General features: G+C 45.0%; 1 protein-coding gene and 2 pseudogenes across 1 annotated transcript; all 3 read right to left on the bottom strand.

Moving 5' to 3' along the window:
- Nucleotides 1–18,523: 18,523 nt before the first annotated feature.
- On the bottom strand, nucleotides 18,524–18,642 carry LOC142132698 (5S ribosomal RNA; annotated as a pseudogene).
- Nucleotides 18,643–20,294: 1,652 nt separating this feature from the next.
- On the bottom strand, nucleotides 20,295–20,413 carry LOC142132847 (5S ribosomal RNA; annotated as a pseudogene).
- Nucleotides 20,414–23,171: 2,758 nt separating this feature from the next.
- Nucleotides 23,172–78,186, bottom strand: LOC142103502 (sphingomyelin phosphodiesterase 5-like). Its single transcript, XM_075187540.1, has 8 exons — nucleotides 78,111–78,186; nucleotides 74,106–74,988; nucleotides 62,248–62,323; nucleotides 60,946–61,086; nucleotides 46,391–46,480; nucleotides 30,014–30,077; nucleotides 29,785–29,929; nucleotides 23,172–23,462 (listed from the first exon to the last, which is right to left on the bottom strand). Exons 2-8 carry the CDS (start codon nucleotides 74,955–74,957, stop codon nucleotides 23,358–23,360), a joined length of 1,473 nt encoding a protein of 490 aa, XP_075043641.1. The 5' UTR covers nucleotides 74,958–74,988; nucleotides 78,111–78,186; the 3' UTR covers nucleotides 23,172–23,357.
- Nucleotides 78,187–136,533: the final 58,347 nt, after the last annotated feature.

Raw genomic sequence — 136,533 nt, 5'->3', positions numbered from 1 at the left:
TCCTTAACCCTAACCTTAATATATCTTAACCCTAACCTAAACCCTAACCCAAATGATAACCTTTAACCCCTAACCTTAACCCCTAACCCCTAACCCTAATAACCCTAACCCTAACCCCAACCCCAACCTTAACCCCTAACCCTAATAACCCTAACCCTAACCTTAATAACCCTAACCCCAACCCCCTAACCCTAACCCCTTAACCCTAACCCCCTAACCCTAACCCCTTAACCCTAACCCCCTAACCCTAACCCCAACCCTAACCCCTAACCCTAACCCTAATAACCTTAACCCTAACCTTAACCCTAATAACCCTAACCCCTAACCCCAACCCTAACCCCCTAACCCTAATCCCCTAACCCTAACCCCCTAACCCTAACCCCCTAACCCTAACCCCCTAACCCCTAAACCCCTAACTCTAACCCCTAACCCTAACCCTTAACCCTAACCCTAACCTTAACCCTAACCCTAACCCTAATAACCTTAACCCTAATGCTAATAACCCTAACCCTAACCCTAATAACCCTAACCCCCTAACCCAAACCCTAACCCTAACCCTAAATCCTAAACCCTAACCTTAACTTTAACCCCTAACCCCCTAACCCAAACCCTAACCCCTAACCTTAACCCTAACCTAAACCCAAACCTTAACCCTAACCCCTAACCCTAAACCCTAACCCTAAACCCTAACCCTAACCCTAACCTTAACCCTAACCCCTAACCCTAACCCCCTAACCCTAACCCCCTAACCCTAACCCCTAACCCTAAACCTTAACCCTAACCCTAAACTCTAACCTTAACCCTAACCCCTAACCCTACCCTAACCCTAATAACCCTAACCTTAACCTTAACCCCTAACCCTAACCCTAAACCCTAACCCCTACCCTAACCCAAACCCTAACCCTAATATGACCCTAACACTGACCCTAACCCAAACCCTAACCCCAACCCCTAACCTTAACCCTAACCCCTAACCCTAACCCTTAACCCCTAACCTTAACCCTAACCCTAACATGTCCGGAGGCGCTCACCCTGACGCTAACCCTAACCCTAATATCCCTAACCCCCCTAACCCTAACCTTAACCCCCCTAACCCTAACCCCTAACCTTAACCCTAACCTTAAACCCTAACCTTAACCCTAACCCCAACCCCTAACCCAAACCCTAACCCCCTAACCCTAACCCCTAACCTTAACCCCTAACCCACTAACCCTAACCCCAACCCACTAACCCTAACCCACTAACCCTAACCCACTAACCCCTAACCTTAACCCCTAACTCTAACCCTAACACACTAACCCTAACCCCCTAACCCAAACCCTAACCCTACCCCTAAACCTAACCCCTAACCCTAAACCCCTAACCCTAACACCAACCCTAACTCTGACCCTAACCCTAATATGACCCTAACCCTAACCCTGACCTTAACCCTAATATGACCCTAACCTTAACCCTAACCCCTAACACCCTAACCCCCCTAACCCAAACCCTAAACCCTAACCCTAATATGTCCCCAACCCCAAATCCAACCCTAACCCCCTAACCTTAACCCCAACCCCTAACCCTAAGCCTAAAACCCTAACCTTAACCCTAACAATAACCTTAACCCCTAACCCTAACCCCTAACCCTAATCCCTAACCCTAACCTCTAACCTTAACCCTACCCCCTATTCTTAACCTAACCCCTACCTTTAACCTAAACCTTAACCCTAACAATAACCCTAACCCCTAACCCCAACCCAAACCCTAACCCTTAACCCCAACCCTAAACCCAACCTAAACCCTAACCTTAACCCTAACCCTACCCTTAAACACTAACCCTCACCCCTAACCCTGACCCTAACCCAACCCTAACGCTACCCCTAACCCTACCCCTAACCCCAACCCTAACCCCAACCCTAACCCCAACCCCCTAACCCCCTAACCCCTTAACCCTAACTCCCTAACCTTAACCCTAACCCTTAACCTTAACCCTAACCTCTAACCTTAACCCTAACCCTTAACCTTAACCCCAACCCTAAACCCTAACCCTAACGCTAACCTTAACCCTAACCCATAACCCCAACCCTAACCACCCTAACCTTAACCCTAACCCCAACCCAAACCCCAACCCAAACCCTACCCCTACCCCTAACCTTAACCCTAAACACTAACCTTAACCTTAACCCTTAACCCCTAACCCTAACCTTAACCCTAACCCTAATATGACCCTAACCTTAACCCTAACCCAACCCTAACCTTAACCCTAACCTTAACCCTACCCCTAACCCCAACCCTAACCCCCTAACCCCAACCCATAACCCCATCCCCTAACCCATAACCCTAACCCCCCTAACCCTAACCCCCCTAACCCTAACCACCCTAACCCCTAACCCTAACCCCTAACCTTAACCCTAACCCTTAACCCAAACCCTAACCCGTCCCTAACCCTAACTCTACCCTTAACCCCTAACCCTACCCCTACCTAACCCTAACCCAACCCCTAACCCACTAACCCTAACCCTAACCCTAACCAACTAACCCTAAACCCTAACCCTAATATCCCTAACCCTAATATCCTTAACCCTATCCCTAACCCTACCCCTAACCCTAAACCCCTAACCCCAACCCAAACCCTAACTTTAACTTTAACCCCTAACCTTAATATGTCCCTAACCCTCACCCTCACCCTCACCCCTAAACCTTAACCCTAATCTCTAATACCTAACCCTAATAACCCTAACCTTAATAACCTTAACCCTAACCTAACCCTAACCCTAATCCTAATATGTCCGGACCCTAACCCTAATTCGGGTCCCTAACCCTAACCCCTAACCCAAACCCTAACCCTAACCCAACCTTAACCCTACATTAACCCTAACCTTAAGCCAACCCCTACCCCTAACCCAAACCCTAAATCCTAACCTTAACCCTAACCCAACCCCTACCCCTAACCCAACCCTAACCCTTAACCTTAACCCTAACCTAACCCTAATATGTCCCTAACCCTAACCCTAATATCCCTAACCCTAACCCTAATATCCTTAACCCTAACCCCTAACCCTACCCCTAACCCTTAACCCCAACCTAAACCCTAACCCAAACCCTAACTCTAACCCTAACATGTCCTTAACCCTAAACCCTCACCCCTAAACCTTAACCCTAATCTCTAATCCCTAACCCTAATAACCCTAACCTTAATAACCTTAACCCTAACCTAACCCTAACCCTAATATGTCCGGACCCTAACCCTAATTCGGGTCCCTACCCCTAACCCCTAACCCTAACCCAACCTTAACCCTACATTAACCCTAACCTTAAGCCAACCCCTACCCCTAACCCAAACCCTAAATCCTAACCCTAACCTTAACCCAACCCCTACCCCTAACCCAACCCTAACCCTAACCCTTAACCTTAACCCTAACCCAACCCTAATATGTCCCTAACCCTAACCCCTAATATCCCTAACCCTAATATCCTTAACCCTATCCCTAACCCTAATATCCTTAACCCTAACCCCTAACCCTACCCCTAACCCCAACCTAAACCCTAACCCAAACCCTAACTCTAACCCTAACATGTCCTTAACCCTAAACCCTAACCCTCACCCCTAAACCCTAACACTAATCCCTAACCCTAATAACCTTAACCCTAATAACCCTAACCCTAACCTAACCCTAACCCTAATATGTCCGGACCCTAACCCTAATTCGGGTCCCTAACCTTAACCCCTAACCCTAACCCCTAACCCAAACCCTAACCCTAACCTAACCCTACCCTAACTTTAGCCTAACCCCTACCCTTAACCCTAACCTAAACCCTAAATTCTAACCCTAACCCCCTAACCCTAACCCCTAACCCTAACCCACTAACCCTAAACCCTAACCCACTAACCCTAACCCCAACCCACTAACCCTAACCCACTAACCCTAACCCCTAAACCCACTAACCCTAACCCCAACCCACTAACCCTAACCCCTAACTCTAACCCTAACACCCTAACCCTAACCCCCTAACCCTTAACCCTAACCTAAACCCTAACCCTACCCCTAAACCTAACCCTAAACCCCTAACCCTAACCCTGACCCTAATATGACCCTAACCCTGACCTTAACCCTAATATGACCTTAACCCTAACCCCCTAACCCCTACCCCTAACCCCTAACCCATAACCCTAACCCCCCTAACCCAAATATGTCCCTAACCCTAACCCTTAACCCCTAACCCTACCCCTAACCCCTACCCCTAACCCAACCCCTAACCCTAAGCCAACCCTAACCCCTAACCCCCTAACCCTAATATGTCCTTAACCCTAACCCCTAACCCTACCCTTAACCCTAATATCCCTAACCCTAACCTTATCCCTAACCCTAATATCCCTAACCCTACCCCCTAACCCTTAACCCTACCCTAACCCAAACCCTAACCCTACCCCTAAACCCTAACCCTACCCCTAACCCTAACCCCAATATGTCCTAACCCCTAACCCTAATATGTCCTAACCCTAACCTCTAATATGTCCTAACCATAACCCCTATATGTCCTAACCCTAAACACATAGTATTCCACAGTTGCCCCAGAAACACATAGTATGCCACAGTTGCCCCAGAAACACATAGTATGCCACAGTTGCCCTAGAAACACATAGTATGCCACAGTTGCCCCAGAAACACATAGTATGCCACAGTTGCCCCAGGAACACATAGTATGCCACAGTTGCCCCAGGAACACATAGTATGCCACAGTTGTCCCAGGAACACAAAGTATGCCACAGTTGCCCCAGGAACACATAGTATGCCACAGTTGCCCCAGAAACACATAGTATGCCAGTTGCCCACAGAAACACATAGTATGCCAAAGTTGCCCCCGAAACACATAGTATGCCACAGTTGCCCCCAGAAACACATAGTATGCCACAGTTGCCTCCAGAAACCCATAGTATGCCACAGTTGCCCCCAATACATTTTATGCCACAGTAATGTCCCCAATATCTTTTATGCCACAGTAATGCCCCCAATGACTCTTATGGCCTCAGAATTGCATAAAAAAAAATTAATTTACCATTAATTTCCAGCCCTTGAATCTCACTTAAATATTAATATATATATTAAAAACCTATTATTCCACCCAAGACAAAATCTGTATGTACATGTAAAATGAGCCACATTTATGTTATATTTAGTTATCAATGCATCTTGCAGCAAATGACCCATACTAGTCTGTACATTGATAAATAGTAAAGTGTAATAAACTGGGTATTACCTTGTAACAAGAGAATGACCTCCCTATGTGTGCAGGAACAGTTCCAGGGGTTCCCTCCCAGTCTCAGGGTCTCGTTCAGTGGTTCCAGCAGCTGCAATCTAAGACCACTAATACCAAACCCTAATATGTCCCAAACCCTAATATGTCCTTAACCCTAACCCTAACCAAAAACCCCTAACCTCAACCCTTAACCCCTAACCCCCTAACCCTACCCCTAACACCTAACCCCTACCCCTAACCCCAGCCCTAACCCCAACCCCTAAACCCTACCCTAAACTCTAAACCCTAACTCAACCCTAACCCTAATATCCCTAACCCCTACCCTAACCCCCTAACCCTAACCCCATCCCTAACCCCTACCCCCCCTAACCCTAACCCCCCTAACATCCCTAACCCCAACATCCTTAACCCAAACCCTAATATCCCTAACCCTAATACCCCTAACCCTAATAAGTCCCTAACCCTAATACCCTAACCCTTAACCCAAACCCTAATATGTCTTCTAATATCCCTAACCCTACCCCAACCCAAACCCTAAACCTAATATGTCCGGGTCACCCTAACCCCTATAACCCTAACCTAAACCCTAACCCCCTAACCCTAACCCCAACTCTAAACCCTAACCCACTAAACCTAACCCTAACCCCTAACCCTAACCACCCTAACCCTAACCCAAACCCTAACCTTAACCCTAACCCCTATCCTTAACCCAACCCCTACCCCTAACCCAAACCCTAATAACCCTAACCCTAACCCCAAACCCTAACCCAAACCCTAACCCCTAACCCCAACCTAAACCCTAACCTTAACCCTACCCTTAAACACTAACCCTAACCCCTAACCCTGACCCTAACCCCTAACCCAACCCTAACCCTACCCCTAACCCTACCCCTAACCTTAACCCTAACCCCCTAACCCTAACCCCCTAACCTTAACCCTAACCCTAATCCTAAACCCTAACCTTAACCCCTAACCCTAACCTTAACCCTAACCCCTAACCTTAACCCCAACCCTAACCCTAACCCCTAACGCTAACCTTAACCCTAACCCTAACCCATAACCCCTAACCCCAACCCTAACCACCCTAACCTTAACCCTAACCCCAACCCTAACCCCTAACCCCAACCCAAACCCTAACCCTACCCCTAACCCTACCCCTAACCCTAACCTTAAACATTAACCTTAACCCCTAACCCCTAACCTTAACCCTGACCCTAACCTTAACCCTAACCCTAATATGACCCTAACCCTAACCCAACCCTAACCTTAACCCTACCCCTAACCCCAACCCTAACCCCTAACCCCTAACCCTAACCCCCCTAACCCTAACCCCCCTAACCCTAACCACCCTGACGCCTAACCCTAACCCCTAACCTTAACCCTAACCCTAATATGTCCTTAACCCTAACCCTACCCCTAACTCTACCCCTAACCCAACCCCTACCCCAACCCTAACCCCTAACCCACTAACCCTAACCCCCTAACCCTAACCTTAACCAACTAACCCTAAACCCTAATATGCCCTAACCCTAACCCTACCCCTAACCTTAACCCCTAACCCTAACCCTAATATCCCTAACCCTAATATCCTTAACCCTAAACCTCTAACCCCAACCCAAACCCTAACCTTAACCCCAAACCCTAACCCTAACCCTAACCCTAATATGTCCCTAACCCTAACCCCTAACCCTCACCCTCACCCCTAAACCCTAATCTCTAATCCCTAACCCTAATAACCTTAACCCTAATAACCCTAACCTAACCTTAACCCTAACCCTAATATGTCCGGACCCTAACCCTAACCCTAATTCGGGTCCCTAACCCAACCCTAACCCTACACTAACCCTAACCTTAACCCAACCCCTACCCCTAACCCAAACCCTAAATCCTAACCCTAACCTTAACCCTAACCCAACCCCAACCCCTAACCCAACCCTAACCCAACCCTAACCCCTAACCTTAACCCAACCCTAACCCTAACCCAACCCTAACCCCTAACCCTAATATGTCCCTAACCCTAACCCCACCCCTAATATCCCTAACCCTAATATCCTTAACCCTATCCCTAACCCTAATATCCCTAACCCTAACCCTACCCCTAACCCTTAACCCCAACCTAAACCCTAACCCCTAACCCTAACCCTAACCCTCACCCCTAAACCCTAACATTAATCCCTAATCCCTAATAACCCTAACCCCAACCCTAATATGTCCGGACCCTAACCCTAACTCTGGTCCCTAACCCTAACCCAACCCTAACCCTACCCTAACCCTAACTTTAACTTAACCCCTACCCCTAACCTAAACCCTAAATTCTAACCCTAACCCTAACCTCTAACCCTAACCCCTAACCCACTAACCCTAAACCCTAACCCTAACCCCTAACCCACTAACCCTAACCCCAACCCACTAACCCTAACCCACTAACCCTAACCCTAACCCACTAACCCCTAACTCTAACCCTAACACCCTAACCCTAACCCCTAACCCAAACCCTACCCCTAAACCTAACCCCTAACCCTAACCCCAACCCTAATATGACCCTAACCCTGACCTTAACCCTAATATGACCCTAACCCTAACCCCTACCCCTAACCCATAACCCTAACCCAAACCCTAACCCAAACCCTAACATGTCCCTAACCCTAACCCTTAACCCCTAACCCTACCCCTAACCCTACCCCTAACCCAACCCTAACCCCCTAACCCTAATATGTCCTTAACCCTAACCCCTAACCCTACCCCTAACATCCCTAACCCTAATATCCCTAACCCTAACCCTACCTCCTAACCCTTAACCCTAACCCAAACCCTAAACCCTAACCCAAACCCTAATATGTCCCTAACCCTAACCCAACCCCTAACCCAACCCTAACCCCTAACGCTAACCCCTAACCCACTAACCCTAACCCTAATATATCCCTAACCCTAACCCTACCCCTAACCCCAATATCCGTAACCCTATCCCTAACCCTAATATCCCTAACCCTAACCCCTACCCCCTAACCCCTAACCCTAACCCCAACCCCTAACCCTTAACCCTACCCTAACCCAAACCCTACCCCTAAACCCTAACCCTACCCCTAAACCCTACCCCAAACCCCTAACCCCTAACCCTACCCCTAACCCCAAACCCTAACCCCTAACCCCAATATGTCCTAACCCTAACCCCTAACCCTAATATGTCCTAACCCTAACCTCTAATATGTCCTAACCCTAACCCCTATATGTCCTAACCCTAAACACATAGTATTCCACAGTTGCCCCAGAAACACATAGTATGCCACAGTTGCCCCAGAAACACATAGTATGCCACAGTTGCCCTAGAAACACATAGTATGCCACAGTTGCCCTAGAAACACATAGTATGCCACAGTTGCCCCAGAAACACATAGTATGCCACAGTTGCCCCAGGAACACATAGTATGCCACAGTTGCCCCAGGAACACATAGTATGCCACAGTTGTCCCAGGAACACAAAGTATGCCACAGTTGCCCCAGGAACACATAGTATGCCACAGTTGCCCCAGAAACACATAGTATGCCAGTTGCCCACAGAAACACATAGTATGCCACAGTTGCCCCCCGAAACACATAGTATGCCACAGTTGCCTCCAGAAACCCATAGTATGCCACAGTTGCCCCCAATACATTTTATGCCACAGTAATGTCCCCAATATCTTTTATGCCACAGTAATGCCCCCAATGACTCTTATGGCCTCAGAATTGCATAAAAAAAATTAATTTACCATTAATTTCCAGCCCTTGAATCTCACTTAAATATTAATATATATATTAAAAACCTATTATTCCACCCAAGACAAAATCTGTATGTACATGTAAAATGAGCCACATTTATGTTATATTTAGTTATCAATGCATCTTGCAGCAAATGACCCATACTAGTCTGTACATTGATAAATAGTAAAGTGTAATAAACTGGGTATTACCTTGTAACAAGAGAATGACCTCCCTATGTGTGCAGGAACAGTTCCAGGGGTTCCCTCCCAGTCTCAGTGTCTCGTTCAGTGGTTCCAGCAGCTGCATTCTAAGACCACTAATACCAAACCCTAATATGTCCCAAACCCTAACCCTAATATGTCCCTAACCCTAACCCTAAACAAAAACCCCTAACCCCAACCCTTAACCCCCTAACCCTACCCCTAACCCCAACCCCTACCCTAAACTCTAAACCCTAACTCAACCCTAACCCTAATATCCCTAACCCCTACCCTAACCCCCTAACCCTAACCCCATCCCTAACCCCTACCCCCCCTAACCCTAACCCCCCTAACATCCCTAACCCCAACATCCCTAACCCAAACCCTAATATCCCTAACCCTAATAACCCTAACCCTAATAAGTCCCTAACCCTAATACCCTAACCCAAACCCTAATATGTCTTCTAATATCCCTAACTCTACCCCAACCCAAACCCTAAACCTAATATGTCCGGGTCACCCTAACCCCTATTACCCTAACCTAAACCCTAACCCCCTAACCCTAACCTCAACCCCTAACTCCTGACCCTAACCCCAACTCTAAACCCTAACCCACTAAACCTAATCCTAACCCACTAACCCTAACCCCCCTTACCCTAATAACCCTAACCCCTAATATGTCCTAACCCCAATATGTCCTAACCCTAACCCCTAACCCTAATATGTCCTAACCCTAACCTCTAATATGTCCTAACCCTAACCCCTATATGTCCTAACCCTAAACACATAGTATTCCACAGTTGCCCCAGAAACACATAGTATGCCACAGTTGCCCCAGAAACACATAGTATGCCACAGTTGCCCTAGAAACACATAGTATGCCACAGTTGCCCTAGAAACACATAGTATGCCACAGTTGCCCCAGAAACACATAGTATGCCACAGTTGCCCCAGAAACACATAGTATGCCACAGTTGCCCCAGGAACACAAAGTATGCCACAGTTGCCCCAGGAACACAAAGTATGCCACAGTTGCCCCAGAAACACATAGTATGCCAGTTGCCCACAGAAACACATAGTATGCCAAAGTTGCCCCCGAAACACATAGTATGCCACAGTTGCCCCCAGAAACACATAGTATGCCACAGTTGCCTCCAGAAACCCATAGTATGCCACAGTTGCCCCCAATACATTTTATGCCACAGTAATGTCCCCAATATCTTTTATGCCACAGTAATGCCCCCAATGACTCTTATGGCCTCAGAATTGCATAAAAAAAATTAATTTACCATTAATTTCCAGCCCTTGAATCTCACTTAAATATTAATATATATATTAAAAACGTATTATTCCACCCAAGACAAAATCTGTATGTACATGTAAAATGAGCCACATTTATGTTATATTTAGTTATCAATGCATCTTGCAGCAAATGACCCATACTAGTCTGTACATTGATAAATAGTAAAGTGTAATAAACTGGGTATTACCTTGTAACAAGAGAATGACCTCCCTATGTGTGCAGGAACAGTTCCAGGGGTTCCCTCCCAGTCTCAGGGTCTCGTTCAGGGGTTCCAGCAGCTGCGTTGAAGCGAGAAGAGTTTATTAGAAGACAGGTTTAGAGAGGAGATCTTGGGACAGGCCCAGGGAGAAGATCTTGGACAGGTCCAGGGAGGAGATCTTGGGACAGGTCCAGGGAGGAGATCTTGGACAGGTCCAGGGAGAAGATCTTGGACAGGTCTAGAGAGAAGATCTTGGACGGGTCCAGGGAGAAGATCTTAAACAGGTCCAGAGAGAAGATCTTGGGACGGGTCCAGAGAGAAGATCTTGGGACGGGTCCAGAGAGAAGATCTTGGGACGGGTCCAGAGAGAAGATCTTGGAAAGGTCCAGGGAGAAGATCTTGAACAGGTCCAGAGAGAAGATCTTGGGACAGGTCCAGAGAGAAGATCTTGGGACGGGTCCAGAGAGAAGATCTTGGGACGGGTCCAGGGAGGAGATCTTGGGACGGGTCCCGGGAGGAGATCTTGGGACGGGTCCAGAGAGGAGATCTTGGGACGGGTCCAGGGAGGAGATCTTGGGACGGGTCCAGGGAGGAGATCTTGGGACGGGTCCAGGGAGGAGATCTTGGACAGGCCCCGGGAGCTGTCGCTGCCAACTGCGGTAATATCATTCCTGCTAAGATGTAAAGGTTCCAGGCCGGAGAATCCGGATATCTCAGGACGCAGCTGGAGAATCAGGTTACCGGCCATGGGGAGGTTTCTCAGGGATTCAAAGATAAGCATCTCAATGTCTTCGTGTAGTCTGGAGAACACAAGGATATGATTACTACAACTCTGACTCGTATCAACTTCGTCTCCCTGGATGATTTAAAGTCTTGGTTAGGACATTAAGCAGTGACCTGGTGACAGCTGGGGCCGACAACATGCAGAGCGGGGAGCGCACAGGCGGCCGCGTCACGTGTCATCACACACGTGTCCTATCGTGCGGCAGCGTCATCACATCACGTGTCATATTGTACGCCCGCATCACATGTCATACAACTCAGTCCCCCGCCGCTCACACACAGACACTGACATGAGCTCCCCCCGCAGTTACATACACTAGTCTCAGCCCCCGCCACCGCTGCACACACACAGACAGACACTGACATGAGCTCCCGCCCTCCCGCTGCGCAGTTACCTTTAAGCCGCTTCTCTGCTCACGTGGGACGGCGCCTGTCACGTGGTGCGCGTCCCACGTGTTATCGGCGTCTCGTGTGATAGGCCGCTCAGCGGGGGGTGGGGGCGGTCACAGGAGATCCGCGGCCGATGTCTCCGCCCCTGGATGTATCTCTGTAATCTGAGGGAATAACAATAATAAGTGGGAAGGGATGAGGTACAGAAGAGAGAGGGATGAGGTACAGAAGAGAGAGGAAGGGATGAGGTACAGAAGAGAGAGGGAGGGATGAGGTACAGAAGAGAGGGGGATGAGGTACAGAAGAGAGGAAGGGATGAGGTACAGAAGAGAGGGGGATGAGGTACAGAAGAGAGAGGGATGAGGTACAGAAGAGAGAGGAAGGGATGAGGTACAGAAGAGAGGAAGGGATGAGGTACAGAAGAGAGAGGGATGAGGTACAGAAGAGAGAGGGATGAGGTACAGAAGAGAGAGGGATGAGGTACAGAAGAGAGGAAGGGATGAGGTACAGAAGAGAGGGGGATGAGGTACAGAAGAGAGGGGGATGAGGTACAGAAGAGAGAGGGATGAGGTACAGAAGAGAGGAAGGGATGAGGTACAGAAGAGAGGAAGGGATGAGGTACAGAAGAGAGAGGAAGGGATGAGGTACAGAAGAGAGAGGAAGGGATGAGGTACAGAAGAGAGGGGGATGAGGTACAGAAGAGAGGGGAAGGGATGAGGTACAGAAGAGAGAGGAAGGGATGAGGTACAGAAGAGAGAGAGGAAGGGATGAGGTACAGAAGAGAGAGGAAGGGATGAGGTACAGAAGAGAGGGGGATGAGGTACAGAAGAGAGAGGGGGATGAGGTACAGAAGAGAGAGGGATGAGGTACAGAAGAGAGAGGGATGAGGTACAGAAGAGAGAGGAAGGGATGAGGTACAGAAGAGAGAGGAAGGGATGAGGTACAGAAGAGAGAGGAAGGGATGAGGTACAGAAGAGAGAGGAAGGGATGAGGCACAGAAGAGAGGGGGATGAGGTACAGAAGAGAGGAAGGGATGAGGTACAGAAGAGAGGGGGATGAGGTACAGAAGAGAGAGGGATGAGGTACAGAAGAGAGGAAGGGATGAGGTACAGAAGAGAGGGGGATGAGGTACAGAAGAGAGAGGAAGGGATGAGGTACAGAAGAGAGGAAGGGATGAGGTACAGAAGAGAGGAAGGGATGAGGTACAGAAGAGAGGGATGAGGTACAGAAGAGAGAGAGGGATGAGGTACAGAAGAGAGAGAGGGATGAGGTACAGAAGAGAGGAAGGGATGAGGTACAGAAGAGAGGGGGATGAGGTACAGAAGAGAGGAAGGGATGAGGTACAGAAGAGAGGGATGAGGTACAGAAGAGAGAGAGGGATGAGGTACAGAAGAGAGAGAGGGATGAGGTACAGAAGAGAGAGAGGGATGAGGTACAGAAGAGAGGAAGGGATGAGGTACAGAAGAGAGAGGAAGGGATGAGGTACAGAAGAGAGGAAGGGATGAGGTACAGAAGAGAGGAAGGGATGAGGTACAGAAGAGAGGAAGGGATGAGGTACAGAAGAGAGGGGGATGAGGTACAGAAGAGAGAGGAAGGGATGAGGTACAGAAGAGAGAGGAAGGGATGAGGTACAGAAGAGAGAGGGATGAGGTACAGAAGAGAGAGGAAGGGATGAGGTACAGAAGAGAGAGGGATGAGGTACAGAAGAGAGGAAGGGATGAGGTACAGAAGAGAGGAAGGGATGAGGTACAGAAGAGAGGAAGGGATGAGGTACAGAAGAGAGGAAGGGATGAGGTACAGAAGAGAGAGGGATGAGGTACAGAAGAGAGAGAGGGATGAGGTACAGAAGAGAGAGGAAGGGATGAGGTACAGAAGAGAGGAAGGGATGAGGTACACAAGAGAGAGGGATGAGGTACAGAAGAGAGAGAGGGATGAGGTACAGAAGAGAGAGGGATGAGGTACAGAAGAGAGAGAGGGATGAGGTACAGAAGAGAGAGGAAGGGATGAGGTACAGAAGAGAGAGGAAGGGATGAGGTACAGAAGAGAGGGATGAGGTACAGAAGAGAGAGGAAGGGATGAGGTACAGAAGAGAGAGGGATGAGGTACAGAAGAGAGGAAGGGATGAGGTACAGAAGAGAGAGGAAGGGATGAGGTACAGAAGAGAGGAAGGGATGAGGTACACAAGAGAGAGGGATGAGGTACACAAGAGAGAGGGATGAGGTACAGAAGAGAGAGGGATGAGGTACAGAAGAGAGAGAGGGATGAGGTACAGAAGAGAGAGGAAGGGATGAGGTACAGAAGAGAGAGGAAGGGATGAGGTACAGAAGAGAGAGGAAGGGATGAGGTACAGAAGAGAGAGGGATGAGGTACAGAAGAGAGGAAGGGATGAGGTACAGAAGAGAGAGGAAGGGATGAGGTACAGAAGAGAGAGGGATGAGGTACAGAAGAGAGAGGGATGAGGTACAGAAGAGAGAGGGATGAGGTACAGAAGAGAGAGGAAGGGATGAGGTACAGAAGAGAGAGGAAGGGATGAGGTACAGAAGAGAGAGGGATGAGGTACAGAAGAGAGGAAGGGATGAGGTACAGAAGAGAGAGGGATGAGGTACAGAAGAGAGAGGGATGAGGTACAGAAGAGAGGGGGATGAGGTACAGAAGAGAGAGGAAGGGATGAGGTACAGAAGAGAGAGGGATGAGGTACAGAAGAGAGGAAGGGATGAGGTACAGAAGAGAGAGGAAGGGATGAGGTACAGAAGAGAGAGGAAGGGATGAGGTACAGAAGAGAGAGGGATGAGGTACAGAAGAGAGAGGAAGGGATGAGGTACAGAAGAGAGAGGGATGAGGTACAGAAGAGAGAGGAAGGGATGAGGTACAGAAGAGAGAGGAAGGGATGAGGTACAGAAGAGAGAGGGATGAGGTACAGAAGAGAGAGGAAGGGATGAGGTACAGAAGAGAGGAAGGGATGAGGTACAGAAGAGAGGAAGGGATGAGGTACAGAAGAGAGGAAGGGATGAGGTACAGAAGAGAGGGGGATGAGGTACAGAAGAGAGAGGGATGAGGTACAGAAGAGAGAGGAAGGGATGAGGTACAGAAGAGAGAGGGATGAGGTACAGAAGAGAGAGGAAGGGATGAGGTACAGAAGAGAGAGGGATGAGGTACAGAAGAGAGGAAGGGATGAGGTACAGAAGAGAGAGGGATGAGGTACAGAAGAGAGAGGAAGGGATGAGGTACAGAAGAGAGAGGGATGAGGTACAGAAGAGAGAAAGGGATGAGGTACAGAAGAGAGAGGGATGAGGTACAGAAGAGAGGAAGGGATGAGGTACAGAAGAGAGGGGGATGAGGTACAGAAGAGAGAGGGATGAGGTACAGAAGAGAGAGGAAGGGATGAGGTACAGAAGAGAGAGGGATGAGGTACAGAAGAGAGGAAGGGATGAGGTACAGAAGAGAGAGGGATGAGGTACAGAAGAGAGGAAGGGATGAGGTACAGAAGAGAGGAAGGGATGAGGTACAGAAGAGAGGGGGATGAGGTACAGAAGAGAGAGGGATGAGGTACAGAAGAGATATGGGGTGAGGTACAGAAGAGAGGGGGATGAGGTACAGAAGAGAGAGGAAGGGATGAGGTACAGAAGAGAGAGGGATGAGGTACAGAAGAGAGGAAGGGATGAGGTATAGAAGAGAGGGGGATGAGGTACAGAAGAGAGAGGGATGAGGTACAGAAGAGAGAGGGGGATGAGGTACAGAAGAGAGATGGGGTGAGGTACAGAAGAGAGGGGGATGAGGTACAGAAGAGAGGGGGATGAGGTACAGAAGAGAGGGGGATGAGGTACAGAAGAGAGGGGGATGAAGTACAGAAGAGAGAGGGATGAGGTACAGAAGAGAGAGGGATGAGGTACAGAAGAGAGAGGGATGAGGTACAGAAGAGAGGAAGGGATGAGGTACAGAAGAGAGAGGGATGAGGTACAGAAGAGAGGGGGATGAGGTACAGAAGAGAGAGGAAGGGATGAGGTACAGAAGAGAGAGGGATGAGGTACAGAAGAGAGAGGGATGAGGTACAGAAGAGAGAGGGATGAGGTACAGAAGAGAGGAAGGGATGAGGTACAGAAGAGAGAGGGATGAGGTACAGAAGAGAGAGGGGGATGAGGTACAGAAGAGAGAGGGATGAGGTACAGAAGAGAGAGGGATGAGGTACAGAAGAGAGGAAGGGATGAGGTATAGAAGAGAGGGGGATGAGGTACAGAAGAGAGGGGGATGAGGTACAGAAGAGAGAGGGGGATGAGGTACAGAAGAGAGAGGGGGATGAGGTACAGAAGAGAGAGGGATGAGGTACAGAAGAGAGAGGGGGATGAGGTACAGAAGAGAGAGGGATGAGGTACAGAAGAGAGAGGGATGAGGTACAGAAGAGAGGAAGGGATGAGGTATAGAAGAGAGGGGGATGAGGTACAGAAGAGAGAGGGATGAGGTACAGAAGAGAGAGGGGGATGAGGTACAGAAGAGAGAGGGGGATGAGGTACAGAAGAGAGAGGGATGAGGTACAGAAGAGAGAGGGATGAGGTACAGAAGAGAGAGGGGGATGAGGTACAGAAGAGAGGGGGATGAGGTACAGAAGAGAGAGGGATGAGGTACAGAAGAGAGGGGGATGAGGTACAGAAGAGAGAGGAAGGGATGAGGTACAGAAGAGAGGGGGATGAGGTACAGAAGAGAGAGGGATGAGGTACAGAAGAGAGAGGGGGATGAGGTACAGAAGAGAGATGGGGTGAGGTACAGAAGAGAGGGGGATGAGGTACAGAAGAGAGAGGAAGGGATGAGGTACAGAAGAGAGGGATGAGGTACAGAAGAGAGGAAGGGATGAGGTATAGAAGAGAGGGGGATGAGGTACAGAAGAGAGGGGGTTGAGGTACAGAAGAGAGAGGAAGGGATGAGGTACAGAAGAGAGAGGGATGAGGTACAGAAGAGAGAGGGATGAGGTACAGAAGAGAGGAAGGGATGAGGTACAGAAGAGAGAGGGATGAGGTACAGAAGAGAGAGGGGGATGAGGTACAGAAGAGAGAGGGGGATGAGGTACAGAAGAGAGAGGGATGAGGTACAGAAGAGAGGGGGATGAGGTACAGAAGAGAGAGGAAGGGATGAGGTACAGAAGAGAGAGGGATGAAGTACAGAAGAGAGGGATGAGGTACAGAAGAGAGAGGGATGAGGTACAGAAGAGAGAGGGATGAGGTACAGAAGAGAGGAAGGGATGAGGTATAGAAGAGAGGGGGATGAGGTACAGAAGAGAGAGGGATGAGGTACAGAAGAGAGAGGGGGATGAGGTACAGAAGAGAGATGGGGTGAGGTACAGAAGAGAGGGGGATGAGGTACAGAAGAGAGGGGGATGAAGTACAGAAGAGAGAGGGATGAGGTACAGAAGAGAGAGGGATGAGGTACAGAAGAGAGAGGGATGAGGTACAGAAGAGAGAGGGATGAGGTACAGAAGAGAGAGGGGGATGAGGTACAGAAGAGAGAGGGGGATGAGGTACAGAAGAGAGAGGGATGAGGTACAGAAGAGAGGAAGGGATGAGGTATAGAAGAGAGGGGGATGAGGTACAGAAGAGAGAGGGGGATGAGGTACAGAAGAGAGAGGGATGAGGTACAGAAGAGAGAGGGATGAGGTACAGAAGAGAGAGGGATGAGGTACAGAAGAGAGAGGGGGATGAGGTACAGAAGAGAGGGGGATGAGGTACAGAAGAGAGAGGAAGGGATGAGGTACAGAAGAGAGAGGGATGAGGTACAGAAGAGAGGAAGGGATGAGGTATAGAAGAGAGGGGGATGAGGTACAGAAGAGAGAGGGATGAGGTACAGAAGAGAGAGGGGGATGAGGTACAGAAGAGAGATGGGGTGAGGTACAGAAGAGAGGGGGATGAGGTACAGAAGAGAGAGGGATGAGGTACAGAAGAGAGGGGGATGAGGTACAGAAGAGAGAGGAAGGGATGAGGTACAGAAGAGAGGGGGATGAGGTACAGAAGAGGGGGATGAGGTACAGAAGAGAGGGGGATGAGGTACAGAAGAGAGGGGGATGAGGTACAGAAGAGAGAGGAAGGGATGAGGTACAGAAGAGAGAGGGATGAGGTACAGAAGATAGAGGGATGAGGTACAGAAGAGAGGAAGGGATGAGGTACAGAAGAGAGGGGGATGAGGTACAGAAGAGAGAGGGATGAGGTACAGAAGAGAGGAAGGGATGAGGTATAGAAGAGAGGGGGATGAGGTACAGAAGAGAGAGGGATGAGGTACAGAAGAGAGAGAGGGATGAGGTACAGAAGAGAGAGGGATTTGGTACAGAAGAGAGGAAGGGATGAGGTACAGAAGAGAGGGGGATGAGGTACAGAAGAGAGAGGGATGAGGTACAGAAGAGAGGGAGGGGGGAGGGAATTCCCCAATAAGTACATTATCCTGAGGAGACCTGAGCTACACATCACATACACTGTACAGTATACACATAAACTAACAGACATTAAAACATTTTGGAGAAGAATTCAGGGAACGGTCACATTCAAGTACTAACCAGGCACAACCGTACATGGCTTCCAAAGTCAGACTTGTTCGGGGTGGTGGGGCTCAAGGTATTGGTTTAATACTGAACTACATCTCTTATACATGTCACCACCAGTATTGTAAGAATCATGAACAAGAGATAACAGCCTGCAGCACCTGGTATTAGAAGGTGGTCTCCCATCCAAGTACTAACCAGGCCTGACCCTGCTTGACTTCCAAGATCAGACGAGATTGGGTTTCTTCAGGGTGGTGTGGCTGTAGGTATTAACTTTATACTGACCTACATCTCTAACCCTCACCCTAACCCGAACTCTAACCCTGGGTCAACCCATCACAACATCATAGGGGCTAAATCCAGGAGAGGAAGAGTGGGTTATGGGATCCCACAGCTGTATCCAGCAATGCTTGGGGAATATTGAAGGCTCTATGCAAACTAAAGCCAATAACAGTCTTGTGAAAATAAAGCAGCAGAATTCACCTAGACAGATATTATGTAGAATAAGTACTTGCTGGAAATAGGACAGATACAACTGTGCACTGATTATGTAGATTAAAATAACCGACACTAGATGGTGATGTTGTAGCGTATAAGAATATAGCAGGTGTTATTACAGATTGTGAGAGATTTTTGCAAGTTAACTGCAAAGTATACACACTGTAGAGTACTTGAGTGTCCACTAGGTGTCAGCGTTACACAACGCAAGACTATGGCTGAGCTTCAAAGTTAGTGACACTATTTAACTTGTGTCCCTTATCCTCACTTTCAGAGCGATTATTTAATTCCAGGACAGTATGAGGGCCTAAATGTTGGGGGCCAGACCATCTCATAAAAAATAAATGTTATGTACATTTTCGTCGTGCAAAATAAGCTTAACGGTTGCAATGGATTAAAGACACATATATGTGAAACTCATCCAGCACTTATCATAACGGTTATGCACACTGTTTAACGCCAAATTCCTCCAGCACAGTGTAAGGCTACACACACACTGGAGCGTTTTTGTCTAATAATTGGCAAATCATCCGACATACGTCCATTCGGTTGGAAGTCAGGTTACTGTGTATGGTGACACGATGGTCGAAAGACGTTCCAAAGGGTCAATTGTCGGCTCATTTGGTTGCTCGTACTGTTTAATATTTTACGACCAATCCACCTAACGATCATGTAGTGTTTATAAATTTCCAAACGATCGACAACCAAGTGCTGATAGTTCCTCGATCTGCGACTCCTTTGGGGGCGTGTGTATGTTCATTTCTGATGCCTGTACCAGTCCCACGTGGTGCATTGTCCTCACGTCACTCATTTTGTAATTAGGTGTGTATTGCTTATGTCTGCCTCCATAATTACAGCTATGTGTCCCTTTATTGTACGCTCAATACACATAAATAAAAGGTTAAATATGTGTTATATTTTTCTGCCTGCATAATTAAATACATTTTTCCCAACCCTAATCCCCCTAATATGTCCACAATTCTGACCCAGCTGGGATTTGAACCCTATACCACTTGCATGGTAACACATTGGTTTACTGTGTGTGCTATAGCCAAACTCATGGTGGTGCGCCTCTACCAAACGCCTACATGTACTTTCAGTGGAGCAGTGTTGGTCCTATCTCTATACATGTGGCCGCTCCACTTCCTGTTTAAACCCTCCCCTTCCTGATTAAGACCCTCCTCTTCCTGGTTAAGCTCCTCCCCTGACATAGACTTATACATATATAAAAAAAATCTTACAAGCCCTAACCCCCTATTCCCAGGTAGTCTTCCATTCAAGTACTAACCAGGTACAACCGTACATGGCTTCCAAAGTCAGACTTGTTCGGGGTGGTGGGGCTCAAGGTATTGGTTTAATACTGAACTACATCTCTTATACATGTCATCACCAGTATTGTAGGAATCATGAACAAGAGATAAAAGCCTGCAGCACCTGGTATTAGAAGGTGGTCTCCCATCCAAGTACTAATCAGGCCTGTCCCTGCTTGACTTCCAAGATCAGATGAGATTGGGCTTCTTCAGGGTAGTGTGGCTGTAGGTATTAACTTTATACTGACCTACATCTCTAACCCTCACCCTAACCCGAACTCTAACCCTGGGTCAACCCATCACAACATCATAGGGGCTAAATCCAGGAGAGGAAGAGTGGGTTATGGGATCCCACAGCTGTATCCGGTAATGCTTGGGGAATATTGAAGGCTCTATGCAAACTAAAGCCAATAACAGTCTTGTGAAAATAAAGCAGCAGAATTCAACTAGACAGATATTATGTAGAATAAGTACTTGCTGGAAATAGGACAGATACAACTGTGCACTGATTATGTAGATTAAAATAACCGACACTAGATGGTGATGTTGTAGCGTATAAGAATATAGCAGGTGTTATTACAGATTGTGAGAGATTTTTGCAAGTTAACTGCAAAGTATACACACTGTAGAGTATTTGAGTGTCCACTAGGTGTCAGCGTTACACAACGCAAGACTATGGCTGAGCTTCAAAGTTAGTGACTCGTCTTACCTCTTATCGCCCACTGGGTGGCAGTGCTGTCCTGATTACTGCAAGATTGTCGCAAAAGAGTTCCAGCTAAAGGTAAATGTCTGCTTATACAATGTATTTGAATGGATTTCCTTAATGCAACAGAGTCTTTTATCTCCAATTGATTTCCCCTATTTAACTTGTGTCCCTTATCCTCACTTTCAGAGCGATTATTTAATTCCAGGACAGTATGAGGGCCTAAATGTTGGGGGCCAGACCATCTCATAAAAAATAAATGTTATGTACATTTTCGTCGTGCAAAATAAGCTTAACGGTTGCAATGGATTAAAGACACATATATGCGAAACTCATCAAGCACTTATCATAACGGTTATGCACACTGTTTAACGCCAAATTCCTCCAGCACAGTGTAAGGCTACACACACACTGGAGCGTTTTTGTCCAATAATTGGCAAATCATCCGACATACGTCCATTCGGTTGGAAGTCAGGTTACTGTGTATAGTGACACGATGGTCGAAAGACGTTCCAAAGGGTCAATTGTCGGCTCATTTGGTTGCTCGTACTGTTTAATATTTTACGACCAATCCACCTAACGATCATGTAGTGTTTATAAATTTCCAAACGATCGACAACCAAGTGCTGATAGTTCCTCGATCTGCGACTCCTTTGGGGGCGTGTGTATGTTCATTTCTGATGCCTGTACCAGTCCCACGTGGTGCATTGTCCTCACGTCACTCATTTTGTAATTAGGTGTGTATTGCTTATGTCTGCCTCCATAATTACAGCTATGTGTCCCTTTATTGTACGCTCAATACACATAAATAAAAGGTTAAATATGTGTTATATTTTTCTGCCTGCATAATTAAATACATTTTTCCCAACCCTAATCCCCCTAATATGTCCACAATTCTGACCCAGCTGGGATTTGAACCCTATACCACTTGCATGGTAACACATTGGTTTACTGTGTGTGCTATAGCCAAACTCATGGTGGTGCGCCTCTACCAAACGCCTACATGTACTTTCAGTGGAGCAGTGTTGGTCCTATCTCTATACATGTGGCCGCTCCACTTCCTGTTTAAACCCTCCCCTTCCTGATTAAGACCCTCCTCTTCCTGGTTAAGCTCCTCCCCTGACATAGACTTATACATATATAAAAAAAATCTTACAAGCCCTAACCCCCTATTCCCAGGTGGTCTTCCATTCAAGTACTAACCAGGCACAACCGTACATGGCTTCCAAAGCCAGACTTGTTCGGGGTGGTGGGGCTCAAGGTATTGGTTTAATACTGAACTACATCTCTTATACATGTCACCACCAGTATTGTAGGAATCATGAACAAGAGATAAAAGCCTGCAGCACCTGGTATTAGAAGGTGGTCTCCAATCCAAGTACTAACCAGGCCTGACCCTGCTTGACATCCAAGATCAGACGAGATTGGTCTTCTTCAGGGTGGTGTGGCTGTAGATATTAACTTTATACTGACCTACATCTCTAACCCTAACACCCTAACCCCACCCCTACCCCTAACCATAATAACCCTAACCCAGCCCTAACCCTAACCTTAACCCCCTAACCTTAACCCCAACCCCCCTAACCTTAACCCTAACTCCAACCCCTTAACCCCAACCCCTAACCCCAACCCCTAACCCTAATATGTCCAGCTATAAAACCCTAACCCCCTAACCCCAACCCCTAACCCAAAACCCCTAACCCAAAACCCCTACCCTTAACCCCAACCACTACCCCTAACCTCTACCCCTAACATTAACATGTACTAATCCTAACCCTAATATGTCCTAACCCAAACCCACTAACCCTAACCCTAACCCAGCCCTAACCCTAACCCCTAACCCCCCCCCTAATACCAATACCCTAACCCTAATAACCCTAATACCCTAACCCTAATAACCCTAATACCCTAACCCTAATAACCCTAATACCCTAACCCTAATAACCCTAATACCCTAACCCTAATAACCCTAATACCCTAACCCTAAACCCCTACTCTAATATCCCTAACCCTAACCCCAACCGCCCTAACCCCAACCGCCCTAACCCCAATAACCCTAACATGTCCGGGTCACCCTAACCCCAATAACCCTAAACCCAACCCCAAGTTAAATAAATTACATATGCATGATATATTTCATAATTAGGGTCCATATTATTTAGATCTAGACATACTATAGGAAAAGGTTCCAAGTCAGACAAAGAGACTCAATTACTAGAAGAGTTTTAGTACTAATGTGTTTATACTTCAAATAGATAGATTCTAGATCAGACATCTAAACACCAGTTAAGTGCAACACATTTGTTTATTTTTCTTTCAGGTCACATAAGTTGGCAACATAATTAATGAGCCATATAGGACTTCATAAAACAATGTTTACCAAGTTTGTTATTGCAAATACATTAAGTATAAAGAACATTAATGTCTCAAGTCTCAATGAGGTATACATGTGTCAATATTCCATTTAGACAGTCACAGAGAAGCAGTTACAGGTATCGAGGTGGAGAGGTGCAGAGATACAGGAATATGATCAGACAGTCCTGCCAGTTGTGTGATAAACTGGAACTTATCTACAGCCTTGAAATATAAAAGAAAAAAAAAATAATCAGAAAAAAAAAAAACAACAAATGTATTCTGAACTACTAAAACCAGTATAAATGTAATGTTACTCAGCAATATTTGTTTGTTTGATGGATCTATGTCTTGGGTCCTGGTAATACATGTATGTAATTGTGAGGAGAAGCTGTAAGGATGTTCTGAAAGCAAATAAATGTACTCAAACAAACTACAATAAGTGCTGGCTTCATATGACCCATGAAGAAAAATACGAAGGAAGGTGCAATTGAGTTAATTTAGTTATCTATAAGCAAGGTGCAACATGGTGCAAGATGTGCTATCAAACAGAGCACAGAACTTGAGCGTTGTTCCAACTGTATTCAAATCCAAGCACGTCTCTAGATAGGAATGTGGGTGTAAGTGTGCTCTGTCCATGGCCGGATTAAGGGGGAGGCCCAGGGGGCACATGCCCCGGGCCCCCCTCTCTCTGAGGGCCCCCCCGCCGCCTGCATAACCCCCTCTGCTGACAGCAGCCGCGGTGCTGCTGTCAGACTGGTCGCATGTGTCAGTGGAGACCCCGCCGACCGCCGCATCTGACAGCTGAAGTTGCAGTCAGACAGTTGTGACAGTTGCTGTCTGACAGCTGTCAGATGCGGCGGCCGGCGGGGTCTCCACTGACACATGCGACCACTCTGTCTGCAGCACCGCGGCTGCTGTACAATCCAAAATTACCGAAATGGAGCTGCTGCGCATGTGCAGCCACAGCAGCTCCTCCTCAGCATGAAGAAAGTAGGTGAGTCGCCTACACTCCATATAACTAAATATATCTAGAAGACCCTTCATTATGAAGGGTCCTCTTAAATATATATATATATATATATATATATATATATATATATATATATATATATATATATATATATATATATAATTATTCATCTTATGTATATACATATTTAAGAAGACCCTTCATAGCATGATTGTCACTTGACTGCTTGATGCGAGTATATATATATATATATATATATATAGTGGATGCAGAGGGGCACAGAGTGAGTTAGCTGTAAATTATTCTTTTACAGAAATATAATAGAAAAAAAAATATATAAATATTATTTTTCAATAGATTTATGTGTATTATTTTTGCAAAAAACTTACTAAGTATTTCCGTCCTGACCTAAATACTTATTATGTTATTTGGACCCAACTACTTATAAAACGGGACTGGTCGGTAATTATTTTGGAGGGGTGCCTTGAATAAATTATGGAGACTCTAAGGGTGCCGCGAACTGCAAAAGTTTGGGAACCACTGCCTTAATTTTATATCTTAAGACAGGGGGGGCCCTAAGTGCCCCGGGCCCCCCAAAGCCTTAATCCAGCTCTGGCTCTGCCTATACAGTAATTGCTGTATGTGGACAGACAACAGGATGCAGTATATGCATAAGCATGTGTACAATAAAAGGTCACATTAGAATGCATTAAAAAAATTATATAAAATAAAAAGTACAACTTTTAACAGTATAATCATTTATAATTAAGTGTATTTTTTACATTTAATACATAAAAATTCTTTCCATGTATACTGCACATACGATGCATTTATAGTCTATATTACTTGCACACATATTCTGTTCTAGCTAGTGGCACACATACTATTTAAAACAAAGGCTATGCCATGTCAGTTATCACTATGAGTCGACACATCTGCCCTGTAGTAGGTGCAAACGTACTTACGTGAAACTTAGTACTTGAAGCTGCCGCATCTGCATTGAAATACCCCCACCGTACATGGCCTATGCTACTCTGGCACTTTCTCTCCCCCGTTCCACCTCAAAAAGTCATAGACAGGGGGCGTGGCTTGGACACACCCCCTGCCTATGTTCGCATCGACATAAAGCTCCATGAGAGTGCAGGCTTACAAGAGTTTTTATAGGGGTTTCCCCTGCCCTAAACCACACCTAAACCCTAACACCTCATACCCTGGGACTGGTTCAACGCTGACCAGCCTGTGAACCCGAAAACATCACTCGACCCTCCGGATTGGGCCTACTTGCCATGGCCACAGCAGACTTCAAAGAACCGGTAACTGTCGGCACCGAGCCAAAGACGACCTGACCAGGAACGGATGCCAATATCTGCAGGTGGATCTCGCCTTGTGAAGATTTCCACCCGTTGCCTACCCTCCAGAAGCGGGATCCGCCATCTTGGCCTTGTTGAGGCACGGTCAGTCACAGGCTACAGGTGAACTCTCATCCAGAGTGGGCTGGGTCCTGAAATGTCCTTTGGAAGGACATTTCAGTAGACCTAGCCTCCTCACCAACATAGCACACTATAGCAAGCACATCTGGTCTTTCTAATTGGTACCTGCTGCTGCAGCCCCTCTTTTGAGTGGGCACAGCTTTGGAGAGCATACCATCACTGAGGGGTAAACAGTTTCTACCCGCCATCACTTGGTACTCGCTCACTACTCCAGTTGGTTGCCTTGAGTTAACTGCCTAGTCTGCCTCAACCACAGTAGAGACTGACCTACACTGCAAAGGAGCACTGGCTGCCCAAGGTGAGAGGCTAAACCCCCCTCAGGAACACTCATGCAGTGGAGTAGTCAAACTTGGTGTCCCCTGGTCGTGATGAATAGATACACAACACCCTAGGACCATTGTAGTTCCATTGCTGCCCCGTCTTGCTCCCCAGCAACTTCAGACACGCTCTGCATTAAGATGCACTGCTTCTGACCACAAAATGAGACTCCCACCCATGCTGTCATGACCTTCCTCTAACTGTATCCTAGACAACCTCCGCTGTCTTAGTCAAACGTGTCCCTGGCTCCGTCTTCTAGAGTCCCTGGACTCGATCTGTATTGGACGTGAAGCTATTGCCTTCATGGGGTCCAAAAAAACAAGGCCCCCAAACTACCTCTGTGGTCCAGTTTTTCAAGCCACAATCCAATTCTTCTACAAGGGGCCGATACTGGAGCGTTTGTGACTCCCCCACTACATCTTCTCTCTCGGACTTACTCTTGCAAGAAAACCCGGACGGCCCACTCACTATCAAAACGATGCAATCAATGTTGGCTTCATTTAAAGCAGATTTAGTGGCTGAAATGCACTATTCTATACGTGAAATTAATTTGCAAGTGACTGAATTGGGATGGAGGACCTCACATTTTGTAGCCAAGATGGAGGAGCTTGTGGTGTCCCATAATGATCTCATCTCTCCACACGAGAGGCTGGAGACCCAGGTCCTCGCTATGTCTGATAAATTGCCAGACTGTTACAGACAGAACAACCTTAAAATTCAGGGCATTCCATAGTCGGTCTCAACTCGAGTTATCTGACTTTGTTAAAGATTTGTTTCAAAAGCTGCTGCTGATGTCTCGGATCACGACCTCCTTCTGGACCACATTCACAGACTCCTCAAGCCGAGCTCTGGACTGGAGAGGACTCCCCGAGACACGCTTATGTGTGTTCACTTCTTCCATATCATGGAGAAGATCCTACTTACCTGGGGAAGTGATGGCACCAGGACACATTATGGGAAGGTGGTGTCCAAAATGTCCAAAAAATATATGCACTAAGTATCTGCATTTTAGTGTTTTCCAGACTGCAAGTAAATTAGTTGTAAAAAAAAAAACCAATTTTAATTAGCACATCAAGTAGAGAGGCCCCATTTAAGACCATGTGATATTTTTACAAAGCCCATGTAGAATCTGGTAGTTGCAGCAAATCAGTTCTAAGGGGAGCTGGGTTCACTAGGAACCACCTTATTAACTACCTGGTCTTTATAGTGATTAAAGATGCGGTCACTCTGTTCTGTCAGTATATTTAGTCCTGATTCTGGTTTCACATACTGCTTTGGACCCAGACTACTGCTTGAATTCTGCCAGGCATGACTTTTGTTTGGATCCAGATATGCTGCCAGCTCAGAACTCTGAGTGGACTTTAACGATTCCTTAGAAGATACCTGACTTCCGCACAGACACAGCCCTTGGCCTGTGCGAATACCTACATTAATTGCTTATAGCACAGTATCATGTGACCGTTGTCTCTTAGATAACTAGCGCTAGAGTTGAATAAGCCCCTACTACTACTGCGTGCCTAAAACCTGGCGAACACACCAGTGAAGGGGGAAGAAGTGTGAGAAGGACTGTGGCATGGTATTCACAGTTGATCTGCTTCAGAGCTCCTGCAGTGAGCCAAGTCCTGTCACTGAAGTAACATGACACCTAACAAGACATCGGGGTTCCAGATCGAATGGGGGCCTGCAGTTAATCCACAAATCCTCTGAGTACATATGAATGTTTCCTATATATATTCCTTATACATAAATATTCTAATTCCTCCTAAATATACTTCCTATGAATAATATTAGCAGTGACAAAACACATATTCCTAAATATGAAGATGAACAGAAACCCGTACATCGAATAAATCTGTCCGTCACACATGGAAAGGGAGGAAATGAGCATTGGCTCAACTGAGCAATGTTACACAGTCTGTTTGGTATCTATACGTTAGTAAATTTATACAGGGTTGATAATGATAAAATGTGTTTTGTAAGACACGGACCAGAAAAAAAATCTGCTACTTATAAGCATCGCATTGGTATGACCTCCCACGCTCCATCCATTTGTCCCCTAACCTGTGCTCCTTCAAACGGGCACTCAAAACCCATCTCTTCCTTAAACCCTACCAGCCTTCCACCTAACCCTCTCTCTATGCTCGATCTCATCTCCTGGCTCCTTCTCTGTAGATTTGAGCGCTTGCTCCCCTCCTCTGACTCCCTTTGTGCCGGCTGTCTGTTTCCCCTTCCTTTAGGATGTAAGCTCTTATAAGCAGGACCCTTCTCCCTCCTGTCTCTCTACCTTCTCTTCTGCTCCAACTCCATTATATTTGCTTTGCCTGGAGTCTCTGAAGTCTTGGTATTACTCGTTTATTGTTCTGTACTGTTATTCCCTGTACGGTCCATTGTTTGTATTGTGTTCGGCGCTGCGGAAACCTTGTGGAGCCTTATAAATAAATAATAATCGCAGATTAAAAGGCGGGTTATAAAGGTGAGGTTGTAAAATTCTGTCGCCAGTCTAGCTGACCAATCAGAGACCAGGGGAGGGGGGAGGGGCGAGAAGCAGTCTTTAAATGAACACCTAATAAATATTGACAGTCTTTGGGGAAACAATCAAATTGTAAGCTGTCCATCTTTCCTGCTAGTCCCAGGTGCTGCTAATATAACTTTTGTGTAAGTTAATATTCTGAATTTTCTCCTTTTATTTTATAATTGTTTTGCTGTATGTTATATGTTCTCTTTAGTAATTTTTGTGTATATTAAATATCAATTTAATAAGTTCATGTCCTTAGTGCTCTAAGCAAATCCATAGACTGTTCAGAACAGATAGATTGCTTGGCTGTGTTGACCATACAAATTGAAGTGTGGAAGTGACGGTTCTTTTAGCTATCAGACCGCAGAGTGCGCAATTGAGTAATTAATGCTTTTATTGGCCGTATAGGGTAGATGGTGGCAGCTGTAGGCGCGCATGGAAGGGAGCGCCTGTATTGGGGAGGGATCTGCTTAGTTCTGTATGGGATAGGCACATTAAATTGAGTGCTGGCACACAATCGGCGACAACATTAAAACCACCCAATATTGTGTAGAGCATCACACTGCCTCCGCTGGCTGCCTTCTTCCCATAGTGCATTCTGTTGCCATCTCTTCCACAGGTAAATGACGCACATGCACCCGGCCATCCACATGATGTAAAAGATGAAGAGATTCATCAGATCAGGCCACCTTCTTGCACTGCTCCATTGGTGCTCATGTGCCCATTTGTAGGCACTTTAAGTGGTGGACAGGCGTCAGCATCGGCACTCTAACCAGTCTTCGACTACGCAGTGAGCTGCGATGCTCTGTATGTTCCGACACCTTTCTATCATAGCGAGCATTAACTTTTCAGCAATTTGTTTTACAGCAGCTCTTCTGCTAGACTGGACCAGATGGGCTAGGTTTCGCTCCCCATGTGCATAAATGAGTCTTGGACGCCCATGACCCTGTCGCCAGTTCACAATGCGGTCTGTACCAACCACTGCATACTGGGAACCTCCCACAAGACCGGCCGTTTTGGAGATGCTCTGACCCAGTCATCTAGCCATCACAATTTGGCCCTTGTCAAAGTCAATCAGATCCTCACGCTTGCCCATTTTTCCTGCTTCTAAGACATCAACTTCAAGAACTGACTGTTCACTTGCTGCCTAATATATCCCACATCTTGTAATAATTGCTGTAAGCCAGTTAGTCCATCATACTCCATATTCTGACTGTGCATTAAACAATGAGCCATGTACTACAATCTCACCACTGGATGTACAGTCTCCATTTGCCTGTAAAGTATATAATCTATTCGTCGTCCAGTCCAGCGTGTGCCATCTCCATCACCATCTCCATCTTGAGGAATAGGTGGAGCCACATAAAGTTTACGCTCAGTGTCTGACTGCAGTGTACTGCAAAGCAAGAGAAAACTCACATAGTAAGGTGCAAACTTCTGAAGAAATAGGACACATTTTAGTCTTATTACAGTCTTTCACCTTTTGAGATTGGCCGGAGTGTTGACCGCGTCATGATACAATAAGTCCTGTCTGAGCAGAGTGCCTGAAAAAAAACAGAACAATAGTTAAGTATCAAGTTTCAGAGGGATAAGAACTGCACTTAAAAAGGTCAGTACGAAAAATACAAAATTAGAAGGAAATAGCAGGTGAGAACTGGTTGCCGACAAAACTTTTTGTCCTCAAGGAGTCAACAGCAAATACTGGTAGCGCAAAGCCTTGGAAAAAGTGCTTCCTGCAGGAAGCAGTAACCAAGAACGTCACTATGTCTATTTGATCTTCACTTCAGATGATTTACCTAATTATTAGGTTATTATTAGTCACCAAAACTAGTGATAGCACATTGACATAAATGATTAGACAAAACTGAAGTAGTATCTCACTCTATTGAAAGATACTGCCAGGTACTGGGTAAATTAGTGCACCCACAGGAATGGGGAGACTCAATACCCGGAGCCCCAACAAGCAAGTGAAGAGTTGGACGGGAACAGCAAGATACCAGGACTCCCTGAACCTCCTGTTGACAGACTCTTGTCTTTGGAACTGTTGCCTAACTAAGGTGGGTGGGGAGCTTTGCTGGGACTTCTATGGACACTGGTGATCAGCTGACCTATTTTTAAAGTGTGCAGACTTATGCTCTGTTGTGTTACTGTAGAAAAAGTAAAGATACATTGTATCCGTCGTTCTCCTCCTTTCTTGGGTGATTCCTGAACCTGAGAGCGCAGGGTAAGCTAGTCAACCCGGTATCCTCCCAGCACAATGACCCCAACTCACACACCGGGCGAGCTGAAAAAATAGCTGGTAAAAAACACCCACTTACAGGTAACACAGTAACACAGTGGAGATCGACAGATTTCAAATTCTCAAAATGTTCTCTATAGTAAGAGCCTGGAGCACTAAATGAATCAATTGAAGATACGAGGTCTCTACATGATGTACAAAGGGGCTGAGCCTGCAGAACCTCTTGTAGGAATGTCTGCTCATCCTTCATTAACGCCAACTTACACTGAAAGAAAACAGAGAACACGAAACCAGCGGCTTCAAAGAAAAGATGTGGAGACCCCTCTCATAACCCTCCTGTAGGAAGGATAACAACCGGAAAACCACTGTGTGTCCGTTCTCTCTCAAACCAAGAAGAGCCTCATGCGAGAATCTCTCTGCTAGACTGGTACCAGGACGTGCTCTCCCTGACGTTGGCTGCTCTCTCCCCGACGTTGGCTGCTCTCTCCCCGACGTTGGCTGCTCTCTCCCTTGTGCCACAAGCGCTGAAACTGTTATCTGCTACATGGAGATCTGTTTTGGCATTTGTCTTTTCCCCCTCCAAGACTGATGCTTCTCAGCTGACATGCCTAATTGTAGCCACCAAAGCAGTTCTCTCATTGAGGAGATCTGTTTCGGTGGTTGTTCCTGGTGAGAGACGCTGCTTGTTTCTAGGGGATGACACGGACAGTTGCCAGAGTTCTGTGTGAGTAGTACGGCGGCTATCTCAAGAACACACACACTGCTAATAGAGACTGTGAGGAGCAAGGAAACTGCTGGGGAGAGGAAAGCCTGATGACTACTCTCAGACAGGCACTTCACTTCCTGGGAGGTGTCCTGATCAGCTTGAGTACATAAAAACTATTAAAAATAATTAAACACAATTAAAAAGCACAGGGCAAGAACCCTAAGAAAAAACCCATACCCAAAAGGGCACGTAACTAAAACGGAGGATGGTTGCAGAAAAACAGATTAAAAAAATAAAAAAAGACTAGATGCAAAACGGTCTCTTAAAATAAAAACGGAAGTAAAAACTGAGAAATGGGAGCACTACACTCATGTACTCTCATAATTTGCAGCCTGTGGGGGAAGGCTATAATGTGGACAATTTCTCCGTAGGAAACCGGAAAATTTCCAACGTCCTTAACCCTTTTACTGCTTTTCTTCTTGTCCCACACCCTTACCCCACTCCTCTGTTTTAAAATTCATTTACTGCCCTCTTGCCCACTAAACAGGGTTCAGCACATACATATGAAAAAATATAAATCTAATTATTGACACATGTTTAGTTGCTTTCAGAGGTTATGAATGTATACATGTATTATGTTAAGTATTTCTTTGATCCGTTACATATATTTTTTTTATAAGGAATAAATTACTGAACTAGGCTTCCACCAATATGGTTCTTTCTGGCAAAAGGAATTTAACCAATATTTTAGGGTTCTTTCTTTAATCTGTGATAACAGAGCATCACTGAGTAAATCATCAAGTTACAGTGACAGTCAGAAGGGCTCTGAAGTAAAATCTAGTATGCGTAAACACAGCGAGCTGAACAAACCGGGGTATGATACATTTACCCCCTAGTATGCGTAAACACAGCGAGCTGAACAAACCGGAGTATGATACATTTACCCCCTAGTATGCGTAAACACAGCGAGCTGAACAAACCGGAGTATGATACATTTACCCCCTAGTATGCGTAAACACAGCGAGCTGAACAAACCGGAGTATGATACATTTACCCCCTAGTATGCGTAAACACAGCGAGCTGAACAAACCGGGGTATGATACATTTACCCCCTAGTATGCGTAAACACAGCGAGCTGAACAAACCGGGGTATGATACATTTACCCCCTAGTATGCGTAAACACAGCGAGCTGAACAAACCGGGGTATGATACATTTACCCCCTAGTATGCGTAAACACAGCGAGCTGAACAAACCGGGGTATGATACATTTACCCCCTAGTATGCGTAAACACAGCGAGCTGAACAAACCGGGGTATGATACATTTACCCCCTAGTATGCGTAAACACAGCGAGCTGAACAAACCTGGGTATGATACATTTACCCCCTAGTATGCGTAAACACAGCGAGCTGAACAAACCGGAGTATGATACATTTACCCCCTAGTATGCGTAAACACAGCGAGCTGAACAAACCGGGGTATGATACATTTACCCCCTAGTATGCGTAAACACAGCGAGCTGAACAAACCGGGGTATGATACATTTACCCCCTAGTATGCGTAAACACAGCGAGCTGAACAAACCGGGGTACGATACATTTACCCCCTAGTATGCGTAAACACAGCGAGCTGAACAAACCGGAGTACGATACATTTACCCCCTAGTATGCGTAAACACAGCGAGCTGAACAAACCGGGGTACGATACATTTACCCCCTAGTATGCGTAAACACAGCGAGCTGAACAAACCGGGGTACGATACATTTACCCCCTAGTATGCGTAAACACAGCGAGCTGAACAAACCGGGGTACGATACATTTACCCCCTAGTATGCGTAAACACAGCGAGCTGAACAAACCTGGGTACGATACATTTACCCCCTAGTATGCGTAAACACAGCGAGCTGAACAAACCGGGGTATGATACATTTACCCCCTAGTATGCGTAAACACAGCGAGCTGAACAAACCGGGGTATGATACATTTACCCCCTAGTATGCGTAAACACAGCGAGCTGAACAAACCGGGGTATGATACATTTACCCCCTAGTATGCGTAAACACAGCGAGCTGAACAAACCGGGGTATGATACATTTACCCCCTAGTATGCGTAAACACAGCGAGCTGAACAAACCGGGGTATGATACATTTACCCCCTAGTATGCGTAAACACAGCGAGCTGAACAAACCGGGGTATGATACATTTACCCCCTAGTATGCGTAAACACAGCGAGCTGAACAAACCGGGGTATGATACATTTACCCCCTAGTATGCGTAAACACAGCGAGCTGAACAAACCGGGGTATGATACATTTACCCCCTAGTATGCGTAAACACAGCGAGCTGAACAAACCTGGGTATGATACATTTACCCCCTAGTATGCGTAAACACAGCGAGCTGAACAAACCGGGGTATGATACATTTACCCCCTAGTATGCGTAAACACAGCGAGCTGAACAAATCGGAGTATGATACATTTACCCCCTAGTATGCGTAAACACAGCGAGCTGAACAAACCGGGGTATGATACATTTACCCCCTAGTATGCGTAAACACAGCGAGCTGAACAAACCGGAGTATGATACATTTACCCCCTAGTATGCGTAAACACAGCGAGCTGAACAAACCGGAGTATGATACATTTACCCCCTAGTATGCGTAAACACAGCGAGCTGAACAAACCGGAGTACGATACATTTACCCCTAGTATGCGTAAACACAGCGAGCTGAACAAACCGGGGTACGATACATTTACCCCCTAGTATGCGTAAACACAGCGAGCTGAACAAACCGGGGTATGATACATTTACCCCCTAGTATGCGTAAACACAGCAAGCTGAACAAACAGGGGTATGATACATTTACCCCCTAGTATGCGTAAACACAGCGAGCTGAACAAACCGGGGTATGATACATTTACCCCCTAGTATGCGTAAACACAGCGAGCTGAACAAACCAGGGTATGATACATTTACCCCCTAGTATGCGTAAACACAGCGAGCTGAACAAACCGGGGTATGATACATTTACCCCCTAGTATGCGTAAACACAGCGAGCTGAACAAACCGGGGTATGATACATTTACCCCCTAGTATGCGTAAACACAGCGAGCTGAACAAACCAGGGTATGATACATTTACCCCCTAGTATGCGTAAACACAGCGAGCTGAACAAACCGGGGTATGATACATTTACCCCCTAGTATGCGTAAACACAGCGAGCTGAACAAACCGGGGTATGATACATTTACCCCCTAGTATGCGTAAACACAGCAAGCTGAACAAACCAGGGTATGATACATTTACCCCCTAGTATGCGTAAACACAGCGAGCTGAACAAACCAGGGTATGATACATTTACCCCCTAGTATGCGTAAACACAGCGAGCTGAACAAACCGGGGTATGATACATTTACCCCCTAGTATGCGTAAACACAGCGAGCTGAACAAACCAGGGTATGATACATTTACCCCCTAGTATGCGTAAACACAGTGAGTTGCTGAAAACCCATAATTTATGAGTTTAAGATATAGCATGACAACATTACTATATTATTTTTCTATTTAACTTGGATAGGCTATAATCATGACAGTGGTTCCTGCCAGCTTAACCTTTCCTAAAGGTGCCTGGTGCCCCTTTCCCATCACAAAGAATTTCAGAGGAAAATAAAATGACACACAGGTCCCACAAACAATAAAGGGGTAGAATGGAGTGATATCTTACTAGACGCAGATTACAGTCAACACCACCACCACCGAGGGAAAACTGACTTAGGCCTTCTAAGATGGCACATGTACTTTGACAGACTATACCCTGGGTCACTCAAAGATGATAAAAATAAGATTTTATACTTCCGTTAAATCCCTTTCCTTTAATCCATTGGGGGACCCCGTAACATTGGGGTACTGAGTGCAGCCAGGAACAACTTCATTTTAAATCTTTGGCATTTAAGCCATAGTTCCTCCCCTTCCCCTCCATACGCCACAGCTGCCGAAGCACAACTCAGTCACTTTATAACAATGCCCCACAGGACAGAGTAGGAGAAACACAATAAAAAGGAAAGGAGAACAAAAGCATATAAGAGTGGGTGTCCGGTGTCCCCCAATATATTAAGAGAAAAGGATATAACTTCCAATTGGGTTACCCTAAACATTGGACACATCCACCAGATACCCTTTCCAAAACTGCCTTAAATGCAAACACATGAAATCTATAGAATTTTGTACATGTGTGAACTGAGCACCAGGTGGCAGCCAGAACCAGTTGCTCAGACAAGGCCCAATGCCACACAAGAGCCCACCACCAAACTTGGAGTTAGCCAGTTATATAACGAGGCTTTTGTTCTTTCCAAGCTCATCAATTGCCTGTCTCTCAGATTTTGCAATATTACAGGTCGTAGGTAGATTTGTTATTGGGATTTCTTTCAAATTCTTCTCAACCAAATTTTGGAATGTGCTAATAAACAGACCTTTAACGTAGCTAGGGTAAAACGTGGATCTGTGTGTTTAGATTTAGTTAGTTCGTCCTCATTTGTTATGGTCCTCGATGGGAGGAAAAGCAAAGAACTCTTTAAGAGTAATTTTTCTTACAAACTTATGTACATCAATGAATGTTTCAAAGAATGTGTAGAGATTCCATTTATCACTAGATATAATAAGGATAGAAGCTGGCTCAGTGGATAGCACTTCTGCCTCACAGCGCTGGGGTCAGGAGTTCAATTCCTGACCATGGCCTTATCTGTGTGGAGTTTGTATGTTCTCCCCGTATTTGCGTGGGTTTTCTCTGGGTGCTCCGGTTTCCTCCCACACTCCAAAATCATACTGGTAGGTTAATTGGCTGCTATCAAAATTGACCCTAGTCTGTCTGTCTGTGTATGTTAAAGAATTTAGACTGTAAGCTCCAATGGGGCAGGGACTGATGTGAATGAGTTCTCTGTACAGCGCTGCAGAATCAGTGGCGCTATATAAATAAATGGTGATGAGGAGGATGATAAGAATACACTGGAATATTATTTTAGGAAACGAAAAACTAAGGGAGATCCTGCCCCGTAGACCAAAGTTCATCTACAAAGGGGCAGATAACTTCAAAGGAAACCTAGTAAAAAGTACGATTGCCCCGCAAAGACTAACAACAAGAAAGAGCTCAAGACTTAATGAAAACGATAAAGGCTTCTATCATTGTAATAGATGCACTGCATGTACTTCGAGTAGATGTAGAGATACAAAACCAACCAAAACCTTCAGATCCAACACTACTGGAGTCACATACACCAAAGAAAAACTTACTTGTGACACCACAGGGGTTATCTACTTATTAAAATGCCCCTGTGGAAATCAGTGTGTTGTAGGACAATTAGGAAACTCAGTGTTAGAATCCTAGATCATCAGAGGAACATCACAGAGAAAGCAGAAGATCACAGTGTTCCCGCACATTTCCTCCAATATCACAATAACGATCCCTCTAGACTTGAGTTTATGGCCATCTGCAAGGTTGAGAAGTCATGGCGAGGAGGGGATTATATTAATAAAATTTCCTGAGAGGAAGCGAAATGGATCTTTAATCTACAGACCCTCTCGCCCCATGGCCTGAATGTAGATTTCGATCTTAACATTTTCCTAGGATACTGATTCACCACATTTTGATGTGCAGAAGGGAAGATTACACACTCAGGGTTTATATTCATTATCTCAAAGGAAGTGAAAAAGGTTTATGTTCCTATCTTCTATGTACTATATTCTTGAATGTATGTCTGTATTTGGAAATATGTTAAGCATTGCGGACATACATCGTTTTGTTTCCCTTAAGAGGACTGAACTTGAAGAGTCTGTTTGACAATGTGACTACCATATTATGGTTGTTAGAGACAACCCATTTTAATTTTAAACTCCTCCTGTCTCAAAGGCTGCCCATGATCAGGCTTCCCACAGAACAGAGTTTCCTTTCTTTCTCCATTTTATTCTGCAATTCACTGCTGGGACAGTTCAACCTATTTGGATTCTCAGTTACAGCTCAAGTACTCATTCAATATTTTGACTCTTTGTATTCATATTTAAACCATTCTGTCCCACAACCTACCATCCACTTCTATATGAGGATACTTTGGAATTCTTGAACTTCATACACAGTTGTTCATTGGTTTACTGCTTGAACTTTTTTTGTGATACATACATACATACATGCAGCTTTTGGAATATTATACCAAGCAGGACTATGTGACAAATTTGACAGACTATAGTCTGTTTACTGGCACAGTATTTACACTCAAGATATTATGCTGTCTTTTGTTACATCATTGCTTTACCTGGCTTTAGTTTCCAGTTTCATCTTATATGTTCAGCTGGTTTGATACTTATGGTCCGGACCTGTTTTTAAGGTTGTCAAACATCTTGCAATTACTGCTGCAACCCCTACATCATCTGCACCAGGGAGAATACTTTTATGGCATCTACTAAGACTGCCTTTGGGTTTCTTGCCCTTGAACAAAACAGATCGACTTTGTGGTTGAACAGACACACAATCCTATCGACGTCCTCCCACCTGTTCACAATCTGGTGAAAGACCTCTGGGTGAAGAGAACATTCCCATGGGTGAATAGTCTTCCTGCTCAGAAAAGCTGCCTCCCAATTGTCTACCCCTGGGATGAAGACTGCCATAATGGCTGAACATTCAGTTCCACCCAACCCAAAATCTTGCTGGTCTCTTGCATGGCGGGATGACTTCTGTCCCTCCTTAGTGGTTGAGGTATGCCAAAGTCATGGCATTGTCCGACTGTGCAGGGAGTAACAGTTAGACGGATGCTCCCGATACAAATGTTCTGTGCCGACTACAGTGCAGAACACTGATAATAATTCTAATACGTTTATTGGGAGTTTTGACTCCTCCGGAGACCAAAGAACCTGAAAGTGGGCTTGAAGAATGACAGCACGCCAACCCTGAAGGCTGGTCTTTGTAGTTATCAGAGTCCACTCCCAAATGGAGAACAGGAGACCTTTGCTAAGATTCTCTCTTCTCAGCCACCAAAGGAGTGAGTGATGCACCATTTGGGAAAGGCATATTACCTGGCAGGATAGACAAAGGTGGGACTCATTCAATTTGGAGAGGAGATATAATTGTAATTCTATTGCTTGAAAGTGAAAAAACGAGACCGCCTCAAAAGTCGAAACTATCTTGCCCAGTACTCTCATGCAGAAGTGTACAGATGTCTGTAAGCTGAGACAGAGACTTTACTATACTCTGCAAGGACAGAATTTTGTCACCGGGTAAAAAACACCTTCTGCTGCGACAGTGTCAATTTGAAGTTTTTGAGATTAAGAATCCACCAGTGGAATTCTAAAGTCTGAGCAATATTTTTGCACATGGACCTTTAGTACAGCTGGCTACTCTGCTTTTATGAACATATCATCCAGTGACTACACCGCGGTTGGAACCATAGTTCTCTAGATACCCGACCCTCTAGGCTCACCGTCACACAGGTAAGGAGGCAGGAAGGAGATAATAACCCCTTTCATTAAACAAAGTGCACACACTAAGTAAAATACAACAGTGCTCACCAAGGAGAAATGTGTTCCGCCACCAAATATAACAAGTGTCAGAATATCACCAGTTAAAGTAAAACATCCCAACAAAAGTCCCCAGCAGGTTACCTGACAGCACAGAGCCCTAGCAGGCACAAAGTCCCAGCAATAGAGTCCACAGATGGCAATCCAAGTAGGTCAGGGGTTCTGGTCTGTAAGGCGGATCTGTGCATCTTGAAGATTCCGGCTACTCAGCCAACTCTCCACCAGCTTGGTGAGACTCTGGGTATTAGTCTCCTTACCTATGTAGGCTGACCAATTCCACAGAATCTATGATGTCTCCTGAAGGAATAGTGACAGACTCAGTCCTTGAGGTACACTGCCCACTCTGAAGAAGCTCCTGCTTCAGCAATCCTTTCTGGCCCTGAAACAATACAGCTACTCTCAATCAGGCCTGGTCCTTGCTCTTCCAAGATTCCCCAACAACAAGCCCCCTCCCCTCTGAGAGTCCCTTTTTGTCTCTTCCCCCAATGTCACCCAATCCTTGCCCCCTCCTTGGGTCAACCCCCCTGGCCATGCTCCATTTTTACTGGTGGTGTTTAGGTGGCAACAGGGGTGGAAGTAGAACATGATATCAATTGTCTACCACATGCTGTGAACATGCCATCTAGTCTGGGTTGGAGAGGTGTTGAAACAGTGGTCAGTAAACAGGCAGAGTCCACCTCCCGATAGTAGATCGAATCCTGACCCTCCTGTTTTGAAATGCTGCTACTCTTTTTTGATGTCACAGGATCCACAGCTGTTTCACACTTCCTGTGAGCTGCCTCCCCCCTTCCTCTCTGGACACCACTACAATACTGGATCTGGTCTCCAGGTGGCATTTAATAACAGATTGGGCTGCCCTTGTTCAGTTGGCCCACTGATTGACAGACCTCGTTGCCACGATATTCTCAATGTAAGGCCCGGTCTTGACACACATCCAAATAGGGGATGATTTTTTATTACGCTTGGAGCGCAGCAGAGATGCCATGACTGTAATGATTTTGGTGAAAACTCTCGGGGCTGTGGCCAGACCAAAAGAAAGAGTCCAAATTGGTAGTGATGAGACTGAACAGCAAATATGAGAAGACAATGATGTCTTTCCCAGGTAGGAACATATTATTACGTGTCCTTGATATCCAAGCACACATATACTCATCCTTTTCCATGCCATTCCCTTCAAATTTCCATCTTGAATCTGTCTACCAAACGCTGGATGTGTAGGGTTTTCAGATTCAAAATGGGAAAGAACGAACAGTCTATTTTTGAACCAGATATAGTTTGAGTAGAATCCAAAACTTTTTTTTTGATCCAGAATGGTAACAACCACTCCTGAAGAAAGCAGAGCTTGAATGACCTCTCACATAGCAAGACATTTTGTCGTGATTGCAGAAAGACCGGTGGTGAAGAATCTACTGGGTGGGGATCTGAGGGGGTATATAATGTATCCACCAGCCACAATTCCTCTCACCAATGCATCTGTAGTGAATTTTAACCAGTGGTTCCCCTGAAGAGGAGTAAACAAGCTCTCACCACAGAGGATTCTAAGTGGACAGAATACCCATCATGCTGATGGCTTGTCGGATGACCTGGTAGCTGGGCGTCTAGCCACCCAAGCCAGTCTTCCTCTCTGCAAACTTCCCCTAGGGGCAAAGGCATGTCCCTCTGGTGCATTGACTCCTAGTTTTCCTTGCAGAAACCTCCCCTGAAAACCGAAAGAAGCGAAACCTGGAAGCTCACACTCTTGGATCATTAAAAGGAAGAAAAGCACTCCATCTCCCTAAAAACGGGATGATAATGTTACCTAGCTCAGGCCCAAATAATAGACACCCAGAGAATGAAAAGGACTCTAGAATATGTTTAGACTCCATAAAAGCTTCCCAGGATTTAAGCCAGAGAGTGTGATGAGCAGAGATTCTGAAACGGATATCCTAGCTTCAATCAATCCATCATCTAGAACTGCATCCCCAAATACTTTGTAGCTCCTTGAACCTGCTCCACCAAAAGCAGCAATTCAGACCTGTGTCTATCAACTATCAAGCCTTCTGAAAGCTGTCCCAACCACCTCTCCACAGCCTTCTTAAGTCACACAGAGTCAAACACTGGGTCGCAAAGAGGCCTCTGCAGCCACAAAAATGGACTTAATGCTCTTAACCTTATGGTCAGCACCATTGTTAAAGTTTGCTGCATTGGGAATGGGAATTGTGGTTGTCTTGGGACAACCTCCCTAGAGAGGCATCCACCTTAGGAGGCACTTTCAAATTAACCATCTTCCACAAGAAGAGGATAACAATTTTGCAGCATACGATACACTTGGAACTTACGGTGGATCACGCTTCACCCAGCAAATCATCTAGAAGGGAAGAGAAAGGGTTAAAAAAAAGAGAAAAGTTTTCTTTGCCATCCTTTTAAATAGGGATGTTTCAGAAATATCCGGAACTTCTGAGTCTTGTATGTCTAATATCTGATTCACAGCCTGGAGCAGATCAACCACCTCTTTTCAGCTAAAAGGATCTTCTTCAAAGTATAAAGTATCCTCTAGATTTGAACCTCCAACTACTTCACCCATGTCTTGGGAGAGCTTCTCAGAACCTAACTCACTATGGAGAACCATACCTCTACGTTTGCGAGAGGCAGGAGGAGTTGCAGAATCCAATATTCTTTCCAGGGTGAAGTAAACTTTAATCCTTGCACAGAAGTTGCAAGACTTCTTGCTCATACAGACTCCTCCTGGGATGCCTAAATGAAACCCATAGGCCGCTGGCTAGGCATGACGAAAGGGAACAGACGTCCACAAGAATCTCCCCCTGAACCTGAGGGAATCTGGGAAGGTCTCCTCTCAGAACAATGGGCCAGCTGAGCAATCTGAGGACTTAGCCCAGGCTAGTTCGGCCACATCGCCGTACAGGACACATTATCCTCAGACTTGCATAGTACATCCATGCCTGACTGTCCCAGAAGCAATTTAACATGGCATTTACAACATATAAAAATCTTTACAGAAACCACATTCACATCTTTAGCTCTGGAAGAACTCCCCTTATCAAACATAGCAGAAAGAGAATATAGAATACAATAAACATAACACAATCAAACAAAAGAAAGTGAACCTGTTAACAGACCCAAGCCTGGTAAACAGAGTTAAAATTCACTCATAAAACACCCCCAAACTATAACTGAGAGCACCAGTGGTACAGAAAGGGAGACCTGGACTTTGAGAGGGCTGATACTTCTAGAGTACTTTAATCGCAGCAAAAGAACATGCCAAGAACTAAGTATCCACCTTATAAGGGAATAAAACCTCAACCCTGTCAGGATGAGAGCATAAATCTGATATGCTGAAATAGAATATTGGATGTCAGGACCCAAAATAAATCTTTGCATGAATACCTAAATTAACCTGATCGTCAATTCAGATAAAGGTGTGACCAAATGAGCCCAGGAGGAGGTAATTGAGTTAGGCAAACCCTGTGTGAAGAGTCCAGCTTTAGATATGCAGATCACATACATCCATTGTATTTGATCATGTATTTCCCTAGCTAATTGACTTCCTTTCAATAGGGTTAATAAACACAAACTAACCCCTAGGTGTAAATTGGAGAGCCAGACGCCTAGGTGAGAATCTTGGAGACTCTTGTATAAAACCTCTATGGTCTTTATGCCCATGCCCAGCACCAATATAGCTAACGTCTTGAAAGATGGCCTAACCCTTCAGAACAAACCAGTGCCTAGCAGGGACATTACTGAGATAGTAATTCTACCTGACCTGGCCCCATGATAAATAATGACTGGTTTCTCTATACAAACAAAAACAAACAGTCCCAAGCCCTGGAGCCTCACTGAAACTTTAATTAAAATCTCCCTCTCAGCACTATGCTGAGAGAGAGTTTACCTACCTTAGGGTGACTGCCTCCCTGCAGTCACTGTACAGGACCCCAGTCCCTACCTGCAATAGCAGTCACCAGCTCCCAATGTTGAATTGGCTCCGGGAGAACTGGAGACGGCTTCAGGGGCATGAGACTGCACTCCTGCTCCCCGCTCCAGCATCGCACAACTGGCCGGCTCAATCCATAAACATCTACATGGCCAAAAATATTAATAAACCCAAGAAAAAGCTACTAGAGCAGATCCTAACATTGCCCCTTCTGTAGGGCACTAAAAAAAAAAACTGAGCTGTTCTTTGGCAGGCATGGGGTATGAAGGGGGAGGAGGGAGGACCTATGCTTTAAATGCTAAAAATTTTAAGTACCCTCGGCTCCTGGGGTCATCCAATCGGATGCCAAAGAATCAAAGGCACCAAAATGGTCAGGGAAATGCCTCCTGATGGATGATACCACAACCAAGTCTCTGCAAGTCTTACAGAGTCTGTGCCAAGGATAGGAATCTGTGAATATTTATTGAAATGGGCACAAAAACACAGGGAGGACAATTATCTAAAGCAGATAAGTATTTAATGGAGTGAACTGAAGACGAAGAATATTGATCCAGAAGGAACAATCTCAAAATTATAGGTCTTCCCAAGTCAGTGACAGCAAACAAACATTCTAAAATATATCTGTCCCATAGATTGTAAGCTTGCGAGCAGCCTTCTCAACTCTTTGTCTGTTTTACCCAGTTTGTTTATTAGTTTACTGTGTTTGTCCCCAATTGTAAAGCGCTACGGAATATGTTGGTGCTATATAAAATGATGATGATGGATGATGGATGATTGATGATCCCATGACATTCCTTACTCGGGAGTGTTAGTAAAGAAAACATAAACGACATGATGAAACTGGGTCATTCTCTGGTAGATGACTGACAGACGTAATACTTAGAAGCCAGGAAGTAGCTTTTCCCAAACCATTGGATAACCTTATGAAAGAATGGTGGGGTGAAGATAAATGCCATTCTGGGAAACCACCAAATTGGTAATGAGAGGTCACTTAACACCAACCACACACAGAAAACACATGAAGAATACATGAAAGCTAATTAAAATCTGGCACACACAAGTGTATACTGGCATAGAAAATAGACTTAAGGGAGACAGGACATATAGCTCCATTTTGTTGAAGTCGAGTATAGTAAATATGGGAAAGAAAAAAGGAAGACATCTAGCAAATATAACAAAGTGGAAAATGAACCAATGCAAACTCCTAAGATTAGAGATAATAATGGAGCTTTATACTTTACTCTTCCCCTTACTACATATGATGCGGAAGCACCAACATGAGCAGGAGAGGAGACTGAAGCAGGGACACAGTGGAGATCGACCAGGGAAGGATTTTAACCAATTTAAATGCCTGAATTTGAGCCATGTTATGAGAGTCCAACCTACATTATTTACAGACCACCACAATTATTGTACTCCATTTCTTTCCCCATTTTTTCCCATATATTTCCACGGACACCAAGCAACATAATTGGACTTTATCCCACAATTAATACGGTCACGAAACGAGTTTGATAACACCTTAACCATCCTGGTCCTCATTTCTCACAAAACGTGCAGTATAACATGTACTTTTTATAACCCTGTTTATGTTCCCACGCTCACCATAGTACAACTGTAGTGTCGAATAACATGTGGATAAGTGAACATTGTAGCCATGTCTATACAGAAGACTTTAATTCCATGTTACCCATTGAAAAAGTGTTTGTTGTTATTGCAGTGAAGCTGTTATTCATTATTCTAAAAGTGAAGTGGGTTATGGGTAAGGATCAGGTGGGCTCCAGTTCTAGGATACAGACGAGAGGGCTGTAGCTAAATTCATTCTCCCCCTCCTTTCTCTACAGGAAGTCCTGAATAGCTGAAAGATAGGTCTGGTTCAAAAAGCTTGTAAGGGGTTCATTTCTGGAGGTGGGGGAAGGCCAATTAGTATCCATTGTCTTCCACAGGACTAGCTCAGACAGTTTGTCAGGGACACAGCAAGGGAGCCACTGTGGAAGGACAGCTCATGTCCACTCCCACTCAAACCACCTGGTCCAGCACACATAAATGTTTAAGGAGGAGAGACCCAGGGGTTTGCCCAGGGAGGGCAAAACACTGTAAATTTAACCCTAACCCAAAGGTCTTGGATTCTGCAAGTCAGGACAGCCAGGTGACTAACACCTTAAGCTAGTGGGGTAAGGGACCGATAATGTGGTAATCTTGCCTGGCATTTATTTACTGTTTGTATATAATAGTCTAGTGATTGTTTTTATTACAATAAATGTATTATTGTGTTTTCTAACTGCATTTTCCTGAGTGTGTATGTGAACCCTAGAAGGTCCTGGGTAGGCTTCCCTGGCATAGTAAGGCACCCCTGGGTGGCCAGCCAACGTGAAGAGGGTAGAATTGGGCCCAAATAACACGGTATCCTCACAAATACACAGTGACCATATACACTCAGGAACATCATCAGCATTATGTCAATATTGGGAATATCAATTAACTGTACAAACTTCTGAAGTTAGGGTTAGTATTTATAATAATAGAATTTATAATTGTACAACCTGATTTGCAATATTACTATATATTCTTATTATATATAAATGTTTTATTGAGGAATTGCTGATAAAATACTGTGAAAAAGCTAGGAACTATATCTTGTGCAAATATCTGTTTTAAGAAAGTAGATCCGCGTTGACGATTCACCACTGCTCATGTGACCTCAATGATGACGTCATTTTGTAAACACACCCACCAATGTAAAAGCTTTTAAATTAGCCTATAGTCCATTCATGGGTCTCTCAGTCTGCCAGGATCATGAAGGGACAGGTAGTATGTGAACTACTGTGATATACCTTTTGTAACTCTGTAACTTAACATCTAAAATGAAGTAAATCTTTTTTTATTGCAAAATCTACACTTGAATGTAAATTTATTCTGAAAATGACTTCAACAAAAAACTTTCATTGACACACACCAAGGATAGATCATTACAGCATTGGCACAATCATACCAGGCACACTTATCTTGTAATGTACATAAAAACAATAGTCATATCATTGGTAACATAGCTACAGAAGAGCGAGCCAGTGAAAATGCCCATCTGTGTGAGCGAGCAAAAAGGCATCAGATAAAACGAGAGCACAATCTCTGGAGAGAAAGTGCACAAGAGATAGAGCAAGCAAGCGACAGAAAGCGTCATGGCGTGTGAGCGCGCTGGAGAGATGGAAAGAGAAAGCAGGCATGAGTGAAAGACTAAGAAAGCACTCACGGGAGAGAAAGATCATGAGAGGGAGACAAAGCACTTTCTGTGTGTAATTATTTATGGTCTGTGGAGCAGATTGATGAGAAAGATCATCATGAGAGAAACATCTAATAGAATTAATTCACCCTACAATATGTACATACTATATTTACAGTCCGGTTCAGAGATCTTTACTCACCGACTGCTCCTGGTCGGTCTCTTCCAGCGCAGTCTCTGCAGGGATCCTTATAGACAGTGAATAACTTGTGCTTTTGTTCTAAGCAATCATCTGAAAGAAAAGAAAAAAAAAAATACAGCTCACAATACAAATATAAATCAATATTCTACTTTAATCAATTTACATCAATCCCCAGTATAACTTTCACTCTCAATTCCCTACTACACACAGTGTCGGACTGGGGCATGAAGGGCCCACCGGGGGATGTCATGGTAGGGGCCCACCAGAGGGGGTGTGGCCAGCCACCTGTATGTATGGCTTGAGGGGGCAAGGTCAGCCCATCGAGGACATAGCTAGTGCCATATTGTAGCATATAAGAATGCAGTGTATACAAATTACCCAAACACTAGTATTTGGTAAGTTAACAAAACAAATATGTGAACAGAGGGCTGGAGCACAACTTCTAAGATAGTGGTCAGATTAAACCCCCTTCCAAAGAAATCTCTAGATATAATTATTTCTCCACTTATTAAAATACCAGCTTAAAACTGGTATTATGAGAGCAGTGTTATTAAGTGGTGAACATATAATGAAACGAATAAATTTAGATATACTTTTTTTTACAGAGACTTTAACTAGTGGTTAATGTGGTTAGCATAGGGGAGTAATGTAAAGAAAGCGCACTGTAGTAATTAATTCATATTATCCCTGCTTATGTATGCCAATTGTTATTTACATTCCAGTTCATTCATTACTTTTCTTTTAAAAATGTGATCATGATTATTTATCATTTTTTCTGTTAACATTCTATAACATATAAACAGTTTTCCATTGCTGGTAGAGAATCCGTTAAAACTGGAAAGTGCCTAGTTCTCCCTGGGTTATCTATGGAATCTCTACATGTATGGCCACAATTAGGAAACACACCAGAGGAGAGGGATCTTATCTCAGTTTGTGAGAAAGGGATATGGAAAATAAGATTTACAACAAATGAACAGAAAGAAAAAAAAATAAGCAGTAAAGTCTTGTAATAATAATAAACATGATAAACAAGTATAATATCTATAATTCTACAGGAATCCATACATTTAAATTTAATTAATTTCTGTTTCTATATGGTGTTTTCTTTTACTCTCAAAAAGTGCCACATATGACTTTGTGTATTGAATAGATAAAATGTACTGTGGTTAAATACAGTAATCATTCAGCATACATAAGGGAGGACAAGACTTAAGAAAATGAGAGAAGTTTAACACTCTGACTTGCAGGAGAGCTAAATCTATCACAAGCTCTGTACCTTCCACACAGATTATATAGTTCTTCTCATCGTCACCTGCTGTCATCAAGCCATAAATGTACTCAGTCTGCGGGATGCCTAGGGAGAATGGCCGGCTGGATGAAAAACAGACGATCCGAACGGGGTTACGTCTTGTCATTTCATAGCTCTCCTATGCGTTCCACTGTGGAACGCACTGTGTTGCCTGATAAGGATGCCTGTTAGGGTCAAATTAGATCACTACTGTGTACCTGTTTCAATGCAATTGGCCGGGAATAGTAGCAGTTTGGCTCGCTGTCAGGATAATAGAGGAACAGAAAGTCCTCAAACAAGTCAGAGCCCATTACACATGTCCTCCGTAACGATTGAATTCTGACCCCGCCCCCTAGCAAAAGGGGGCGGGGCCATTGAACAGTGGGGTCTACCGGTGATTTTCCCGGGACCCCGCTGGACCAGTCCGACGCTGATTACACACACTGACCTACAAGTAAGTTTCGGGATTGTGAGAGGGCGACCAAAGCTCCCAGAGGAAACCTCTACATCGTGATGATAACGCACATCGTGTCCTGCGCAGGATGAAACTTATGACACCAGCGCTGTCAGGCTGCAAATCCCTGGGCCCCTAACATAACCAATTTTACGGTCAGGGTGGTAAGGACAGCAGTTTATTAATGACGCCTGTCACAAATCCACGCGACCCTGTCTCTGTTTAGACATAAAACGTCTGTCTACTCCCTGAGGTCAACTCGCCCACAACAAACTCTTATTTTCCTCCCAAGCACTAATTAATCAGTAAAGAAATTAAACTAATTACACCTATGTGGTGCATCTGTGTGTCCATGTTCTGTATGAAAGCACGAGTGGGAATGTAACCCTGTCTGCTGATAGAGAGGGCACTCACCATTCTGATATATTCTCTTCATATCAGTCCAATATCTTACATATTAGGTTGATGTTTCGGTTCAGTACTAGAACATTTTTCCAAGACAACTTGCGTGGAACAATAAGACAACAAACGTCACATACTCAGTGACCACTTTATTTGATACACCTTTCTAGTACTGTGTGGCCCCCAGAAGAGCCTGAATTATTCATGGCCTAGATACATACAGGTCCATGTTCTCATCACACAGTTGCTGCAGATTTGTCGGCTACACATTTACGCTAAGAACCTCCAGTTCCTAAAGCTTCTCTACTGGATTGAGATCTGGTGACTGTTGAGGCCATTGGAGTATACGGATCTCATTGTCATGTTCACATATCAGCTTGAGATGATGTGCGCTTTGTGACATGACGCGATACCTTGCTGGAAGTAGCTATTACAAGATGGGTAGACTGTGGCCATAAAGGGATGCACATGGTCAGCAACAATACTCAGGTAAGCTTTGTTTAAATTCCACAGCTTAAGTGGTATTAAGGTGCCTAATGTGTGCCAAGAAATCCTTTCCCACACCATTACACCGCCAGCAGCAGCTTGTACCGCTAAGACAAGACAAGGATGAATCAATGGATTTATGCTGTTTCTAACCCTACAATCTGCATGTCTCAGCAGAGAAACAGATTATACTCACCAATAACTCCTGTTCCTCAAGACTCCATGGCAGTCATAACTATGGATAGATTCCTTTATCAGTTTAGGTAGACATAGGATTGAAAACAAAAGCACAGCACACACCTCAGATGTTATATAAGGTAACTTCTCTTCTTCCCCTATGACTCAGTGACTTCACAAGCTGTCTTCTGAAAAAATATAAACAGCATTACAAGCGTGGGTAGGAAACGGAGGTGCCATGGAGTCTTTTGAGGCAAATAAATTATTAGTAACCATAATCCACACTTTTCCTCTTCAATCCTCAATGGCAGAAATAATGGGATGTACCAAAATAATACCGTATGGAAGGACACACTACAAACACAAAACCAGCCATATCTGTTGCAGATTAAAAATGTATTTCATAGCTGAACTGAGAACACGTCTCCCTGAGAATTTGAGGCGGAGAAGATATCCAGACGATAACAAGTGTTAAGTGAGAACAGACAACTATCCAGCCTGAGCATTGCTTGCCGAAGAGGCTACCACTGCTTGTGCTGAGTGCCAGGATCTCCTGCAACTTACAACCATTACTCTTGTAGGTTTATGTGGCCGGAGGAGCATCAAATGGGTTAAACTTCAGCACTAAAGGATTAAAGATGCATTAAAGGGTATATTTATTAAACAAATGTAAATATTTAATGTATGGGTGCTGTGGTGCTGGTTAATAACAGGCCCACAGCACCAGAAAGGGCCAAGTCCCTGCGCTGGGAGTATAAATGTATTTATTTTTATATTCATATATGGACTTCTAATGCAATAGCCTGCGTGTGAAGGAAATGTGGTGTTTTCTTTGCAACTGTCTGAAGAAAGGATCCCATGATAATCTCATGTTAATTAGACCGTTTGATGTGTGAGTGTCCAACACATCCTTTACCCTAAAGGCACAGAATGGTTTAATTAGACTTGCTGTTAGGTTTTCTTCGTCTCTAAAACAGGATGCAGGAAATCACAGGAAGCTTTAGGAACTGATCACTTATAAATAACTTATGGTATAAATTTATTTAAAGGAAATAGCGCAGGGCGCTTATTTATATAGTTGCAAATGTACTTATTTTTGATATTGTGTGTATTGTGGTAAAATAAATATCTTTATTTCTGAGACCAGGGGAGGAAATTAGTTTTTTGTTTTAACTTTGCTAGAGGAAATGCATTATTTCTGAGGTATATACCTCATGCAATAAGCCTTTGTTGAGGAAGGCTTTTATGTACTTGGGAGTAGGGAAATGACTTGTTTGGGGTTTTGTGACTTTTCTTTGGAAATGTGTATTCTGCAGCTGTCTGAAGAAAGGACCCATGTTAATCAGACCTTTTGATGTGTGAGGGGCCGGCACCTGAAGGCACAGGGAGGTTTAATTAGACATGCTGTTAGATTTCCTGTATCTAAAACAAGATGCAGCAAATTTACACAAGTGTAAATATTGTTAGCTTTGCATTGCATGTAAATCCACGTTTGGGTAAACATATTGTATCCTGATTCTAAGAATAGCACAGACCTCAGGGGGCTAGCTTACCCGGTGAGGCTGTGTCCAACACTGTATAAAAAGCATTGTTTTGTATTGAAAATTGTTCTCGTTTCATCTGACCTGCTCACTGGTACCTTCAACCAGGGTGAGCAAATCACTTGCTTCAAAGACCTGCTTGGAAACTTGATTAGACCCAACATTAATCCATTCCAGGCTGTTCTGAGATTTGGACCGAACTTTCTGGTACCACCGCTCTGCCGGCCACCCAGCAGCTCTGGCCAGTGTGATAGGCCAGCGGGGATCAATCCACAACAACCCTGATCCATATAAAGAGGTCAGAGGTACCAGACCAGGTACACCAGTAACAGGGTACACTAGCAGCGTCCGTTACTTAAATCCGGTACTGAATGCAGGTAAGCAGTCCAGTGGTGGCAGCATTTCTAAGTCCTTCCTACTGAGGTTAGAGGGCGTGTTTAGGATAACGAAAGGGAACAGTGGCAAAGTCCAGTCGGTTCCCAGCGACAACAGACAAGGTTGCATAGGAGGTCCATCCTGTCACAAAATTGTGTTAGATGCAAGATTAGATTACATCCTGAGATCTGATGGAATATTTTAGACGTGTTGGAGCCAGCTGGGATCAGGGGGCTGGATTACCCCCTGCTAAAGTGTGCCAGAATGTGTATAACAATGGCTCTGTGTGACCATGTAATGTATTAGTATCATACCATCTGTACTTATGGAGAGATTGTTAGTACCACAGATTGGGGTGTAACTGTCCTTATTATGAGCTAATAAACCATCACTGCTTCAAGAACCTGCTTTGATGACTACTTCCCTGCTGTAATTCCTGTGACCTGCAGATTAGACCCAAATCTAATCCGTTGACCGGCTGTTCTGAGGTTTGGACCCAGCATTCCAGTAGCAATGCTTTGCCCGCTACCTGCAGCTCTGGCCAGGGGAAACCATTCAGAGCAACTCTGATCTGAAGGCAAGAGGCCAGGTATACCAGCCCATGTGTACCAGTAAGCGGGTACCCTAGCAGCGAGAGTTACCCAGAAGCAGTTCTAGGTGCTGGTGTAAGAGCCTAGTGGTGGCATCATTCTCCTTCTGCATTTAGAGGGGCACAATTTGGAATAAAGAAAGGGGACAAAGTAAGGCCAGCCGGTCCCCAGCAACAACAGACAGGTATAGGTGGTCCATCCTGTCACAGCTTGTAATTGTCCAACGTAATTGCTACCAAATCACCTTCAGTGTCATCCATCTGAATTAAACTTCTTGCAGTGGCTCAAATGGGTCAGACATCAGAGTGTTCAGAACTAAAATGAAGGTGCCATGGAGCCAAAAAGGATCTAATGAAAGGACAAATGCTCTTTCCTACTTGGAAGAAATGAGGCTAACCTTGTATCCAAGAGCACACTTAAAGCAGACACCTGTACCTTGAGTGTAGCTGAAGCTGCAACTATCCTGGAGGAAGTCAAGGATCTGTGGAATGGTTGCTCCTAATGGATTACATTTAGAGACACTCCATGTGATATATTTTTTCCAAATCCTGAAATGGATATCTAAACAATTATTCTTTCTTGTCTGTAGCAGTGTGTTGTTTACTTGTTGTGAAACTCCTTTTACTTCAGCAGCTTCAGCCGAATCTCCATGCCATTTGCACTGAATTTGAATGAGAGCTGTGTCTTGCTTCAGTAGATCTGACCAAAGAAGTAGAGACCAAGGCTGTTCTTCGAACATTTGCCAGGCTACCGGAAGCCACAGACCGCAAGGCTAAAATGGAAGAAACGCTATAATTTCTGCAAAATTTAGCATTTTTCAAATTACATCGACTGATGTAATTTGCAAATACTTTCTGTTTACCTGTTACATGCAACGCTAAGAGTGACTTCAGGTTTCTCGCTGCAAAATGGTATGATCTTTGCTACTTAGACCAAACTCCTTTTTGATTTATGAAGACCACTATTGTTTTGTTGTCTAAGATTATTCTGAAGCACTTTTTTTTTAGATGAAGATGTAAGTTCTGAATTGCTTTCCACACTGCTCTCATTTCCAAACATTAAAGTGAAGACTTTTCTTGTTTTGTGACCATGTGCCTTGCACCACTTGTCCTTAAAGGTGGGCTCCTCAGCCTGTTATAGTGGCACCTGTTGTATCATCCATTCTGTCTCAAACAAGCAACACTACTTTTGACCTTAACTTTGGGCTTCGCCACCTCCAGAGAAAGTTCTTGGTAGCTTCTGACAAGCTGACAGCATGATCCAGAGAAGTCTGTCAGTGATCCCACTTTCTTAGACGTTCCCAATGAAGATCACACATGAAGAATAATAATAATATTAATATTTACCATACTCCATAGTGCTCATCTTGCCTCAGGACAAACCCTACAGTGGGAGCTGCCTTGTAACTTGACAATGCGTTCTGACCTCCCACTACAAGATTGTTTTCCAGATAAGGCGCATAGTTTGACTCCTTGCTTCCTCAATTCGGCCTTCAGAGCGACTAGCACCTTGGTATATTTCTTGGAGATGTTGCCAAACCGAGGCAGGTAAACGGAAAGGGTTAGCCCAGAACCCAGAAAATGAACAATTTCCTGTCATTAAATACAACAGAGACATGAAAATAGGTATCCCAAAGGCCTGTTTAATTGAGAAAATCCCCTAGGTGGTGACCAGGGGTATAGAATTCACATTCAAGTTCAAGATTAAGGAAGAGTCTGGAATAGAAGCCTTTACCTTCTTGACCTTGACTTTCTTGTCCTGCCACCATTCCCTTTCTTTATCCCAAATTGTGCACTCGAACAGCAGTAAGAAAGGCTAAAACTGCTGCCACCACTGAACTCCTTAGCGGCAGAACCGCGTTCCTTCTGGATGACTGTTGTTGCTAGAGTACCCCCTTGCTGGTACATTTGGGCTGATACCCCTGACCTCTTGCTTTCAGATCAGGGTTGCTCTGGATGGTACCCCTGGTCTATCACAGTGGCCAGAGCTACAGGTAGCGGGCAAAACGTTGGTACTGGAATGCTGGATCCCAACCTCAGAGCAGCCGGAGCACGGATTAGATTTGGGTCTAATCTACAGGTCACAGAAATTTCAGCAGGGAAGAAGTTGTCTAGCAGAATCTTTAAGCAAATAATATTTATTAGCTCAAGTGTCCTAATAAGGACAGTTACAGACACTAATTGATGGCACTAGAGACATCCAGAAAGGTACAGATGGCGTTAGACTGACACATGCTCCAACAGCTCACTTTTTATACACATTCTGACTAGGGGTGTGCACCGGGCACTTTTAGTGTTTTGGGTTCTGATTTGTTTTGCCAAAACACCTGACAAAAGGTTATGGTTCTGATTTAGGGTTCCGATTTATTTTTAAAAAAGCATAAAAAGGGTTAAAATCAAGTTTTTTGTTTATTTTTCACTCCTACGCTATTATTAACCTCAATAACAATCATTTCCACTAATTTCCAGTCTATTCGGAACACCTCACAATATTGATTTTAGGTACAATATTTTATTTTTTTGGTACAGCAGCAACAGTGAACGTAGTTTGGAATTGCAGTACCTATTTTTGGGTACAGCAGCAACAGTGAATGTAGTTTAATATCTGATACGCATCTATGTGGACTGCGTAGTGGAGTGGCCCCGGTACCCAATTTGGTACCGGGGCCACAATATATCACCCTCAACTGGTCTGAATTCCACTGCACATATGGCTGCTCCTACATCCTCTGCAGCATATAGAGGGTGTAGTTCGAGCGCGTCACTACCTCTTGTTTTTGACGACCATGGTACAGAGCATTCATCATTGAGATCCCATCAAGTATGTCAAAGACAGACAGCGTCGAAGTGTTATTTGTTGACTTTGTGAACAAAAAAAAAACTGTCCCTGTTGCAAATCTTCGTGCAATGAAGATTGACTTTTTCATTTAAAGGCTCAAGCTTTCAAGTGTAGTGTTTATAACATCATTACACCAACAGGTAAAAATCCTTTTAATTGGGATAATGGAGCCACAAAGGAAATTGCACATATGTAATGCCCGCACAATGTTACTGGTGTTGTCTGACACCACAAATCCCCAGGAGAGTCTAAGTGGGTTAAGCCACTGAGAGATTATTTCCCTCAGTTTCTGGACTGATGCACCACTGGACTCAGCAAGGACAGAGCACTTGACTGATGCACCACTGGACTCAGCAGGACAGAGCACTGGCAAAAGCACCACTGGACTCAGCAGGAGTCACAGCACAGCACAGCACAGCACGAGAAATAGCAGGACACAAGACCACCTAACACACCCTCCCTCTTCCCTGATCAATGCCCGAGTGAAGATGGCGGCGGCAAGCGGGGAATTTAAAGGTTCCTAGTATCGCGAGATCCGACAGCGGGATTATGACTCAGAGCCTCGTTTTAAGTTTCGGAATCGGCGGGAATACCCGGACAGTGCTCGGATCTGACTCGGATCCGCACTGTTCGGGGGGGGGGGGGGCTCGGATTCCAGGAATCTGAGTCCGCTCATCCTTAATTCTGACACACATGGCAGCAGGGGGTAACGGCGCCCCCGATCCTTCTCAGGCCCCAACGCTTCCGAGTTATTTTTAGTATCAGGGTGCAATATGTTTCCCAAAACCTGCTGTGACTGGATCACTGATAAATAACTTCTGGTATAAATTTATTTAAAGGAAATAGTGCAGGGTGTTTATTTATTGCACATGCACTTATTTTTGATATTGTGTATATTTTAAGCTAGGAAATAGTTATTTCAGAGACCAGGGTAGAAAATTCGTTTTTCCGTTTTAACCTTTCTAAAGGAAATGCCTTATTTCTGATGTATATATCTGATACAATGAGCCTTTGTGGATGGAGGTCTTTTGTGTATTGGGATGTGTTATTGTTAGGGTTTGTAAGGTTGCTAGTGGAAATTTCCAATTACGCATATGTGGAAGGGAGTCTGATAGCAGGAATTGCTAACTAAGTTTTGTGATGAAGTGTCAAATGCCTTCTCTGGCCAAAGGCCCAGCAGGGGGGGTCGTTACTGTGTGGCCTTTTGTCAGAGTGTTCAAATCTTTCTGAACATTGTAAACAGCATGTGATGCAGGACATCACAGCGTTTCTCTAGAATTTCATAGATAATTGTACATATTGTTGGCTTTGCAAAGCATGTAAATCCAACCAGTGTGAGAGCAAATAAACATCACTTGCTTCAAATACCTGCTTGAAATCATCTTCAATATTGCTGTATTCCTGTGACCTGCAGATTAGACCCTAAATCTAATCCGTTCTCTAGCTGTTTCTGGAGGTTGCAGCCAGCTTTTCTGTTACAACTGCTCTACCTGCTAGCCTGTAGCCCTGGGCAGTGTGATAGGACAGGGGGAATCCATCCACAGCATACCTGATCCAAGAGGTCAGAAGTACCAGCCTGGGTACACCAGCAACGAGATACGCTAGCAGCATCAGTTACCCAGAAGAAACCCGGTTATGAATACCGATATAGGAGTCCAGTGGTGGCAGCATTTGCAAGCCTCCTGTAGCTTGATTCACTAAAGGCTTATCACAGGCTCCACAATCCTCATGCCTCCTGCTGTCCATCTTTTGCATAGGCTATATAAGAGTACTGAAGAGACCTGACATTACTTGTAACTTACAATAAAATGCACACATATGCAGCATCCCTAAATTAGGGGTTTACATAGCACAGGTGCCCATTGGTTGTCGTGGGTCAGACTCCAGCTCCATTACATTGCTGGGTCCAAATGACTGGCCCTGGATCCAGATAAAACATTTCACAAAGGAATACCATTCTCAGACTGCCTAAGTCAGTTAAACTCAAAATTGTTACACCAGATCTGCTTCAAGAGGTAGCAGGCTGGGGTTCCTGGGTAGCCAGCCCAGGTTCCTCGGCTTGTAGCATGGTGTACTATAGGGACCCAAGAGAAGGTAAGTCCCTGCACTACACAAAATAAAAAGCCACTACTTAAAAGACATAGGGGAAAAGGACCAGCAACCTTGTTTCCAACCAGGGTGTACTTTTTTAACCTGTGTCTAAGTAAACTGGAAAGGGAATCTACCCAGTTACAGCTGATCTGAAGGATAAAAGAGGAAATCAAGATTCATCAGACCAGCCAATCTTCAACTGTCCAATTTTGGTGAACCGATGCCCACGCTTTCCTGTTCTTAGCTGAAAGGAGTGGTCCGGCGAGGTCTTCTGCTGTTGTAGTCCACCCACTTCAAGGTTCAACATGCTATGTACTCAGAGATACTCTTCTGCATACCACTATTGTAATGCATGGTCATGGTTACTGTCACCTTCCTGTCAGTTTGAAGTCAGTCTGATCTCTCTCATTAACAAGGCATACCTGTAGTTGTTACTCCTGTACATATGTTGGTTTTGTGCCTGTTGTTGTTGTTCCATTAATAAAAGCTACCATTGGTTAAGTTGGATATCTGCCTGGATGGAAGTACTTACCCACGTACAGGGGAACTCGGTAGGCTGTTCAGCCTTGGTAGACACCGTTTCCTCACACAAAGTCACAGTACACAGTAAGGTGTATTATATACAAATAGAATTGTAGCAGAACTGTGAAAATAAAAGCAGACTTGTTGCAGCGCTGAGCTGATAAACATCAAAGGTGGAAATAAATCAATTGTGGCAGACGTACAGTTCTGGATTAGCTGTAATGTGAGCACGTCCAGCCTGTGAGGAGCCCAATAAGGTAAAGCAAGTTGTGATAAGCCGTAGATCCTTCAGACAGCTCTCTCGGTCACTCGTCCCCACAGATCCAGTCTGCACTGTATTCCCACCACCCATCCAGCTGGTAGTGTACTGGGGATAGATGATAGCTGCCTGTATCGCAGATGACCACCTCGGTAACCTCACAATGTTAGCTGGCGCTGCAAGTCCACAGATGTTATTAGCTGAATAAAGTGCAGATGGACAATTGTATGTAATTTCCTGACATGTTTCTTTGCCCTAAAGATCAATTTCTTCCGAGTAGACAATGAGCGTTGTACGATCTGATTCATAATGATGACTGCCCTGCTCGAGATGTTCTTGTATGTTCACCGACATAATTACCAGCAGTGTGTAAACCGTTAAATCACTAACATGAGTTCAATATACAAAACGGTAACAAACAATAATAAATACTTTCATAAATCTTTTTAGCATCGTGTTCGTAAACAATTCCCATTGAATCAACATAGTAACAGATTAAAAAAGGGCTCAATTCTAATACAAGAAATATATAAAAACCAATAATAATAATAATCACTGACAAGGGCACTGAAAATAAGCCAAAAAGCTTTAAATTCAATAAATGTTGTTACCCTAATAGAACCCTCCTATAATCTTAATTTTCTAAATAATGATAATTATTGAAAACATGGAAAATATATATACATAAATATATGTATGTATATAACCTTGACATACATGGGACTTGAAGTATTAGAACTCACAATCTTGTTCATCCCACTCTACTATCTATCAGAGGGGCCCATAGGAAGCTCTGAGGATATATATCCTAGAACACCAAGAAATATCAACCTTGATAACCATTCCAATGAATATAGGGCTGTATCAAATCAATTAAACTTAATCATAATTATTCTATGTGATGGGCTACTGATTCTAAGTAATACCAAGATTTTATATCAAGCTTTTCAATTCTATATTTTCGTTCAATCCACATGGACTTAATGTATTTAGCAGATGTATCCAGTAAGTTCCTGTCTACAAAGCTTCTTGAATCCATCACCTCCACGTAATGTAGGTTTTACAAATTCGATTGCCAGAACTTCGAGGTCATTTGGATTTGAGTCATGTTCTTCAGCAAAGTGTCGTTACACACTGTGAGAGATCGACTTCTGTACTATATTTCACTTATGTTCCAGGAAACAAATCTTAAGGGATCTTATGGTTCTCCCAACATACAGCTTATTGTACTTACATTTCAATACATTTACCACATAATTGGTGTTGCAATTGATGAATCCCCAGATTTTTGATTATCTCTCCTCTTTGCATAAACCGAAGACTCTACAATAGGTTGGTCACCGTCTCTATTGAATCAACCTCTGCGAGAGCTTTCTCTAAAACGACATCAGGATAACCTCTCTTTCTAAAAGTTTGTATCAATTCACTAGCTTGTGTTTGAAAAGAAACTTCATCTGAACAGTTGTGTGTTAATCTTAGTAACTGGCCCTTGCACGGCTGGAGAGTAGTACAATAATGAGGGTCTGCAGGTAACAGTGAAGCATGGTGGAGGTTCCTTGCAAGTCTGGGGCTGCGGTTCAGCAAATGGAGTTGGGGATTTGGTCAGGATTAATGGTGTCCTCAATGCTGAGAAACACCGGCAGGTATTATCCATCATGTGATACCATCAGTGAGACATCCGATTGGCTCCAAATTTATTCTGCAGCAGAAAAAGGACCCCAAACATACAGCCAATGTCATTAAGAACTATTTTCAGCGTAAATGAGAACAAGGAGACCTGGAAGTGATGATATGGTCCCCACAGGGCCCTGATCTCAGCATCATCGAGTCTGTCTGGGATTACATGGAGAGAGAGAAAGCCGACATCCACAGATCTGTGGTTAGTTCATCAAGATGTTTGGATCAACCTCCCTGACCAGTTCCTTCAGAGACTGTGTGCAAGTGTACCTAGGAGAATTGATGCTGTTTTGAAGGGAAAAATACTGATTTGATTTAATTTCTCTTCTGTTCATTCACTTTGCATTTTGTTAATTGATAAAACTTTTTACACTTCTCTTTTTTAAAGCATTCTTACTTTGCAGCATTTTTTCCACACCTGCCTAAACCTTTTGCACAGTACTGTATATCATACACACACATCATCATCATTTATTTATATAGCACCACTGATTCCGCAGCGCTGTACAGAGAACTCATTCACATCAGTCCCTGCCCCATTGGGGCTTACAGTCTAAATTACCTAATATACACACACAGACAATGACACAGAGAGACAGAGAGAGACAGACCAGAGCCAATGTTGATAGCAGCAAATTAACTTACTAGTATGTTTTTGGAGTGTGGGAGGAAACCGGAGCACCCGGAGGAAACCCACGCAAACACGGACGAAACATACAAACTCCACACAGATAAGGCCATGGTCGGGAATTGAACTCATGAGTCCAGTGCTGTAAGGCACAGTGGTTGAAGTGGAAATTTAGAGGTGGTGGAACTATTAATTAGCCGATTGTCTGACTGGCAGAAGACCTGAAATGGGCCTAAATCACTATTCACTCCAGGGCACCCAAGAATCTGGCTCTTACGTGAGCCCAAAGCTTTTGGAAAACTGTCTGAACAACACGAAAATTTACCTTGAAGTTCTAAACACATATGTCAGAAACCTGGGACTTGTACAGTCCTTCAATGATTTTTGTCAGCGTTTCTGTCAATAGATAGATAAATTAAGTAAAGTTTTTCAGAAGGCACGCCAATGTTTAAAGGCTATCCATCCAAATCTTAAAATCCTAAAAAGGGGAACCACCGGTGGGCAGGGCATGGAGTATGGACGAATCCATCGAACATCTAATCCTAATTTCTTGCTATATAAATGCACCTAACGTGCACACACTAGATGTCTATACCTGTTGGTGCTAAAATCAGCACCAGAATCCGGCCTTCACCAGGCAAAGTCTGTATGAGCGTCGGAGATCAGCTGAACCTTCATCCCATCAAGGCAACAAACCACTTCACACTGCAGCTCCTACACAATGGGCACACAGAAAACCCCCCAGAACCGCTGTGAAGACACCGGGTTTATCTGGCCCAATTATACCCAATTTACATTAGGGGCACCCAGGGGTGCCTTACTGTGGTCTGGAGAGATATGGCCAATTTGAAAATCAGCATTAATAAAAACACATATTGTAGGAAAAATGTAATTTCGACCAAATAATCATTAAGAACTCTGCAAAGAAAAAAAAAAAAAAAAAAAAAAATGATATCAACTCCCAGGCTAGCGGGCTTTAGACATTTAAGGGGGTATTCAATTAGGTTTCCGGTCCGCAATAACGCAACGGAACAGGCCGCGAAAGCAATCCACAGTATAGCAATAATGTGGATTTTCCTGCGCACCCTATAGGGTTGTGAAGGAAAATCCACGTTATTGCGGTACCGTATTGCCTTCAATACTGCGCACTTTTACGGAGATGCTAATTGAATATGCCCCTTATTTACCAGTCTAACCCAGAGGACGGAGAGCAGAAAAAGTACCTACCTGAGGAGCAGTTGTCAAAGTTCAAATCCCCACAAAGGACATCAAAGACCACGAGTTCTCCATCTTCCTTATGCTGAGTTTGAAAGTCAGACACCCACTGAAGAAGTAGCGACATCTGGTCACAACGTATGATGGCATCACCTACACAAAGGGTTAGATACACTTATACTATATGATGGCACAACCCAGACAAAATGTCAAATGGTGGAATCACTCCGACACACAGAGATGGAGACATTTAATTACATTGTACGGTGGCATCCCAGAGTCACATCGCAGGATATGGTGGTAACCAGCAGAGACAGAGTCATCAGATTACAGGATGAGAGGGGGAGAAAGGGACAGTTAGAGGTCTGATCGCAACATATGGTGGCCTCTCAGAGACATAAAAATATCTGATCAAATATGTCGCCATCACTTATACATAGAGACGTTACATCATAATGTGTGATGGGATCACTTATACATAGAGACGTTACATCATAATGTGTGATGACATCACTTATACACAGAGACGTTACATCATAATGTGTGATGACATCACTTATACATAGAGACGTTACATCATAATGTGTGATGGGATCGCTTAGACACAGACAGAGAGGGACATCTAATGGTAGGATATGGTGACATCATCCAGACACAGAGAGGGACATCTAATGGTAGGATATGTTGGCATCACTTATACATAGAGACATTACATCATAATGTGTGATGGGATCACTTAGACACAGAGAGGGACATCTAATGGTAGGATATGTCGGCATCACTTATACATAGAGACATTACATCATAATGTGTGATGGGATCACTTAGACACAGAGAGGGACATCTAATGGTAGGATATGTCGGCATCATCCAGACACAGAGATGAGATGTCAGCATTACCAAAATAGTTTCATCATAGTGTAAAGTGCTAATTAGGCTGTGGCATTAAGGGGTAAATGCTGCGATACATCCGATAGGACATCTCTCTTTGTAGGTTTGTAGTCAGAGGGGAGGGGACATTTATAGATAGCCGTCAGTGCTGTGTAATTATGTAGCCCCTTATTAATTAATGATTATGTTCTAATTCCCAGAAATCTTCCCTAACATGTCTAATAATAATAATAATAATAACAATAAACCAGCAAACTATTGCATAACCCCCTCCCCTCAACAAACATTAACATGCCGCAGAGGAGCTCACGTCAGCCACTGGGAAATCTGACAGTCACCAAGTGACACAGGACACCCAAAAAAGAAAAAAAAAAAAAACTCATTCCTGCCCCCTAGAGGCTCAATCCTGACATTACTACTTACACTCAGGAGCATGCAAGTGGGTGCAGTTTATATATCCCACAAGCCTTTGCTTCTGTTCTGTAATTCCAATGAGAACCTGCAATCAAAGAACATGTCAAAAACTGGAAAGTGACATAAAAAGACCCTTCCTGTCGCATGACATAAGACACCTTCATACTGGGCAGCGTATTACCCCCATGGTGTGTTGCATGGCATTTCACCCCATGTGACTGGATCACTTAGAAATAACGAATTGTATAAAAGGTGTGTTATTTAGTGGCGCAGTGCGCCAACGTATATCATTGCAACTGTACCGATTTTCGTATTGGAAATGTATTGGATTTCTGAGACAGGTTGGATGAAATTTGTTTTTTTATAACTTTCCTAAAGGAAGTCCTATTCCAATTAGACCTGTTATCTTGTGAGGAAGCAACACATCCTTTTTAGCCTGAATACACAGCAGGGGGTCGATACCTTTTTATTTTGTCTTAAACAAACTACATGAATAATGCAACCAGTTTAGGAAATCACAGATTGATGTAATTTTTTTTTCAAGTTTAAATTGTGTTAAATCCAAGTTTAGAGAATATATTACATCCGGATGCTAATACATTGAATGTAATACCTTCCATTTTGTGGTGCCAGGTAGGGAAGGGGGCTGGGTTACCCTCTGCCAAGATATCAGAAACACCATATAAGAGCTGTGTTTTGTATATTAACTGTATTATATCATCTTAACTTCTGGAGATCACCAATACCACTAACTAGTGTGTACCTTGAGCAATAAATAGCAATAATTATCACTGCTTGAAGATTCTGCCCGACGCCTATTGCCTGCTGCATTCCATGACCAACAGATAAGAGCTTACACTCTAATCCGTTCCCCAGCTGTCCTGCTTTGCACCCAGCGTCTGTGTCAACGCTCTGCCCGCTACCAGGCAGTCCTGATCCATAGTAAGCATTCAGTAGGTACAAGTCGGCCCACAGCAAAGAGGCGCTGCAGCAGCTATATCAGCTACCTAAAAGTAAGCGTTCTAGGTGCCATGAAGGAATCAAGTGGTGGCAGCGAGATCCTCCTACAGCTAATACACAGTTGGCAAGTGTCTGGTGACAAGGTGACCGGCGGTTATGGATGGTAATAAAGAAACGCAGATAAACTGTGGAAAAAGAACATCCCTTCATCCTTATTACCCCACAGACTGGGTGGAAAAGTCACATCCTACTTACAATATCTCCATATTTACTGTATAATACATTGTACAACACTGATGCACAAACCTCAAATTATTGTCCATCTCAAACGATAGGTAATGATGACATAACCAGTTCCAGCAACATTTTTGGGTATGATAAATTAAATGTAGTTCAAGAAAGGAATGGGCCAAAGAGTAAGAGGCCCAAGCAGTGAGTACACTGCCAGTTAGTATGAAAGGTGGATTATTAGTCTGGCTGGATCCACAAATGTATTTCTGCTATTTAGTGTAAACGCAGTCGGGCGAAGTGTATTTTTTATTTCCACTACAGAGCAGGGAAGGGGCCACAGTTAATTTACAAGTATACTCATAAAAATGAGGTAGATACAACTACATTAACACTACTCTCAAAACAGAAAGTGGATAAATCAATGTGGCCAGGTGGGATACATCCAAGGATACTACATGAGCTTAATGGGGTGCTGGTAACACCATTAACAGAAGTATTCAGTCAGTCACTAGCTACAGGAGTAATTCTAGAGGACTGGAAAAAGAATGAATGTAGTCCCACTGCACAAAAGTGGAAGCAAGAAGAGACAACTACAGACCAGCGAGTCTCACATCAGTAGTAGGAAACTTGATGGAAACTCAAAAGGAAAGAGTTGTAGAATATCTCAAATCCAGTAATGTACAGGATCCCAAACAGCATGGATTTACTGGGGAGGAGATTGTGTCGAAAAAATTCTTATTCACTTTTTTGACTGGTTGATTAAAGTAATAGATCAGGGGGGGTGTAGATGTAGCTTATCTATACTTTAGTAAGGCTTGTGACACGGTCCTACATCGCAGACTGTTAAACTCAAAAGCTTGGGATTGGATTCTAAGATGGTTGAATGGATAAGATCTTGGTTGCAAGACAGAAAACAGAAAGTTTTACTAAAAGGGGTGCATTGGACAGGAGGGAAAGGTTACCAGTGGAACAGCCAAAGGATCCGTACTTGCACCAGTGCTTTTTTTAATATCTTAATTGGCGACATTGCAAATGTTATTGAAGGGAAAGTAGGCCTTTTTGCAAACGACACAAAGATATGCAACAGGGTAGACACACCAGGAGGGGTAAAACAAATTGATTATTTAGGTAGACTAAAGAAATGGTCCAAAGTGTGGAAACTACAGTTTAATGCCATAAAATGCAAAATCATTCACTTGGGTCTCAAAAACCCAAAGGGATCTAGGAGTCACTGTTTCAGGTGATCTAAAGACAGCTAAGCAATGTAACAAAGCAATGAGAAAGGCGAGTCAGATGCTTTTTTGTATAGGGAGAGGAATCAGTTGAAGGAATAATGTCACTGTATATGTCATTGGTACGTCCTCATCTAGAATACCGTGTTCAGTTCTGGAGGCCATATCTCCAGAAGGATATAAATACATTACAGACTGTACAACGGAGGGCAACTAAAATGGTACATGGACACCATCCCGTCTTTATTCCAAACGCTCTTCTTTTAAGCGCTATAGGGAGCGCTGTACTGCCACCACCTAAAACCACTTCCATCTGGGTAACTCTTGCTGCTAGTGTACCCCCCCTTGCTTGTCCCTTGGGTTGGTACCCCTGGCCTCATGCAATATACCAGAGCTGCAGCGTAGCCGGTAGAAGCAGATGCAATTACACAGTCTGGGTCACAGAAAACACATGATTCAGACAGCACGGGTGGTAGAAAGGAAGAGGTCTATACATTCTGGGCAACCAATGAGAGAACGCATAGAAGAAAAATAAACCCCACTTGCGTTGATCGTGCCAATGGATGACACCCGCCACTACTCTTAATAGGACTGAGACTCCACTATTCTCCGAAGTGTTAATTAACTGTTTCTTTCCTGTGGTTTAATGAGGTTCATTCAATAGCAGAACTACAATGGCTGAGTATTGCGATTTCTTCCCCCCTCAACAATACCATCATCCACACCCGGCCAATTAATTCCTCACCCCTATCATCACTAGTCTGTTTTACTAAAGTGTCCGTCATCCTACACACCCGTATTGACCAGACTTACACCCAGCCTACTAACGCCTCACCCCTATCATCACTGGCTTCAAAGAGGAATTTCCGCGCACACTTCAAGAATCCGTCACTAACAGCTAGAGGAAGTTTCCCTGGCCAACTTCCAACTAACCGGATCTCTACACACCTTTAACAGAATCTGTATTAACCTAGGGAAGGAGAAGGATATACAGCATTGTACCAGCACATTTAGAATACGGGAGTCAGAATGAAAACCCTATTCCAGTAAGTCTTGAAATAAATTTATTTCCAGAATGATTCATTAGTGAGCAAAGAAAGCACATGACATTATTATATATAAAGACTGAATTCCAGGCTGCATGATATACCCGACATAACTGGAGTCTAAAAAACGCTCTTTCAACCCTCTGCAGCAGCTTGTCACGTTAGCAGGGAAGGGTTTCTCTAACAAAGTAGACAGTGACTGACTGCCTTCCAAACATTCCTTACACAAATGCACTGTGTAGATGATTGGTTCAAACACAGGATCACAATCAGTGATGTCACAGCAGCTCAAAAGACTGCTATCTTATCTTTTTTTTCAATTTAGGCATCTCAGCTTTTTGATCTGCATCAGATCTCATTAGGACACTGTCCTAGAGATGTGGGAGGGGCTTCAGCTGTGGGTAATGGAAGCAGAAGGTTACATTTTTGTTTTAAAGGGGAATCTCATGGTTAAAAATGGAACATGCACTTTAAAACTTAATTTCAACAATTTCTTCTTCAAACTCGAACTCACAAGCAAATAAATGTATTTCCAATAAAAAGAGCAGTTTACAAATGTTATGTGACCATGACTCTCCTTAAACAGTACAACTGTTTTTACTAGAGATGGGCGGGCTTGGTTCTCAGACAACCGAAACTGCTCGAACTTCCAGAATCCGGGTCCCGAGCTGAGTAGGCTAGGTACTCTCCCGCCTATTCGGATTCCAAAACAAGGCAAAACGTCATCGTGACGTCGTCGGATCTCGAAAATTTTAGACTGAATAAATATCTGCCTCCACAGCGATCCAGCGCCATTTGAGCGAGGGAGAGAGAAGGGTTAGGTCGCAGGAATAGAGTAGGAAGAGAGTAGTAGGAGGCATTTTGCCCAATGTGCACGACAAGAGTTTTCTGGTGTTGAAATTATAATATACCAGCACTATATATTTCTGAATTTGCACTACAAGTGTTTTGGGTCTCATTAAAATGGATTCACAGCAATCCACATATGAGCAGGATCAGCAAGCAGCTGCTGCCACCAGTCCTGATGATAGTCATCTGGTAAAGCCTATGTAAAAGTAGTCTTTTTAAGTCAGGGGGAAAAAAAAAACAAAAAAAAACACACACACAAAAAAAACCTTTTACCATGTTGTAGAGAAAAAGAGCTGCAATCGAGGAAAAGTTAACTGCCAATAAAAAAATAGCCAACATGCCATTCTACACACGCAGTGGCAAAGAAAGAATGAGGCCTTCACCTTTCTCTATTAGTGCGAGATCTAAAAATGTTACCGAGTCTTCTTCTTGTACGGTCACTCGTGACCAAGCAAGACCAAGTAATTCGGAGTCCAAAAGTGGTGCACAAGTACTGTTATGCGTGAAAGCAGAGTTGCAAGAAAACAGTAAGGCATTAGAGGATAATGTATGCTCTGAATCAGAAATGACACCAATCCCTGAGGAGAGTCCATCCACGAGTGGTATGTGTAATCATGGCCATTCTGATAGTGTACCCATAAAAAAGGGCCCTTTCAGCATTTCTGCTGATGTGTGCCTGAACAGCCCAAGTGTAGTCGGTGATACACAAATTAAGGATACCACTTTGGAATTAGAAGAGGATGAGGGGGAGATTTGTGTAGCCGACGAGTGTGCTAATGAGGATGTTGATGGGGATGAGGTTGTTTGTGTAAATCCTACACCATTGGCAGCAGTTCTGGCACATGACAAGAAGCCCATTGTCATGCCGGGGCTTAAGATCAAAAAAGCCACTTCTTATGTGTGGAATTATTTCTACCCAAATCCTGACAACAGTTGTATAGCCATTTGTAGTGTATGTCAAGTCACAGTCAGTCGAGGGAGGGACCTTAACCATCTTGGAACCTCATCCATTTACGCCGTGAGTTCATGGCAAGGTGTTGGGAAAACCTGAAAGTTATGATAAAAAAATAACAACAAGCAGTCCATCATCAGCTAGGACCCTTCTGTCACCTACATCCCGACGGCTGCAATCTACACCCACAACATCGTCCTCATCAATATCCTCAGTAGCGATCGGAGTTAGCCCTGCATCCCACTTGGCAAGGCTCGATGACTCCTGCACTATAATTGATTCCTCTGAAGAATGTTTGAGCGTTAGTCCCACTGTTGCTGCTGCTGTTGGGAATGAATCTTCCTCCCATAAGAAGCTCAAGAAGAAGAGCGCTACTTATTTACAACAATTAACTGTGAAACAATCTTTTGCTAGAGGAAGCAAATATGACAGCAGTCACCCAGTTGCAAAGCGGATCACAGACGCCATGTCTACTATGCTAGCGTTAGATCTGCGTCCAATATCCACTATAAACGCAGCTGGTTTTTCACAGTTAATTGATGTTTTGTGTCCCCGTTACAAAATTCCATTGTGACACCATTTTTCACGAAAAGCTATTCCGCAACTGTACCAAAACTTTCGTAAAAATGTACTAATTGGGCTCAAAAATGCCATTCTACCTACTGTCCACTTAACCACAGATATGTGGACAAGTGGAAGTGGGCAAACCAAAGACTATATGACTGTGACAGCCCACTGGGTTGGTCATTCGCCTTCACCAGCAGGAACAGCAGCAGCATTTACACCACTACGTAACATTTGTCACAGGCAGGCGACTCTTTGTATCACCGGCTTCACTAACAGGCATACAGCTGATAATTTGTTACAAAAACTAAGGGATTTCATGGATACATGGCTTATACTACTTGGACTCTCCCCAGGATATGTCATTTCTGATAACGCCAACAATATTGTGCGAGCATTACAGCTGGGTGAATTCCAGCACATTCCCTGTTTTGCTAACACAATAAACTTGGTGGTGCAGAGCTTCTTGAAAAATAACCGTGAGGTGCAGGAGATGCTTTCGGTGGCCTGTAAAATTTCGGGACATTTCCGGCATTCTGCTACAGCATGTAAGAGATTACAGCAGCTCCAAGAGCAGTTTAACTTGCCCTGCCACCAACTTAAGCAAGAGATGTTAACAAGGTGGAATTCCACCCTGTACATGCTTCATAGAATGGAGGAACAGCACAAAGCCATCCAAGCGTATTGCACAAGCCATGACATTGGGAAAGGAGGGGGGATGTATTTCACACTTGCACAGTGGAGAATCCTTTCTGTGCTGTGCAAGGTGCTGAAACCATTTGAAGTTGTGATGTGTGAAGTGAGTTTAGACTCTGCTAGCTTGAGCCAAGTCATTCCTTTTATTCAACTATTGGAAAAGCAGCTTGACAAATTGAAGGATGAGATGAAAGAAAGCAATTCCGCAAAGTATGTTGGCCTTGTAGATCAAGTACTTAATTCGCTTTGCAATGATCCAAGAGTTATTAAAATCTTGAAGTCGGATCACTACATTTTGGCGACTGTGCTTGATCCTAGGTTTAAGACCTACATTGATTCTTTGATTCAAAATGACAGATCTGAACATTTGCAAGGAGCTATTGGTCAGCAAGTTGTCCGCTGAACTAGGCCTTCAGCTTCTCAGGCAGCTGCTGCTCGGAAAAAATTGCACTTTCCAAAGAGAAGCAGGGAAGACGCAGGGGGCAGACCACAACAGTTTGACATCTGGGTGGGTTTGAAAGATTTTACCAAAAAATGTGTGACCTTGCCCATAACTCCATCCAATCCTACTATTAACATGCAAAGGATGGTGGAGGATTATTTTCAAGAGTTAATTGATATGGAAATGTCAGACAGTCCCTTTCCATACTGGGAGGAAAAACAAGCCATTTAGAAAGCGCTCGTTGACATTTATTAGCTGTAGGATTACCTCACTTATCCAAGAAACAGGTGGTGCGGTTGTAAAAAATGTTTCCTAGATGTGGTAGGAACTGCCGTGTGTTTGAGTCATTGCTCTGTCGCTTACCATCCAGCCAGGTCGCTGCAGTATTTGGCTAAAAGTGTATGAAAAGCATATTGTGACCTGTGAGGTGGTCAAAATTGAATGGAAATGACTGCAAATTAGTGTTAGTGAGGTTAATAATAATGTAGGTACAAAATAATACCTAAATTATGTTAGTTTAGCCCAAAAAAATGGAATGGTTTAAGAAATTGCAAAACAAAACCAAAAGGGCGGTTTTGCCAAAACCAAAACACAAAAGTAATCCAGATCCAAAACCAAAACCAAAACACGGGGGTCAGTGAGCATCTCTAGTTTTTACTAATAGATTGTTAATAAAGTATTTATTCACATCCACAAATAAATCTTTATTTCCTTCATCAAAGGCAATTCTTTCAAAATCAATCTGTGAATGATGTGCTGTGTGCTACTCTCAAAGCTTATAAGCATTAAAATTAAATTGTTCTTCAATCTACCAATTATTTTACTAAAATTACAAGAAAAAAACATGTTACCATTTAGGCAGAAATGACAATTCACAAAATAGTGTCAATTCCACTCACATTTTACTTTCAGATATGGAACTTCCAATTTTGGGCTTTAGGGATTGCTGAAAGTGGTTCAACAAAAACAATTCTTTCAAATATTTGTGGCTGGATCAGATAGAAATAACTTATTAAAGAAATGTATTACTATTAGTGGCACAGTGCACTGCTGAATATCATTGCAAATGTACTGATCTTTGATATTGTGTTTTATGTTTGTATTGGAAATGTAGTAATATGCCATGTTGGAAGAAATTTGTTTTTTGTAACCCTAAAGGAAGTCCCATGCTAATTAGTCCTTTTCATTTGTGAGTGACTAACATAACCTTTAGCATGAATGCACAGGATGGGGTCATTAGACTTTTATCCTGTGTCTTAGAAAGATAGGAAACCTAACAACAAGTAATTTAGGAAATCACAGATTTATGTAAATTTTGTTAAATACGAAATTAGAGAATATTGTACATCCTGATGCTAAATATCTGATGTAATATCTCAGACTTCGTGGTGCCAGCTATAAAGGGGGCTGGGTTACCCCCCTGGAAACATGTGTGTCAGAAATTGTATAAAAAGAGCCCTGTTTGACCATGTTACTTATTATACCATCTGAGATTCTGGAGATCACTAGTCCCACTAACAAGTGCGTAACTGTCCTTATGAGGACTTCTAAGGGCATATTCAATTAGCTTACCCATTCGTGGTAGCGCACTTTTCCATTAAAAGTGTGCAGTATTGACAGTAACACAGTACCACAATAGCACTGATTTTCCTTCACAACCCTATGGGGTGCACAAGAAAATCCACCTTATTGCGGTACTGTGGATATGGCCCGTTTGGCGCGTTACCGTGGACCGGAAACCTAATTGAATACCCTCCCTTGAGTTAATAAATATCACTGCTCCAAGATCCTACTTTAACGTCTACTTAACTGCTGTAACCCTTTGACCTATAGATTAGACCACTTTAAACAGTTATACGGCTGTTCTGAGGTTAGGACCAGCCACCATCCCCTTTCTTTATCCCAATTGCGCCTCTAAGCGCAGTAGTGCTGTGGATGGTTCCTCCCTGGCCTATCACACTGGCCAGAACTGCTGGTAGCGAGCAGAGCAATGATGCTAGAAGCTGGGTTACAACCTCAGAACAGCTGGAGAATGGGTTCAATGTGAGTCTAATCTGCAGGTCACAGGAATTACAGCAGGGAAGTAGTCGCAGGATCCTGACGCAAAATGATGTTTATTAGCTCAAATGTCCTAATAAGGACAGTTACAGCTACTAGTTGAAGATACTAACAACATCCAGAAAGGTACAGATGGAATGGTACATTACATGGTCAAACAGGGGTCTTTTTATACAGTTTTTGATACACATGTGGGCAGGGTTTAGCCCAGCCCCTTCCTAGCTGGCACTGGAACGTCTGATCAGATAACTTAACATCAGGATATAATCTAATCTTGCATCTAACACAATTTAACTTTCACATCAACCTTATTTCCTCAGATTTACGGTCTACATTGTTAGGGTTCCTGTCTCTCTAACAAGACATGCGCACACAGGTAAAGACCCCCTGCCTGGCCTTTAGGCCAAAGCAGGTGTTTGTCACTGCCCATGAAAAGACTTACTTAGCATTTCCTGCTATCAGCAAAAGAGACTTTCTCCACACATTGGGCATTTCCTCTACCAAAATTACAAAACAAAAGCGAATCCCCTCCCCTGGCATAATAAGTTAAAAATCAATGCCTCAGAAATAAATGCATTTCCTATACAAAGTGCCACACTATACAACACCACTGCTTCTGCAACTATATAAATAAATGCCCTGTGCTATTTCCTTTAAATAACTTTATATAGTGAACTATTGTTTTTTCACATTATTATTGGATCATTACAATTGATATATTAGTTTACTTTTGCAGTAGTTAACAATGTAAGTAAACAATTTGTCTTTATAAATATTTGTTTTTCCTGGAAACTACTAGTGAAGTTTGCAAAAAACGGTTAATTTGTCTTAAAAAAATTATTATAAAGTCAAACTCACAAATACTGATAATAACTCCAAATGTAACATTAAATATTACTGTGAATTATTTTACATTAGCATTAAAGATTTGCCTACTAAACACTATATGAAGAATTAGCCTGTGGGTGACTGTCACACGCTGCACCTGAACTGCAAAACATAGATTAGATGCATTGTGTTCAATCTGTCTGTACCCACTTACGTCTCGGTGCTTTTATGTTGCTTATTCACCACATTCATATCTGTGTGAATGCATTGTGTACATACCCACTATGGGTTAACAAGTGCTCTAACCATATCTGTAGTCCTATTTTCTGTAGCTCTCAGTTCAGTGTGATAAAGTGGTGAATGATGTTATCGGATGCTTTTAATAAAACCTTATTTTTAAAACTGTGGCTTATTTCTATATGTGAACTGCAGAACCTTGGAACTGCATTTCAGTTGCAGACACCTAGGGCCTGATTCACTAAGGCACGTATCTGACGATTCTGAGCATATCGTACATAAAATCACCCTGTGCACGTCCAGATCAGGGAGATACGGCCATGTACACACTCAATGTCCGTGCATAAGGGGCCGTAATTCTGCCTACGACTCTGGGGAGTGAACTAGGAGGGGACGGGGCGTGTACGCACTCAATGTCTGTGCGTAAGGGGCCGTACTTCTGCCTACGACTCTGGGGAGTGAACTAGGAGGGGACGGGGCGTGTACGCACTCAATGTCTGTGCGTAAGGGGCCGTACTTCTGCCTACGACTCTGGGGAGTGAACTAGGAGGGACGGGGTGTGTACGCACTCAATGTCTGTGCGTAAGGGGCCGTACTTCTGCCTACAACTCTGGGGAGTGAACTAGGAGGGGATGGGGTGTGTACACACTAAATGTCCGTGCGTAAGGGGCCGTACTTCTGCCTACGACTCTGGGGAGTGAACTAGGAAGGGACGGGGCGTGTTGCCATTTTTCGCTGCACAATAGGGGCGTGCCAAACTCGAGCACACGCAGCCACTGCCATATCAAGCTCTACGGCCGTGAAAGTACCTGGTGTGGGGCTTATTGACACGTTCGCTGTGCCACACCCCTTCCGCACAATCCACTTGCCGAATGTGGTGTATGTATATGTAGGCTGTGTATTACTGAATAATCTGCATGCTCCTCTGCAGCAAGTCCCCATGTCAGGGGGTGACTTTCTAACAAGGCAGACATGGAGTGACTGGCAGCTTAGCAGACTTGCTGAAATACAGCATTGGTGGATTCAGAGGGGAGTGGCCAGTGAGGTCATAGTAACTGAAATGACTGCACATGTCCTAAAGAAGTGGGGGGCTCCCGCTGTTTGTATTGGAGGGGTAATACTTTACTCTTTAGTCAGGTTAGCACAGCACATATGTATTTTGCCTTCACAGTTCATATTCCAAAATTTCACTTTTGGGATTTAGTAGTCCATAAAATATCATGTTAAATTTAGCCATAGACAGTTTTAAAATCAAATTTGTAATATGGACTGTAGTGTCCTTAAGAACTATCTTACAAGGTTTGTGAGTTTGGAGTTATGGTGGCTCCAATACAAAGTGATGGTATTAGAACGTCTTCAACCTCACACCTCTTCTGTGAATTTATCTATCTGACCTTCCACTCAACACTGAACAAAAACATGGGGATTAGTGTCGGAGAGGTTCTAATGTGTGTCTAAGGGTAACTACAGATCTACAAGTCAGGGAACATGTACCCAATATTCATTAATGTAACTACACCAATGATTGCTTGCTACGGGCTACGGGTTATGGGCTACGGGTTATGGGCTACGGGTTATGGGCTACAGGCTACGGGCTACACCACATTCATGCTGTTTGCATCATATTAAAGAAAAATTCCTTTTTGAATCAATAAAGTTTTGTGAATGCTGCGATCAGATGACATGAACACACACCATGTACATATATATACATATCTCACAGTTCCTTACAGGCTAGCACACGTGTGCTGCCATGCTTGTCACTAATTTACCTTTACACAGAGCAGTCCTTTGGCAGCCAGTGCGTCCTCCCCACATGCATTGGGATAATAATAGTACTTGGCATTAACAAAAAGGTGTCGACTGGCCAGAAATAATCCGCTGTTAAAGAACTTGAAGCCACCACTGTGAGGTCCTGTAGGACCAACATCATACAAAATATGGGGAAAGGAAGGAGCAAGGCAGCTGCGCAGTTTACGAGACGCGCGCCCATCAAACACTTCCTGGAGGCATAAAAAGTCAGCATTTTTGGGGAAAACCAGGGAAACCTCAAAAGGAACATCTCCTTCTCCATGTTTAACCATCTCCTCCTTATCGAGTGTCTCCACCATTGGCAGGACATCCTCCGTGCTGCATATCGGCAGCGAGTCCTCACTAGTCTGTACCGACTCTGTGGGAAGACTCAGGATCTTGGAAATGACAGAGGTGCGACATTGCGTGTGGCTCAGGTTACTGAAACGTGCCAAACCATCCGGCAGAAGACAGAGATTGGCACTGATGAAGATGAAGGAGCAGCCATGTGAAAGGGTCTTCTCCGGAAGGTCATGCGTCTGTAAATGGCGCTGATAACAGAATGGGCGGCGACCTCGATGCAGAAGAGACCAAAAGACAAAACCAATGACACCCAAGGGGAGAGAAAGAAGAAAGAGAAGAATAAAGAAGGGAACCCCGAGGACCAGGGAAAGTACCCTCCGGGCTGGACCCCGAGAGCGCTCTACACTGGTCAGGACAACACAGGACAGAAGGCGATCAATGAACCAGTAAGAAGGAAAGAGAAGAACACAGCTCAGGGAGAAGAGAGTATGAAGGAAACGGCAACGGAAGGGCGACTCGGAGAGAAGCATTGATGACACTGAGCTGCTCTCATGGAAAAAACTGAAACATAAAAAAAGAAAAATAAGTTTATATTCATAAAACGAAGCTAATTAGCAATTCACCTAATACTACTGGTAGCTCTTCAGCAATGTTATGGTCAGCAGCACAAGGCAACACCAACAAAATCCACAATGAGTGAACATTTCTATACAGAATCCTATAGACTATGAGCTGCCCCCTCTCACCGCTTTGTCTGTCTGTAAATACTCCAACAGTAAAGCGCTCCAGAGAGTGCTGGCACTTTATAAATAAATGCAAAAACTTTTACTATTTATATAACGCCAACACACTCCAACACATTACCCTTATTATTAACAGAAAAGCAATGCAAAGTATGCTGGCGTTATCTAGATGTTAGTAATTCTACCAGTCACACAAGCTGTGATCGGTATTGGCTGCTGTTTCCTGGACTTTAACTCCAGGAAATCTGAGCACGAAACAACTATATTCACAATCATTCATTCGTGTTACCCGAAATAGTGAGAATAGGAACAGCAGACCCGCTGCCAGTTACACAGCCATCCAGCCCTTTATATTCTCCCTGGAAAAGGGTTGACCATGTTTCTGCACATAGAAAGGAAGAGCTGCATTATAGTATAGCCCCAACACCCCTTTGACAAGTTCATAAAGGTATAGCCCAAGATTGGGGAATCCCATCGCACAAGCAGCCAAAGCCCCAACACATTTCTGCTTGTCAGCAAACTTCTTGCACATGCTCCCTGGCTCTTTAAAAGATACTGCAACCCTTTACAATTAGACCAAAGTAAAATAAGAACAGTGCTCATATATCCTATTAAAATTAAAATGCTTCCAATAATGTCTGTACCTTAGAACTGACTACCCAGCTCCTGGATTCTGCAGTTTGTGTTATACCCCAGTTACAGCCTCAGTGACCAGCATATTATACAGCTCAATGACCAGCATATTATACAGTTCAATGACCAGCATATTATACAGCTCAATGACCAATCATCCATATTACCCAGCTAGCAATAACCAGCATATTATACAGATCAATGACCAATCATCCATATTATCCAGCTAGCAATAACCAGCATATTATACAGCTCAATGACCAGCATATTATACAGTTCAATGACCAGCATATTATACAGCTCAATGACCAATCATCCATATTACCCAGCTAGCAATAACCAGCATATTATACAGATCAATGACCAATCATCCATATTATCCAGCTAGCAATAACCAACATATTATACAGATCAATGACCAGCATATTATACAGTTCAATGACCAGCATATTATACAGCTCAATAATGACCCATCATCCATATTATCCAGCTAGCAATAACCAGCATATTATACAGATCAATGACCAATCATCCATATTATCCAACTAGCAATAACCAGCATATTATACAGCTCAATGACCAGCATATTATACAGATCAATGACCAGCATATTATACAGTTCAATGACCAGCATATTATACAGCTCAATGATGACCCATCATCCATATTATCCAGCTAGCAATAACCAGCATATTATACAGTTCAATAACCAATCATCCATATTACCCAGCTAGCAATAACCAGCATATTACATAGCTCAATGACCTATCATCCATATTATTTCACCTGCAATGACCAGCATTTTATTATTATTATTATCAGTTATTTATATAGCGCCACTAATTCCGCAGCACTGTACAGAGAACTCATTCACATCAGTCCCTGCCCCATTGGGGCTTACAGTCTAAATTCCCTAATATACATACACACACACAGAGACAAAGAGAGAGACTAGGGTCAATTTTGATAGCAGCCAATTAACCTACCAGTATGTTTTTGGAGTGTGGGAGGAAACCGGAGCATCCGGAGGAAACCCACGCAAACACAGGGAGAACATACAAACTCTACAAAGAAAAGGCCATGGTCCAGAATTGAACTCATGACTCATGCTGTGAGGCAGAAGTGCTAACCACTGAGCTGCCCCAAGTATTTTCAGTGTTTCCACCGACAGGTTTTTCCCCTCCCTGTCTTCCCAGGTGAAGACCAGGGAATCTGGAATGTGTTTACTGAGCGACTAATCAGACATAATAGAGTAGTAGCTGGACAAAAAGAGCGTCAGACCCCACTGTACCAAATTGGTATCATTTTTTGAGCATGAATGTGGGACATATTAGGGTTAACCCTAGCCCCATGTGGTCATTAGGCAGCAGTTGTAAACAGTGCTAAACCTTAAAAGTATATATACCTGTATGTAGAAGGGATCTGCAAAGTTTCTACATTAAGAACTAAGCGAACTATGATCCCCATAACAGCCCTTGAAAGTCCCAATATCTCCCATAAGGTCACTGTATACGAGCTTAATTTCCACCACTGGCCGTATTGGTCACATTACACACACACACGATTCATATATATGTAAAAACCTGAACCCAACCTATCCAAATAATGATCCATTAGGATATTTTAAGGAACCGGGAAGATCTGCATCCACTGACACAAAAATGGATCCTGGTAATATACCAAGCTCTGGTCAAGGTACAAACATTAAACTATACAGGTATGCCATGCATCTCTACATACACAGTGCACATGCTACACGTCTCTGTACACACACAACATTACAGATTCACACATACACAGAGCACATGCTACAGGCATTACATGTATCTATCATACACACCAGTGATTTGCCAGTTGCGTGGAATTAAGAAGTAACTGGGTGAATGCAGTTCTAATACTTTGCAATAATATTGAAATATGTTGGAGGTTATTGGCCACACCTGCCAGGGCTGGTCAGACTGGTGGTCAGTGGTCTAACACACACTGCTGGCTGTAGTGTTCACCTAGAGCCTGTTATACTAGGAGATACAATGGTGTATTCTATTATAATAGGAATCTGTTGAGCTCCAAGAGCCGGATGGGAAATAAAACTAGTTGGGTGGAGCAACCAAGGAATAGCTGCTGGGAGAACACTACACTGAGCACATACATAACACATATCAATACTCAGAGACCACATGCTACAGGCATTACATATATCTATACACACATTACACACTGCACATATTACACATGTCTATATACACACACAGCACATATTACATATATCTATACACACACAGCACACTCACTATACAGAGTTATTACCGAAAAGGTTTCCAATCTGTGACTCATAAGTAGGAAGAAAAGTGCTTGTTTGGAAGATCATGTGATGTGAGGGGCGTGACTACAGCAGGTCACGTGACACAAAACTTATCGGGTTTTTTAAAACTTCCAGCAAAGGTGACGTCATGACTGGTGATACATTGTATCACTGCTCAAACTGTCACATACTGAGATCTCTAACACTCTCCTCTCACATCACACTGTCTAATACTGACACCCACTAGTCTGAGATCACTAACACTCTCTCCCCCACATCATAACTGTCTAATACTGACACCCACTAGTCTGAGATCTCTAACACTCTCCTCTCACATCACACTGTCTAATACTAGTCTAAGATCACCACACTCTCTCCTCCACATCACACTGTCTAATACTAGTCTAAGATCACCAACACTCTCTCCTCCACATCACTGTCTAATACTAGTCTAAGATCACCAACACTCTCTCCTCCACATCACTGTCTAATACTAGTCTAAGATCACCAACACTCTCTCCTCTCACATCACACTGTCTAATACTAGTCTAAGATCACCAACACTCTCTCCTCTCACATCACACTGTCTAATACTAGTCTGAGATCACTAACACTCTCTCCTCTCACATCACACTGTCTAATACTGACAATCCACTAGTCTGAGATCACTAACACTCTCTCCTCTCACATCACACTGTCTAATACTAGTCTAAGATCACTAACACTCTCTCCTTTCACATCACACTGTCTAATACTAGTCTAAGATCACCAACACTCTCTCCTCCACATCACACTGTCTAATACTGACATCCACTAGTCTGAGATCACTAACACTCTCCTCTCACATCACACTGTCTAATACAGACACCCACTAGTCTGAGATCACTAACACTCTCTCCTCTCACATCACACTGTCTAATACTAGTCTAAGATCTCCAACACTCTCTCCTCCACATCACACTGTCTAATACTGACATCCACTAGTCTGAGATCACTAACACTCTCTCCCCCACATCACACTGTCTAATACTGACACCCACTAGTCTGAGATCACTAGCACTCTCTCCTCTCACATCACACTGTCTAATACTGACACCCACTAGTCTGAGATCACTAACACTCTCTCCCCAACATCACACTGTCTAATACCGACACCCACTAGTCTGAGATCTCTAACACTCTCTCCCCCCACATCACACTGTCTAATACTGACACCCACTAGTCTAAGATCACTAACACTCTCCTCTCACATCACACTGTCTAATACCGACACCCACTAGTCTGAGATCTGTAACACTCTCTCCCCCCACATCACACTGTCTAATACCGACACCCACTAGTCTGAGATCACTAACACTCTCTCCCCCCACATCACACTGTCTAATACTAGTCTAAGATCACCAACACTCTCTCCTCTCACATCACACTGTCTAATACTAGTCTAAGATCACTAACACTCTCTCCTCTCACATCACACTGTCTAATACAGACAACCACTAGTCTGAGATCACTAACACTCTCTCCCCCACATCACACTGTCTAATACTGACACCCACTAGTCTGAGATCACTAGCACTCTCTTCCTCTCACATCACACTGTCTAATACTGACACCCGCTAGTCTGAGATCACTAACACTCTCTCCCCAACATCACACTGTCTAATACCGACACCCACTAGTCTCAGATCACTAGCACTCTCTCCTCTCACATCACACTGTCTAATACTGACACCCGCTAGTCTGAGATCACTAACACTCTCTCCCCAACATCACACTGTCTAATACCGACACCCACTAGTCTCAGATCACTAGCACTCCTCTCCTCTCACATCACACTGTCTAATACAGACACCCAGTAGTCTGAGATCACTTACACTCTCTCCCCCCACATCACACTGTCTAATACCAAAACCCACTAGTCTGAGATCACTAACACTCTCCCCCACATCACACTGTCTAATACCGACACCCACTAGTCTCAGATCACTAACACTCTCTCCTCTCACATCACACTGTCTAATACCGACACCCCACTAGTCTGAAATCACTAACACTCTCTCCTCTCACATCACACTGTCTAATACCGACACCCACTAGTCTCAGATCACTAACACTCTCTCCTCTCACATCACACTGTCTAATACCGACACCCACTAGTCTGAAATCACTAACACTCTCTCCCCCCACATCACACTGTCTAATACTGACACCCACTAGTCTCAGATCACTAACACTCTCTCCCCCACATCACACTGTCTAATACTGACACCCACTAGTCTGAGATCACTAACACTCTCTCCCCCACATCACACTGTCTAATACCGACACCCAGTAGTCTGAGATCACTAACACTCTCTCCCCCCACATCACACTGTCTAATACCGACACCCACTAGTCTCAGATCACTAACACTCTCTCCCCCCACATCACACTGTCTAATACTGACACCCACTAGTCTAAGATCACTAACACTCTCCTCTCACATCACACTGTCTAATACCGACACCCACTAGTCTGAGATCTGTAACACTCTCTCCCCCCACATCACACTGTCTAATACCGACACCCACTAGTCTGAGATCACTAACACTCTCTCCCCCCACATCACACTGTCTAATACTAGTCTAAGATCACCAACACTCTCTCCTCTCACATCACACTGTCTAATACTAGTCTAAGATCACTAACACTCTCTCCTCTCACATCACACTGTCTAATACAGACAACCACTAGTGTGAGATCACTAACACTCTCTCCCCCACATCACACTGTCTAATACTGACACCCACTAGTCTGAGATCACTAGCACTCTCTCCTCTCACATCACACTGTCTAATACTGACACCCGCTAGTCTGAGATCACTAACACTCTCTCCCCCACATCACACTGTCTAATACTGACACCCACTAGTCTGAGATCACTAGCACTCTCTCCTCTCACATCACACTGTCTAATACTGACACCCGCTAGTCTGAGATCACTAACACTCTCTCCCCAACATCACACTGTCTAATACCGACACCCAGTAGTCTGAGATCACTTACACTCTCTCCCCCCACATCACACTGTCTAATACCAAAACCCACTAGTCTGAGATCACTAACACTCTCTCCCCCACATCACACTGTCTAATACCGACACCCACTAGTCTCAGATCACTAACACTCTCTCCTCTCACATCACACTGTCTAATACCGACACCCACTAGTCTGAAATCACTAACACTCTCTCCTCTCACATCACACTGTCTAATACCGACACCCACTAGTCTCAGATCACTAACACTCTCTCCTCTCACATCACACTGTCTAATACCGACACCCACTAGTCTGAAATCACTAACACTCTCTCCCCCCACATCACACTGTCTAATACTGACACCCACTAGTCTCAGATCACTAACACTCTCTCCCCCACATCACACTGTCTAATACTGACACCCACTAGTCTGAGATCACTAACACTCTCTCCCCCACATCACACTGTCTAATACCGACACCCAGTAGTCTGAGATCACTAACACTCTCTCCCCCCACATAACACTGTCTAATACCGACACCCACTAGTCTCAGATCACTAACACTCTCTCCCCCCACATCATAACTGTCTAATACAGACATCCACTAGTCTCAGATCACTAAAACTCTCTCCCCCACATCACACTGTCTAATACTGACACCCACTAGTCTGAAATCACTAACACTCTCTCCTCTCACATCACACTGTCTAATACCGACACCCACTAGTCTGAAATCACTAACACTCTCTCCCCCCACATCACACTGTCTAATACTGACACCCACTAGTCTCAGATCACTAACACTCTCTCCCCCACATCACACTGTCTAATACCGACACCCAGTAGTCTGAGATCACTAACACTCTCTCCCCCCACATCACACTGTCTAATACAGACACCCACTAGTCTCAGATCACTAAAACTCTCTCCCCCCACATCACACTGTCTAATACCGACACCCACTAGTCTCAGATCACTAACACTCTCTCGTCTCACATCACACTGTCTAATACCGACACCCACTAGTCTGAAATCACTAACACTCTCTCCCCCCACATCACACTGTCTAATACTGACACCCACTAGTCTCAGATTACTAACACTCTCTCCCCCACATCACACTGTCTAATACCGACACCCAGTAGTCTGAGATCACTAACACTCTCTCCCCCCACATCACACTGTCTAATACCGACACCCACTAGTCTCAGATCACTAACACTCTCTCCCCCCACATCATAACTGTCTAATACAGACACCCACTAGTCTGAGATCACTAACACTCTCTCCTCTCACATCACACTGTCTAATACTGACACCCACTAGTCTGAGATCACCAACACTCTCCTCTCACATCACACTGTCTAATACTAACACCCACTAGTCTCAGATCACTAACACTCTCTCCCCCACATCACACTGTCTAATACTGACACCCACTAGTCTGAGATCACCAACACTCTCCTCTCACATCACACTGTCTAATACTAGTCTCAGATCACTAACACTCTCTCCCCCCACATCACACTGTCTAATACCGACACCCACTAGTCTGAGATCACTAACACTCTCTCCCCCCACATCACACTGTCTAATACCGACACCCACTAGTCTCAGATCACTAACACTCTCTCCCCCCACATCACACTGTCTAATACCGACACCCACTAGTCTCAGATCCCTAACACTCTCTCCCCCCACATCACACTGTCTAATACAGACACCCACTAGTGTGAGATCACTAACACTCTCTCCCCCCACATCACACTGTCTAATACTGACACCCACTAGTCTCAGATCCCTATCACTCTCTCCCCCCACATCACACTGTCTAATACTGACACCCACTAGTCTCAGATCACTAAATTTCTCTCCCCCCACATCACACTGTCTAATACAGACACCCACTAGTCTCAGATCACTAACACTCTCTCCCCCCACATCACACTGTCTAATACCGACACCCACTAGTCTGAGATCACTAACACTCTCTCCCCCCACATCACACTGTCTAATACAGACACCCACTAGTGTGAGATCACTAACACTCTCTCCCCCCACATCACACTGTCTAATACCGACACCCACTAGTCTGAGATCACTAACACTCTCTCCCCCCACATCACACTGTCTAATACAGACACCCACTAGTCTCAGATCACTAAAACTTTCTCCCCCCACATCAAACTGTCTCTAAGAAAACTATTGAAACTCTTTCACTCAAACTCCAAAAAGCAATGAAATTACGACGATTAAGGCATAAACCTTAATGGACGTGTTCCTTGAGCAATACAGACATGGTATGCCATCACATCCTGCGGTTAGCTGCAGATTCAGCACTATCATGGAGTGAGATTGCTGTTACTCATGTCGAATCTATATTAGATTGTTCACCTGTAAGTGTCAGATTATCAGTTATGAGCTCATCAGCTGGAGAGAATTAAATACACTGCATGGTTTGAGTGTACAAATAAACCCTGCTTTATAACTTACAAGTCCCTATCTATATAGCAAAAATCACGTACAGAAAACTACGCCCCAAAAGGTTTTAATCACTCATGCTCCCTTCACACAGATGTTAGTATATTCTCTCATTATCCACACTAGAACTCCCCAGGGGGGAAGGGGGGGCTGGCTTATCTCCTGTCTGGTGTCACTCACAGGACTGTGAGTGCTACTTCTAAGGTAGCTAGGAACCGTGTCCGTCCATTATAATGAGGTACTGCGCATGTGCAGCCCCTTCTAACCTTCAGTTCTGTTCCTTTAACTTAATTGGCTGATCGGGCAACACTCCCTATATTAAGCACCTGTGGTCAATACCTCGTTGCCGGATCTTGGAGTCTCATTCCTCATGAGTCTCTGAAGGTGTTCCAGTGCCTGCTCGTGTGTTCAGCTGATGCTGATTCCTGTTTGCCGTTTGTGGTTTCCAGACCACTTCTACTCCTCGTGTTCCTAGTGACTTCAGCAGCTGATTCCTATCCGCTGCCTCCGTGTATCTACAGTTACAGATTACTGCAAACTCTCCTGTGTTTCTTCGTGACTCCAGCAGCTGATTCCTATCCGCTGCCTCCGTATATCTACAGTTACAGATTACTTCAAACTCTCCTGTGTTTCATCGTGACTCCAGCAGCTGATTCCTATCCGCTGCCTCCGTGTGTCTAACAAGCTACAGATCTCTCCAACTCTCCTGTGTTACATCGCTACTGTTCCAGCTGATTCCTGTTAGCTACTTCAGCGTGTTTACAGAGTCCTGCTCGTCTCAGCGCTCCAGTCTGCATTCTACCTGCCGTCAGCTGACCCACTGCCTACTGCTTCTACAGTGTGTCCATTTGTGTCAACTTGCCTGTTAGCATCGAGTCTACGCTCCTCGGCTTCCAGCTCTGCTACATCGCTTCAGCTCTCCCGTGGTCTCCTGCTGTTCAATTCGATATACTACTGCTTCCTGAGTATTTTGTCGTCCTTTCTGGCCTACCTACAGTGCGCTGCACCTACCTGCCGCTTCCATTTTGCAAGGACTTCTCATCTCGTCAGTTCCCTGCCGCTCAGGTATCCCTGCAGCTATCTCTAACAGCCTGCTCATCTGAACCACGGTATGCATACTTCTCATTGACTGTGCTGGTGTATTGCATATCCATCTGGACTGAGTTGTTCTCCTCCGGAGTTTCCATCCTCTGAGACTATTGCTTTTATTGACTGTGTTTCCTTTTGCTGGACTATTCTAGTGACTTTGTTTATCTGTGCAGTGCTGTTCATTCATTATTATTATTGTGTGCAGTTCAACGTGGGATCAAGTTTAGTGTACCCGTGTAGACTGTGCATTGCATTTATCTCCTTGTGTCCTTCCTCACATATATATTCAGTGGTACAACTTGCTATACGCAGACTGCTGACTTCCACCTCCTTATTACTCCTGGACATTCCTTCTCACTATAGCAGTGGTACAACTTGCCATGCGCAGACCATTGACTACCCTCACATGTCCTTGTCCATCCAGACCCTCGTGTTCAGTTACCTATTGTTTACCAGTGCTGCTAGTCATAGACTTTCTGAGCATTCTCTAACCATCTGCTGTTTCCAGTTCCATTATCACCCTGCCACCAGAGTATCATATACCAAATCTACTGCTCTGATAAGACCATCAGCGGGTGATACTGGGTAAAGACTCCTAGTGCCTGTGACAGTAAGATCAGGCCATGACAGACCCAGATTCGGAACCCACAGCTAAAGAGATGCTGCAGCATCTGGTCACTCGTGTGGAACAACAGGATGTTCGTCAACAACTATTACTACAATGTTACCAGACGTTAGTCTCCCAAAGAACGTCTGGGCAGAATATTACAGCTTCTGTTGATGCTCCTGTGCTTTCCTCCGTTTCCCCAGTGCCATCCCAGGTGTCTACGGCTTCCACGCTTCACCTGCCAACTCCGTCAAAGTATGATGGAGATCCCAAAACATGTAGAGGTTTCCTCAACCAATGCTCAGTACATTTTGAGCTCCAACCTCAAAACTTTTCGACTCATCGTTCCAGAGTGGCCTATCTCATCTCATTATTCTCCGGACAAGCTCTCGCATGGGCTTCCCCTGTGTGGGAAAGAAATGATCCGTTGTTACAGGATAGTGCCAAATTTATTTCCATGTTTCGTAATGTATTCGATGAACCAGGTTGTGTTATTTCCGCTGCCTCCAGCATTCTTCGTTTACGACAGGGTTCTCGTACAGTAGGACAGTACGTCATTCAATTTAGGATCTTAGCCTCTGAGCTTCAGTGGAACACTGAAGCGTTAATTGCCGCCTTCTGGCAGGGGCTCTCGGATAAAATTAAAGATGCACTGACTACTCAAGAACTCCCTACGTCTTTAGAAGATTTGATTTCTCTTTGTCATCGTGTGGATCTCAGATTTCGTGAGAGGGACTCTGAGAGAACTACTTCAGCTAAAACATCTCTTCGTTCCACTTCTCAAATTCGTCCTGCTTCACCTCCGGTAATACCGATGGAGATTGGACGTTCCAAACTAACCTCTGCAGAGAGGAATCGAAGAATTAAGAATAGACTTTGTATCTATTGTGCTGATACCACACATATGCTCCAGTCATGCCCCAAAAAATCGGGAAATGCCAGGCCCTAACTAGTTCTGGAGAGGTGAAGTTAGGGTCCCTGGAGTCCTCTCCATCTTCTACGAAATCAAAAGTCTGTGCATTTGACGTTACCATTTCATTTGCTACTAAGTCTTTTGAGTCCCAAGCTCTGATTGATTCAGGAGCTGCGGGAAATTTCATTTCTGAATCCCTTGTAAATCAATGGTCCCTACCAGTAATTACCCTGAAGACTCCTATTACGGTGACTGCTATCGATGGATCACGCATTATCAACGGTCTCATCACCCAAAGTACGTCTTCAGTGACCCTTCAGATTGGTGTTCTACACCGAGAAGAAATTTCGTTTTTAATCCTTCCTGTTACTACAAGTCCGATTGTTTTAGGCCTTCCATGGCTTCAATGTCATTCTCCCCAGATTGACTGGCGCACTCCTCAAGTTACGTCTTGGGGACCTGAATGTCACCAACATTGTCTTTCTCGTGTTGTTCCTCGTAAAATACAGCAAACCTCCATTTCACCTTCCTCACCGGGACTTCCTCCTCAGTATGCTTCATTTGCCGACGTCTTTGATAAAGCTCAGTCTGAACGTCTTCCCCCTCATCGTTCATGGGATTGTCCGATTGACCTGTTACCTGGCAAGACTCCACCTAGGGGTCGTGTGTATCCACTTTCATTACCTGAGACTCAGGCTACTGCTGAATACATCCAAGAGAATCTCCAGCGAGGATTTATTCGACCTTCTACTTCTACCGCTGGAGCTGGGTTCTTCTTCGTGAAGAAGAAAGATGGATCATTACGCCCTTGCATAGATTTTCGTGGACTTAATGCTATCACTATCAAAAATCTGTATCCCATTCCTCTGATTACTGAGTTGTTTGATCGGATCAAGGGAGCCCGGATTTTTACTGAGTTGGATCTTCGTTGTGCCTACAACTTGATTAGAATCAGGTCCGGTGACGAATGGAAAACAGCTTTTAACACCAGAGATGGGCATTATGAATACTTAGTAATGCCCTTCGGGTTATGTAATGCCCCTGCTGTTTTCCAGGGCTTCATTAACGAGATCTTTCGGGACTTGTTATATGTATGTGTCGTAGTATATCTGGACGACATACTCATCTTTTCCCAAGACCTGCCTTCACATCACCAACAAGTGGCCGAAGTTCTTTCCAGACTCCGGAAAAATTCATTATTCTGTAAATTAGAAAAATGTTCATTTGAGTTGCCCCAGATTCCATTTTTGGGTTATATTGTTTCCGGAGTTGGTCTACAAATGGATCCAGAAAAGGTGAATGCTGTGTTACTTTGGCCTCAGCCAACTACTCTTCGTGCCATTCAGCGTTTTTTAGGCTTTGCTAACTACTATAGGCGCTTCATTCAAGACTTCTCTTCAATTGCATCTCCCATTGTGGCTCTAACTCGCAAAGGGGCCAATACTAAGCAATGGTCATCTGAGGCTCTCCAAGCCTTTTAATTTCTTAAAGAGTCCTTCTCCTCTGCTCCCATCCTTCGACAGCCTGATGTGACGCTTCCCTTCTTCCTAGAAGTAGACGCCTCTAATGTTGGTTTAGGAGCCATTCTCTCCCAGAAATCGGAGCAACAAAAATTCCATCCTTGTGCCTTTTACTCTCGGGGTCTTCTGCCTGCGGAGAAGAATTACACCATCGGGGACAAGGAGTTGCTGGCTATTAAAGTAGCATTGGAGGAGTGGAGATATTTGTTAGAGGGAGCTCGTCATCCGGTGACAATTTTTACGGATCATAAAAATTTGTCATACCTACAGTCTGCTCAATGTTTAAATCCTCGTCAGGCAAGATGGTCTCTTTTCTTTTCCCGTTTTGATCTAATCATAACCTTCAAACCAGCTGCAAAGAATAAAAAAGCAGACGCTCTATCTCGAGCCTTTGTGGCGTCCTCAGACGTTGAAGAGATTCCTAACCACTTTATATTAGACCCCAAATGTGTTTCTCTGGCTACTTCTTCCACTAAAGTGCTACCATTTGGGAGGACCCTCGTGCCTCCTGCTCTTAGGGAAAAAATCCTTTTATGGTTTCACTCTTCTCGTTTCTCTGGACACGCTGGTGAACGCAAGACCTTTGAAATCCTCTCTCGAAGTTATTGGTGGCCTTCTATGAGGAGAGATGTCAAAGAGTTTATCGCGGCATGCGATTTATGCTCCCAGTTCAAGACCCCCCGCAGAACTCCAGCGGGGTTGCTTCAGCCACTACCCATTCCATCTAAGCCTTGGACCCATATTAGTATGGACTTTGTTACTGAGCTTCCTCCTAGTAAGAATTGCAACACCATTTGGGTAGTGGTGGATAGATTTTCGAAGATGGCGCATTTCGTTCCCTTGTCTGGTTTACCTTCTTCTTCTACCCTGGCTGAACATTTCATTAGAGAAATTTTCCGTATTCATGGATGTCCGTCCGAGATCGTGTCAGATAGAGGAGTACAATTCGTTTCTTGATTCTGGCGGGCCCTTTGCAAGACCTTGGGCATACGATTAGCACTCTCATCTTCCTACCATCCTCAATCGAACGGACAAACTGAAAGAGTCAACCAAGATCTTGAGACTTTCTTAAGGATGTTCTCGTCAGCCAATCAAGACAACTGGGTAGAATTACTTCCTTGGGCTGAATTCGCTCATAACAACATGTACCATGAGTCATCGTCTAAAACTCCATTCTTTGTGCTTTACGGTCACCATCCGTCTTTCCCGGAATTTCCTGCCCTCCCGCCCACCCAAGTTCCTGCTGTTGAGACTTTGTGTCAAACCTTCAAAAATATTTGGGCTCAGGTAAAAACCTGTTTAAAGAAGACATCTGCCAGATATAAGTCTTTTGCGGACAAAAAGAGACGGGCTATTCCACCATTGAAAGTCGGAGACCAGGTGTGGCTATCTACTAAGAATATTCGTTTGAAGGTTCCATCCATGAAATTTGCTCCCCGTTTTATTGGTCCATATAGGATCATTCAAGTTATAAATCCAGTTTGCTTCAAACTTTTACTTCCCAAGAGTCTTCGTATTTCCAACGCCTTCCATGTTTCCTTGCTCAAACCTCTCATCATCAACCGTTTCTCGGTCCATCCTTCAGCACCTCGGCCACTTCAAGTTCATCAGGAGGAAGACTTTGAGATTACTCAGGTTTTGGATGCTAAAATTTCGCGAGGAGTTCTTCCTTTCCTCGTGCATTGGAAAGGCTTTGGTCCTGAGGAGCGTTCATGGATCAAAGCTGAAGATCTCAACGCTCCAGCCCTCTTGAAAAAGTTCTATACCAAATTTCCGGACAAACCCGGTTCCAGGTGTTCTGTGCCCACCTTTAAAAGGGGGGGTACTGTCACTCACCGGACTGTGAGTGCTACTTCTAAGGTAACTAGGAACCGTGTCCGTCCATTATAATGAGGTACTGCGCATGTGCAGTCCCTTCTAACCTTCAATTCTGTTCCTTTAACTTAATTGGCTGATCGGGCAACACTCCCTATATTAAGCACCTGTGGTCAATACCACGTTGCCTAATCTTGGAGTCTCATTCCTCATGAGTCTCTGAAGGTGTTCCAGTGCCTCCTCGTGTGTTCAGCTGATGCTGATTCCTGTTTGCCGTTTGTGGTTTCCAGACCACTTCTACTCCTCATGTTCCTAGTGACTTCAGCAGCTGATTCCTATCCGCTGCCTCCGTATATCTACAGTTACAGATTACTTCAAACTCTCCTGTGTTTCATCGTGACTCCAGCAGCTGATTCCTATCCGCTGCCTCCGTGTGTCTAACAAGTTACAGATCTCTCCAACTCTCCTGTGTTACATCGCTACTGTTCCAGCTGATTCCTGTTAGCTACTTCAGCGTGTCTACAGAGTCCTGCTCGTCTCAGCGCTCCGGTCTGCATTCTACCTGCCGTCAGCTGACCCACTGCCTACTGCTTCTACAGAGTGTCCATTTGTGTCAACTTGCCTGTTAGCATCGAGTCTACGCTCCTCGGCTTCCAGCTCTGCTACATCGCTTCAGCTCTCCCGTGGTCTCCTGCTGTTCAATTCGATATACTACTGCTTCCTGAGTATTTTGTCGTCCTTGCTGGCCTACCTACAGTGCGCTGCACCTACCTGCCGCTTCCATTCTGCAAGGACTTCTCATCTCGTCAGTTCCCTGCCGCTCAGGTATCCCTGCAGCTATCTCTTACAGCCTGCTCATCTGAACCACGGTATGCATACTTCTCATTGACTGTGCTGGTGTATTGCATATCCATCTGGACTGAGTTGTTCTCCTCCGGAGTTTCCATCCTCTGAGACTATTGCTATTATTGACTGTGTTTCCTTTTGCTGGACTATTCTAGTGACTTTGTTTATCTGTGCAGTGCTGTTCATTCATTATTATTATTGTGTGCAGTTCAACGTGGGATCAAGTTCAGTGTACCCGTGTAGACTCTGCATTGCATTTATCTCCTCGTGTCCTTCCTCACATATATATTCAGTGGTACAACTTGCTAGAGGCAGACCACTGATTCCTGTTTCCCTGTGTCACCAGTTGCATATATCCTCTCACATAAGCAGTGGTACAACTTGCTACACGCAGACCACTGACTTCCCCGTTACCTTCACCTGGATTCCATTCCTTCACTACAGACAGCGGTACAACTTGCCGTGCGCAGACCACTGATTACCCTCACGTGTCCTTGTCCATCCAGATCCTCGTGTTCAGTTACCTATTGTTTACCAGTGCTGCTAGTCATAGACTTTCTGAGCATTCTCTAACCATCTGCTGTTTCCAGTTCCATTATCACCCTGCCACCAGAGTATCATATACCAAATCTACTGCTCTGATAAGACCATCAGCGGGTGATACTGGGTAAAGACTCCTAGTGCCCGTGACATCTGGTATGTCCGAGGTTATAAGCATAGCCTTGCAAATAATGAATTACTCCTACAAAACAGGTGCATCTAATTGTATTTAAGCTATAACAGAACAAAATGGCTATAAGGCAACAAGATGGCGTCAGCTTAGCAAAATCACATTTCTCATTTCCAATCTTTTTATTCATTATTTGCCCTAACACTACCTATCAGAGATCACATTCTTGCTGTCGATTTTAATGGGTACTTATACGCATACACCCTTCTAACAGAACATATGAATAGGATTGCCTAAAACTGGATACATAGAACAACCCATCCCCCATCAATAACAAGTCCATGATCCCTCTTCTAGCTGATAGATGGTCAATGAGTCGACAACCGTCTTGCACCCGCTGCATGTCCTGATGTCAGATCTTCACATATATCAGTGAACATGAGAGGCTCTGGGGCCTCTTGTGCTTCCTTTTTGTCTTTTAACTGTGGATTTTTTAGGGAGGGAAAAAAGGAAAGGGAGGGAGAAAATACACAGTGCGCTCGGCATGTGTTATATGTCACTTATTTCATAATAGAAGGGATTGTCCATTGTGCTGTATATCTTCATAAGGATAAACTTCAGTAACGACCATGTGGATTCCAAGGAAAAGGTTCTTGGTTTCTGCACTGATCACAACTGGCTGTAGTACTGAGAGTTCCACAAGGTTCACACTCATTAGATGGGGTGTACAGTACAGCGGTTAAGACAGATGTAATAAGCCACATCATCAGTTTTATTAGTATATATATTATAATAAGGATTAGTAACAGTCCTTGAAGTACAACATGTATAAAACCTAGAGATGAGCGGGCTCGGATATCTGAAATCCTAGCCCACCCGATTGTTGCCGATCCGAGCCGGATCCGGGTATTCCCGCCATTTGCAAAACTGAAACCGAGGCTCGGAGTCATAATCCCGCTGTCGGATCTCGCGATACTCGTATTCTATAAATTCCCCGCTAGCCGCCGCCATCTTCACTCGGGCATTGATCAGAGTAGAGGAAGCTTGTGTTAGGTGGTCCTCTGTCCTGCTATATCTCGTGCTGTGCTGTTCAGTTCTGTGCTGTGCTGTGTTCTGCTCAGTCCAGTGGTGCTGTGTCCTGTGCTCTGTCCTTCTAAGGGCATTGTTATTTCCCCATTATTCCCAAGTTATAATTTTTTTTTAAAAAAAGTTATAAAAAAAAAATAAAAAAAATAATTCTAAAAAAAAAATAATTAATAAAAAATATCCAAAAACAATCCTGCAGTATAAGCCCATTGGTACTGCAATACTACAAAGTTCACTGATTCTGCAGTATAAGTCCATTGGTACTGCTATATTACAAAGTTCACTGATTCAGCAGTATAAGTCCAGTGGTACTGCAATATTACAAAGTTCACTGATTCAGAAGTATAAGTCCAGTGGTACTGCTATATTACAAAGTTCACTGATTCAGCAGTATAAGTCCAGTGGTACTGCTATATTACAAAGTTCACTGATTTAGCAGTATAAGTCCAGTGGTACTGCAATATTACAAAGTTCACTGATTCTGCAGTATAATTCCAGTGGTACTGCAATATTACAAAGTTCACTGATTCAGCAGTATTAGTCCAGTGGTACTGCTATATTACAAAGTTCACTGATTCAGCAGTATAAGTCCAGTGGTACTGCTATATTACAGAGTTCACTGATTCTGCAGTATAAGTCCATTGGTACTGCAATATTACAAAGTTCACTGATTCTGCAGTATAAATCCATTGGTACTGCTATATTACAAAGTTCACTGATTCAGCAGTATAATTCCATTGGTACTGCTATATTACAAAGTTCACTGATTCAGCAGTATAATTCCAGTGGTACTGCTATATTACAAAGTTCACTGATTCAGCAGTATAAGTCCAGTGGTACTGCAATATTACAAAGTTCACTGATTCAGCAGTATAAGTCCAGTGGTACTCTCCTGTGCCGCATATAATTTTTAAAGGCTTTGCCGAGTGTGTGTGGCTTAGGGGTACGCTCTCTTGTGCTACATATAATGGAAAACAAAAATTTGGAGGATAAAGTAGGGAAAGATGAAGACCCACTTCCTCCTAATGCTGAAGCTGCTGCCACTAGTCATGACATAGAAGATGAAATGCCATCAACGTCGTCTGGCAAGCCCGATGCCCAATCTCCTAGTAAAGGGCATGTAAAATCCAAAAAGCCCAAGTTCTCAAAAAGTAGCAAAAAGAGAAACTTAAAATCATCTGAGGAGAAACATAAAGTTGGCAATATGCCATTGTCACGGGCACTAGGAGTCTTTACCCAGGGATCACCAGGTGATGGGCTTACCAGAGCAGTATAGATGGTAATATGGTACTCTGGTAGCGGGGTGATCACGGAACAGGAGACAGCAGATGATAGAGATGCTCGTGAAAGTCTATGACTAGCAGCACTGGTAATATATATGTAGAAGTACACGAGGAACTGAATGGACAAAGGAACGGGAGGGTAGTCAGTGGTCTGCGGTAGCAAGTTGTACCACTGCTATAGTGAGGAGGAATGTCCAACAGCAACGAGGAGGTGGCGAGAGTCAGCGGTCTGCGTTTAGCAAGTTGTACCGCTGTCTGGGTGAAGGAATGGAATCCAAGTGGAGGTATCCGGGGAGTCAGTGGTCTGCGTTAGCAAGTTGTACCACTGCTATGTGAGAGGATACTGGAACAGGTGACACAGGAAACAGGGATCAGTGGTCTGCCACTAGCAAGTTGTACCACTGAATATATATGTGAGGAGGAGCACGGGGAGAGACTGCAATACAGAGGATACACGGGCACCTTGAACTTGATCCACAATGACATGCACAATATAGTAATGACTGAACAGCACTGCAATAATACAAAGTCACAGAAACTATCCGGGCAAAAGATAACACAGTCAATGATGGCAATAGTCTCAGCGGATAGTAAACTCCAGAGGAGAACAACTCAGTCCAGCAAGATATGCAATACACCAGCACAGTCAATGAGAAGTATGCATACCGTGGTTCAGGAGCAGGCTGTCAGACAGGAGTGCAGAGATACCTGAACGGTTGGAGGCCGGCAGGATGCGAAGTCCCTGGAGGGTGAAGCGGTAATCAAGTAGGTGCAGCGCACAGGTAGGTAAACCAGCAGGGAAAGCAACAAATACTCAGGAAGCAGTAGTATGTAGAACTGGACTCCTGGAGGACCCTGAAGAGTAGCGATAGTCTAGCCGAGATGAAAGCAGCGAGGCGTAGATCCGATGCAGACTGGCGAGTAGACACCGGCAGGAACACTGAGAAGCACGGAGAGCGGATCAGCTGCTGCAGACACAAGTAGAACTGAGGAATAGCAGCCAGCAGGACTCTGCAGGTACACGGAGGTAGCGGGTAGAAATCAGCAGGTGCAGTCACGATGAAACACGGGAGAGTAGAGCTGAGCTGGAACAGTTGAGCACGGTGAGCAGCGGATAGGAATCAGCTGTTGCAGTCTCGAGGAAACACAGGAGAGTTGAGGTAAGCTGAAGACTGTAGCGCACGGAGGCAGCGGATAGGAATCAGCTAAACAGTCACGATGAAACACAGGAGGGTTGAAGTGAGCTGAAGACTGTAGTGCACGGAGGCAGCGGATAGGAATCAGCTAAACAGTCACGATGAAACACAGGAGGGTTGAAGTGAGCTGAAGTCTGTAGTGCACGGAGGCAGCGGATAGGAATCAGCTAAACAGTCACGATGAAACACAGGAGGGTTGAAGTGAGCTGAAGACTGTAGTGCACGGAGGCAGCGGATAGGAATCAGCTAAACAGTCACGATGAAACACAGGAGGCTTGAAGTGATCTGGAAACCACAGGAGAGTTGAAGTGGTCTGGAAACCACAGGAATCAGCAGCGCTGAATACACGAGGAAACACAGGAACACCTTCAGAGGCTCATGGGGAATGAGACTCCAAGATCAGGCAACGAGGTATGGAACTCAGGTGCTTTAAATAGGGAGTGTTGCCTGATCAGTAAATTAACTAAAAGGAACAGGTACTGAAGGTTTGAAAGGACTGCACATGCGCAGACCCTCAGGATAGTGGACGGCCACGGTTCCTAAACACACGGGAAGAAGCACTCACAGTCTGGTGAGTGACAGCCATTTACGACACGTAGTGGCAAGGAACGGCTTAGGCCCTGGCCCGTGTTCATGACTAGTGGTCCAGCTTCACCCAAGGATCTAAGCCCTCCTCCCCCCCCCTACAAAAAATTTAAGAGAGTTATGCTGTCAGCAACAACAACAAAACAGCAAAGAACTCTGCCTTCTAAACAGATGACATCACAAATCCCCAAGGCGAGTCCAAGGGTGTTGGTGGTTGTGAAGCCTGACCTTGCCATCACTGTACGGGAAGAGGTGACTCCATCCAGCATTTGCAGCACACCCTCTGCATATGTTGGAAGGATCACCCACAGTGTAGATCCAGATTTGGATAATCAAGGTGTCAATGTTGTACACCGGGAGGAGGCTATTGATGTAGCTGGCGCTGTGGAGGAACTTGATGATGAGGATGGTGATGTGGTTATTGTAAATGAGGCACCAGGGGAGGAAATAGCTGATGTCCATGGGATGAAAAAGCCCATCGTCATGCCTGGTCAGAAGACCAAAAAATGCACCTCTTCGGTCTGGAGTTATTTTTATCCAAATCCAGACAACCAATGTATGGCCATATGTAGCTTATGTAAAGCTCAAATAAGCAGGGGTAAGGATCTTGCCCACCTAGGAACATCCTCCCTTATACATCACCTGAATAACCTTCATAGTTCAGTGGTTAGTTCAGGAACTGGGCCTAGGATCGTCATCAATACAGGGACACCTAAATCCCTTGGTCCAGTTGGATACACACCACCAACACCCTACTCGTCAACTTCCTCCACGATCTCCATCAGATTTAGTACTGCAGGCCATGTCAACAGCCAGACTGAGTCCTCTTCTATACGGGACTCATCCGAGGAATCCTGCAGCGGTACGCCTACTACTGCCACTGCTGCTGTTGCTGCTGTTAGTCGGTCATCTTCCCAGAGGGGAAGTCGTAAGACCGCTACGTCTTTCAAAAAACAATTGACCGTCCAACAGCCGTTTGCCATGACCACAAAATACGATAGTAGTCACCCTATTGCAAAGCGTATAACTGCGGCTGTAACTGCTATGTTGGTGTTAGACGTGCGCCCGGTGTCCGCCATCAGTGGAGTGGGATTTAGAGGGTTGATGGAGGTATTGTGTCCCCGGTACCAAATCCCGTCGAGATTCCACTTCACTAGGCAGGCGATACCAAAGATGTACAGAGAAGTACGAGCAAGTGTCCTCAGTGCTCTTAAAAATGCGGTTGTACCCACTGTCCACTTAACCGTGGACAAGTGGTTCTGGGCAAACGAAGGACTATATGACTGTGATTGCCCACTGGGTAGATGCATCCCCTTCCGCAGCAACAGCAGCATCTGCATCAGTAGCAGCATCTACACAACCACTGCTCGTGCCAAGGCAGGCAACATTGTGTATTACAGGCTTTAATAAGAGTCACAACGCTGACAACCTATTAGAGAAAATGAGGGAAATTATTTCGCAGTGGCTTACCCCACTTAGACTGTCCTGGGGATTTGTTGTGTCAGACAACGCCAGTAACATTGTGCGGGCATTGCATATGGGCAATTTCCAGCACGTCCCATGTTTTGCCCACACCGTTAATTTGGTGGTGCAGCATTACCTCAAGAGTGACAGGGGTGTGCAGGAGATGCTTGCGGTGGCCCCCAAAATTGTTGGACACTTTCGGCATTCTGCCAGTGCCTACCACAGGCTCGAGGCACATCAAAAAAGCCTGAACCTGCCCTGCCATCACCTCAAACAAGAGGTTGTGACGCGCTGGAACTCCACCCTCTATATGCTGCAGAGGATGAAGGAGCAGCAAAAGGCCATTCAGGCCTACACCGCCACCTACGACATAGGCAAAGGAGTGGGGAAGCGCCTGAGTCAAGCGCAGTGGAGACTGATTTCCGTGTTGTGCAAGGTTCTCCAGCCGTTTGAACTTGCCACACAAGAAGTCAGTTCCGACACTGCCAGCTTGAGTCAGGTCATTCCCCTGATCAGGCTGTTGCAGAAGCAGCTGGAAAAAGTGAGGGAGGAGCTGGTAAACCATTGCGATTCCACCAAGCATGTAGCACTTGTGGATGAAGCCCTTCGTATGCTTTGCCAGGATCCGAGGGTGGTCACTCTTTTAAAGTCAGAGGAATACATTCTGGCCACCGTTCTCGATCCTCGGTTTAAAGCGTATGTTTTGTCTCTGTTTCCGGCGGACACAAGTCTGCAGCGGTGCAAAGACCTGCTGGTCAGGAGATTGTCCTCTGAAGAGGACCGTGACATGCCAACAGCTCCACCCTCATTTTCTTCCACTTCTGTGGCTGCGAGGAAAAAGCTCAGTTTTCCTAAAAGAGCCGCTGGTGGGGATGCTGATAACATCTGGTCCGGACTGAAGGACCTGCCAACCATTGCAGACATGTCTACTGTTGCTGCATTGGATGCTGTCACAATAGAAAAAATGGTGGAGGATTATTTTGCTGACACCATCCAAATAGACATGTCAGACAGTCCATATTGTTACTGGCAGGAAAAAAAAGGCAGTTTGGAAGCCCCTGTACAAACTGGCTCTATTTTACCTGAGTTGTCCCCCCTCCAGTGTGTACTCGGAAAGAGTTTTTAGTGCAGCGGGGAACCTGGTCAGTGAGCGGCGAAAGAGGTTGCTTCCTCAGAACGTTGAAAAAATGATGTTCATAAAAATGAATTATCAATTCCTCAATGAAGTACAGCACTGCCCTCCAGATAGTACAGAGGGACCTGTGGTTGTGGAGTCCAGCGGGGACGAATTGATAATGTGTGAGGAGGAGGAAGTACACACTGTAGGGGGAGAGGAATCAGAGGTTGAGGATGAGGACGACATCTTGCCTCAGTAGAGTCTGTTTAGTTTGTACAGGGAGAGATGAATAGCTTTTTTGGTGTGGGCAGGGCCGCCGAGAGGGGGGGGGAGCGGGTACTAATTACCCGGGCCCGGCATGTCAGGGGGCCCGGCCCGGGCCCTTGCGCTGCTGATTTTTTTTAATTTTTTTTATTTTTTTTCCAAACGTTTTTTTTCCTTTCCTTTTTTTTTTTTTTTTGGCGGGGGGGGGGGCTCGGTCGTTGGTGGGGGGAGCAGGCTAGTTTAAAAAAAAAACAAAACATACTCACCTGATCGCGGAGCCGGCATCCCTCCTCTCTGCTGCTCTGTGCTCTATTCAGACTGTCTGAATGCTGGGTGTGATGTCATCATGTCATGCCCAGCATTCAGTCAGTCTGGAGCAATGGAGCACAGAGCAGCAGAGAAGACCAAGAGAGGAGAAAAGGTAAGTGAAGGGAGGAAAACGAGGGGGGCACAGAGGGGTTAAAAAACGGGGGGGGGGGGGCAGCATGACAGAGGGGTTAAAAAATGAGGGGGAGCACAAGGGTTAAAAAACGGGGGGGCAGCATGACAGAGGGGTTAAAAAATGAGGGGGCACAAAGGGGTTAAAAAACGGGGGGGCAGCATGACAGAGGGGTTAAAAAATAAGGGGGGGCACAGAGGGGTTAAAAAACGGGAAAGCAGCATGTCAAAGGGGTTAAAAACGGGGAAGCAGCATGTCAGAGGGGTTAAAAAATGAGGGGGAGCACAGAGGGGTTAAAAAACGGGAAAGCAGCATGTCAAAGGGGTTAAAAACGGGGAAGCAGCATGTCAGAGGGGTTAAAAAATGAGGGGGAGCACAGAGGGGTTAAAAAATGGGAAAGCAGCATGTCAGAGGGGTTAAAAATGAGTGGGGGCACAGAGGGGTTAAAAAATGGGAAAGCAGCATGTCAGAGGGGTTAAAAATTGAGGGGGGAGCACAGAGGGGTTAAAAAACGGGAAAGCAGCATGTCAGAGGGGTTAAAAAATGAGGGGGAGCACAGAGGGGTTAAAAAATGGGAAAGCAGCATGTCAGAGGGGTTAAAAAATGAGTGGGGGCACAGAGGGGTTAAAAAATGGGAAAGCAGCATGTCAGAGGGGTTAAAAATTGAGGGGGGAGCACAGAGGGGTTAAAAAACGGGAAAGCAGCATGTCAAAGGGGTTAAAAACGGGGAAGCAGCATGTCAGAGGGGTTAAAAATTGACGGGGGAGCACAGAGGGGTTAAAAAATGGGAAAGCAGCATGACAGAGGGGGTGAAAAAATGAGAGGGGCACAGATGGGTTAAAAAACGGGGCAGTATGGCACAGTGGGGTTAATAAACAGGGGTCAGCATGGCACAGTGGGGTTAAAAAATGGTGGGCAGCATGACACAGTGGGGTTACAAAGGGGGGGGGGGAGGCATGGCACAGTGGGATTGAAAAAGGGGGGGAGCAGCATAGTATAGTCTGATGAAGGGGAGCCAGATGAAGGGGGCAAAAACAGCATGGAGGGCACAGTGTGATCATAAGGCATGGCGATGATGAAGGGGCACATTATTGTAATATTGGAGCTGGAGGAAGGCCTAATTATTAATCGTGGGTGCTATTGATTTAACGCTGGGGCTGGCTGTAATTTTCTAAATGTAGCCATTTTTTTTTCAAAATAGGTCCTTCAACATTTCTGGATCCGGACAAGCCACAACTAAAGAAAGCAGCAGCCACAGGTGGAGAAAGTGAGAAGAACAGGTAGGAGAGAGCAGCACAGTGTGTGAAATGTTGTGATTCTAGTAGGGACAATACCAATTTTTGGTGAATGTTGTGTCCAATGTAAGGTGTAGGCCAAGACTGAACTGTTTGTGTACACACTGCATTGTTTGTATACTACCCTGTGGTGGTAGATGTCCTGAAAGTCAGGAGTGCTTAAACATATGTGACGCTCCGGCGAATTGAGAGCCTAGTGGTTTTTATGTTAGCCACGCCCCAATGGCACGTTTGCCACGCCCCCAAATGCATGACCGCACCTCCCAAAATTTTTGCACTGCCGTTTGGCTAGCCACGCCCCTGAATATATGACCATATAGCTAATCTTTTTTGCGCCGCCGTAAGGCGGCGCAAAAAAATTTTGGGGCTTACTTCACTATGAGGGGGGCCCCATGAATTTGTTGTACCCGGGCCCTGAATTCTTCTTGGCAGCCCTGGGTGTGGGGGCCCAAACAAACCAATCATTTCAGCCACAGTTGTTTGGTAGGCCCTGTCGCTGAAATGATTGGTTTGTTAAAGTGTGTATGTCCTATTTCAACAACATAAGGGTGGGTGGGAGGGCCCAAGGACAATTCCATCTTGCAACTCTTTTTTTGCCATTATGTGACCATTCAACAGTTGTTTGCCATGAGCACAAAGTAAAACAAAATTAAAACAAATTTAACAAATTAAACCAAAAGTAAAATGCCCTGTCATAATCAAAAACAAGAGGTATTGATTAGAGATGAGCGCACTCGGATTTTCTGAATCCGAGCCCACCCGAACGTTGCCGATCCGAGTCGGATCCGAGACAGATCCGGGTATTTGCGCCAAATGAAAAATTGAAACCGAGGCTCGGAGTCATAATCCCGCTGTCGGATCTCGCGATACTCGGAACCTATAAATTCCCCACTAGTCGCCGCCATCTTCACTCGGGCAATGATCAGGGTAGAGGGAGGGTGTGTTAGGTGGTCCTCTGTTCTGGTAGATCTCGTGCTGTGCTGTGCTGTCCTGTGCTGTGCTCTGCAGTATCAGTCCAGTGGTGCTGTGTGCTGTGCTCTGTCAATTTTGAGTTCAGTGGTGCTGCTGGGTCCTGTGTGCTCTGTCCTGTTCAGTCCAGTGGTCCTGTGTCCTGTGCTCTGTGCTTCTAAGGGCATAGTTATTTCCCCAATATTCCCAAGTGTTTAAATAATTAAAAAAAAGTTATAAAAAAAAATATGTATAAGGGAGGATGTCCCTAGGTGGGCAAGATCCTTACCCCTGCTTATTTGAGCTTTACATAAGCTACATATGGCCATACATTGGTTGTCCGGATTTGGATAAAAATAACTCCAGACCGAAGAGGTGCATTTTTTGGTCTTCTGACCAGGCTTTTTCATCCCATGGACATCAGCTGTTTCCCCCCTGGTGCCTCATTTACAATAACCACATCACCATCCTCATCATCAAGTTCCTCCACAGCGCCAGCTACATCATCAATAGCCTCCTCCCGAGCCACCTCTTCCCGTATAGTGATGGGAAGGTCAGGCTTGACAACCATCAACACCCTTCGACTCGCCTTGGGGATTTGTGATAATTTCTCTTTAGAAGGCAGAGTTGTTTGCTGTTTTGTTGCTGACAGCATAACTCTCCAATTTTTTTGTAGGGGGGGGGAGGAAGATGAGGGCTAAGATCCTTGGGTGAAGATGGACCACTAGTCATGAACACGGGCCAGGGCCTAAGCTGTTCCTTGCCACTACGTGTCGTAAATGGCATATTGCCAACTTTACGTTTCTCCTCAGATGATTTTAAGTTTCTCTTTTTGCTTTTTTTTGAGAACTTGGGCTTTTTGGATTTTACATGCCCTGTACTAGGAGATTGGGCATCGGGCTTGGAAGACGACGTTGATGGCATTTCATCGTCTATGGCATGACTAGTGGCAGCAGCTTCAGCATTAGGAGGAAGTGGGTCTTGATCTTTCCCTACTTTATCCTCCAAATTTTTGCTCTCCATTATATGTAGCACAAGATACTGCAGAATGTGTGAACTTGGTAATATTGCAGTACCAATGGGCTTATACTGCTGGATTGGTTTTGCAAATTTTGTTGTAATTAAAAATGTTTAAAATTATTTTTTTGTATTTTTTTTTATAACTTTTTTAAAAAATTTTAAACACTTGGGAATATTGGGGAAATAACTATGCCCTTAGAAGCACAGAGCACAGGACACAGGACCACTGGACTGAACAGGACACAGCACACAGGACCCAGCAGCACCACTGAACTCAAAATTGACAGAGCACAGCACACAGCACCACTGGACTGATACTGCAGAACACAGCACAGCACAGCACAGCACAGCACAGCACAGAACTAAACAGCACAGCACGAGATCTACCAGAACAGAGGACCACCTAACACACCCTCCCTCTACCCTGATCATTGCCCGAGTGAAGATGGCGGCGACTAGTGGGGAATTTATAGGTTCCGAGTATCGCGAGATCCGACAGCGGGATTATGACTCCGAGCCTCGGTTTCAATTTTTCATTTGGCGCCAATACCCGGATCTGTCTCGGATCCGACTCGGATCGACAACGTTCGGGTGGGCTCGGATTCAGGAAATCCGAGTGCGCTCATCTCTAGTCATAATCTGGCAAAGTCAGTGCTGGCGCTGAAGTTACTTCAGCTTAAAATTAGTTAAACATTTGGCTCTGCTCAGAGGAGAGTATAAATGGCTTGCTATCATCCAGAAGTGCTATTGTAGGAGCACAGACAATTCATCATAATACCCACGATACAAAGAGGTATTTACAGTATATGATGATTATAGCACAGTAAATAAGGGCAGTGAATGCCTTTACAACACTGATTGACTCAAAACTATTCTGAGGATAAAAGAATAAAACCTTTGTTATCTACCATAATGTGACATTACATTGCATTACAAACACTGGTTCATACATTTCATATTCATTTCATATTCAACTATGTTAGTCCATTTCTCCTTTTCTCTTTAAAACATCTTCTCACCTTCTTCGACATACAGAAAACCACCTAGTTCATGCATTTGCTATGCGAATAGCCCATAAACTCTTATATCTCTTTCCAAAATAAGGTAATCATTACTCAGCAGAATCTACGTTCTTTAAATCCTTCATTAGTTTATACTTATGTTTGTTGTGGCTGTTGACCAAAACATATTGCAAACTTCTATTCATTGGAAGTTTCCCCCTCCCCATGCATCTGAATGCTGTGCGGCAGCCGTGACAGGTATGGTCAGCAGTCGCCGCACAGTTTTAAAGTCATTTACCATTCTGTGGCGCCCTCCAGGCGCCCTCCAGAGCCCGGCACCCTAGTGCCTAACCTTGCCTAATGGGAGCGCCGGGCCTGTGTGCAGGCAGGCAGTGATTGGATGAAGTATGTATGTGCTGGCAGCCATTGGTACATATGTATGTTCTAGCAGGATTTGGTGCGTATGTATGTTCTGGCTGGCAGTGATGAGATGAAGTATGTATGTACTGGCAGCCATTTGATGCAGTATGTCTGTTGTGGCAGACAGTGGTGGGGTACAGAATATATGTATGTATGCATGTTCTGGCAGGCAGCAATGTGGTGCAGTATGTATGTAAGTATGTTTTGGCAGGCAGTGATGGGGTGCAGCATGTACGTATTTTCGTTATGGCAGGCTGTGATAGGCTGCAGAATGTATGTTCTGGCAGTCAGTGGCGGCGTGCAGTATGTATGTATGCATGTTCTGGCAGTCAGAAATGTGGTGCAGTATGTATGTAAGTATGTTTTGGCAGGCTGTGATAGGCTGCAGAATGTATGTTCTGGCAGTCAGTGGCGACGTGCAGTATGTATGCATGTATGTTCTGGCAGTCAGTGGCGGCGTGCAGTATGTATGTATGTTCTGGCAGTCAGTGGCGACGTGCAGTATGTACCACATTGTGCTTCTGTGCTTCCCACCAGCACCAGCAGCACTGTAATCACCTCCCCAGTCATTAAACTTGAGTCCTTGTTGATGCTGTCACCAGTGATAGCAGACAGACTTTTACAGACAGAAAAGCCATGAGTAAACCAATGAGTAACACACAGCCCACAGCAGGCAATGAGAAGTGGGTGTGTATAGATTATCTGCAGCTTCTCTCCAGTACATGTCACTTGTAAAGAGGGACATGTCAGATGCTAATGTCCAGATACCTCACATCTACTCCCCGCTGTGATTACCACTGAGTGTGATCAGTACAAGTACCACAAAGCACTTTTGAATAAATTAACTGATGTCACTGAGGGGCGGGAGGTTTACAATGGATTGACTAACAGCTGTCTCAGGGAGAGATTAAACTCTCAATTGAGAGCATTGTCTGAGCTAATAGTACTACAGGGTGCCCCCCCCCCCCCATATCCCCAAAACACTAACCAGCCCCCCTGTGGCTAAAAAATGTGGGTAATTTCTTCAGCTCATAGATGAAAATCCCTGAGCCAGAGACTCAGCCATGTTTGTGCTCTCAAGTGAAGCCAGTCTGAGTACACCCAGCACAAACCACTAACTGACATGTGCAACGTTATGAAATCCCCTATCTTTAAAATGGAGCATATTCTACCAAATTGTAAAAAAACTATAACTTTCTCAAAATGTTAAACCCTCAAAGGCACTCCTCAGCCCTAATAGCTTTCTCATAAAACAAACCCCAAGTCTTTAGACCTCCTGTACACTGAGTTACGCTCTCCCAAAAAAAAAACCAGAAAAACGGTGACTTTTGCAAAACAGGAAGTGGAAAAAAACTGCAAGATTTTGAACTTTAGATTATTCCTAATTTGTAATTTTTTATTCTTTTTTTCTGAAATTTGGCATGCGGCAACAATGGACGGTTTTTCATTTGCATGCTAAATTTCAGTTTAATAGCTTTAATACTTTTTAAAATGTAGCCCCTCAAACACCATGCCCCCCTCTCACAGATTTCTAATGGCAGAATGTAGTTTATTAGGTGCAACCTTAATATAAGGGCACTACTGTGTCTTTTCACTGTGAGCTGATTGGAAGACTCCACTATATAAACCATCACTTGTAATGCACTCATTGCCAGTGACAGCACTGGACATGCTAGCTTCCTTTTCCTGTTTTCTATTTTTCTCCTGAACTTCCATCTGTTGTTCCTGGCTCTACATTCATTTGTATCCTGATATCTGAATTGCATTTCGCAAGTCTCCTGGTTTCTGGCTTTGCTTACATTGGACTCCTGATACCTGGAAGGCACCACACAAGTTTGCTGGTTCCTGGGTTTGCTAATATTTGTCTCTAGGCTCCTGTATTCTGATCTGCATCTACACGCTATTTATATATAGCCCAACTCAGAATCCCCAGGCATTGACTGCTGTAACTATATATTGCTTTCTTGTGGGGCTTTGCAGTGATTACTGGACTCTGTGCAAATCTGCACCAGCATTGCTTCAGAGACATTGTTTATATTCTTACAGTCTTACCTCAGACTGTGAAAAATTGCACCAGTATTTCTTCAGAGACATCAGATCTGATTCATTAAGGAAAGTTAAGCAAAAAAATTGAGTAAGTTTTCTTACTCAAGTTTTCTGGACAAAACTATGTTGCAATGCAAGGGGTTCAAATTAGTTTATTATTTTGCACATAAGGAAAATAATTGCTGTTTTTTCATGTAGCACACAAATACATGATAGCTTATTTGTACAGTGAAATTTAAAGTTGATCTAGAACATCTCCTATCCTAAATAAATCTGTCCTCACATTTTAAATTTACCCCCCCCCCCTCCAATGCAACATGGTTTTGTCTTACTTGCTTTTGCTTAACTTTCCTTAATGAATCAGGCCCATTGTTCATATCTTGTGTAAGCCTGCACCATTTTGTCATATCTCTGTGCTAATAGCTGGAACAGCAATGGCAGCTATGAAGCCTGGAGTATAATAAAAAAAACATAATAGTTTTATTGAACAAACATAATCCAAATAATGCAGGGATGGTACAGACCAGGTATAGCTAAGTATAAACAGCAGAAATCCGGGTGTTGCTGGAAACAAAGTAGCAGAAAATACTATAGCAGGTACAGGTGAACTAGCTGAGTGAGATGAATAACCAGAATCAGGGATGACACCTAGCAGCTTGCAGTGAGTCCAAGGGTACAGGAACAAATAATAATGACAGGCAAGGTGTACTGTGGGAAGCAGCCATGAATAGACAGATACATAGGTGCAGTAATAAACCAGGAGCAGAAGATTAACTCCTGCTAGTGAGGGAAAAGGCAATAGAACAATAGCAGCACCTCTGGTGTCCCGGCTGGGACAGCAGAGCACTGGCACAGTGGAGGTATAGTTTGCTAATCTTTCTCTGCCATCGCTCCTCCTCTGTCAGATGGGGGCGTGGGCGCCACCAGCAGGCCTGGGGTTTTGCTGCACATTAGTTCTTGGTTAACTGTAGTTTAGTAGTAGCATTATAGAGAGGTGCAGCCAGCATAGAATCAGTAGCAGATGAAGTGGAATGAAAAGAGTGAACAAAATTTGAACAAGGAAAACTGGGAGAAACAGTATTTGAGAGTTTCTTGATTGGATCTGTAAGTAATGCTGTTAGCTGAGCCAACTGAGAGCATAGCGGGATAATATCTACTAGGGATGTGCACCGGCGACTTTTGAGGTCTCGTGTTTTGTGTTTTGGATCCGGATTTTCGTTATTTTTGGGGTTCGGATTTGTCTCGCAAAACACTTGACGAAAGGTCTCGGTTCGGATTTAAGGTTTTGGATTCGGATTTTTTTTGAAAAAAACATAAAAAGTTTAAAAATCAAGTTTTTGGGCTTATTTTCACTCCTAGGCTATTATTAACCTCAATAACATTCAATAACAAGCATTTCCACTAATTTACAGTGTATTCTGAACACCTCACAATATAGTTATTAGTCCAAAACGTTGCAACAAGGTATCTTTCTGGACTGCGTAGAGGAGTGGGTCACCACAATATATATTAAAAACCCTGAACTTTTATGAATCGCACCAATAAATGTACCTGGACTGCGTAGAGGAGTGGGTCACCACAATATATATAATAAGAAAACCATCAACTTGTTTGATTCGCACCAATAAATGTACCTGGACTGCGTAGAGGAGTGGGTCACCACAATATATTAAAAACCCTGAACTTTTATGAATCGCACCAATAAATGTACCTGGACTGCGTAGAGGAGTGGGTCACCACAATATATTAAAAACCCTGAACTTTTATGAATCGCACCAATAAATGTACCTGGACTGCGTAGAGGAGTGGGTCACCACAATATATATAATAAGAAAACCATCAACTTGTTTGATTCGCACCAATAAATGTACCTGGACTGCGTAGAGGAGTGGGTCACCACAATATATTAAAAACCCTGAACTTTTATGATTCGCACCAATAAATGTACCTGGACTGCGTAGAGGAGTGGGTCACCACAATATATATTAAAAACCCTGAACTTTTATGAATCGCACCAATAAATGTACCTGGACTGCGTAGAGGAGTGGGTCACCACAATATATTAAAAACCCTGAACTTTTATGATTCGCACCAATAAATGTACCTGGACTGCGTAGAGGAGTGGGTCACCACAATATATATTAAAAACCCTGAACTTTTATGAATCGCACCAATAAATGTACCTGGACTGCGTAGAGGAGTGGGTCACCACAATATATTAAAAACCCTGAACTTTTATGAATCGCACCAATAAATGTACCTGGACTGCGTAGAGGAGTGGGTCACCACAATATATATTAAAAACCCTGAACTTTTATGAATCGCACCAATAAATGTACCTGGACTGCGTAGAGGAGTGGGTTACCACAATATATATAATAAGAAAACCCTGAACTTTTATGAATTGCACCAATAAATGTACCTGGACTGCGTAGAGGAGTGGGTCACCACAATATATTAAAAACCCTGAACTTTTATGAATCGCACCAATAAATGTACCTGGACTGCCTAGAGGAGTGGGCACTGGGCACCACAATAAAATTAAATATATAAAAAACCTTCAACAGGTCTGCATTACACTACACATACGGCTGCTCCTCCATCCTCTCCATCATATACATGTTGGAGTTTTAGCGTGTGACAACCTCTTGTTTTTGATAATGTCAGTGCATTTTGAATATTTTTCAATTTGCCCCACACCACTGAATGTACTTTATCTATGATACGCATCTATCTATCTTGACTGCGTAGTGTGGTGGCCCCGGTACACAATTTGGTACCGAGGCCACAATATAATTAAAAAACCCTCCACGTGTCAGAATTCCACCAAACAAGTATCTGGACTGCGTAGTGGGGTGGCCCCGGTACCCAATTTGATACCGGGGCCACAATAAAATAAATACACCCTCCACGTGTCAGAATTCCACCAAACAAGTATCTGGACTGCGTAGTGGGGTGGCCCCGGTACCCAATTTGATACCGGGGCCACAATACCTCCTCCAAACATGGTACAGACAATTCGTCATTGAGATCCCATCAAGTATGTTAAAGACAGACAGGGTCGAAGTGTTATTGGTTGACTTTGTAAACCAAAAAACTGTCCCTGTTGCACATAGTCGTGCAATGAAGACTGACTTTTTCATTTAAAGGCACCATCTTTCAAGTGTAGTGTTTGTAAGTCTAAGTCATATTATACTTTTGGTAAAATTGGTTTATTTTGTTCCTCTTTATGGTAACTACTAATAGAATTAAAGTATTAAATAGAAGCGGCAGTTCCTCTTTATGGTAATTAGTAATAGAATTAAAGTATTAAATAGAATTAAAGTATGAAATAGAATTAAAGTATTAAATAGAATTAAAGTATGAAATAGAATTAAAGTATTAAATAGAATTAAAGTATTAAATAGAGTGGTATAGAGTTGTAGTGTGGTATAGATAGAGTGGTCCCCACAATATAATAATAAAACCCTCAACTGGTCTGAATTCCACCAAACAAGTATCTGGACTGCGTAGTGTGGTGGCCCCGGTACACAATTTGGTACAGAGGCCACAATATAATTAAAAAATTGGGCATCAACTGTCACCGTTGTTTAATATCTGATACACCTAAATATGGACTGCACAGTGGAGTGGCCCCGGTAGTAAATTTGGTGCCGGGGCCACAATACCTCCTCCAACTTCCAAGTGTAGTGTTTATAAAGACAGACAGCGTCGAAGTGTTATTAGTTGACTTTCTTAACCCTAAAATTGTCCCTGTTGCAAATATTCGTGCAATGGACAGTTACTTTTTTATTGAAAGACTCAAGCTTTTAAGTGTAGTGTTTATAAAATATAAACAACAATACAGTAGTTTTAGAGCACGTCAATACCTCTTGTTTTAAATTATGACACGGCATTTTACTTTTGGTTTAATTTCTTGAATTTTTTTAAATTTGGTTTTACTTTTTGAACATGGCAAACGACTGTTGATTGGTCATATAATGCAAAAAAAAAAGTTCCAAGATGGAATTGTCCTTGGGCCCTCACACCCACCCTTATGTTGTTGAAATAGGACATGCACACTTTAACAAACCAATCATTTCAGCGACAGGGCCTACCAAACAACTTTGGCTGAAATGATTGGTTTGTTTGGGCCCCCACACCAAAAAAGCTATTCATCTCTCCCTGTACAGACTAAACAGGCTCTACTGAGGCAAGATGTCGTCCTCATCCTCAACCTCTGATTCCTCTCCCCCTACAGTGTGTACTTCCTCCTCATCACACATTATCAATTCGTCCCCGCTGGACTCCACAACCACAGGTCCCTCTGTAGTATCTGGAGGGCAGTGCTGTACTTCATTGAGGAATTGATAATTCATTTTTATGAACATCATTTTTTCAACGTTGTGAGGAAGCAACCTCCTTCGCCGCTCACTGACCAGGTTCCCCGCTGCACTAAAAACTCTTTCCGAGTACACACTGGAGGGGGGACAACTCAGGTAAAATAGAGCCAGTTTGTACAGGGGCTTCCAAACTGCCTTTTTTTTCCTGCCAGTAACAATATGGACTGTCTGACATGTCTACTTGGATGGTGTCAGCAAAGTAATCATCCACAATTTTTTCTATTGTGACAGCATCCAATGCAGCGAGAGTAGACATGTCTGCAATGGTTGGCAGGTCCTTCAGTCCGGACCAGATGTTATCAGCATCCCCGCCAGTGCCTCTTTTGGGAAAACTGAGCTTTTTCCTCGCAGCCATAGATGTGGAAGAAAATGAGGGTGGAACTGTTGGCATGTCACGGTCCTCTTCAGAGGACAATCTCCTGACCAGCAGGTCTTTGCACCGCTGTAGACTTGTGTCCGCCGGAAACAGAGACACAACATACGCTTTAAACCGAGGATCGAGCACGGTGGCCAGAATGTATTCCTCTGACTTTAAAAGAGTGACCACCCTCGGATCCTGGCAAAGCGTACGAAGGGCTACATCCACAAGAGCTACATGCTTGGTGTAATCGCAATGGCTTACCAGCTCCTCCCTCACTTTCTCCAGCTGCTTCTGCAACAGCCTGATCAGGGGAATGACCTGACTCAAGCTGGCAGTGTCGGAACTGACTTCTCGTGTGGCAAGTTCAAATGGCTGCAGAACCTTGCACAACACGGAAATCAGTCTCCACTGCGCTTGACTCAGGCGCATCCCCACTCCTTTGCCTATGTCGTAGGTGGCTGTGTAGGCCTGAATGGCCTTTTGCTGCTCCTCCATCCTCTGCAGCATATAGAGGGTGGAGTTCCAGCGCGTCACAACCTCTTGTTTGAGGTGATGGCAGGGCAGGTTCATGCTTTTTTGATGTGCCTCTAGTCTGCGGTAGGCACTGGCTGAATGCCGAAAGTGTCCAGCAATTTTGCGCGCCACCGCAAGCATCTCCTGCACACCCCTGTCACTCTTGAGGTAATGCTGCACCACCAAATTAATGGTGTGGGCAAAACATGGGACGTGCTGGAAATTGCCCATATTTAATGCCCGCACAATGTTACTGGCATTGTCTGACACCACAAATCCCCATGAGAGTCTAAGTGGGGTAAGCCACTGGGAGATAATTTCCCTCATTTTCTCTAATATGTTGTCAGCGTTGTGCCTCTTATTAAAGCCTGTAATACACAATGTTGCCTGCCTTTGCATGAGCAGCCATTTTGTAGATGCTGCTACTGATGCAGCTGTTGCTGTTGCTGCGGAAGGGGATGCATCTACCCAGTGGGCTGTCACAGTCATATAGTCCTTCGTTTGCCCAGAACCACTTGTCCACATGTCCGTGGTTAAGTGGACAGTGGGTACAACCGCATTTTTAAGAGCACTGAGGACACTTGATCGTACTTCTCTGTACATTTTTGGTATCGCCTGCCTAGTGAAGTGGAATCTCGACGGGATTTGGTACCGGGGACACAATACCTCCATCAACCCTCTAAATCCCACTCCACTGATGGCGGACACCGGGCGCACGTCTAACACCAACATTGCAGTTACAGCCGCAGTTATACGCTTTGCAATAGGGTGACTACTATCGTATTTGGTGGTCATGGCAAACGACTGTTGGACGGTCAATTGTTTTGTGAAAGACTTAGCGGTCTTACGACTTCCCCTCTGGGAAGATGACCGACTAACAGCAGCAACAGCAGCAGTGGCAGTAGTAGGCGTACCGCTGCAGGATTCCTCGGATGAATCCCGTATTGAGGAGGACTCAGTCTGGCTGCTGACTTGGGCTGCAGGACTGTCACTCACCGGACCGTGAGTGCCTCTTCCCGGACATTTAGGAACCGTGGCCGTCCTCCATCCTGAGGGTCTGCGCATGCGCAGCCCTTTCCTATACTTCAGTGTATGTCCCTTTAACTCAATTGGCAGATCAGGCAACACTCCCTATATTAAGCACCTGTGGTCAACACCACGTTGCCTGATCTTGGAGTCTCATTCCCCATGAGTCTCTGAAGGTGTTCCTGTATTCCTCGTGTATTCAGCGCTGCTGATTCCTGTGGTTTCCAAACCACTTCTACCTCTGTGGTTTCCAAACCACTTCTACTACTGTGGTTCCCATACCACTTCTACCATCAACTGTATCATCGTGACTGTTTGCTGATTCCTATCCGCTGCCTCCGTGCACTACAGTCTTCCAAACCACTTCAACGCTATTATATGTCATTGTGACTGTTTGCTGATTCCTATCCGCTGCCTCCGTGCACTACAGTCCTCTAAACCACATCAACGCTATTATATTTCATTGTGACTGTTTGCTGGTTTCTATCCGTTGCCTCCGTGCACTCCAGCCTTTACTTCACATCCACTCACCTGTTCCTCATCAAGTCTGTGAGCTGATTCCTATCCGCTGCCTCCGTGCACTACAGCCTCCAGCTTGCTACTCGCCTGTGTTCATCATCGTGACTGTTAGCTGATTCCTATCCGCTGCCTCTGTGCACTACAGCCTCCAGCTTGCAACTCGCCTGTGTTCATCATCGTGACAGTTAGCTGATTCCTATCCGCTGCCCCTGTGCACTGCAGTCTCTTCTCTGCTCTCCTGTGTTTCCTCGAGACTGCTGCTCTCATTGCCATCCGCTACTCTCCGTGATCAACAGCTCCTGGTCTACTCTGCTCTCCCGTGTTCCATCGCTACTGACACCTATTGGTTGCTACTGGTTACGTCCGTGTACCCGCAGAGTCCTGCTGCTGCTGACCGCGCTATCGTCCATCTACTACTGATCCGCTCTCCACGCCTTCACGTGTCCCGCTGGTCTCTACCCTCCTGTCAGCATTGGATTCGTATCTCATCAACTACTCCTCTGCTGGATCATCTCCATTCTCCTGGGTCCTCCATGAGTCCAGTTCCACGTGTTACTGATTCCTGTGGATTCGTGTCCCTGTTGGTCTACTTACCTGTGCGCTGCACCTACTAGACCGCTGCCTCATCTATCCAGGGACTTCTCATCCAGCCGGCCTCCTGCCGCTCAGGTATCGCTGCACTCCTATCTGACTGCCTGCTTCTGAACCACGGTATGCATACTTCTCATTGACTGTGCTGGTGTATTGCATATCTTGCTGGACTGTGTTGGTTCTCCTCTGGAGTCTGCTATCCGCTGAGTCTATTGCCATCATTGACTGTGTTAACTTGTGCTGGACTACTTCAAGAGACTTTCTATATTTGCAGACCTGTTCAGTCATTTATATATATTGTGCATGTTCCTGTGGATCGTGTATAAGGTGCCTGTGTACATCCTGTGTTGCAGTCTCTCCCCGTGCATCTCCTCACATATATATTCAGTGGTACAACTTGCTGATGACAGACCACTGATCCCTGTTTCCTGTATCACCTGTTCCAGTATCCTCTCACATAGCAGTGGTACAACTTGCTACCGCAGACCACTGACTACCCGGATACCTCCACTTGGATTCCATTCCTTCACTCAGACAGCGGTACAACTTGCTATCCGTAGACCGCTGACTCTCATCACCTCCTTGTTTCTGTTGGACATTCCTCCTCACTATAGCAGTGGTACAACTTGCTATCGCAGACCACTGACTACCTTCACGTGCCTTGTCCATACAGTTCCTCGTAGATTATTACCTCCAGATTACCAGTGCTGCTAGTCATAGACTTTCCTGAGCATCTCATCATTTACCATTTCTTGTTCCGTGATCACCCAGCTACCAGAGTACCCTATTACCATCTATATTGCTCTGGTAAGCCTACCACCTGGTGATCCCTGGGTAAAGACTCCTAGTGCCCGTGACAGTAAGATCAGGCCATGACAGACCCATATACGGAACCTACCGCCAAGGAGATGCTGCAGCATCTGGTCAGCCGTGTGGAGCAACAGGATGCCCGCCAACAGCTGTTACTTCAGTGTTTTCAGTCATTAACCTCCCAAGGAACATCTGGACAGACTGTGACAGCTACTACTGAGGCTCCTGTGCTTTCCTCCGTTTCCCCAGTGCCATCCCAGGTGTCTATAGCTTCCACGCTTCACCTGCCTACTCCGTCAAAATACGATGGAGACCCCAAAACTTGTAGGGGTTTCCTTAACCAATGTTCAGTCCATTTTGAGCTCCAACCTCAAAATTTTTCTACCCATCGTTCCAGAGTGGCCTATCTTATCTCTTTGTTTTCAGGACAAGCCCTGGCTTGGGCCTCCCCTCTGTGGGAAAGAAACGATCCAATATTACAAGATAGTGCCAAATTCGTTTCTACATTCCGAAGTGTGTTCTATGAACCAGGTCGTGTGACCTCCGCTGCTTCCAGCATCCTCCGTCTACGACAAGGATCTCATACAGTAGGCCAGTACGTCATTCAATTTAGGATCTTAGCCTCTGAACTTCAGTGGAATACTGAAGCCCTAGTTGCCGCCTTCTGGCAGGGGCTTTCCGATAAAATTAAAGATGCACTGACTACTCAAGAGCTTCCTTCGTCACTTGAAGATTTGATCTCTCTATGCCATCGTGTTGATATGAGATTTCGTGAAAGAGAGGCTGAGAAAACAACTTCTGCTAAAGCACCTCTTCGTTCTAACCCTCAATTTCGTCCAGTTTCACCCTCTGTGATTCCCATGGAGATAGGACGTTCCAAATTATCTTCAGAGGAGAGGAAACGAAGAGTAAAGAATAGACTCTGTATCTATTGTGCTGATTCCACTCATATTCTCAGCTCTTGCCCTAAGAGATCGGGAAATGCCAGGCCCTAACTAGTTCTGGAGAGGTGAAGTTAGGGTCCCTGGAGTCCTCTCCATCTTCCATGAAATCTAAAGTCTGCGCCTTTGATGTTACGATTTCCTGTGCTACCAAAACCTTTGAGTCACAGGCATTGATTGATTCCGGAGCAGCAGGAAATTTTATTTCCAAATCATTAGTAAATCAATGGTCTCTACCAGTGATTACCTTAAAAACACCCATTACTGTGACGGCTATAGATGGATCACGTCTCATCAACGGTCTCATCACCCAGAGTACGTCTCCAGTAACCCTTCAGATTGGTGCCCTGCATCATGAAGAAATATCGTTTTTAATCCTTCCTGTTACGACAAGTCCAATTGTCTTAGGCCTTCCATGGCTTCAGTGTCACTCTCCCCAGATTGACTGGTGCACCCCTCAAGTCACGTCTTGGGGGTCTGAATGTCACCATCGTTGCCTTTCCCAAGTCATTCCTCTCAAAGTACAGCAATCTTCCATCTCATCTACCTCACCGGGACTCCCTCCTCAATATGCTTCATTTACCGATGTTTTTGATAAAGCTCAGTCTGAACGTCTTCCTCCTCATCGTTCTTGGGATTGTCCGATCGATCTTCTACCTGGCAAGACTCCCCCCAGGGGCCGGGTCTATCCACTCTCGTTACCTGAAACTCAAGCTACATCTGAGTATATACAGGAGAACCTCCAGCGTGGGTTTATTCGACCTTCCACCTCTCCCGCTGGAGCTGGGTTCTTCTTCGTTAAAAAGAAGGATGGATCTTTACGCCCTTGCATAGATTTTCGTGGACTCAATGCCATTACTATCAAGAATCGGTATCCCATTCCGCTGATCACTGAGCTATTCGATCGCATCAAGGGAGCCCGTATCTTTACTAAGTTGGATCTTCGTGGTGCCTACAATTTAATCAGAATCCGTTCCGGTGACGAATGGAAGACAGCGTTTAACACCAGAGACGGGCATTACGAATATCTGGTAATGCCTTTCGGGCTGTGTAATGCCCCCGCTGTTTTTCAAGGTTTCATCAATGAGATCTTCCGGGACTTATTATATGTATGTGTCGTCGTCTACCTGGACGACATATTGATCTTTTCACAGGACCTGCCTTCTCACCACCAACATGTGGCAGAAGTCCTCTCCAGGCTACGGAAAAATTCATTGTTCTGTAAATTAGAAAAATGTTCATTCGAATTACCCCAGATTCCATTCTTGGGGTATATAGTTTCCGGAGTTGGCCTGAAGATGGATCCCGACAAGGTGAATGCTGTTGTCACGGGCACTAGGAGTCTTTACCCAGGGATCACCAGGTGGTAGGCTTACCAGAGCAATGTAGATGGTAACAGGGTACTCTGGTAGCGGGGTGATCACGGAACAGGAAACAGCAGATGATGAGATGCTCAGGAAAGTCTATGACTAGCAGCACTGGTAATATGGAGGTAATAGTACACGAGGAACTGTAGGACAAGGACACGTGTAGGTAGTCAGTGGTCTGCGATAGCAAGTTGTACCACTGCTATAGTGAGGAGGAATGTCCAACAGAAACGAGGAGGTGATGAGAGTCAGCGGTCTGCGGATAGCAAGTTGTACCGCTGTCTGAGTGAAGGAATGGAATCCAAGTGAAGGTATCCGGGGAGTCAGTGGTCTGCGATAGCAAGTTGTACCACTGCTATGTGAGAGGATACTGGAACAGGTGATACCGGAAACAGGGATCAGTGGTCTGCTACTAGCAAGTTGTACCACTGAATATATATGTGAGGAGGTGCACGGGGAGAGACTGCAACACAGGATATACACAGGCACCTTATATACGATCCACTGTAACATGCACAATATATATATAAATGACTGAACAGGTCTGCAAATATAGGAAGTCTCTTGAAGCAGTCCAGCACAAGTTAACACAGTCAATGATGGCAATAGACTCAGCGTATAGCAGGCTCCAGAGGAGAACCAACACAGTCCAGCAAGATATGCAATACACCAGCACAGTCAATGAGAAGTATGCATACCGTGGTTCAGAAGCAGGTAGTCAAATAGGAGTGCAGGGATACCTGAGCGGCAGGAGGCCGGCTGGATGAGAAGTCCCAGGATACCTGAGGCGGCGGTCAGTAGGTGCAGCGCACAGATAAGTAGACCAACAGGGACACGAATCCACAGGAATCAAAAACACGTGGAACTGGACTCACGCAGAACCCAGGAGAGTGGAGATGATCCAGCAGAGGAGTAGTAGATGAAATATAAATCCAATGCAGACAGGAGGGTAGACCTGCGGGACACGTGAAGGCGTGGAGAGCGGATCAGCAGTAGATGGATGATAGCGCGGTCAGCAGCAGCAGGACTCTGCGGTACACGGAGGTAACCAGTAGCAACCAATAGTTGTCAGTAGCGATGGCACACGGGATAGCAGAGCAGACCAGGAGCTGTTGATCACGGAGAGTAGCAAATGGCAATGAGAGCAGCAGTCTCGAGGAAACACAGAAGAGCTGAGAAGAGACTGCAGTGCACAGGAGCAGCGGATAGGAATCAGCTAACTTGTCACGATGATGAACACAGGCGAGTTGTAGGCTGGAGGCTGTAGTGCACGGAAGCAGCGGGTAGACATCAGCTAACAATCCCGATGATGAACACAGGCGAGTTGTAGGCTGGAGGCTGTAGTGCACGGAAGCAGCGGATAGACAACAGCTAACAGTCACGATAATGAACACAGGCGAGTTGCAGGCTGAAGGCTTGTAGTGCACGGAGGCAGCGGATAGGAATCAGCTCACTGACTTGATGAGGAACAGGTGAGTGGAAGTAAAGTAACGGTTGGAGTGCACAGAGGCAGCGGGTAGGAACCAGCAAACAGTCACAGTGAAATATAATAGCGATGAAGTGGATTAGAGGACTGAAGTGCACGGAGGCAGCGGATAGGAATCAGCAAACAGTCACAATAATAAGTAGTAGCGTTGAAGTGGTTTGGAAGACTGTAGTGCACGGAGGCAGCGGATAGGAATCAGCTAACAGTCACGATGATATAGTTGATGGTAGAAGTGGTATGGGGACCACAGTAGTAGAAGTGGTTTGGAAACCACAGAGGTAGAAGTGGTTTGGAAACCACAGGAATCAGCAGCGCTGAAAACACGAGGAATACAGGAACACCTTCAGAGACTCATAGGGAATGAGACTCCAAGATCAGGCAACGTGGTGTTGACCACAGGTGCTTAATATAGGGAGTGTTGCCTGATCTGCCAATTGAGTTAAAGGGACATACACAGAAGTATAGGAAAGGGCTGCGCATGCGCAGACCCTCAGGATGGAGGACGGCCACGGTTCCTAAATGTCCGGGAAGAGGCACTCACGGTACGGTGAGTGACAGTACCCCCCCTTTTAAAGGTGGGCACAGAACGCCTGGAACCGGGCTTGTCCGGATTTTTGGAGTAGAACTTCTTCAAAAGGGCAGGAGCATTAAGATCTTCAGCTTTGATCCAAGAGCGCTCCTCAGGACCAAAGCCCTTCCAATGAACGAGGAAACGGAGGACTCCTCGCGAAATTTTTGCATCCAATACCTCAGTAATCTCGAAATCCTCCTCCTGATGAACTTGAACTGGCTGCGGAGCTGAGGGAGGAGTTGAGAAACGGTTGATGATAAGAGGTTTGAGTAAAGACACATGGAAGGCATTGGAAATCCGAAGATTCTTAGGAAGAAGAAGTTTCACACATACTGGATTGATTACTTGAATGATCCTATATGGACCAATAAAACGAGGGGCGAATTTCATAGATGGAACCTTCAAACGAATGTTTTTAGTAGATAACCAGACACGATCTCCAATTTTTAGTGGTGGAATAGCCCGCCTCTTCTTATCTGCGAAAGATTTATATTTGATAGATGTCTTCTTTAAACAGGTTTTGACCTGAGACCAGATATTTTTAAAGGTCTGACAAGCAATCTCCACCGCAGGAACTTGGGTGGGCGGGAGGGCAGGAAATTCCGGAAAAGACGGATGGTGACCGTAGACCACAAAAAATGGAGTTTTGGATGATGACTCATGATACATGTTGTTATGGGCGAATTCAGCCCAAGGGAGCAACTCTACCCAGTTGTCTTGATTGGCTGATGAGAACATCCTTATAAAAGTCTCAAGATCTTGATTGACACGTTCAGTTTGTCCGTTAGATTGCGGATGGTAAGAAGATGAGAGTGCTAATCGTATGCCCAAGGTTTTACAAAGGGCTCGCCAGAATCTGGAAACGAATTGTACTCCTCTATCCGACACAATCTCAGACGGACATCCATGAATACGGAAGATCTCTTTAATGAAATGTTCAGCCAGAATGGATGAGGAAGGCAAACCAGCCAGAGGAATGAAATGAGCCATCTTCGAAAATCTGTCCACCACCACCCAAATAGTGTTATGATTCTTACTAGGTGGTAAGTCAGTAACGAAATCCATACTAATATGGGTCCACGGTTTGGACGGAATGGGTAGTGGTCGCAGCAACCCTGCTGGAGTTCTGCGGGAGGATTTAAACTGGGAACATAGCTCACAGGAAGCAATGAACTCTTTGACGTCTCTCCTCATTGAAGGCCACCAGTAACTTCGAGAGAGAATCTCAAAGGTCTTGTGTTCACCGGCGTGCCCAGAAAAACGAGAGGCATGGAACCACAAAAGGATTTTCCTCCTTAGAGTAGGAGGCACGAGGGTCTTCCCAAATGGTAGCGTTTTGGTGGATGAAGCAGCCAGTGAGATACATTTGGGGTCTAGAATGGTATGGTTGGAAACCTCTTCTATATCAGAGGACGTCATAAAAGCTCTAGATAAAGCGTCAGCTTTTTTGTTCTTGGCAGCTGGTTTGAAGGTTATTATTAATTCAAAACGGGAAAAGAAAAGAGACCATCTTGCTTGACGAGGGTTCAAGCACTGGGCAGACTGGAGATATGACAAGTTCTTATGGTCTGTGAAGATCGTCACCGGATGGCGAGCTCCTTCCAGTAAGTATCTCCATTCCTCTAATGCAGCTTTGATAGCCAGTAACTCCTTGTCTCCGATAGTATAATTCTTCTCTGCGGGCAGGAGACCCCGAGAATAAAAGGCACAAGGATGAAATTTTTGCTGTTCCGAGCGTTGGGAGAGAATAGCTCCTAAGCCCACATTAGAGGCATCTACTTCCAGGAAGAAGGGGAGTGTCACATCAGGCTGTCGAAGGATTGGAGCCGAAGAGAAGGACTCTTTTAGTATTTGGAAGGCTTGAAGAGCCTCAGGTGACCATTGCTTAGGATTAGCCCCCTTCCTAGTCAAGGCCACAATAGGAGATGCAATGGAAGAAAAGTCTTGAATGAAGCGTCTATAGTAATTGGCAAAACCTAAAAAACGCTGGATGGCACGAAGAGTAGTTGGCTGGGGCCAATGTAGTACAGCATTCACCTTGTCGGGATCCATTTTCAGGCCAACTCCGGAAACTATATACCCCAAGAATGGAATCTGGGGTAATTCGAATGAACATTTTTCTAATTTACAGAACAATGAATTTTTCCGTAGCCTGGAAAGGACTTCTGCCACATGTTGGTGGTGAGAAGGCAGGTCCTGTGAAAAGATCAATATGTCGTCCAGGTAGACGACGACACATACATATAATAAGTCCCGGAAGATCTCATTAATGAACCCTTGAAAAACAGCGGGGGCATTACACAGCCCGAAAGGCATTACCAGATATTCGTAATGCCCGTCTCTGGTGTTAAACGCTGTCTTCCATTCGTCACCGGAACGAATTCTGATTAAATTGTAGGCACCACGAAGATCCAACTTAGTAAAGATACGGGCTCCCTTGATGCGATCGAATAGCTCAGTGATCAGCGGAATGGGGTACCGATTCTTGATAGTAATGGCATTGAGTCCACGAAAATCTATGCAAGGGCGTAAAGATCCATCCTTCTTTTTAACGAAGAAGAACCCAGCTCCAGCGGGAGAGGTGGAAGGTCGAATAAACCCACGCTGGAGGTTCTCCTGTATATACTCAGATGTAGCTTGAGTTTCAGGTAACGAGAGAGGATAGACCCGGCCCCTGGGTGGAGTCTTGCCAGGTAGAAGATCGATCGGACAATCCCAAGAACGATGAGGAGGAAGACGTTCAGACTGAGCTTTATCAAAAACATCGGTAAATGAAGCATATTGAGGAGGGAGTCCCGGTGAGGTAGATGAGATGGAAGATTGCTGTACTTTGAGAGGAATGACTTGGGAAAGGCAACGATGGTGACATTCAGACCCCCAAGACGTGACTTGAGGGGTGCACCAGTCAATCTGGGGAGAGTGACACTGAAGCCATGGAAGGCCTAAGACAATTGGACTTGTCGTAACAGGAAGGATTAAAAACGATATTTCTTCATGATGCAGGGCACCAATCTGAAGGGTTACTGGAGACGTACTCTGAGTGATGAGACCGTTGATGAGACGTGATCCATCTATAGCCGTCACAGTAATGGGTGTTTTTAAGGTAATCACAGGTAGAGACCATTGATTTACTAATGATTTGGAAATAAAATTTCCTGCTGCTCCGGAATCAATCAGTGCCTGTGACTCAAAGGTTTTGGTAGCACAGGAAATCGTAACGTCAAAGGCACAGACTTTAGATTTCATGGAAGATGGAGAGGACTCCAGGGACCCTAACTTCACCTCTCCAGAACTAGTTAGGGCCTGGCATTTCCCGATCTCTTAGGGCAAGAGCTGAGCATATGAGTGGAATCGGCACAATAGATACAGAGTCTATTCTTTACTCTTCGTTTCCTCTCCTCTGAAGATAATTTGGAACGTCCTATCTCCATGGGAATCACAGAGGGTGAAACTGGACGAAATTGAGGGTTAGAACGAAGAGGTGCTTTAGCAGAAGTTGTTTTCTCAGCCTCTCTTTCACGAAATCTCATATCAACACGATGGCAAAGAGAGATCAGATCTTCAAGTGACGAAGGAAGCTCCTGGGTAGTCAGTGCATCTTTAATTTTATCGGAGAGCCCCTGCCAGAAGGCGGCAACTAGAGCTTCAGTGTTCCACTGAAGTTCAGAGGCTAAGATCCTAAATTGAATGACGTACTGTCCTACTGTATGAGATCCTTGTCGCAGACGGAGGATGCTGGAAGCAGCGGAGGTCACACGACCTGGTTCATCGAACACACTTCGAAATGTAGCAATGAATTTGGCACTATCTTGCAATATTGGGTCGTTTCTTTCCCACAGAGGGGAGGCCCAAGCCAGGGCTTGTCCAGAAAACAAAGAGATAAGATAGGCCACTCTGGAACGATGGGTAGAAAAATTTTGAGGTTGGAGCTCAAAATGGACTGAACATTGGTTAAGGAAACCCCTACAAGTTTTGGGGTCCCCATCGTACTTTGACGGAGTAGGCAGGTGAAGCGTAGAAGCTGTAGACACCTGGGATGGCACTGGGGAAACGGAGGAAAGCACAGGAGCCTCAGTAGTAGCTGTCACTGCCTGTCCAGATGTTCCTTGGGAGGTTAACGATTGATAACACTGAAGTAACAGCTGTTGGCGGGCATCCTGTTGCTCTACACGGCTGACCAGATGCTGCAGCATCTCTTTGGCTGTAGGTTCCGTATCTGGGTCTGTCATGGCCTGATCTTACTGTCACGGGCACTAGGAGTCTTTACCCAGGGATCACCAGGTGGTAGGCTTACCAGAGCAATGTAGATGGTAACAGGGTACTCTGGTAGCGGGGTGATCACGGAACAGGAAACAGCAGATGATGAGATGCTCAGGAAAGTCTATGACTAGCAGCACTGGTAATATGGAGGTAATAGTACACGAGGAACTGTAGGACAAGGACACGTGTAGGTAGTCAGTGGTCTGCGATAGCAAGTTGTACCACTGCTATAGTGAGGAGGAATGTCCAACAGAAACGAGGAGGTGATGAGAGTCAGCGGTCTGCGGATAGCAAGTTGTACCGCTGTCTGAGTGAAGGAATGGAATCCAAGTGAAGGTATCCGGGGAGTCAGTGGTCTGCGATAGCAAGTTGTACCACTGCTATGTGAGAGGATACTGGAACAGGTGATACCGGAAACAGGGATCAGTGGTCTGCTACTAGCAAGTTGTACCACTGAATATATATGTGAGGAGGTGCACGGGGAGAGACTGCAACACAGGATATACACAGGCACCTTATATACGATCCACTGTAACATGCACAATATATATATAAATGACTGAACAGGTCTGCAAATATAGGAAGTCTCTTGAAGCAGTCCAGCACAAGTTAACACAGTCAATGATGGCAATAGACTCAGCGTATAGCAGGCTCCAGAGGAGAACCAACACAGTCCAGCAAGATATGCAATACACCAGCACAGTCAATGAGAAGTATGCATACCGTGGTTCAGAAGCAGGTAGTCAAATAGGAGTGCAGGGATACCTGAGCGGCAGGAGGCCGGCTGGATGAGAAGTCCCAGGATACCTGAGGCGGCGGTCAGTAGGTGCAGCGCACAGATAAGTAGACCAACAGGGACACGAATCCACAGGAATCAAAAACACGTGGAACTGGACTCACGCAGAACCCAGGAGAGTGGAGATGATCCAGCAGAGGAGTAGTAGATGAAATATAAATCCAATGCAGACAGGAGGGTAGACCTGCGGGACACGTGAAGGCGTGGAGAGCGGATCAGCAGTAGATGGATGATAGCGCGGTCAGCAGCAGCAGGACTCTGCGGTACACGGAGGTAACCAGTAGCAACCAATAGTTGTCAGTAGCGATGGCACACGGGATAGCAGAGCAGACCAGGAGCTGTTGATCACGGAGAGTAGCAAATGGCAATGAGAGCAGCAGTCTCGAGGAAACACAGAAGAGCTGAGAAGAGACTGCAGTGCACAGGAGCAGCGGATAGGAATCAGCTAACTTGTCACGATGATGAACACAGGCGAGTTGTAGGCTGGAGGCTGTAGTGCACGGAAGCAGCGGGTAGACATCAGCTAACAATCCCGATGATGAACACAGGCGAGTTGTAGGCTGGAGGCTGTAGTGCACGGAAGCAGCGGATAGACAACAGCTAACAGTCACGATAATGAACACAGGCGAGTTGCAGGCTGAAGGCTTGTAGTGCACGGAGGCAGCGGATAGGAATCAGCTCACTGACTTGATGAGGAACAGGTGAGTGGAAGTAAAGTAACGGTTGGAGTGCACAGAGGCAGCGGGTAGGAACCAGCAAACAGTCACAGTGAAATATAATAGCGATGAAGTGGATTAGAGGACTGAAGTGCACGGAGGCAGCGGATAGGAATCAGCAAACAGTCACAATAATAAGTAGTAGCGTTGAAGTGGTTTGGAAGACTGTAGTGCACGGAGGCAGCGGATAGGAATCAGCTAACAGTCACGATGATATAGTTGATGGTAGAAGTGGTATGGGGACCACAGTAGTAGAAGTGGTTTGGAAACCACAGAGGTAGAAGTGGTTTGGAAACCACAGGAATCAGCAGCGCTGAAAACGCGAGGAATACAGGAACACCTTCAGAGACTCATAGGGAATGAGACTCCAAGATCAGGCAACGTGGTGTTGACCACAGGTGCTTAATATAGGGAGTGTTGCCTGATCTGCCAATTGAGTTAAAGGGACATACACAGAAGTATAGGAAAGGGCTGCGCATGCGCAGACCCTCAGGATGGAGGACGGCCACGGTTCCTAAATGTCCGGGAAGAGGCACTCACGGTACGGTGAGTGACAGTTTCCGGAGTTGGCCTGAAGATGGATCCCGACAAGGTGAATGCTGTTGTCACGGGCACTAGGAGTCTTTACCCAGGGATCACCAGGTGGTAGGCTTACCAGAGCAATGTAGATGGTAATAGGGTACTCTGGTAGCTGGGTGATCACGGAACAGGAAACAGCAGACGATGAGATGCTCAGGAAAGTCTATGACTAGCAGCACTGGTAATATGGAGATAATAGTACACGAGGAACTGTAGGACAAGGACACGTGAAGGTAGTCAGTGGTCTGCGATAGCAAGTTGTACCACTGCTATAGTGAGGAGGAATGTCCAACAGAAACGAGGAGGTGATGAGAGTCAGCGGTCTGCGGATAGCAAGTTGTACCGCTGTCTGAGTGAAGGAATGGAATCCAAGTGGAGGTATCCGGGGAGTCAGTGGTCTGCAATAGCAAGTTGTACCACTGCTATGTGAGAGGATACTGGAACAGGTGATACTGGAAACAGGGATCAGTGGTCTGCTACTAGCAAGTTGTACCACTGAATATATATGTGAGGAGGTGCACGGGGAGAGACTGCAACACAGGATATACACAGGCACCTTATATACGATCCACAGTAACATGCACAATATATATATAAATGACTGAACAGGTCTGCAAATATAGGAAGTCTCTTGAAGTAGTCCAGCACAAGTTAACACAGTCAATGATGGCAATAGACTCAGCGGATAGCAGACTCCAGAGGAGAACCAACACAGTCCAGCAAGATATGCAATACACCAGCACAGTCAATGAGAAGTATGCATACCGTGGTTCAGAAGCAGGCAGTCAGATAGGAGTGCAGGGATACCTGAGCGGCAGGAGGCCGGCTGGATGAGAAGTCCCAGGATACCTGAGGCAGCGGTCAGTAGGTGCAGCGCACAGATAAGTAGACCAACAGGGACACGAATCCACAGGAATCAATAACACGTGGAACTGGACTCACGCAGGACCCAGGAGAGTGGAGATGATCCAGCAGAGGAGTAGTAGATGAGATATAAATCCAATGCAGACAGGAGGGTAGACCTGCGGGACACGTGAAGGCGTGGAGAGCAGATCAGCAGTAGATGGATGATAGCGCGGTCAGCAGCAGCAGGGCTCTGCGGTACACGGAGGTAACCAGTAGCAACCAATAGTTGTCAGCAGCGATGGAACACGGGAGAGCAGAGTAGACCAGGAGCTGTTGATCACGGAGAGTAACAAATGGCAATGAGAGCAGCAGTCTCGAGGAAACACAGGAGAGCTGAGAAGAGACTGCAGTGCACAGGAGCAGCGGATAGGAAGCAGCTAACTTGTCACGATGATGAACACAGGCGAGTTGTAGGCTGGAGGCTGTAGTGCACGGAAGCAGCGGGTAGACATCAGCTAACAATCCCGATGATGAACACAGGCGAGTTGTAGGCTGGAGGCTGTAGTGCACGGAAGCAGCGGATAGACAACAGCTAACAGTCACGATAATGAACACAGGCGAGTTGCAGGCTGAAGGCTTGTAGTGCACGGAGGCAGCGGATAGGAATCAGCTCACGGACTTGATGAGGAACAGGTGAGTGGATGTAAAGTAACGGTTGGAGTGCACAGAGGCAGCGGGTAGGAACCAGCAAACAGTCACAGTGAAATATAATAGCGATGATGTGGATTAGAGGACTGAAGTGCACGGAGGCAGCGGATAGGAATCAGCAAACAGTCACAATGATAAGTAATAGCGTTGAAGTGGTTTGGAAGACTGTAGTGCACGGAGGCAGCGGATAGGAATCAGCTAACAGTCACGATGATACAGTTGATGGTAGAAGTGGTATGGGAGCCACAATAGTAGAAGTGGTTTGGAAACCACAGGGGTAGAAGTGGTTTGGAAACCACAGGAATCAGCAGCGCTGAAAACACGAGGAATACAGGAACACCTTCAGAGACTCATAGGGAATGAGACTCCAAGATCAGGCCACGTGGTGTTGACCACAGGTGCTTAATATAGGGAGTGTTGCCTGATCTGCCAATTGAGTTAAAGGGACATACACAGAAGTATAGGAAAGGGCTGCGCATGCGCAGACCCTCAGGATGGAGGACGGCCACGGTTCCTAAATGTCCGGGAAGAGGCACTCACGGTCCGGTGAGTGACAGTACCCCCCCTTTTAAAGGTGGGCACAGAACGCCTGGAACCGGGCTTGTCCGGATTTTTGGAGTAGAACTTCTTCAAAAGGGCAGGAGCATTAAGATCTTCAGCTTTGATCCAAGAGCGCTCCTCAGGACCAAAGCCCTTCCAATGAACGAGGAAACGGAGGCCTCCTCGCGAAATTTTTGCATCCAATACCTCAGTAATCTCGAAATCCTCCTCCTGATGAACTTGAACTGGCTGCGGAGCTGAGGGAGGAGTTGAGAAACGGTTGATGATAAGAGGTTTGAGTAAAAACACATGGAAGGCATTGGAAATCCGAAGATTCTTAGGAAGAAGAAGTTTCACACATACTGGATTGATTACTTGAATGATCCTATATGGACCAATAAAACGAGGGGCGAATTTCATAGATGGAACCTTCAAACGAATATTTTTGGTAGATAACCAGACACGATCTCCAATTTTTAGTGGTGGAATAGCCCGCCTCTTCTTATCTGCGAAAGACTTATATTTGTTAGATGTCTTCTTTAAACAGGTTCTGACCTGAGACCAGATATTTTTGAAGGTCTGACAAGCAGTCTCCACAGCAGGAACTTGGGTGGGCGGGAGGGCAGGAAATTCCGGAAAAGACGGATGGTGACCGTGAACCACCAGCACTTGACTTTTTGAAGATGACTCCTGAGATCCATCTTCAACGTCCGATGACGTCACGAACGCCCGATAAGGAGGAAGGCGTTCAGACTGAACCTTATCACACAGATCCGTAGATGAAGGATCCTGTGGAGGAGGCCCTGGTGGAATAGACGAATGCTGTCTTTTGAATGAAACCACTTGAGAGAGGCAACGATGATGACATTCAGCTCCCCAAGATGTAACTTGAGAAGTGCGCCAATCAATCTGGGGAGAGTGACACTGAAGCCATGGAAGGCCTAAGACAATCGGACTTGTCGTAACAGGAAGAATTAAAAACGAAATCTCTTCATGGTGTAGCCCACCAATCTGAAGCGTTACTGGAGACATACTCTGGGTGATGAGACCATTGATGAGACGTGATCCATCCATAGCAGTCACAGTAATCGGTGTTTTCAAAGTAATCACTGGTAGGGACCATTGATTCACTAGGGATTTTGGAAATGAAATTTCCTGCTGCTCCGGAATCAATCAATGCCTGTGACTCAAAGGCTTTGGTAGCAAAGGAAATCGTAACATCAAAAGTGCAGGCTTTTAATTTCGTAGAAGATGGAGAGGACTCCAGGAACCCTAACCTTATCTCCCCAGTATTGGTTAGAGCCCGGCATTTCCTGGGACAAGAATTGAGCATATGCGTAGAATCGGCACAATAGATACAAAGTCTATTCTTTATTCATCGGTCCCTCTCCTCTAAAGTTAATTTGGAGCGACCTATCTCCATGGGTATCCCCGGAGATGAAGCTGGGTGAAATTGAGGATTTGAGAGAAGAGGTGTTTTAACCGAAGTTGTTTTCTCAGGTTCTCTTTCACGAAACCTCAGGTCTACCCGATGGCAAAGAGAGATCAAAACTTCTAAAGAGGAGGGTAGTTCTTGTGAAGTCAGTGCGTTTTTAATTTTATCGGAAAGCCCCTGCCAGAAGGCGGCAACTAGTGCTTCAGTGTTCCACTGAAGTTCAGAGGCTAAGATCCTAAATCGAATGACGTACTGAGCCACAGTGCGAGATCCTTGGCGAAGACGGAGAATGTTAGATGCAGCGGAAATAACACGACCTGGTTCATCGAATACACTTCGGAACGTGGAAATAAACTCGGCACTATCCTGTAACAATGGATCGTTTCTTTCCCACAGAGGGGAAGCCCATGCAAGAGCTTGTCCAGAAAACAATGAAATAAGATAGGCCACTCTGGAACGATGGGAAGAAAAATTTTGAGGTTGGAGCTCAAAATGAACTGAGCATTGAGTAAGAAAACCCCTACAAGTTTTGGGGTCTCCATCGAATTTTGACGGAGTAGGCAGGTGAAGCGTGGAAGCTGTAAACACCTGGGATGGCACTGGGGAAACGAAGGAAGGCACAGGAGCATCAACAGTAGTTGTGGCATCTTGCACAGACGGTCTTTGGGAGGCTAACGCCTGGTAACACCGCAGTAAATGCCGTTGGCAAACTTCCTGTTGCTCAATACGGGTAACCAGATGCCGCAGCATCTCTTTGGCTGTAGGTTCCGTATCTGGGTCTGTCATGGCCTGATCTTACTGTCACGGGCACTAGGAGTCTTTACCCAGGGATCACCAGGTGGTAGGCTTACCAGAGCAATGTAGATGGTAATAGGGTACTCTGGTAGCTGGGTGATCACGGAACAGGAAACAGCAGACGATGAGATGCTCAGGAAAGTCTATGACTAGCAGCACTGGTAATATGGAGATAATAGTACACGAGGAACTGTAGGACAAGGACACGTGAAGGTAGTCAGTGGTCTGCGATAGCAAGTTGTACCACTGCTATAGTGAGGAGGAATGTCCAACAGAAACGAGGAGGTGATGAGAGTCAGCGGTCTGCGGATAGCAAGTTGTACCGCTGTCTGAGTGAAGGAATGGAATCCAAGTGGAGGTATCCGGGGAGTCAGTGGTCTGCGATAGCAAGTTGTACCACTGCTATGTGAGAGGATACTGGAACAGGTGATACTGGAAACAGGGATCAGTGGTCTGCTACTAGCAAGTTGTACCACTGAATATATATGTGAGGAGGTGCACGGGGAGAGACTGCAACACAGGATATACACAGGCACCTTATATACGATCCACAGTAACATGCACAATATATATATAAATGACTGAACAGGTCTGCAAATATAGGAAGTCTCTTGAAGTAGTCCAGCACAAGTTAACACAGTCAATGATGGCAATAGACTCAGCGGATAGCAGACTCCAGAGGAGAACCAACACAGTCCAGCAAGATATGCAATACACCAGCACAGTCAATGAGAAGTATGCATACCGTGGTTCAGAAGCAGGCAGTCAGATAGGAGTGCAGGGATACCTGAGCGGCAGGAGGCCGGCTGGATGAGAAGTCCCAGGATACCTGAGGCAGCGGTCAGTAGGTGCAGCGCACAGATAAGTAGACCAACAGGGACACGAATCCACAGGAATCAATAACACGTGGAACTGGACTCACGCAGGACCCAGGAGAGTGGAGATGATCCAGCAGAGGAGTAGTAGATGAGATATAAATCCAATGCAGACAGGAGGGTAGACCTGCGGGACACGTGAAGGCGTGGAGAGCAGATCAGCAGTAGATGGATGATAGCGCGGTCAGCAGCAGCAGGGCTCTGCGGTACACGGAGGTAACCAGTAGCAACCAATAGTTGTCAGCAGCGATGGAACACGGGAGAGCAGAGTAGACCAGGAGCTGTTGATCACGGAGAGTAGCAAATGGCAATGAGAGCAGCAGTCTCGAGGAAACACAGGAGAGCTGAGAAGAGACTGCAGTGCACAGGAGCAGCGGATAGGAATCAGCTAACTTGTCACGATGATGAACACAGGCGAGTTGTAGGCTGGAGGCTGTAGTGCACGGAAGCAGCGGGTAGACATCAGCTAACAATCCCGATGATGAACACAGGCGAGTTGTAGGCTGGAGGCTGTAGTGCACGGAAGCAGCGGATAGACAACAGCTAACAGTCACGATAATGAACACAGGCGAGTTGCAGGCTGAAGGCTTGTAGTGCACGGAGGCAGCGGATAGGAATCAGCTCACGGACTTGATGAGGAACAGGTGAGTGGATGTAAAGTAACGGTTGGAGTGCACAGAGGCAGCGGGTAGGAACCAGCAAACAGTCACAGTGAAATATAATAGCGATGATGTGGATTAGAGGACTGAAGTGCACGGAGGCAGCGGATAGGAATCAGCAAACAGTCACAATGATAAGTAATAGCGTTGAAGTGGTTTGGAAGACTGTAGTGCACGGAGGCAGCGGATAGGAATCAGCTAACAGTCACGATGATACAGTTGATGGTAGAAGTGGTATGGGAACCACAGTAGTAGAAGTGGTTTGGAAACCACAGGGGTAGAAGTGGTTTGGAAACCACAGGAATCAGCAGCGCTGAAAACACGAGGAATACAGGAACACCTTCAGAGACTCATAGGGAATGAGACTCCAAGATCAGGCCACGTGGTGTTGACCACAGGTGCTTAATATAGGGAGTGTTGCCTGATCTGCCAATTGAGTTAAAGGGACATACACAGAAGTATAGGAAAGGGCTGCGCATGCGCAGACCCTCAGGATGGAGGACGGCCACGGTTCCTAAATGTCCGGGAAGAGGCACTCACGGTCCGGTGAGTGACAGCTGTACTACATTAGCCCCAGCCAACTACTCTTCGTGCTATCCAGCGTTTTTTAGGTTTTGCCAATTACTATAGACGCTTCATTCAAGACTTTTCTTCCATTGCATCTCCTATTGTGGCCCTGACTAGGAAGGGGGCTAATCCTAAGCAATGGTCACCTGAGGCTCTTCAAGCCTTTCAAACACTAAAAGAGTCCTTCTCTTCGGCTCCAATCCTTCGACAGCCTGATGTGACACTCCCCTTCTTCCTGGAAGTAGATGCCTCTAATGTGGGCTTAGGAGCTATTCTCTCCCAACGCTCGGAACAGCAAAATTTCATCCTTGTGCCTTCTATTCTTGGGGTCTCCTGCCCGCAGAGAAGAATTATACTATCGGGGACAAGGAGTTACTGGCTATCAAAGCTGCATTAGAGGAATGGAGATACTTATTGGAAGGAGCTCGCCATCCGGTGACGATCTTCACGGATCATAAGAACTTGTCATATCTCCAGTCTGCCCAATGCTTGAACCCTCGTCAAGCAAGATGGTCTCTTTTCTTTTCCCGTTTTGAATTAATAATAACCTTCAAACCAGCTGCCAAGAACAAAAAAGCTGACGCTTTATCTAGAGCTTTTGTGACGTCCTCTGATATAGAAGAGGTTTCCAACCATACCATTCTAGACCCCAAATGTATCTCACTGGCTGCTTCATCCACCAAAACGCTACCATTTGGGAAGACCCTCGTGCCTCCTACTCTAAGGAGGAAAATCCTTTCGTGGTTCCATGCCTCTCGTTTTTCTGGACACGCCGGTGAACACAAGACCTTTGAGATTCTCTCTCGAAGTTACTGGTGGCCTTCAATGAGGAGAGACGTCAAAGAGTTCATTGCTTCCTGTGAGCTATGTTCCCAGTTCAAATCCTCCCGCAGAACTCCAGCAGGGTTGCTGCGACCACTACCCATTCCGTCCAAACCGTGGACCCATATTAGTATGGATTTCGTTACTGACTTACCACCTAGTAAGAATCATAACACTATTTGGGTGGTGGTGGACAGATTTTCGAAGATGGCTCATTTCATTCCTCTGGCTGGTTTGCCTTCCTCGTCTATTCTGGCTGAACATTTCATTAAAGAGATCTTCCGTATCCATGGATGTCCGTCTGAGATTGTGTCGGATAGAGGAGTACAATTCGTTTCCAGATTCTGGCGAGCCGTTTGTAAAACCTTGGGCATACGATTAGCACTCTCATCTTCTTACCATCCGCAATCTAACGGACAAACTGAACGTGTCAATCAAGATCTTGAGACTTTTATAAGGATGTTCTCATCAGCCAATCAAGACAACTGGGTAGAGTTGCTTCCTTGGGCTGAATTCGCCCATAACAACATGTACCATGAGTCATCATCCAAAACTCCATTTTTTGTGGTCTACGGTCACCATCCGTCTTTTCCGGAATTTCCTGCCCTCCCGCCCACCCAAGTTCCTGCGGTGGAAACTGTTTGTCAGACCTTTAAAAATATCTGGTCTCAGGTCAAAACCTGTTTAAAGAAGACATCTATCAAATATAAATCTTTCGCAGATAAGAAGAGGCGGGCTATTCCACCACTAAAAATTGGAGATCGTGTCTGGTTATCCACCAAAAATATTCGTTTGAAGGTCCCATCTATGAAATTCGCCCCTCGTTTTATTGGTCCATATAGGATCATTCAAGTAATCAATCCAGTATGTGTGAAACTTCTTCTTCCTAAGAATCTTCGGATTTCTAATGCCTTTCATGTATCCTTGCTCAAACCTCTTATTATCAACCGTTTCTCAACTCCTCCCTCAGCTCCGCAGCCAGTTCAAGTTCATCAGGAGGAGGATTTCGAGATTACTGAGGTACTAGACGCAAAAATTTCGCGAGGAGTCCTCCGTTTCCTCGTTCATTGGAAGGGCTTTGGTCCTGAGGAGCGCTCTTGGATCAAAGCTGAAGATCTTAATGCTCCTGCCCTTTTGAAGAAGTTTTATTCCAAAAATCCGGACAAGCCCGGTTCCAGGCGTTCTGTGCCCACCTTTAAAAGGGGGGGTACTGTCACTCACCGGACCGTGAGTGCCTCTTCCCGGACATTTAGGAACCGTGGCCGTCCTCCATCCTGAGGGTCTGCGCATGCGCAGCCCTTTCCTATACTTCAGTGTATGTCCCTTTAACTCAATTGGCAGATCAGGCAACACTCCCTATATTAAGCACCTGTGGTCAACACCACGTTGCCTGATCTTGGAGTCTCATTCCCCATGAGTCTCTGAAGGTGTTCCTGTATTCCTCGTGTATTCAGCGCTGCTGATTCCTGTGGTTTCCAAACCACTTCTACCTCTGTGGTTTCCAAACCACTTCTACTACTGTGGTTCCCATACCACTTCTACCATCAACTGTATCATCGTGACTGTTAGCTGATTCCTATCCGCTGCCTCTGTGCACTACAGCCTCCAGCTTGCAACTTGCCTGTGTTCATTATCGTGACAGTTAGCTGATTCCTATCCGCTGCCCCTGTGCACTGCAGTCTCTTCTCTGCTCTCCTGTGTTTCCTCGAGACTGCTGCTCTCATTGCCATCCGCTACTCTCCGTGATCAACAGCTCCTGGTCTACTCTGCTCTCCCGTGTTCCATCGCTACTGACACCTATTGGTTGCTACTGGTTACGTCCGTGTACCCGCAGAGTCCTGCTGCTGCTGACCGCGCTATCGTCCATCTACTACTGATCCGCTCTCCACGCCTTCACGTGTCCCGCTGGTCTCTACCCTCCTGTCAGCATTGGATTCGTATCTCATCAACTACTCCTCTGCTGGATCATCTCCATTCTCCTGGGTCCTCCATGAGTCCAGTTCCACGTGTTACTGATTCCTGTGGATTCGTGTCCCTGTTGGTCTACTTACCTGTGCGCTGCACCTACTAGACCGCTGCCTCATCTATCCAGGGACTTCTCATCCAGCCGGCCTCCTGCCGCTCAGGTATCGCTGCACTCCTATCTGACTGCCTGCTTCTGAACCACGGTATGCATACTTCTCATTGACTGTGCTGGTGTATTGCATATCTTGCTGGACTGTGTTGGTTCTCCTCTGGAGTCTGCTATCCGCTGAGTCTATTGCCATCATTGACTGTGTTAACTTGTGCTGGACTACTTCAAGAGACTTTCTATATTTGCAGACCTGTTCAGTCATTTATATATATTGTGCATGTTACTGTGGATCGTGTATAAGGTGCCTGTGTATATCCTGTGTTGCAGTCTCTCCCCGTGCACCTCCTCACATATATATTCAGTGGTACAACTTGCTGATGACAGACCACTGATCCCTGTTTCCTGTATCACCTGTTCCAGTATCCTCTCACATAGCAGTGGTACAACTTGCTACCGCAGACCACTGACTACCCGGATACCTCCACTTGGATTCCATTCCTTCACTCAGACAGCGGTACAACTTGCTATCCATAGACCGCTGACTCTCATCACCTCCTTGTTTCTGTTGGACATTCCTCCTCACTATAGCAGTGGTACAACTTGCTATCGCAGACCACTGACTACCTTCACGTGCCTTGTCCATACAGTTCCTCGTAGATTATTACCTCCAGATTACCAGTGCTGCTAGTCATAGACTTTCCTGAGCATCTCATCATTTACCATTTCCTGTTCCGTGATCACCCAGCTACCAGAGTACCCTATTACCATCTATATTGCTCTGGTAAGCCTACCACCTGGTGATCCCTGGGTAAAGACTCCTAGTGCCCGTGACAAGGACTGAATCTGATGGAGATTGTGGAGGAAGTTGACGAGGAGGGTGTTGCTGGTGTGTATCCAACTGGACCACGGGATTTAGGTGTCCCTGTACCGATGAGGGTCCTAGCCCCAGTTCCTGAACTAACCACTGAACTATGAAGGTTATTCAGGTGACGTATAAGGGAGGATGTTCCTAGGTGGGCAAGATCCTTACCCCTGCTTATTTGAGCTTTACATAAGCTACATATGGCCATACATTGGTTGTCTGGATTTGGATAAAAATAACTCCAGACCGAAGAGGTGCATTTTTTGGTCTTCTGACCAGGCATGACGATGGGCTTTTTCATCCCATGGACATCAGCTGTTTCCCCCCCTGGTGCCTCATTTACAATAACCACATCACCATCCTCATCATCAAGTTCCTCCACAGCGCCAGCTACATCATCAATAGCCTCCTCCCGAGCCACCTCTTCCCGTACAGTGATGGGAAGGTCAGGCTTGACAACCACCAACATCCTTGGACTCGCCTTGTGGATTTGTGATAATTTCTCTTTAGAAGGCAGAGTTGTTTGCTGTTTTGTTGCTGACAGCATAACTCTCTTCAATTTTTTGTAGGGGGGGGGAGGAGGAGGAGGGCTAAGATCCGTGGGTGAAGCTGAACCACTAGTCATGAACACGGGCCAGGGCCTAAGCCGTTCCTTGCCACTCCGTGTCGTAAATGGCATATTGGCAACTTTACGTTTCTCCTCAGATGATTTTAAGTTTCTCTTTTTGCTACTTTTTCTTAACTTGGGCTTTTTGGATTTTACATGCCCGGTACTACGAGATTGGGCATCGGGCTTGGAAGACGACGTTGATGGCATTTCATCGTCTATGTCATGACTAGTGGCAGCAGCTTCAGCATTAGGAGGAAGTGGGTCTTGATCTTTCCCTACTTTATCCTCCAAATTTTTGGTCTCCATTATATGTAGCACAAGATACTGCAGAATGTGTGAACTTTGTAATATTGCAGTACCAATGGACTTATACTGCTGGATTGGTTTTGCAAATTTGGTTATAATTATTATATATATTTATTTTTTTTTAATTTTTTTTTTTTTTTTAAAAACTTGGGAATAATGGGGAAATAACTATGCCCTTAGAAGCACAGAGCACAGGACACAGCACCACTGGACTGAACAGGACACGGCACAGGACCCAGCAGCACTACGGTTCTCAGCAGGACAGAGCACAGGACACAGCACCACTGGACTGATACTGCAGAATGTGTAAACTTTGTAATATTGCAGTACCACTGGACTTTTACTGCTGAATGTGTGAACTTGGTAATATTGCAGTACCAATGGGCTTATACTGCAGGATTGGTTGTGCAAATTTTGTGGTAATTAAAAAAAATTAAAGTAGTTTTTGGTATTTTTTTAAAAAACTTTTTTTTATTTTTTTAAACACAGGGGAATATTGGGGAAATAACTATGCCCTTAGAAGCACAGAGCACAGGACACAGCACCACTGGACTGAACAGGACACAGCACAGGACCCAGCAGCACCACTGACCTCAGAAGGACAGAGCACAGCACACAGCACCACTGGACTGATACTGCAGAACACAGCACAGCACAGCACAGAACTAAACAGCACAGCACGAGATCTACCAGGACAGAGGACCACCTAACACACCCTCCCTCTACCCTGATCAATGCCCGAGTGAAGATGGCGGCCACTAGCGGGGAATTTATAGGATCCGAGTATCGCGAGATCCGACAACGGGATTATGAGTCAGAGCCTCAGTTTCAGATTTGAATTTGGCGCCAATACCCGGATCTGTCTCGGATCCGACTCGGATCCGCAACGTTCGGGTGGGCTCGGATTTCATAAATCCGAGTGCGCTCATCCCTAATATCTACCTGTAAAGTCTGTAGTTAAAGCAGTTCAACTAATTGCAAAGCAGATATATTTGCAGAAAATATAATGGATTCAGATGGGAGCTTAAGACCCAGAAAATAATATCTGAAGCAGAAACTCTTTCAAATGACTTAAATGCTGTTCTTTTGGCTGGTCATACTGTCACATTACTGTGCCAATAAGAATTAGTAGTGTCAGCTTTGGAGCCCAGAGTATGATGAAAAACAACAGTTTTATTGAACAAACGTAATCCAAAATAATGCAGGGATGGTACAGACCAGGTATAGTTGAGTATAAACAACAGAAATCCGGGTGTGGCTGGAAACAGATAAGTAGCAGAAAATAC

This window comes from Mixophyes fleayi, chromosome 1, assembly GCF_038048845.1.
Source record: "Mixophyes fleayi isolate aMixFle1 chromosome 1, aMixFle1.hap1, whole genome shotgun sequence".
Classification (NCBI taxonomy): domain Eukaryota; kingdom Metazoa; phylum Chordata; class Amphibia; order Anura; family Limnodynastidae; genus Mixophyes; species Mixophyes fleayi.
This window is presented reverse-complemented; position numbering and strand designations above follow the sequence as displayed.

Excerpts from the sequence above, each read along its gene's own strand:
- LOC142103502 (XM_075187540.1), bottom strand. The coding sequence starts at position 74,957 with ATGCTTCTCTCCGAGTCGCCCTTCCGTTGCCGTTTCCTTCATACTCTC. Across the intron at positions 62,324-74,105 it reads AAGGACTGCTCTGTGTAAAG|GTTCTCATTGGAATTACAGA; the intron begins GTAAATTAGTGA and ends CTTTGATTGCAG. Across the intron at positions 30,078-46,390 it reads AGACCGACCAGGAGCAGTCG|GCACTCTGCTCAGACAGGAC; the intron begins GTGAGTAAAGAT and ends GTTTTTTTTCAG.